Raw genomic sequence first — 144,179 nt, 5'->3', positions numbered from 1 at the left:
TCTGGCCAATTTGCTTGGGTTTGAAAGCGTTAAACAAAATCATAATTTAATACCTGATGAGCTTCATCTCTCAGCACCGAGAGTCTGTCTAACAACTTGGAATACAAATTTGGTTTTAAATGTTAACCAGATTTATTTAAAAAAAAACACACTCTTACTTACCTCTTGTCATGTATATAGTTTTGGTTTTATTTGTACAGCTTTGAGATCTCTGTTTCAGGTTTTGATGGAACTTCTTTCTCAGTCTATTAATATTTGATTTAAAAAAAAATAAAGGGCTGTGGTCACTGTAAACATAATGTGCAACTCACTTCTCAAACATCACTTATCCTTTTTTAAGTGAAAAATATCAGACATCATACAACATCAACATCAAAGAAATTATAGCTTTGTGTATGGTAATGAATTTTTTTTGGTCATCCCAACCAGAGAGAGGGCAACAATAACCCCTAATAAGGTACCCTTTGAAATCTGGAGTGACATCACTTTGCTGTGTGCTTTTTTTTTCAGGAGTATTCGAACTTTTGAACCCCAAAACATAGGAAAAGGCAAAGAACAAATTGATGAAAAATGCTGCACAAATTGCTAGAAATTAGTAGAGTTCTTGCTAATTTTGGGGTCATTTCTTCTTTCGTTGCTCATTGCCTTGCTCCCATGATTTTGAAAGAAATCAAGCCAACTATCTCAGGTTCTAAAGGTTTAATCAAGGCATAATTTGCATTGCAAAATTAATTTTCCTTCAATTATGTGATATCAACCACATAATACATGCTTTGGGTCATTCTTTGTTGTAAGCTATAGGTAGAAATGGGATGTTGCTATAACTGCTAAGAAGACTTAAGGCCTTTTAGACATGCTGGCATGTGAGAGTAAGAAAAGGACTCAGTCCCATTTAGCTGCTTCAGTTTCAGGATCCTGGTGTTGCACGCTGACTCACTGGCACACTGTCTGTGCTGGAAGAAGTATTCAGATCTTTTACTTAACTTAATACCACACTGTAAAAATACTTTGTTACAAGTTAAAGTCCTGCATTAAAAATTTAACTTAAGTAAAAGTAAATAAGTATAAAAATGAAAAAGTATGTGAAGTATAAAAGTAAAAGTACCAAATACAAAAATAAAAAATATAATAAAACATCTGGAAAAGAACACCCCTAAAACTCAAAACTGTAAAAAAAAAAAAATGAATGAATGAATGAATAAATAAATAAGAGGAAAAAACATCCTAAGAACTCAGAATTCTCAAAGTTATTAAAACAACAACAAAAAACCCACAAAATTAAAAATATTATTAAAACAGAAAAAGACTTAGATGTTTATCAAAATACTTGGCAATTATTTTTCTGTCTATTGACTGATAAAGTAATAAACTAATCAATCATCTGTACTTGTTTAAACTTGAAATTTAATTCATAACAAAAAAATGAATATTTTATAAATTCACCATATATTTTTATGCAAAACAATTTAAATCTGAAAAAATAACTCAAAATTTCAGATAAATGTGTTAAAGTAAAAAAGTACAGTACCCATCTGAAATTTAGTGGAGAAAAAGTATAAAGTGACATGAAAAGAAAATATTTAAGTAAAGTACAAGAACCTCAAATCTGTACAGCTCTTGAGTAAATGTAATTAATCATACATCCCACCATCTGTCTTTATTGTAAGTACACTCAGGCTTTTCTGCTCCATGGAGTGATGTGGTTAAGGGATTTGCCACAAACAAAAGCCCATTGACCTCCACTGTATTAGGGTGGAGGCAGAAATTCAGATCATAATAAATCAAAAAACCTGCAGAAATAAAACCAAGACTACCTGCATGAAGAGCTATGACTACACAGAGGAAAGAAAGTATGTCCTTTTTGTGTAGGGCGAACTGGCTCTTTAAAAGTGCAGCTAGATTTGTATTTCACCACATGGGAGCAGTAATGTATTACCAGAGACACACTACCTCTCATTTACCAGTGTGTGTGTGTGTGTGTGTGTGTGTGTGTGTGTGTGTGTGTGTGTGTGTGTGTGTGTGTGTGTGTGTGTGTGTGCGTGTGTGTGTGTCTGTTAGTGTGTGTGTGTGTGTCCAGGCTTATGTGGAATTTGATAGCTCTCCCTTGGATTTGAACCCATAACCACTTGTTTACAATGAACTTCAAAATAAAAGCTGCTTTAGCATTGAATCATACATATAGGCCAATTAACTCTCACCACATGTTCATCAGTAATCTTGGCTCTCTATAAACTACAAATATATGTAAATGCAAACATGAGGAGCCATTGTAATTACATTCCAGTAAATGTATTTAAATAGTGCATATTGCCTGTGACATCTCTCCCACAGACTAACAGGCACATATGGTTAAATCTACATTGTCCTTTAGGTGTTTACTCTCCTTTTATAAAATGGCTTCATGTGTCACATGGGGATCAATCAAATGCTCGCTGTATGGCATTTATGTACGTTGTTAATATACTGATTTATATTGGAGTGAAGACATGATCAAGTGGTACCATTAGCAGCTCAGTGTTTTCTGGCCATCTGGCGCAGCATACATTGTAAATGTGCATAGGAGGGAAGATAAGGCTAACCATCCATGAAGAACCCTAACCCACCCCCCTGCACACACACACACAAACACACACACACTTCCGATGTAGTATCAGTGTGTGTGTATGTGTGTGTGTGTAATGGCTACCTAGTTGTTCCTCACTGCTGAGCCAGGGATGAGGGGAAGTGACATAGTTGATAGAGGCTCCTATCAGGCCTCTCACATGTTCATGTGGCAACATTTCCAAGCAGGGGCAACTTCCTGTCTCCTGTAGTGAGGCTGTAGATGTGTGCGTGGCTGCAATGGAGAGGAAGGTGCAAGATTAGCAGATGATACATGATGTAACTCAAGGTTGCCACTTGACTCCACAAGCCTTTTTTACCTACAACAAGACTTGAGAGTTTCAGGCCACACTACAGCTCTGAGGCTGGAGCTAACTGTAGTACCAGCGTGTTAATATGCTTACAATGGCAATGCTAACATGATGATAACAGGTACAGTGTTTACCATGTTTACCATCTTAGTTTTGCATGTGAACTTGCTAACATGTGCAAATGAGCACTAACCACAAAGTACAGCTGAGGAGAAGTCTTTGGTCACACAAAATTCTTAGACAGATCGAAATTTTGGCCTGATGATGCGGCTAGATCGGTGTGTGCAGTGTTGATTGCACTGCTTTGCAAGTTAACAGTTACTTAACTAAATTACAGCAAAGTTACCCTAGGGAGAAATTTAGTTAGTTTAACACTTAGGAACGCGCATTTTACACACTTTTCATTCTTAATTTTTCGATCATTTTGGCATACGTTTTGGCAAGATTGTGTATTGTTGTTTAATCCTGGAATTTCCAACTCCTACAATAACTCTAAAATACACAGCGTAAACAAAATTGTTGGTTAAAAAAACAAACTCAATCCATGTATAAATCACATTGATATTTAATATTTTTATATAGCCTGATTTTGAAAAACAATTTTTTTTTTGTGCAGAGCGGTACAAGTGTGACACTGCACAAAAAATAATAATGTATAAAAATCAATGTTGCTGCTAATCACTGACATATCCCAAGCTGTGATAATACAAAAAAACTACTTAGCATTTTGGATACTGAAAATAATTTATTTTTGTTGGGGTTTTTTTTGTTTGTTTTTTGTTTTCCATCTAAAAGCAAAGTGGCATCATGATAAAAACCTAGCATTTAAAGGGTTGAAATTCTGAGAATTAATGAATATTTGAAATCCATGATTAGGATTGATGTTGGTTGGTTGTTGGTTGTGGGTGGGGGCCCTTCTGTGCAGAGTTTGCATGTTCTCTCGGGGGTCTCCGGCTTCCTCCCACAGTCCAAAGACATGTAGGTCAGGTTGATTGCTGACTCTAAATTGCCCTTAGGTGTGACCGTGAGCTTGAAAGGTTGTCTGTCTATATGTGTCGGCCCTGCGATAGTCTGGCGACCTGTCCAGGGTGTACCCCGCCTTCTCCCCGATGATAGCTGGGATTGGCTCCAGCCTCCCCGTGACCCTTGTGAGGACAAGCAGTTACAGACAATGAATGAATGAATGAATATTTTTTAAAGCTTGATTTTGAAAAGCACATTTTGTGCACAGATCGACAAGAGTGTGTTTAGTATGAAAGAGGGTCCTAAGGCTTAACAATAGCCATTTAGGCATGAAAAAAATATAAAATTGACAATGTATATGTAATAGAAAATTCTGGACTTTTATGTGGGGAAAAAAATGAAAAAAAATACCCCACATTCATTGGATATTGCAGAAATATCACCTTTGATTTTGTTCATAATGACCATTAGTCTGACTCATGCTTTCCAGAGACTAGAGTCCAGGTTGGGGGATTGCACCAAGCAGTATTACTCAATTAGCCAGCTAGGTTCTAAAATAGCATGCAACAACTTCTCTAAGTATTTGTTAATCAATAGCAGTAATCAGTGGCTGTAGCCCAGTCGCAAGAATAATGTCTGAATTGTTCCCGTAAGCCAACTAAATGTTACGTTTTTACAATATTAGTAGGTGCCTTGAAACTCTGTGTTTTGTTCTTTCAGCATTGCTGTTTTTTCGACACACTTCACTATGAAACTTTTTTTTTTAAATAATATAATATGAAATTATTTCCAGCTTTTAATTCTCACTTTTTGTTGAAATTGACATTTTTCCCCTTATGGTTACTTTGAATTAACCAAAGGAAAAGGTCAGTCTATTTGAGTGTATTATCAACAATAATTAAACACTGTGTCAGTGGATGAAAGTTTCTCATAACAAATTATGAGTTAATAGGGGCCAGACAGGCCTTTATGGGTAGATGCTATTATCAAGGTTCATATCCCCATCCTAATGAGCACAATGCTTCCATTTCTGTTATTGTCATCCCTGCTGAGGTGTTTCTGTCGAAATATTTCTGCTCCAGGACACCACACAGACAAAGTATCTGCAATAATTTAATCCAAAGCATTAAAGCCCCCACCCTCCCTCTGCTAATAGAGAAAAACAATGCAAATGGCAGAGTTGCAGAGGAGTTTTTAACTGAGGGCGACAGTGATCAGTGAGATGAGGCGTGTATTGCTACAGAGCAAATTTAACTACTTTGCAAAACAGAAACAGTATGGTCTTGTTCTGCTGAATGGAACAATGCAACGTGTGTGTGTGTGTGTGTGTGTTTGTGTGTGTGTGTGTTTCTGTTATCTTTAAGCAGCATAAGAGTATCTCGCTCTCAGGAAGTGCCTTATCAACATCTCTGCACAAGTTGAAATGCACTTTGAAGTTCCTACCCCACTGCAAAAAAAGAAGGCTCCAATAAAAGCTGCAAGGTGACAGAGAAAGGTTGAACAAGGCAGACGGATGAAAAGCGACCTCCTACTGCTCCTCCCCACCAACCCGCAGTCAAACAATCGCGATCTCCACGCCTCTTGTTCAGGGCTCCCATCAGCCTCGCAGTGGGAGGTGTGGTCAGAAAAAGGAGGAAATTGCTCTGAATTTGCGGGTAATTGAAAACACCTATATCCCCCTGTGTCTCCATCTCTACCTGCTTTAAAAACCTCCACAACCCTTCTTCCTCTCCGGCGCCCACCTCCTATACCAATTCACTCCTAATGGCACCCCTTCCCCATCCTGTCCTCCATCTCCCACTGGACTGAATTGATGCAAACGATTGCGCACCCATTTTCTGTCTGGAGGAGAGGTGACCCACTTGTATGGTTTGCTCGCTGTCTCCTGCCCCACCTTCTCCCAATTGCAGGTATTGATGCCCCGCCATTGTTTCCCCCTGCCCAGGGGGTGGAGTGGTTTGTGGGAAAATTGGGGGACCCCTCAGGTGTTTGATGGCTTTTATTGATTCACATCAGCCTCTCCAGCTCCCATTTACCCTTTGCTATGGCGTACAAGCTTTTTAGAGACCGGCAGTAACTGCAGAGGCAGCTGTTGTGAAGAGGTATTATTCTGTTCTACAGATGCATGAGCACACATTTTCTCCTCATGTAGACGGGAGGAAATGCTGTGGTCTCTCTGCATGTCACATTGAAGCTGCTCTACTTTCAAATGTCTCTCAGTAATTACAGCGTCTGTTATACTGTAATAAGAAATAAACAAATATAACACTTGTTTTGTTCTCAGGATCTTCAAACTTACACAAGTGTCTCAAACTTTTAATTGCAGCCGCTTTTACACTGCGTGTTCAAGGTAGGAACATCGCACCATGATGCGGCCTCGCCATTTTGTAAAAAATGTCAGATCACAGAAAAGGGGGAACAGAGTGCTCTCGCCTTTGAGCTGGGACCAGAGGTAATAACAGTGCCGTAACGAGGTCTGTGTGACCATGGGGGGCACAGGTGTGATGTTTTGACAAAGTGTTATGTGTGCGACTGACCCTGAGAGATTAAAAAAAGCAGTTGTTAGAAATCAGTGGCTAATTTAACGAAGAGGAAAGGCTGTAAATGTTTTAGAGTCACCAATTAACCTGCATGTATTTAGACTGTGGGAAGAAGCCGGAGAACCCAGAGAGAAGGCAAACTGACACAAGGAGAACATGCAAACTCCATACAGAAGTGCCCCCAATGTCCGAACCTCACCCCAACCTGGAAGGAGGGGCCCCCTGAACATGGGACCTTGCTGTGATGTGACGGTGCTAACCGCCGTGCAGTGATGCTGGAACATATTTAAAATCACTCACTGGAGCGTCATAATGTTAAAATGCAAAGGAGGCATATAGAAGGAACTTCACAGCAGCTCTATAGCGCCATCTCTGTGTAAAAAGGACTTTTGACTTTCTCAATTTTGGTCGTTTGCAATGCAAACTAGAAAAAAACATTAATTATTCAAGCAGCAGCCTCCAGATCTTGAAGCCATAAACTAACTTTCCTCTAATGTCCTCTTGAGGCTTCAGTGGCCAGTCAGTCACCTACAGACCTCCATGTTATAATGCTCAACTTTACAGCAGGAATAAACATATTTTCAGTCTGGTACGAAGTTACCAGTCTCTTTGGTCTCTTTAGATAATTTTAACATTCATGACAACTGTACGGGGGGTGAATTTTTTTTAAATAACTTACCCTTTTACATTTCATAAAGGCTTAAATGCTTGGACTGCGCATGCGTCGGCGTCTGTGTGTATCTGGCAGGAGCTTTTCCAGAAAGTAACTTTTTACACCGTTTTTACTCACTTTTATGGTACACTTCTGACCTTGATTGAATTAAACAATATGTTTTAACCGAATGTGGAAACTAGCCTTCTTGGATGTGTATTTTAAGTTGTTTCTAAAGGTTAAACCAAGCGGTGACAACGCGGCCCTCAACTGTTTGCGTTTGGCAGCATGGGAAAATCCTGAATGCTAACTTTACAACATCAGCAAACAGTGTTTCATTAACATGGCTGTGTGTGAGAAATGTAGTGTGTCTTACTGACCCCCGGAGAGCAATATCAGCCGACTAACGGAAGACATCCGGGATAAGGAAAAAGTTGATCGATGATCTTATATCGATCGCCTTAGCCCAGTCCAAGCACATATACTATATGCAGGCCTCACTTTCACCGTCGCACTCCTCGCGGGCTTCTACAACCGGTGGTCTCGGACACTGCCACCACTCTTCCCTGGCTGACTTCATTCAGTTCCAGAGCTGCTACCAAAGCCTGTGCCCAGGAGGAAAGTCCCGTGGCGCTGGGGAATAGACAAACATACGATGGGAATGAGGCTGAAGCCGGAGAGCCTGGGCCGAGCATGTCATTTGACCCTCCGCCGACTTCCGTGGCGACCTGGCCAGCTGCTGAGTAGACTTGAACAGGAGCCAGACCTAAGGCCCCAGCTCTAACCTCAACCCCAGTCCGGACCAACACTCGGGCTGGTCCATCCTGGTCGGCGGTGGTGAGTGGCGGCAGGAGCTGCTCAGTTACAGTTTCATCTAAGTCTCACCTGGAACTTTCAAACCATTATGCTTCTCTACCTGTCAAGGCTCCAGCTCACCCCTCGGACGCTCTGATGGCTCCGCTCTCGCCTGTCCGTGACGCCTCACCTTCTGCCACCGCTCTTCCCTCTCCCTCACATCCGAACACTGAGCGGAAATTCCGCCGAGCTGGCACAGTAAATCGGAATAAACGGCACCATCCAGCGGCTACATCCTCATCTGCCTCCCTACGCAGGTTATTGAAGGACACCGTAAACAGGAGAATCTCAGGTGGTGTCATCCCCGTGGTGACAGCGGGGAATCCCTCACCGAAGAAGGAAACCACCTCCTCGCTGCAGCCTCCCACGGAGACGGCGGTAACTAAGGTGGATGCCGCCTACTCGCTGCAGCGGTCATCGGCCTCATCCTCTTGAGGAGGCTGTGCTCTGATACTCCGGTGGTCCCCCTCGCCATGACCGGGTGGTGATTCTTCCCAGCTCCACTACCGCTGCCCTACTGCAGCATCTTCGTGCTCTGAACCATGGTCTGGCCCGCCCATACACCCCTCGTGGAAAGTCACAGTCCCCATCTTTTCTCCAAGCACATTACTGGTGGGTGATACCATAATAAGCAATGTTTGCCTGTTAAATGCAGCCACGCACTGTTTTCTGGGAGCCACAGTCCTGGTTATTCTGGAAAAACTCCCTGGTCTGCTGTGTTTACTCCCAACACTCCCGCGTTGTGGGGCGTTTCAGCAGAATCCTTAGTCTCAATAGCTGCCAGTCGATCACATCATTCGATCACATCATTCTTCTAGACCGCCTTGAAAACTGGCGGTCTTTATTATTATTATTAATTTTCATTTTTATGCTGATGATACTCAGTTATATCTGTCTGAAGCACCAGATGACCCCAGTGCTCTTACTTCTCTGACAAATTGTCTGTCCTCCATCAAAAAGTGGATGGACGAAAAGTTTCTAAAATTAATTGATGATAAGACCGAAATGCATATAATTGGTAGCTCTGCACAAAGGGAAAGTATTTCTAGGAGACTGGGAAGTCTGGTCACACACAGTCGAACTGCAGTAACAAACTTGGGTGTCATTATTGATTCTGAGCTAGACTTCAAATCACATATTAACTGTGTTACAAAGGTTGCTTTACTTCACCTACGAAACATTGCTAAAGTTAGACCTTACCTGTCCTTGTAGGATGCCAAAAAATTGACACATGCATTTGTCTTTTCACGTCTGGACTATTGCAGAGCGCTTTTTACTGGTCTACCTAAAAAAAGTATTGACAGGCTACAATTAGTTCAGAATGCGGCAGCAAGAGTTTTAACAAAAACCAGGATGCCGCCAGAGCATGATTGACGTTGTTCAGAGACCCCGCTCAACCCCCAAACAACGTCTTCATTATAATGGCGACAGTGATGTGAGGTAGCAGTGTGCTAAAATCAGCGCCAACAACATTAAAAGCTGACGTTTGGATACACAAAGTCGATAGTAGTTATGTAATGTGTGAGCCACGTGAGTCAGTGTTAAAACACTGCAACAAGACGACGAACCTACGTAACCATTTGTGCCAACAACACGCAGATGTTTTGCAACCTGTTGCTAATGCTAAAGCTGTGGATCACACAAATGCAGGTTAACAAATCCTGTTAAGTTCGGCTCAGGCAAAAATGTGCACTTTTCTATACTTAAGATTTATTTTAGTTTTAATTTTTGTTTAATAAATAATAATGTAATGGTAAAATAAGTTTTGGTGTCAGTTTGTTCTAAATCAATACTGATAATACATGATTTATTTAACACATCAGAAGGTATTATCTGGATATTTCTGACATCAACACACATAACTGAATCGATATCAAAGCTACTGGATCAATATCGAATCGAATCGAAATCGAATTGAATCGTGATCCAAAGAATCAAAATTGAATTAAATATGTGCAGTAGTGTTTCTCCTGCTGGACTTATAGATTTTATATTGTGATGGCATCACAACAACCCCCCCGTGTGTTACTAAGAAAAAAAACATCATATTTCTCGAAACGCTTCCTTCTTCATAACCAGCATTTATTTTTACTTTTACTTTCATTACCTAAGTACATTTATTAATGAAAAATTACTTTTGATACTTAAGTACAGTAAATATCAGATACTTAAGGACTTTTACTCAAGTAATGTTCTAATAGATGACTAACTTCTACCAAAGTAATTTTCTGATAATTCTGATGATATTCTGTTTTCTTTGTTTGGCCTTGGTAAGTTAAGTAGAAATCATTTTCATGCATTTATAAGAACCTATGCTGCATCATAAGTGATTAATCCCTACCATACACTAGAATACCCTGAAAACACATTTAACACCTACCTGTATAAACCAAACACGAACAATGAAACATTATGATGAAGCATATATTATCATAAATGCATCAATATTTGCCTCACTTTAACACATACAATGATAACTGACTGTTATAGCACACTATAAGTCCTTACTACAGTTTATTGTTGATGTCTGAATACATGACTATAGGTATTTATGATGCATTATGAGCCCTATCAGTCAACCTCTAGTTTATAACTAAGAGCATCCATATGACACTTGACTTTTATAAGTTAAATCATAAGTCAAATCTATAATGTGTGACTGTTGATATGTGGATCAGTAAGCATTATGTGTGTTTATGTGTAGTCATGATGCATTATGAATGCATTATAATTCACTATAAATGCCCTCATAATACAATATAGATACAGTCTTCATAGAAAGTGATACCGAATTTAGTAATCCCCATATATAAGGCTCATTTATATCTAATGAGACAAAGAAAAGATGATTGTGAGCAGCAAAATTTTCCTCTGGGAATCCTAATAACTTTATCCTCAATATTTAATTGCAACACAAGCAGTGGCCTTCAGCTGCTCATCAGCCCATTCCCATTCCGAAGTCTTCAAATATCACAGCTTTTGCAAAGCTTTCTGCCTAAGATCCTGATGCCAAAAGCCACATTTTGTGTTTGCATAATATGCTGCTAGACATCACAGCCAGACAGAACTGCACTGTGTTATTATATGCCGGCGAATGCTCCGATGGAACCTACTGCAGCAGCATGATACACTGCTAGATCGTGTCAGGTTGAAAAGCAAGAGGGCACCAATAAGGTGGACAGGAGAGGCAGTGAATGGGTCGAACAAACCCTCAACTTTGCTGCAGTAGTCTGGTGTTTGCTTCCCTTCTAAATGTGTTGTTTTTCTTCCACACCCATGTGCCTGTTTTGTCTAATCCTAACCATCAGTTGCCCAACCCTTGTTGCCTAAACCTAGGCATCCACTCCAGCATATGTGTCTATTGACTTCCTAGCATTAGTCGCCATATTCTTTTGTTGCCTAAACAGAGCCACATGCAGATTAGTCCCACCATGTGCTTGTGATGACACCACGGTAGCAGCATCCCTGAATGCCAACAGCAGATGCAGAAGGATACTAAGAGCGTAATATGTAGACGTAGATAATGTGACAACTTGGGATGTGAAGGTGCTATTCTCATAGTCCAGTCAGCTGTGTTAAACATATCATTTTATGTCACAAAATAATCTCATCAAGATCTACTCACCAGCTTTTTCAGAGCTCTCAGTCATATCTCCTGGAATTCATCACCAAGTTTAACTGGCTCAGATGATGTCATGTGGCTTGATATGTTTAGAGCTTAGAAAAAAACTGTATGTAGAGCTCTGAGTCACAAACAAAAGTTCTAGAATAAATCTCCATGCTCAAAGTGTATTTAGTGTTGTGCTAAAGTTAATCTTATAATGCTGACAGAGTGAACTTTTACAATCATCTGATCTTTGCAGTTCATGCAGCATACAGTTTGCTGTGTGCAGTTACACTGTACTGAAGAAATTTTGCCCATCCTTACTACTTGAAATTCTAACTTGCTGCACCTCTGCACTTTGCCTCACAGGAAGTCAGACTTCCTGCCATGTCTGAAACATAAATGAGCCTGAGCAGCAATAGCCATGCAGCTGAATACACGGAATTGTGCCACTTACAGAAACTCAAACTTCAAAAATCCAAGGAAGAAGACGTTGCAGAAGCAGACACACTGATTGATCTCTGGGACGTGCAGAGCAAAACTGCAGTAATGAGCGCTTAGCACCAAACATGGAGACAAAGTCAAAAAGAAAAATAACAAGGAACTTGCAGATAACCACTTTACCGGCCTATTGAGATGTAGAACAATCAGCAGCAGCGTGATCCAATTGGAGCGTACAGAAATAGAGCTTTAGAGGCTGTTGTGTTCATTGTTGTGAAGGAGAGGCGAGGTGAGAATTGACTCTGCGGTGCAGGGAGCAGGCTTTCCATGCCAATAACCACCTCTTCATCAGCACCCCTTTGACACCAGCGCTCACCCACTGGAATATATATCACTTTCAAAAGCATGACGCCTGCTCTCCAAATATTTAATTTTCAACTTGAGGTGTACCTCTTGTTTATATAACAAAAGCTTCCTCTCAATTAGAGCTCCTAGGGGTGGGAGGAAGCGAGGGTGCATATTTGTACACCCATACCCCTTCTGTTCCCTCCCCCCCATGTCTCTCTTCTCTCCCTCTCAAACACACTCATTTATGAACACACACACACACACACACACACACACACTCTCTCTCCAGCTCTTTTTCTCACACACTCTTTCTCTCTCTCTCTCTTCCTGTGTCGCTCTTTTTGGAGATAATGAGATTAAAAATCTATTTTTGTCAGTCAGGTACCTGCAAGTGATGCATTAGTGGAAACATTCTGCAACACTACTGCTATTACTAAAATGAATGGGAATTAAATTGCTTTCCCCATTTTGCCCTTTTGAAAGCCTGTCGCACTCACACAGTTGTTAGCAGAGGCTTATCTCTCTCACCTGGCCTCATTTGTTTTTACATTATATCAGTATGAGTCTCGACCTCAGGGACTCGGAGGGTAACGGTTTGTCACTCATGGTTGAGATTACATAAATTAGAAGCATTGTAACACTGCAATTCTGCAACGCTAACCAGTATGTTTTTAGACATAGAAAGGGTGGAGGTGGAGTGGAAAAACACACTACAGTAATATTTACTTGTTTGATGCATGTAATATATGGGGCACCAATTGTAAAGTTATGCACTCTAAAAGAAACAGCAACATTTCTCCACATTTAGCTCTAAAACATGATTAAAAAGAGGTGAGAATGTTAAATGTTACATCAGGCTCTGGACATTGTAGGGCTGTCTTGTCTGACATGCCTGGTCAGTGTCACGTGGAGGTCAGGTACGGTGCCTGTGGAGTGGCAGACCGGGGTGGTGGTTTCCATTTTCAAAAAAGTGGGTCGGAGAGTGTGCACTAATTATCGGGGTATCACACTATTCAGCCTCCCATGGAAAGTCTACTCCAGGGTGCTGGAAAGGAGGCTCCGACTGATTGTCGAACCTCTGATTCTTTAGGAACAATGCAGGTTCTGTCCGGGCCGTGGACCAGTGGATCAGCTCTTCACCCTAGCAAGGCTGCTGGAGGGGTCATGGGAGTTTGCTCATCCAGTCTACATGTGCTTTGTGGACTTGAAGAAGGCCTACGACCGTGTCCCTCAGGGAGTCCTGTGGGGGGTACTGTGGGAGTATAGGGTGCCAGGGTCGCTTGTGTGAGCCATCCGGTCCCTGTATAACTGAAGTGAGATCTGTGTCCGCATACTCAGCGTAAAGCTGGACACGTTCCCAGTTGGCCTTCGCCAGGGCTGTCCCTCATCTCCGATTCTGTTTGTGATTTTCATGGACAGGATCTCAAGGCACAGGTGAAGGGAGAAAGGGGTTCGGTTTGGGGACCTCAGAATTGCATCTCTACTTTTTTACTTTTTGCAGATTCTGTTGGCTCCATCACGCTGTGACCTCCAGCATGCACTGGGGCGGTTTGCAGCCATGTGTGAGGCAGGCAGGATGAGAGTCAGCACCTTCAAATCTGAGGCCATGGTTATCTGCTGGAAAACGGTGCACTGTTCCCTCTGGGTGGGGAGTGAGTTGCTGCCCCAAGTGAAGGAGTTCAAGTATCTCAGGGTCTTGTTCATGAGTAAGGTTAGAACAGAGTATGGGCGATGGACAGGCGGTTTGGTGCATCGGACTGTCGCGGTGAAGAAGGAACTGAGCCGGAAGGCGAAGCTCTTGATTTACTAGTCCATCTATGTTCCAACCCTCACCTATGGTCATTAGCTCTGGGTAGTGACCGAAAGAATGAGATCGCGGATATAAGCGGCTGCAATTAGCTTCCTCCGGAGGGTGGCTGGGCTCAGCCTTAGAGATAGGGTGAGGAACTCAGACATCCAGGAGGAGCTTGGAGTAGAGCCGCTGCTCCTTCGCGCCAAAAGGGGCCAGTTGAGGTGGTTCGGGCATCTGATCAGGATAGCCCCTGGGCAACTCCACATGAGGCGTTCCAGGCACGTCCTACTGGTAGCAGGCCCCAGGGAAGACCCAGAACCCACTGGAGGGATTAAATATCTCGTCTGGCCTGGGAAGGCCTTGGGGTCCCCCAGGAGGAACTGGACAGGGTTGCTGGGGAGAGGGATGCTTGGAGTGCTCTGCTTAGCCTGTTGCCCCCGCGACCAGGCATTAGATAAGAGTAGGGAAATGGATGGATTGATGGATGTTACATCTGAATTTTAAATCTAAATGTTATAGTCAAGTCAAGTCAAGTCAGTTTTATATATAAAGCCCATTATCACAAAACATGGTTTGCCTCAGAGGGCTATCCAGCATATTACATCCCTCTGCCCTTAGACCCTTACATCACCTTAGGAAAAACTCCAGAAAAAGAGCCCCTGTAATGGGGGGAAAAAAGGAAGAATGTTAAATCTAAATGTCATCAGTCAGCCAGACAATACCTGTTGTGGCCATATGAAACATGATACTAGACAGCATCAGGTTGAACTGCTGCTAGTAATGATGTAATACAAGGAGCTGGAAAATCGTTATAGGGTGGCCAACTAACCCTGGACTGTCACCTGGGAGCCTGCTGTTCACCTCCTGTAGGTTGAGCCAAACCATAATGTTTTTTCCTAAACCTAACCATGTGCTTTTGTTGACATCTTGGTGTTGATTGTGGCATCCAGGGGCATCAACAGCAGACACATGAGGATACGTGAAGCGTAATATGTAGACGAGGAAGTCCACTGACAGAGCAGCAATATGTGACGACTTGGCATGAGAATGTGTTGGTAGAACAGACAAAAACACAACCATAGGCTGTATAAATAATGGCCGTTGCCAGGTTGTTTTTTGGAGCCAGAAGTGACCATATTTAAATGAGAGGTTTGAGCCGTAGAGGAATGAGAAGTGGATGCGACTACTGTATTGACACCTCACAGCCTGTCACTCAAGAGACCCTGCCACTAAATATGCCTAACTTTAAGGCTTAATAAAAATAAAAACAGGTGAGTTACATCAAAAATGTCCCACTGCATCCTTGTCATGAATGTTGAAATTAACTATAGAGACCAAAACTGTTGTTTTGTATCTGTAGCTGTAAACATGTTTATTTTTGCACTGGCTTTATGTTTCAGTCTCAGAGGTTGCCATTTGAACACTAATTTTTACATTTAATGCTACAAACAAAGAACTTTGTCTTCTCCTCCTAAAACATGACTCAAGCAAAAGCATCCAACTAGAACTCATCAGAAATGAAGAGTGTTTTACAAAAGGCCCTCAAATCATGGACTTTTTAGGTCATATAAAGTAAAAAACAAAGACTCTCCAGCCTGTTTCTCTGTCTGATGGGAGTGTACCTGTGTGAATATACTGTAGCTGCACACACAGGTTATGTTGTTCTTCATATGAGACTACTACCCAACTACTGTGGGTTTTTTGATTGTTGTTCATGATTTATGTTTTTACCAGACATCAACTGACCACTTCCATATACATGACATAAAGTCCTGAGCATTATGAATATCCCACTGTAATGTGGGTACAGGTCTATTAATTTATGCAGTCTAAGGGCCAAACAGATGATTTTTACTGCAGGGCCCATTTTAGTCCGTATGGTCAGTTGACTGACATCAGCAGAAACCAAATACATCATTGTCGTGCTGATAATGTTATGATATCAGAAACACAACTGCACAGTAAGCATCCAGCACTGGCCACCCAGTCAGTTAACTGTAATAACATCAGTTAGTTAATCCAGACTTTAAAGTCGCCGTAAATCTGGTTGGGAGCATCGCAGAGCCAGCAGGTTCACCTATTTGATGATCCAGCTGCAGCCACATTATGACAGCTTGTGATCATTTGTTCTGCTTTGAGGTAATGTATTGTATTAGTATGAGCATTGGGCAGCAAGCTGTGCAAACAGAGCCGGCAGGATGTGCGGGGACTGATCTGAAGCTAAAGGTGGGGAAGTGGTGCCAATAGGTCTGGACCCCACAGAGTGGAACCAGTCAAATTTGCCATTATTTGAGTTTAAACTAAGCAAAGGTTAATGGAGTTTGTGACTTTGGGAACGTAACTTTATGTCAGATGGTAAAGAGAGAATTTATTGATGGAAAAATGCAGTAATTGCAGCATTCTGCCTGTAATGTACCAGATTTTACTGTTTTTGTCTGTTTTATTGTGGCATTCATGATTCAGTGTCACAGAGAAGTCTGTAGCAGGTCAATACTATCAATCAAAGTCTCATTTATTCAGTTGTATGATCAGTACATCACATACAGATGACTTTTTACAAAAGCCTAGTATCTAAAACTGAGCTCGAAGTGAAACTTATGTATGCTCTCTTCAAAGTCAGACCCCAGTGATGCTGTGCTTCTACCACTGCCTCTAGTTTATTTGTATGGTGTTTTAAAGGAGCACTGTGTAAAATTAAGCAAAATTTAGTGACATCACACGGTGTGAGGATTACAAATTTTAACCAGCTCCCAATTATAATTCCTGTGTTCCTGTATTCCAGTGTTCAGTGTTCAGGAGGTTTTTTTTTTTTAACTGGGAGCTGATTTATCCACAGAGCCAGTCATTTAAATTTAAACACTGAATAAATCAGTATCACATATGACTTTGTGTGCATTTGCACCACCTTTAAAATTTGTGTTCAGTCTGACCACAACTTTACAATACTTCTCTATGAATATAATTAGATATATTTCATTTCACTCTAAATACAATCAGCACATAGCTTATGTAACAGAAGTGGTCCACTTATGCACAAACACTGATGAAGGCTGGAGTGCCACATCCATTATGTCCTTTAAAAATAACTTTAAAATGTCCTTTTGTTGTCAAGTACAACCCCATTCTTCAGATTACACATTTGATGCAAGGGCAACTTAACACTCCACCTGCAGCCTGCAACCTACAGCCACTCAACCATCCATACAACTCTGAAGAGCTGAGTGCAAGCAGGGGAGTATACTGATCACAAGAGCTGCAGCTGAAATGTCACTGTGTGTGTGTGTGTGTGTGTGTGTGTGTGTGTGTGTGTGTGTGTGTGTGAAGTTTGACATTTCAGACAGAGATATCATTGAAGAGCAGGGTGAGAGGTGTGCAGGCCTGATTCAGAATGGGGGGCGGGTCTCACCCTGAGCGTGGTGAGACATCCCCGTGCAGGGCCCTGCTGCCAGACAACACTGGGCAAGATGCTGGGATGCAGGTGAGGGGTTCAAGTCCCCGTGGCTCTGCTGGGCTTCTGGTGTTCAGTCACCGGCTTGATAAGCGGTGCCGCCTCTGCCCTCCTCAATACATCCTTCCCCGGCTGGAAATACCAGCGCAGGACTGAGGGCAGAGTTCACCCAACACTGCCTCCCCTCGATGAACCATAGGGCACCTATACTTCTTATCAGCACCTGTACACCTGCACAGCTACTACAATAGGAGGCCATGGCTGCCCAAGTAAAAAAAAGTGTACCAAAGTGTACTTTAGTATTTAATACACTTAAATATACATACCTTTGAACATTATTAATAAACTAAAAGCGTACTTTTTGATAAACTAATAATGTATTTAATATACAAAATACATGTTGTAGTGCTTAATATACTTAAGTACATTTTTTTTCCTTACTAAATCTGTACTTTTTAAAAATATACCTAACTTCTTTTTGTTATTATACACTTTAAATGCTTAACAAATCCAAATAAATCACACTTGAAATCACAGTTGAAATGCATTCTAAACACATTTTGCTCTAATCATAAATAGATTCCTTAAATAAGTGAATAAAAGTTAACGAAAATGTAATTGAACTATACCTAAAGTAGAGAAAAGTATAGTTTTTAGAAGTACAGCATTAGTAATAAAAGATGAAATTAAGTGTATTTAGGTGCATTTTTATGGTATCTCAAAACAGTAAAGTCAAGCACACTAAATTGTGTTTTAAAATATATTTAGTAGCACTAATGACATATCATTAGTCTATTAAGTGCATTGTTAGTACATCAAAATAGCACACTTTTAATACATTAATTAATCATGTGCTCATGAAGTACACTATGTATACTTCAGTCCATTTCTAAATAACCGTTAATACACTAGTGATATACAATAAATATAGTTATTAAAGTAAAATTCATTCAAAGTCTGTACAATTATTTGAATTTGTGAGTAGTACAAATTATTTGAATTTGTGATCTATTTCAAGTGTACTTAAATAATAATTAAAATATTTTAAGTTAAATTAAAAATTGGATTAAAGTATATTTTTTAAAAGTACAGCATTAGAAATGAAAGATTTACTAAAGTACATTTAGGTGCATCTTAATGGTGTCTCAAAATAGTCAAGTCAAGCACACTTTATCAAATTTTAGTTCGTCTTTAGTAGCTGGTTCAGAGAACCTTTTTGTACCTGGCCGTGTGTCTGTGTGGTAGTTGTTGGGAAGGCAGATGGACAGACAGAAGAAAGCCTGATGTACCAGGAGGCCTCATACTTTACTGAGCGAGTACATCTCTTCTACACAGACACAAAAAAGGTCTCTGGCAGTTTGAGGTTTGTCTTGTTGGTGTGTCTGTGCGTCTGTATCAGCTGTTGAACTGAACTTTCTATTAGCAGTGGAGGTTAGCGAAGGCGCTGCTAGATAAGAGATCAGGCCAACAGCCTTCATCCAATCTCTGGCCCCATCTTTCGCTCTGTTTGCTTATTCTGCTGGTCGTGACCTCAGAAATCCTAGGGAGTGAGACAAAGTATGATTTCTGGGCTGGTAGCTGAACTCTATGATGGATTTCTGTAATAAAACAACAACTACACAGCACACTGTTAAATCTGACAAGTTGATGTTATTGATAATAATCTCTGAAACCGATTGCCTTACAAAAAGAAAGTAAATAGAACTATTAATCTTAAGTTTTGTTTACTTTATATCTAATTGTTAAGTTTTTGCCTTTATTAGATAGGGTAGATGAAGCGTAAAAGTGGGCGAGAAAAGGGCTGCAGACTGGAGTTAAACCGCGGCTGCTGCGGCAACACGGCCTCTGTACGTGGGACTCTTCTAGGTGAGGTAATGGGCGCCCCACCCTTGACCGCTTTTAATCGGTGGTACAGCTATATAGCATAAAAAACTTGGTTTACTGAACACTTAGAAAGATTGATTTAATTAACCCTTTAAAACCTGATGTTTGTCAAAAATATGCAGAGTAGGCAACAAGCAACTTAACAAGACATGTCCAGCAAAAAATTGTAAAATAGTTTAAAGAAAATTACCTGAAAATATGCAAGAAAAAAACAAACAAGAAAATGTCCTTATAAGTGCTGAAATGTATGTGTATTTATTTGATATAGTTCATTATATTTTTGCAGTATAATTTTAAATATAAAACTGTTATAATTGTGAATATAATTTTCTAGACTTGTTTTGATAATTTCGCATTATCCTGTCCTCTTTTTTTTTAACCAATTTTATGGCTTATTTTCTGCCAAAATGTTATGTTTACTTAAATTTTTAAATACAGTCAGTTTCCTAGATTTATTTAAGTAGTCAGCTTATCAGATTTTACAGTGAGTTGTTGCTGTGTGTTGGACCTGTACGACTTGTGCTGTACTGATCTGTGCAGCCACTCTGCTGCCTCAAGGAGGTTAAGTTAATCTATTTTGGATTTAGGTGGGCTGTTAAATGCCTCTTTGCATATGTGTGTATGTGTGCACACAAGCATGGCTCAGAGTGTATGCATGGCTACACACTTTTGTGTGTGTTTCCTATAATTGCGTAAGCCAATGAGGAACTGATAAGCCTAGTGGAGCCAGACGGCAGACACTTAAAGATGTCTGCGTTGATAATGAACAAGAGTTTAGCAAAGGCAACATCTCCTCCAAACACACACACAAACACACACATGCACACACAAAACCCTCACTGTATCATTTTTAACCAGGGCTCCAGCGGTGAAGTGTATACACGGTTGCATGTGTCTGAATAAACATTCTTTGAGGAGAGCAGGTAAACAGATTGATCTCATCAGCACTGGGCTGCCGGGTGAAGCTCACGTTGAATCTGTGTGATGGTATCAGGATGCCATTTGTTGTCATAACCATCCAAGCACTGTGGCGCTGCATTCTTGCGCTCCGATGACGACAGACTGAAATGTAGGGTGAAGTCAGGTAAAGTGGGACACTGAGTAAAATGGGACAAATAAGGTTTTACATCTTGGGCTCATTAAATATCAGCAGCTAATGATCAAACATGTTCTTGAGTTATTACTACAAATGTGCTTTACATGAATCTGTTGGTTTGAAATATCTACTATGGGCAGAGAGTCATAAAATGACTTGCGAGGACAGCTCATGTTGGTAATAAGAGTATTGCTGTAAAATAATAATAGTAAAACAACAGACATGGTCTTGGGGTGTTGCTTTTATTAACTGTTCGACTTATAATTAATTTTTTTAACAATACACTCATGTTTTTAAGGGAAAGGTGTAAGCCACAATAGTCCAGAGTGAACCATAATTGTTACACACACATGCATGTATACTGCAGACAACAGGTGGGTTTCCATTACAGATTTGCACAAAACTTAAGCGATTATTTTGAAATGTTGATAAAACACAATGCCAGGATGACTGAGTTTTCATTGAGTGATGTTCTGTGACTTCTCCTCAACATAAGATTCCAAGAAGCATGGTGATGGATGTTCAAACATTAGCAGGTTTCTTTGTATTGCAGCCACTGTACTTGCCATCATTATTTCCAATCGAAAGCCATGTAGGCGTGTTATGGAGCGATAATGGAAGGATAAGCCCCTTTGGGGCGACTGTGGCGTAGAGGTAGAGTGGGTCGTCCTCTGATCGGAAGGTCAGGGGTTTTCGATTCCTGGTTCCTCTGGTCAACATGTCGAAGTATCCTTGGGAAAGATACTGAACCCTGAATTGCTACTGATGATGCGTTGTCGGAGTGTGAGTGTGTGAATGATTACTGAGCAGCAGATGGCATCTTGTACGGTAGCCTCGGCCACCAGTTTGTAAATGTGTGAATATGACGTTGTAGTGTGAAAGCGCTTTGAGTGGTCAGTAAGACTAGAAAACTACAATACAAGTTCAGTCCATTTACCATTTTAACGTGGGACAGCCACATATAAGGGATTTCTAGGAGGCGATAGTCCAGAATTTCACAGAGGAATTGTGGATTCAAAACATCTGGAAGAGTTATGCAATGCAATAACACCTCTTGTAGTGCCTGCTGCATCATGCCGGAGGGAGCCAGTTCCCACTGACAAGCACATAGCCATAGCATCATGTGACCAAGAAAAAACTAAAAAAATGCCATTGCCGTTATACAAACATATGGCTTTTTGGAATTCGCCTGAAATACCACCACATGCGAGCGTAAAAACTTTTTTTGTCATAAATTAGTTTTTTGTTTTGTTTTTTTCTTGAAGTTGACATTTTTCCATTAGGCATATTTTATATGTGCAATTTCACTTTTTAAGGATTAATGGAAACCCAACTAATATGGCACAAAAAAAAACGGGCAACAAAACAAGGAAACATTGCAGAAAAATTGGACAATCTTTTAAAATGGATTTCTACAGGTTATATTATGATTTAATTAATTACGACTAAACTGATAAATGGATTTAACCATTTAAAAACAGACAAACATGCTTCTCCTGTTTTATCTGAGCATGTCATCAGAGTGGGGTTGGGGTTCTCGACATGTTTGAAGGTCCAAATTATTTTTCCGAACGGCATATTTCTTCATAGAGATATAGCAGAGAATCATTATAAAAGTAATACCTAAGACAGTCTGCAGAGTTTTGTGTTTTTCTTGGTATTCTACCAAAAAAAGCATCCCATATTACCTGACTTCACCCTAGTTCTTCCTTGGAGTTGGATGTAACTCTCCATATTGGGAGAGGAAATCTGAACACGTGATGTTGCTGTGTGAGATCAAAGCTTGGGACAGGCCATGTTAAAGGGGGTTTATCCAGCCTCTGTGGCAGGGGGTCAGCCAGCTTAAAACAGCCACGATCTCAGTGCTCATTGAAATGAATCCTCCGTGGCCGCACTCTGTGGCCTTGAAAGAAACCAGCTGCGGAAAATAGGTTAAAAGCTAACCGATTTCATGTTGTTGGTGTGCATGAATCGTGTCTCTGCCTGCGCGTATGTATCCATGCACAAGGACATTACAAGTGCCTGTGAGAGCGCGTGTGCCACGTCCCTCGCCCCCATCCCTCCTGTCTGTGTTTTTGAACTTGGAGATGAAACCATCTGCACCGCTCTCTGGAGACACTGGGCTCTCTGGGCTCCCTCGTCTCCTCGTCTCTCCTCCATTTTCTGCTCCCGCTGTAATGGGAAAATTGCTCTGTCTTTCCGCTCTAGTTGGGATTGGCAGCGTTGATAAGCATTGCAGGGACAATTAGAGGTAGGAGTTTTCATTGAGAGGCTTTCAAATGACGCTGAGCTGTCATTGGTGGCTAATACCCCCCGGGACATACCATTGCGCTGAACATGACTCCCTCCTCAGCCAGAGAACACCCCTGCTTGGAGGTAAAGTCCAGTGTTTGCAGCAACAACCGTCTTACAGAAACACAGTCTTTTCATGATTATAATTGCATTGATCTGAGCAGCGTTCACCTTAGTATATATGCCGACAATAGATATGTGCAGCAGCTGGCTTTATTCCTTTTTGTTCCTTTTCTTGTGTCGATAGTTGCACACAATAAAGACAACTAAAAGCTTTTTTTTTTTGTACCACCAAGCCGTGCCTTTGTTTGGATGTGTATGATGAGCCTGTCATTATCTCAGCAGGCTCCTACCAGCACAGCTTTACCTTACCTTTCTCCTTCTCCCAGAGATGGCAATGAATTAGGGAAATTTCTCGCTGTGCTGCAGTCCCTCAACTAATTACTGTTAAAAGGTCTGATATGACTCGGAGGTAGGCAGGCAGTGAGCGGCTGGAGCCTGTAGGCAGGCAGAAATATGAAGGTGTGGAAGGGGCTGGGGGCATTGTTTATGAGCTAAGTGAAGTGGACCATCACACAGAGAGTCAAGCAAAGGCCAAAGAAGTGATGGAGGGAACGATTAGAGGAGAGTGAGAGGGGGGATGAAAGTGGGGGGAGGCAAGAGCAACATTCCAGCACAGGACTTAAACCCCCTCTTGGTAACAGGACACTCTTGTCTCTGCAGTGAGGGCATCACATGACAGCATTCATACTCATTTTTGCCAATACATTTCCAGGACTTTTCCAGGACTTTTCTGTGACTTTGAGGCAAATTTTTGAGACCATATATTCTCTCAAACTACCATCATACTTCTAATTGTTACTTTTTCATTACTATATCATAGCTTTTTTAAATGTAGGGATTCAAACTAATTGTTCAAATATAGATCAGGGACTGTTCACTATTTATGAGAAAGGAGGGGATGGTGCAAAAAAGGGGAGGCATGGCAAATAATTTTTTAGGCACTGCGGAAGGACTTATGTTTTGTTTTTGCTTTTTTATTTTGGCTTCAGGGGTGGGCAGTTTAGGGGTGTATTTATTTTACTGCCATTTTTTAAAGAAAATATGTTTCTTGTTATGGTCTGACAACCAGGGGAGGTGGAAGGACCCAGGAGCAAACACACAAACAATGCGGATGAGTGAATAAAGGGTTTAATGTTAGTTAATGGAGGAGTTATGGGAAATGTTGGGAAGGGGAATCCCAGAAGCCGAGCAGGTGGATAGAGCTGGCAGGGCTAGTGAGGCTGGAAGATGGTGGAGTCCAGAGTGGAAGGGGAAAAGCGAGTGGCGGCACACAGACACGAGAGGCTGGGTCAAGAGGTGCTGGAGCTCGCAGGAAGAGGCACTGGAAAAACACACAAGAAACAATGAGTACGAGATTCTTCAAAGTCATAGTACTAACACCAGTTGCAATGCAAATCACAAGAAGTGAAGCGGCCGATCTAACCAGGTGCTAAGAGGTAACAATCTGGCACCAGAGTCGAGTAAAGTTGCAGACTTTAAGCCGTGGTTGATTACTGATGAGATGCAGGTGAGGAAGTGCGCTGTGAGCTCCGGCACCCGGAAGCCACGCCCAGCCCCTGCAACACAGCCAAACAAAGGGAGAACCGCCACAGCGCACAAAACACACAATCCCAGGAATTCCCCCCAAAATAAAAGCCACCCAAAAACCCCAAAAACCAAAACCACCACGTTTCTAAAAATGTGGTAATCATTTTGGATTTTCTTTTCTTTTTAAAAGGGTGCTTTTTAAAGAAAACATTTAACCATTTTTTTAATTTTCTGTAAAATTTTGGGGTCATTTTTAATGAAAACACTTTGGCAATGTTGTTTTCTCTGAAAAGGTGATTTATAAAGAAAACATTTTGGTGATTTTTTTTTATCTTCAAAAATCTTTGTAAATTTAAAAAACAACATATTAGTTTTTTTTTCTATAAAAATATCCATGTTGTTTTAAAGAAAACACGCTCTCTTTAAAAATCACCAACAATGAGACCATTTTTTTGCCAGAAACTGTAAAAACAGAGTCGTTGGATTTTCAGATTTCCAGTGGTCCTTGAACACATCATGTGTTCATAAACTGGTTTGTGAAACAAAATTCCGTGACTTTTCCAAAACTTTCGGGGTACATTAGGTCTTAACTTTTCCAGACCGTATTTTTTTCAACATACTAGCAATTTCCATCATTTTTCAAGTGTTTCATGACTGTACGAATCCTGCATAAGAAAAGCCCAGAGGGAGTTAGAAGCAGCCCTGCCACCTCTTCTTTTTGTGTTTTCCTGTTCAGTGGAAGAGCTAGAAACGCTGAGTTTCACATTTGTTACAAGTGTGTTTTCAAGCCCTCTCTAAATGTGAGCACAACTCAGTGATACAGAACAGATACTTGCCAACATTCACAGAGCTGCTCATTATGGTCTGCCTCTCTTCCAACTCTCAGAACCAGTTCAATTTCCTTACGCATCTGGGGTCAAACATGCATCAAAACCCTCAACTTAGTAGCTGCCAGGTTTTTCTTCTTGAGCTCAGATAAAAGCCGTAATAATAACAACGCTAGGTGAGTCAGTGGTGCTCCGTTCACAACACACTGCTAATTGGCCATAAATGAGCCCATCTGGTTTGATTTGCTGTCGGGTTAGGCTGCAGGATGGCCGCTCCCACCCAGCTAAGCTCCCCCAGCTGCCTGATCTGCCCACAGACCCACTAACACCCGAGACCACCTAAGCTGAACTCATAACTTGAAACCCAAACTGCACCTCTCCACACTGACACATAAAACACTTGAGGTGCAGCTTATTCCTAAGCCTAAACCCTGGGCTCAGGCCTTCATTTGACAACATGTCTTCAACAGTCACTCTGACATCAAATGAAACAGCGTAGTGACGCTTCACACAGAAGGTGAAGACAGGAGGAGTAGGCTATTCCACAATGCAACCTGATGGAGCAGGGTTGACGGTGTTGATCAGTGTGAAAGACTCAGTGAGCACTCAGGGGATGACATTTGGCTTGGCTTGGCTGTAAATTGTGGGTGGGGGCTGGTTTGTGAAGCAGGGTGAAAGAGTGTAGGCGGAATCAAACACTTAGCCAACACAGTTAAAAAAATATTGCAGTAACTGTACTTGTTACCGATAGTCAGTTAAAAGGTCATATCATCTAAATTACAAAAAAGAAAACTCTCAGCTCTCGTGATGTCTGGTCATGCAGATAGTTTTGGTTTTCGTTGTTCAGGTTTTGAAACATTTATATCTAAGATTTTGGTCTCAAATCCAATAAAGTGGAAGTAAATGGACATGCAAAGTTTAGTCAAAGCTTGATTAGGCCATTTAATTTGACTACTGTCCTAGAAAATCCATTTATTGACAGAAGTATGTCTGATTCCTTTAATTCAGGTGGTGATATGCCCCCTCTCAGCTAGTTGCAATAAACCTATATTATTTCTATGATAAGGACTGAATCACAATCATAACTGTTTATTTACAATAATTAACCACTGCATTACATCCACATAAACAAATGGCGCAGAGCAAAATCTGCCTTCATTTTTTCGTTTTTAAGCCACCTTAAAAAATCAATATGTTTAAATGTAGCCTATGCTATATTTAGAATATTTTTTGCCACTTTGTCTGCTGTAGGACAGCATTTACCATCAGGGATTTGAAGCTGTTTTGAACTCTGTCTGACTGAGGTTTTTACATGACGGAATAGCTCAACTTCAAATTGAATCATCTGGGTATGTTTGGCCGATCTCATGAAACTCGATTTAGTCCAATTTGTGTCGCACTAACATGTTTACATGTATTTTAAAAGTCTAGTTTTGGTACACAATAATTCCACTCGTTCTTACATCAGCTGAGTGTTGAAAAAACCTGAATTAACTGCTTCAGAGCCACTCCACAAGCTGAAAACACAACAATACATATTGTGATCTTCTGTAGTAAGTATAGTGAAGATGTTTGCAGGCGGCTGCTTAAACAGCAGACTCAGACCCTTTAGAGGTCTAGATTTAGGGGGGTATATATTGAATGAACGTCATATAATAAGTATGTTTTCTTTAGTGTGCAATCACCTGAAAATAAGAACTGTTACTTTAAAATGAGCAGTTTTTATCTACATAGGAAGCAGGTGAGATCACCATGTTGTATTGCCGTAACGCTGGCTCTGGATAGGGACATTCGCATTTTATCATTTTTCATTTGCCACAGTTGGTAGTAGCTTATCTCGGTTAGGCAGTTTTACATTAACACCAATTTTTAAATGTAAAATGTCTTTATCCAGTGCTTTTGCCGATTCAAATCACTGGGTCTGTTTGTTTTGCAGAAAAGGAGACCTCTGTAGATGATTCCACTCCAGGTAAAAAAAACACCCAAAAATCTGGAGTTAAGGTTATCACAGAAAAAGAGAGTACGCAATAGCAGGTGCTAGGCTAACAGCCTGGCACCGACAAGCCAACAGCTTTGAAGAAAACGCTGACACAAATTAAAGTCATCTTTTTATTCACACATTAGCTGTCGTCAGCTCATGTCTATACATTATAATTCATTCACTGGCTGCCCTCTAAACCTGTATGAAAATAATTGGATGTTATCGGTCAACTAATAGCCAAAGCTAGTGACGCGTGGACCAAGCAACAAACTCTAGCTGAAAAATGAAACCAACGTGGAAGTGACAAAAACTCCTGTTCTTTAAATAAAGTGCTCCAAGGATGAAATTTTTCTTCCGCTGAAGCAGCATCACCCTGGTTTCCTCATCAAAAAGCCTCTAGGATTTTTCCATTGGATTTTGGATATTGCAGGAAATAAGCTCTGTGGCAAACAGAGTTATGATACGTCTATAATAGTTAAACCATTTCTTCACAATAATCTGCACAAGAAAAACAACACCACGTTAAAGATTGTTGAAGCTAATTTTAGGTTATAAAGGAGGTACAGCACATCTTCCACTAATTTGAAGATTGGTGGTTCGATCCCCAGCTCCCCCAAGTCAACATGTTGAAGTATCCTTGGACAAGATACTGAACCCCGAATTGCAACCAGTGGCTGTTCTATTGGTGTTAGTGGGTAAGAATGGTTACTAAGTAGCAGGTGGCACCTTGTATGGTAGCCTTGATCACCATTGTGTAAATGAGTGTGTGAACGGGTGAATGTGACATATAATGTAAAAGTACTTTGAGTGGTCAAAAGACTAGAGAGGTACTATACAACTACAGTCCATTTACCATTTATTGCAAGATTCCTGTACCCCTGAACTGGTGAGTGCTCCTCTTAACATTTTAGGAACGTAACATATGTAAATGGTCAGAGATTTTGTAAAGGTCTTTCTTTACCTTATCTTAACTCTGTCAGCTTTGGTTACATACTGTAATTGTGAAATAATTGTCTGTAAATTACACCAAAATTACTTTAGAGGTTTTACCGAAACACATCTTTCCAAAACTTCAAACCCTGTTCTGTAGGTACCCAGTACTTATAATAACACATTTTCCCCTTCTATGTAATTCACAATTACTTCCTCATCCCCAGTAGGCAGGTTTACATTTACCCTTAAATCGCAAAAAAGGAAATTCCGAATATAAAATACGCCTAATGGAAACACGGGCGGCACGGTGATGTAGTGTTTAGCACTGTTGCCTCACAGTAAGAGGGTCTCTGTTCGAACCCGGGTTTAGGGCAAGGTTCAGACCTTGGGTGAGGGAGGGCCTTTCTCTGCTGAGTTTGCATGTTCTTCCCGTGTCTGTGTGGGTTTTCTCTGGGTTCTCTGACTTCCTTCCACAGTGCAAAGACATGCAGGTTGTTATTATGTTAATTGCCCATAGGTGTGAATGAGAGTGTGAAAGGTTGTCTGTCTATATGTTTCAGCCCTGTGATAGTCTGGCAAAGTTTTTAATCCACAATTCCTCTGTGAAATTGTGGACCATCAGCTCCCAGAAATCCCTCATATGTGGCTACTCCCATGTATAAGGAGCTCGCCTTTTACATTATCGCTCTATAACACGCTTGCGTGGCCTTGGATTGGAAATAATTACAGCTTGTGCGGTGGCTGCAATAGAAATAAACCTGATAATGTTTTGAACATCCATCACCAATGGAATGTTATCACGAGAGGAGAAATCACATAACGTCAGTCAGTGGAAGTGCGTTCATCTCACAATTGCTTTTTATCAACATATCGAAAATATTACTTCCCGTCTTGCGTAAATCTGTCATGCAAACCCGCTTTATGTTTTCTTTCACTCTGTCTGTATTGAAGTACCAGCTGTGTTTTGGTCTTTTATTGGTTAGCAATTCATATAATTAAATTACAACATATTGAAAATTGTTACCCAAACTGGCATGTATATAAAGCAAGGTCAAATTCTGCTTTGTGTTGTTGAATTCACCTTTACAATGGATCATGGTTCTATTGTCCGAGAGTTTTTCTGAAAAACCATTGAGATCTTCTGGAGATCTCTGACTTCTTTTTGTTCTTCCCAACAGAAGAAATAATGGATTTGCAGCTGGTGCAACTGAAGCAAACAGAAAAATCAGGCTGCACGAGTGTTTCTTTTTTCAGATGATCTTATGATCCCAATGGCAGTTGAGGACAGATACAGACTTTTATTTGTCTACCAGAATATTGATGTAGCTGCAGAGATAGTAGCACCTCTGCAGTCAGAAGCCCATCGACAGGATGTTGGCACTGCTGCTCAGCAATGTCTGCTGATTTCCTACATGACGCTTCTATTTTCAGCCCATACACTATAATACTGATTTGTCATATAATAAAGCACATTTCTGAATGTGGTTTCCTGCTTGCCAATTTTAAAACACCAGTAAGTGTCAGTGTACTAACTGGTCCCCAGTTGATGAAATGGTGTGAGGTTATGAAATTCACTGTGAACTTTGAAGCTGCTGGGTTACACCTTCATTCACATGCTCACTGTGTAAGAACTCTTGGCCACAATGTCAACATTACTGCACAAACATAACAAGGAAGACATTTCCAGCTGACTGGGTCGAGTGCAATAATTGTGCTGCTTTTTATGATGTGTGCTGCTCTTAACTTGTTCTTGTGTTGTTGGTTTTTTTTGTTTCTTTTTTATAATCTCTGATTTTATTTATTTATACTGTTATGTGTTTTTTGAGCTGCTGGATACATTAATTTTCCTGCAGGGATCAATATAGTATCTTCTATCTTCTATCTATCTATCTATCTATCTATCTGTCTTTAGGTTGACAGTTGTAATTTATTAAAAATTATTTATCATGGAACTTAGTTGCTTGAACAGTGATATTGACAGGTGTAAAAAAATGGACTCTGTAACACGTTTTCTGATGATGTCACCTCTAAGTCTGATGACACTGGTTCCTCTGCGTGGACTGAAGTTTGTAATGTATGCATCTTGTGTATTATTTTCCTTGCTACATTTAACTGACTCTTAAGCTATCTTAGCTCAGGGGCTGCTGAGTCTAAACCACCTGACGTGGCAGTCTGAACCCCACCTGCTCCCCCAGTTCAGAGGCCTCAATCAGGGATCAAGGCTGGGATGTTGTGAGTTAACTTTAATAGGCAATAAGGGGGCTGTGGGTTTAAGGGCTGGTCCGCTGCTACACAACAGTCAGGGTTGGAAAACTCACGTGGCAGAGAATTCTAGACAAAACAAGCGACTAGTTTAGAAAACAGATGTGTTTAGAAAAGGTTTATGTTCGTAACAGCGTGGTTACTGCATTTGCTGTGTATTAGTACAGATTTCAATGTTCCAGATGCAAGCTGGTCAGTAGACTGAGAAAACTTTCTGCCATGAAACTCTTTCATGTGTTGGGCTTTTAGACAACCTCTAAAATACATGTAATATTTTTTTTTCATGTTTTCATCTGAAGATTGAAGTTTAGCACCACAGAGAGTCAAAAGCTAAATATAAGTGATGCAAGTTTCTTAGTGTTCCTTGTGTTCTTAGTATACAATTCAGAACCAGTGCTACCTTACAAGAAATTTTTGGGAATGTGATTATTTGCTGTCTGTCTGAGATAATACATTTCATGTATGTGTGTTAAGAGGCTATAGTTTAGATCTTTTGAAGGATTTTCACTGCTTACCTCTGCACAGACAGCCTGTCCCAATGTGAGAGCTGTTACCAGCTTCAGTTCCCTATTGATGCTCTCCTCAAAGCCCCCAGACTCCATTGACAAAAACACTAGAGCTGCTGATATACTGTTGCCTCAATCTGATAGTTTATTAGTGTGACTTTGGTGAATCCAAACTAACCCTTTCAAAGGTCACACAAAACTGCAAACAAACTAACTAATTAGAGCAGCTGTACACCAGCAACTCCTGTGTTCAGTGTCAGTGTCAAATCATTGTTTCTCTCAGTGGAGTTTAGCTTTGAAGACAACATTTAGCCCATTCTCACTCATAACTCCTAAAATAGTGCCACTTTGTCAGTGCTTTTGGTGTAAGTGAGCAACTCCAAAATGCAAAATACTTTTGAATGACAGCTGAGAGCATATCCGGACAGAACTGGTTGCTGTGATATTTTAGGCTGTCAGAGGGCCAGACGGCCATTGCCGTGTCTGCATGATACGCGCACAGGCAACATCACTTGAAAACATGGCTGGATGGAACCTATGAGATGCACATTGGACATGGTAGGACAGTGTCAGGTTGAAACCCTGCCAGTAAGGATGTACTATAAAGAGCACAAGGGTGCTAATAGGGTGGGCAGGGAGGTGGATGAGTTGAACAAACCCCAGACTTTCACACAGTGTGGGTATTATGTGTCACTGAAAAGTGGTGAACTTCCCCAAGCCTCCATCTAACCAGTGCCTAGATATTGCCCACAACTCATGCTGCCAATGTGGACACAAAGAGTATAGATGCAGGTCATGAGACAGACCTGCCCTCTCCTTCTCTGTCTCTCTCTCTCTCTCTCAAATTTAGATCAAACTCTAATCAAATGTAAAAACCAGGCAGTGCTGATCGAAATTTCAAACAAGTTTCTGTTATTGCACTGCCTATTTCCTAAAATGTTTTCAGCAACATATTTAAAGCCCCATTTAGTTGTAATGGTGAGACATTGTGAACAGGAAGTGGGCGCCATACTGCGTCCTGCGCAGTGAAAATAGAGGCAGAAAAAATGGAGATCAAATAGTGAAACTAAGCAGCACAGATCAAATATAAACCAAGATTATGTTACTGTGTTGCATATTCCTTGTCTCAAATGTTTTCAGAAACATGTTTTAGCTTACTGTTTAACTGGAATATGTGATCATTTGTTACCAGCAAGCTGCCATTGTTTCACATGTACAAGTTTGCATTACATCACCCGCCAAAGGACGTGTTTATTGGTCTGGTATGACACAGTGCATTCTGGTGGCTGTAGGTTTTCTTCAGCAAAAGCAAATTCCATTGTCCTATTTCTCTCGTTTCTTTAGTCATAACACCAATATCAAAAGAATTTGGATCTATGGCATAGACAGACTAGTTTTATGTGAGGAACCTCTTTATACCAGAGAAATATTCCTGCAAGAAGCCTCCAGTCAGTCTAAACTTAAATGAGTTTTATATGAACCTTCTCATTTCACTCTTAGAAAGAGATTTATAGACTAAATCTGAAAATATGTTACTGTTTGTTTAAATTTGGTGAAGTCTAGTAATCAATCAGACAGGCTAACGTACTGCTACAACTATGCTATTCATAACATCAAAAGATTTGTTGGCTTTGGTAAATATAGCACTTGCATGAACTTCCAGAATTTAGGGATTGCATGGATTTAAAGCAGCTGCTGAACAGCCAATATTGTTCATCAGCAGTTTGATTGTGTTTCTATCAGCATGACAATGAGCCCCCCCATCTGCTTCTGCTGTCAGCCATGAGAAGTACAGCCCCTCACACCAGCAAAAAGCTCAACCCAGATCCACAGATAGGGCATTTTTCTGGCTCCTGCCGTTCGCTTGCATCGACTTCCTCCGAGATAAAAATAGTCTGACATAAGGGGAATGATATATGATCACAGTCATTCATCTAAATTGGACAAATGAGGTCCACACGTCTGAGCCGTGAAAGACCCCCCCGATAGGACTGAATGAACAGGCCAATGTAGGGGAGGTGGTGTGTGTGTACATGCACACACACATTTCATGTGTATTTTAGTGCATGAGAATGTATTTATTTTAATGTTAGAAAGCATGTCTGTGTGTAAATGTCTGCCAATGTATTTCTGTGTGTGTGTGTGTGTGTGTGTGTGTGTGTGTGTGTGTGTGTGTGTCTGTGTGTGTGTGTGTGAATATAAATACATTGCGTTCATGACCTTCCATAGCATTAGCAGCAGTACTGTATCCGTGTGTGTGTGTCTCTGCACAGCTCTTTGTATGTGAGAGTGAGAGAGTGAGAGGCGGCATTGTTGCATCTGCTCCTCATTAAGGGCGCTAATGAACGCACGTGTGTTCCACCTGGTTCGGTGGAGTGGGGGGTTGATGAGGGCCTGGCCTTTCCCAGCTCTCCCATCATAAAAACTGTCTCAAGGCAAACAGGAGAGCTCAATCCCCAGACGCTCATCTGACAACAGTTTGGCAGTTCCTCCTCTAATGATGAAGGCGATGCTCGGCAGCGGTCCTGCCAGGCAGGACTGTGATTCTACCTGGGGAAAAGTCAGATTCCCATTACAGAGGCGCACCTGAGAAGAGCCGGGGAGATATCAGCAAGAATTACACTTGTTGTTTCTTTCAGGCCTCTTCTGGTTTTTGAGCTTTTGAACATGAATATTAATGTTTGTGAAGTCAAATCAAGTCAATTTTATTTATAAAGCCCATTATCACAAAAGGGCTTTACAGCATATGACATCGCTTTGCCCTTAGACCCTCACATCACTTAGGAAAAACTCCTGAAAAAGAACCCCTGTAACGGGGGGGGAAAAAGGGAGAAACCTCAGGAAGAGCCGCAGAGGATGATGAGGGATACCTCTTCCTGGATGGACAGACGTGCAATAGATGTCAACTGAATTACAATTATGACAAAAAAGAAAGAGAAAGAGAGAGGGGAAGAGAGGGGGAGAGAGGGGGAGAGATGCACAGCAATAATGGAAACAGACGCATGTCATATTACATTAACAATAGGTGTAAAATTACTAAACTCAATCTATGATAATATTGAGGGTGTTGATAAGAGTGCCATACATATATTGATTGCAGAGGCGTGGCTCATAATAATGGCAGTAGAAGGTTACATCAAGCACGAACACAGGCGTAGCTTCAGGCAGGACCACAGCAATGACAAAACCAAGACCACAATCGGAGCGAACCAGGGATACAGTATCAGTGCAGCCACAGCATGAGCATGACCAAAGGCAGGGTCACAGCACCAGCACAGCTATCACCACGATCAGGTGCAGCCAAGATTGCAGCCAGGATCCGGGAAAACTAGGAAACAAGGGAGCAGGAATGCTCCGGAGAGGCGACGGAGTTAGCGCAATGCAGTAAACACACATGAGCATTTTCAGATTGAGGGGAGAGAAGGAAAAAGGAGCCCAGTGTACCATAGAAAGTCCCCCGGCAGATTAACCTATATCAGCCTAACTAGGGGCTGGTCCAGGCAACCTGAGCCAGCCCTAATTATAAGCTTTATCAAAGAGGAAGGTCTTAAGTCTACCCTTGAAGTGGAAAGGGTGTCTGCCTCACTGACTGAAACTGGAAGATGGTTGCTGAAGGCTCTGGCTCCCATCCTCCTTTTGGAGACTGGGAATCACAAGTAACCCTGCATTTTCAGAGCGAAGTGATCTTGAGGGTTGATAAGGAACTTTGAGCTGCGACAGATAGGATGGAGCCTGACCATTTAGAGCTTTATATGTAAGGAGGAGGATTTTAAATTAAATCCTAGATTTTATAGGGAGCCAGTGCAAAGAAGCTAAAACAGGAGAAATATCGTCCCTTTTCTTGGTTCCCTTTAGAACATTTGCAGCAGCGTTCTGCACCAGTTGGAGAGACCTAAGAGATTTGTCGGGGCAACCGAATAATAGCAAGTTACAGTAATCCAGCCTAGAAGAAACAAATGTGTGTACTAATTTTTCAGCATCTGTTTGGGACAGGATATGTCAAATTTTTGTGATGTTACACAAGTGAAAGAAACCAGTCCTAGAAGTTTGTTTTATATGGGAGGCAAAAGATAGATCTTGATCAAATAAAACTCTGAGGCTCCTTACAGTTGTGCTAGAGGCCGAGGTAATGCCATCTAGAGAAATTACATCCTTAGAAAAGGAGTTTCTGAGTTGTTTGGGGCCAAGAACAATAACTTCAGTTTTGTCTGAATTCAACATCAAGATCTGCAGATCATCTGGTCTCATAGATAGATACAGTTGTGTATCATCAGCATAACAATGGAAATTTATAGTGTGATTTCTAATTATGTTGCCTAGGGGAAGCATATATAAAGTAAAAAGGATTGGTCCAAGCACGGAACCTTGTGGCACTCCGAAGCAGACCTTAGTATGCACAAAGGATTGATCATTGATGTGAACAAACTGGGAACAATCTGGTAAGTATTATTTAAACCAGCTTACTGCTGTTCCTTTAAGGCCAATTAAGTGTTCCTGTCTGTGCAGTAAGATTTGATGGTCAATGGTGTCAAATGTAGCGCTGACATCTAATAGCATTAAAACAGAGACCAGACAATTTTCAGAGGCAATCAATAAGTCGTTAGTAATTTTTACTAGTGCTGTCTCTGTACTATGATGAACTCTGAAACTGACTGAAAGTCCTTGAATAAACTATTATCTTGGAGAAAGTCACAAAGTTGATGAGCAACCACTTTCTAAAGGATTTTAGAAGTAAAGGGGAGATTAGATATCGGTCTATAGTTAGCTAAAACCTCTGCATCGAGAGTGGGCTTCTTTAGAAGAGGTTTAATGACAGCTACTTTAAAGGACTGTGGTACATAGCCCATTAATGAAGACACATTGATTATATCTAATAAAGAATCTAATAAGGGTAAGGCTTCCTTAAGTAGCCTAGTTGGGATGGGGTCTAACAGGCATGTTGATGGTTTAGATGTGGAAATCAAATTAGAGAGTTACTGAAGGTCAATGGGGGTAATGCCAGTAAATATGTGTTCAGGATATGAACCCTTTTCACACATTATTGAATTAACAAACTTTTAAAGGGTAAATCATGATTTCTAGATTTTGTGATACTTGTCCTTGAGGTATCTGGCTCCTCACTAAAACAATGAAGGTGAATGAAATTTAGTTGGGAAAAGGAGGCAAGCGTGGTCACAGTTAACATAAACTGACTGTGGATAGGAAGTGGGAAACAAACTGCAGTCTCGTGCTCTTTTTATACTTTTTACATATTGTTGCTTTTTTTTTTTTTATGTTTCTAGGGATGTCTTTTATGTACTTTATGGTAAAACTGAGGGCAAATGTTCATATTTGTGTACAACAAAGTTTTAGTAATTTCCAATTCCTTATTGGTAGTTACACAGAGATTGATTCTTGAAAGGCGTTACATTTAACACAACAATGTCGTGTGACATGTAATATATGTGTCAGCAGCACTTTCTAAATAGCAACAATAGGACACCTCAGGAGTCCTTAAACCCAGAAACGAGTTAGCATTTCAACACTTCCTCGTCCCTCGTCTCAAAGCCAGTGGGTTTGTTGAATGTGTTTTTGGTTAGAAGGCTGAAATAAAGTCTGTGGTTAACACAAGCTGAAGTAGACTTTTACATTTTGTTCTACGACATAAAATATGTCAGTAAATACCCCACTGTGAACTTTGACGCCTGTATGTTTTTTTTAAAAAGGGTACTTGCTAACAAGTGGTTAAATGAGATGACAGAAAGTCGTCAAGCTGAACCATGCTGAACACAACTTTACAGTTTTAATGTTGGCTACTGGTGGTGTAAATAATGCGACTGTGGTATAATTCGTTTGTAGCCTAACATTAGCATTTCACTTATGGTGATTGCATTTAGTCTCCAAAAGTCCTCAAAGTGGTGTTTCTGAAGATTACCTTCATGACCATAAAATGTAAGCATCCTAAACGTTTGTTATCTTATTTTCTGCAAAAATACAAAATCCAATGGAAAAATCCCACTGACTTTTTGATAAGCAAACCAGGGTGATGTTAGCTTCCAGCTAGCCTACACAAAAACGTCCTCCATGGGGCACTCTATGGCAAAACATGTCAATAACATTATTTACCGTCCATTATATAGCCACTCCTAAGGAGCTCCCGAATCTTATTCTTTTCTCTGTTCTTTCTTTTTGAATTATCCGCTAACAGCTGCTTTTAAAATCTCCTGTGGTGGGTAGCACTGTAAATCATTTTCAAAACGTCACACCCACCCTGTCCCTTTTTAAACAGATATCAATACAGTGCTTTTTCTACTTCTGTTACTGGCTCCAAGTTGGAACAACACTGTCCCCTCATTCCACTTTCATACCTTGTATACTGAACAGCGAGGCTGCATAACAGCTTTATTTCCACCTTAAACAGAAGACTTTCAAGGTGACTTTAGCAGAAGGGGCTAAAGTCACACACAATCAAATCAAGTTGTCTTAATCAATAAACTATACTACAGGAAGAAAACCATGTTGCTCTCAAGCAAAAAGACTCTCTCCCTTAAAGTGACTGTTACCGACCTCACTGCTCTAACAGAAAGCTACGACAATGTCATCTATTACATCAAAAGCTTTTTAGTTAGTTTAACACATTTAATGACTTAACTTATTCAATGAAATGACTTATTTATTAACTACTAAAGATAAAAACTGTGCTTATTTATTGACGTAGACGCAACATGAACTTAGCTTGGCTCCCACACTAAGTATCAGTCCAGGAAACTGTCAGTCTATCCAGCACATTCTCATTCGAAACTTTTAAAAAAGAGCCACTCTGTCAGTGCTTTCAGCGTTCAAGCTTGACGCCAAAAGGAACCTTCAGGGTCCAACCAGAACGTGGCTGGATGACATCAGATGAGAACGCATTCAGACTGAGCCGGTGGCATTGTTGTGATATGTTGGTGGATGGCTGGATGACACCGGGGGTGTCCACATGCAACGTGTATAGACGTCATCACTTGAGAACCCTGCTGGACAGAACTGGTTGTGTGCAAATGAAATGCTGATGGATACCATCTAACAATACCAGTAACCACATAATATAAGGAACGCAAGTATGCTTATAAGGCAGGCAGGTGGGTGGGGAGGTAAACAATGGACTTTTATGCCGGAGTACTGCGTTCGCTCCCTGTGTGAATGTGTGTGTTCTTTTCTTCTACACCTTCTACACCTTACCTCTTTTGCCTAAACCTAACTATCTGTGACTTTGTTGCCTAATTCTAACCACACTGTTGTGTTAACATAAGGACCATGAGGTTTCATCCCACAATGTACATTCGTTAACTTCACCATAATAGGCTGTGTCATCCCACCATGATATCATCCCAAAGTGTGCATTTGACATTTGAAAAGTGTTATAGTTGACATTACTGTAACAGCATCCCAGAACATAAACAGCTGATGCAGAAGACAACGTAAATAGGCTTATAACCCGGAAGGTCACTGACAGAGAAGCACCATGTGATGAGTTGGGTTGGCAAATCTGTCCACTTCCTGTCTCTTTCCTCCTGAAGAATAATGGGTCAAAGAGTAATTTAAACTTGAAGTCTACATTAATTTCTTCTCTTTTCTATTTCCTGGTAATTTGAGCTAACATGTGTTTTCCTTATGAGATTACAGTTTATGAAAAAAAGTAACTTTCATTACTGCAACGAATACCATTCAAACCATCACGATGCAGCAAAATATTATACATTACGGGAGAAATATGTTGTGTGGGTTCAGATAGCTCCACTTGGTCTGCACCACATCAGATTGAAAAATAGCTGCATACATAAAGCACTTTTTAAGACAAAGTTATAAAGTGCAATAAGAGCAAAAGCAATAAGCCAAAATGAAAAAGTGATACAACAGCAATGATAAAATGAACAGATTATAAATCACAGAGAACAGTAATAAAATGAACACATAATAGTATGACAATCAGAAAGAAGATGGCAATCAATCAAACACAAAAACAAAGTAGAGACAAGTTTGTAAAAGTTTTCCAGGAAGTGATTGAAAAAGTTTGGCAGCTTGTGGAACAGAAGTGATGCTCTGCTGATGAGGCCTGCTCTCCACAGCACTAGCTTCCATCGTAAAGTGAGTTGTTGCAAGATTTTTTTCCTTATTAAGTAATGGTGGTTTGCTGTATTTAAATATATTTTTATGATTTAAAAAAATAAAATAAAATAGAATACATTGAGGTCACCGTAGTAGCTCATGCGGAAGAGGAGAGTCAAAGGAGAGTCCTTAGCAGGGCTGTAGGTTTTAATCCAACTAAGGGCCCTTTGCAGCATGAAGCCCCCCTTTACCTGTCCTATCTAATAAAGGTGGAAAAAATGTTTTAAAAAAAGACAAACGCTACAATGAAAATCATGACTCAACTTGTGTCCAAACTGTTATCATTGTTGTAAAATTACAGCAGAACAAAGTGAATCCTCCATGCTTTGCCATCTAGATACAGAGCTGATGTTGTGTTGGTTTTTTTTCTGTCAGCGGAGTACTTGAGGGAAAAAGAGTGAAAACTGGTGCTTCAACCACTTTGCAAACAGCCTTCTGCCATTTGCGAGCCCTCCCTCAGGTCTCTCCCACAGCCTGTTTAGATTGGTATCGATACAACACCCCTGTGTGCTCACCTAATAAGGTATTGCTAGGAACATCATCACCACAGTCACACAGAGTGGAGGAGGAACCTTTTTTAAAGCCTCTGGGAACCCAAATCACCAGAAACTTTCTTAATGTGTAATTTAGGGTCTTACATGCATTGTGAAAAGCATCAAAAATGATCAGACATAAGCCTCAATCCAAATTTGAAATATTGTCATTTTAGTTCATTCAGTTTCCTGAAGCTGGGTTGATTTGGCTGTGGTTATTCTGGCTCTGCATCACCTAATATGGATAAAGACAAAGAAAAAATTCAAAGTCACCTGTCAGTTGATACTAATTTAACATGCCCAGCTGAAATCCCCCAATGCTTCTTTCAAAAGGCTGCTCTGGAGCGTCGGTGAATTGGGAGAGCTGTTGGAATGTACCGTTCAGTTATCTAGAGCAGTGCACTCTGGGAGTGTCAGAGCAACTCTGGGCAGTCTGTCTGGGGAGATGGAACAGCAAAGTGCCAAACAGAGTAAATGTGTAACATAACTGTTGGTTAATTCATGGAGAAACAGAACACTCCGTGTCTTCGCACAGCAGCTCTCTGATTTTAGTGCAAAGCGTCAGATTGGATTTAGGAAGGCAGCCAGAGCACTGGAACAGATAGCTGTACCACGCCGACTCTGCTTTGCTAAAAGTTGGAAACATTTGTTTTCACTAAGATTTTTGTAGATACTTAATGAAACACTCAACTTTGAATAATATGTGCTTTCTTACTATTTAAAGCCATGTTTCCAGAGGCAATACTCAGTACCTTCAAAGAGGTCATTCTTGAGATTGTTGCTTTGTGGTCATTACTGTCTTATCCAAAGAAAGACAACTCGCAATCACCAGAACTGCCCTCAAGGCTCTTAGTCCTTTTTGTTTAATTCCATTATCTATTATTCTGCATGGTGTATAGGAGTGATCCAGAGCAGTAACATGACAGGAGCTCACATTCCCACTGTCAGACCAGTCCTTATTCACCATGAAGTATACACCTCCTCCCCTTCTTTAGCCAGAGTCCTCTACTAGTTCTTGATTTCCCGTTGGAAACTGTTGCAGCACAGAGATCTTCCAGTTTATTTTCCAACGCTTGCACAATGACAAGCATGCTGCTTGTTCAGCTAGCTGGTGTCCATTTTCACTAACTTTCCCTCAATGTTAACAGATGGTTACAATTGAAAACCTTAACCTGGCTAGTAAGCAGAGTCACAGTGGGGTAGTTTACAGTCTGGTGAGTTTCTGGTTCTTCTCATCAACCAGATGAGTTATTCGCAGCCAAACACCATCACTGAAAGCCAAAGGCAAAAAGCATCAACACTTGCAAAATATACATAAAAGCATGAATTCAGCTGACAGAGAAGGAGACTGGAAATGTCTGTGCCTCAGTCCCTCAATTCTGACAGCAGTTTGCTGGTCTGGCAGTGAGTGACCACCACCGCCTACAGCCAGGACAGCACCATGTATACACACACACACACACACACACACACACACACATATATAAATATATATACACAGAGATGTATATATAACAGGTGGTATTACTAAAGTAACACAGTCAAGTAAAATATGTACTATAAAGGTAAACTTAGAGTGCACTTTAAATTACAGTATGTATGATTTCCTAGAAAATGCACACACAACAATATCAAATGATATCCTATGAATTAGCGCCCCATGAATGACATTACATCCTTAACATACAGTTATGAAATCAACATAAAGTTAGGGAGGTTAGGTTTACGCAATGAAAGTCACTGTGGTCTGGTGTAGGTAAAGAAATCACAAGTTCCAAACGCAAGTCACCAGGGGAAGGAAAAATGTTAGTGTCTCATTCTCTGAGCCTAACCTGCCACCTGACCACCAGACTGCTTGGGACTACTTCCTTGTTTACTCCTGTGAGTGAATTGGTCATGTGATCCAGCATGTTCTCAAGTTGTCACATGTTGCTGCTGTGCAGTGGACTTCTGCATCCACATGACGCTCTATGTATCTTTCTGAGTCTGCTGGTTATGCCACTACCGTGATGTCACACAAGCACATGGAAAGATTACACTGCACGGAGTTATATCAAGGCAACAAAAGCACATGGCAAACAATACCGGATGTCAACAGAGAGAGAAAAGTGGATGAGATGCGACTAAGGCTCATGCAGCAACTTTTTTCAACACCATGGCCCCCTCGCTGAAGCATGACTTTTCTACCACACTTTACAGAGACATGATTAACCCCTTACATCCCAGATCAAGCTGTTAAACTGGATGGGCAAACATTGTTGGGTGCCATAAGGAGGATGCAAGTTCAAAAAATGCACTGCAGGAATTGAACGATGCCATCAGCAGCAACATCATCAGGCAACCGGATGGAATCGTCATAGTAGCTGCTGATTCTAATCAACTCAACTTTCAACTCAAAGATGTAGCAGGATCAAGGACCAATGAAATTTCTTTTTTTAAACTTTGTTTAAAAAATGACCAATAAATCTACCTTACCTTACCTTGCCTTACCTTAGGTGGGACTTGTAAAGATATATAAGGAAAAACTCCCAAAAAAGAACCCCTGGAACAGGTTAAAAAAAAAAAAAACATTTCGGTGCATTACTTTCTGTAGGAAAATGTATGAATGGTTAACTGCTCTGGAGTTAGTGGAAATCAAACCAGAGAGCAGCTTTAAAGGGAAAGTTGGCAGCCATTGGTGGATATTCAAGGTACTTTCTTTGTATATACGAAATTTGGTGTGCTGTTGTCAAGGCAGGTAATTTAAAACTATGCTTGAAGCTATATTCTGATTTAATTGCACATTTCTTAGATTGAGATCAGGGCTCAGGTGTTTAAAACAGCAACATCGAAGATTTTGTGAGTGAATGATTTTACTGAAAAGTAATACTACTACCTACATGGGTGGAGTTTGATCTACTGGCTCATTATTATCAAGCTGAGTGTTTGGACTACCAGTGCAGCACTGATCAGCTCTGCAATAAGTCCATCATATGGACCACGCTAATTGATTTTATTGAAAAAAAAAAACCTATCAGCCTTATTAACATCAAACCGATGCATCATTGGAACCACAGTTGGGACTGTGGAGGTGGAGGAGGCGATGCATTTGTTGACTCTGTCACATTTATCTGTCTCTGTGTGTCTCTCTATCTCTGAATACACCATTCCTCAACCGTGTCCAATGGTGACAGCCGTGGGTAATGACAGTCGAACGCTCGCTCGCTCCTCATTTACTCGGAGCTGGCAGTGTAACAGTTCGCTCAGAACTCTTAAGTGCTTGTTAATTTAATATGCAAATAAGTCTCTTGTCAATCTGAATGCATTTTAATGAAAAAGCTGCTGCTTCCACGGGCTGAGGCTCCTGCAGGTTCACTGTGTTTGTGTGTGCAGGAGAGAGAGAGAGAAAGGCCAGGGGCAGGCTGAACAGAGAGCACAACAGAGGTGTGGCTGAAGGATAGCAGCAAGACACCAAGGTTCAGAGAATGGAAGCCCAGATGGCATGTATTGAACATGAATGGCGGTTGGTTGCAGCCTGAACATGTGTAACACATAGAGCTGATGCCGCTGTCACCTCAACTTTGGCCTCCTCTGATCCGCGTAAGCCAGTGTTCCCAGCAGATAGAGCTTCAAAACAGAGCATGGGGTTATGAAAGGGAGCAAACACAAGCATCAGCCTGCACAAACATGATAGAGTGAAACACACACACAATCCTCTATACCCACATCTCTCTGTTAATGACAGACCTCAGCTCAACCTTTGCCTACATATGGGTGGCGCAGTGTGCTCAAAGTAAGGTGAGCGTGTTATTGGGAAGGTGGGGGGTGGATTGCAGGCGGTGTTAAGTCAAGCAGGAACCCTCAATGTTGCTAATTTATTTACAGATTTAATTAGATGGATAGAGCCCTCACAGATATAAGAAAGAGAGGAGAGATGTTGCCAGCGTTACAGCACTTTAATTATGGTAGCAGGCTCCTGATCCCTGCGCTCCACTGTCTGGGGAGCCAGTTAATTAAAATCCTCATTATTTTACTTTTAATTAGTTCCCCCCTCTTTTGTTTCCTTTCACCATATGGCCGTGTTCCGTGGTCAAATTAACGTAATTGAGCTAATTAAGCCGATCACTTTAATTATTCAAAGCGTTCCGATTGGCCAGGAGAACTTTTCTCCCTCTCCCCTCCCTGACATTCCTGTATGAGGTTCAGAGTTGTAAAGTCGCTCTCTTTGTCATCATGCACCTCTGCTCCCATGCTGAAGGCAGTGAGTTATGGCTGCAACATGCCTCATTTTCTGCATGTTCCAGCAGTGTCTCATGTTTCACTCCCATACAATGTGGGGTATGCAGAGCAGCAGCCGAGACCTTGGCAAATTCAAAGAGCATTCAGAAATCATCTAACACACTACGGTTCAGATAAATGAGGTGTGTGTTGGTGGTTGTTGTAGCTACTTCTCAACAGTCATCTGGTGCTTAGTGATCGGAGTTACCATAAATAGCTTTGGCAGCCTGAGCAGCTTTCAGAAGGATTGTCAACACAGCTTAATGCCATATCTTTCAACACACTACCATTGCATTTACATGCTTGAATTTTGAAAATGGTGACAACCAGATGGCGGTTTTACAGCAAACATACTTAGGTTGAGCTCAATGCCTCAGGGTGGACAAGACCTGTCTATCAGCATTCATCTACAGCGCAAACTCCACACACACCACGTCTCTGGCATCCTTCATTGCCAGCTCATCTGCCTACGTTTTCAGTTATGTACAATGTACAATTACTTATGTACTATTATTTATATCCATATTCCAGACGGATACCTAGAGTGTAATATGTAGACAAATACCGCCATTTTCACAGTGATTTTGGTGTAAGATTCCAACACCAAAAGATGCCTTGCGTGGCTGCACAATGCACTGCCAGAAGACCAGATGGCACTTGCCTTGGCAGCATGATACGCAGACAGGCGACGACAGCTAGGCAGCGACAGTTGATAACTCGGCATCCCGGAACGTCATCAGAAGACACAGAAGGACACCTAGGGCATAATATGTAGACACGTAAGTCCACTGCAAAGTGGCAACATGTGAAGACTTGGAATGACAGTGTGTTGGTTATATGTCCCTTCGGCTTCTCAGTCAGATCCACCCCTCCCTCTTCCACAGTTCCACACTCTTGTCTAAATATGCTTACTTCTGTCTCAAAAAAAAAAAACCCAAGATGGCGACGGCTGAAATACTGAACGTGAAGCTTCCAAAGTGCACATCACAAACCGATGGATGATGTCATAGTAGCCAGGTCCATTATTTAGAAAGTCTTTAGCTTCACCTAAATTCATTCTAAGCTGATGGAAATTTGATTGTGGTGGTCATAGATAAAAAAAAAAATACCATATATTTTTACAAAATTAGAAGCTACAATTCACTGTAGACAATTTTCAAAGATATTCCTCTTTTTCTCTTTGAAATTTGGCTATGCAGATGTGTTCATGGTTGCTTTTTTCGTTTCCTCTTGTCTTGTGATGTGTAAAGTTTCAACTCTCCAAATTGTACACAGCCACCACAATCTGCCACAAATTAAGAAGGCATTAGACTTTGCCAAATGCCCTCAACAACACAATTTCAGTAAGAAATGTCACTTCTTCTAGCCCTCCAAAATACTTCCTTCTGTGCCATGATTAGTTAATGTACCACCAAAGTATGAAGGAAATTAAACAAAGGAGCTAGAAACTGTGACATTTCTGTCAACTGTTAGGTCATTGCTTGCTAATTCTGTGGTGGTTTGTGGTGGCAGTGACCAGTTTAAAGCAGTAATACTCAACTTAAGGCCTATGGGTGCTAGGTGTCAAAAAAAATAAATAAATTGATTCACACTGAGAATTGTTTTTCTACTTTTAGTATACATAAGGTGCCAGAGCGCATGAAACAACATCAAAACAGAGCTTGTTTATTTTTAAAAAAAAGCACCAGTAGAGCATCCCTCACACCCCTAACAGAGGCCCTAGCTAAGATCCTAATGTCCTTAAATCCTAAAAATGTCCTAATGTCCCAGAGTTGTCCTAAAAAACCAGAAATGTCATAAAATCGTAGAAATGTTCTAAAATCCTAGAAGCAATATAAAATCATAGAATTGTCCTGAAATCCTGCTAATGTCCTAAAATCATAGAAATGTCCTAAAATCATGGAAACATCCTAAAATTCTGGAAATGTCCTAAAATTTCTAGAAATGTCCTAAAATCTCTAGAAATATCCTAAAATCTGATAAATGTCCTAAAATTCTACAAATGTCCCAAAATCTGTCAAACATCCTAAATTCTGGCCATTTCATTTTGCAAAAGGGGCCCCCAAGCAAAGCAAGTTGAGTATCCCTGGTTTGGAGAGTTGACACATTAAAAATGTGAGCTATGAATGGTTTAATGAATCCCACATGATATAGAAAAGAGGAATAACCACTCTGGTACAGTTTAATGACTACTAATATCCCATTAACATGGCGTCTGTACAAGCTATGATGTGGTATCGCTAAACGCAGTTGATAAGTACCGTCATGGACATGCAGCTCAAAGACACCACAGTAATGAGCATTCAGCTTTAAAGCGGAGACAAATGAAAGTGAAAATAGGAAAAAACTACTAACAGCAGTTATTAGATGGGAGCTGAGCCCCTGTGTTCTCCTGCTGTTCACATTTTACACTACATCTGGCGACACAAGCAGACTGGACCGTCACAGAGATGTGTAAGCGCCAGCACAGCATTCGAGTCCAAACACTCCGTCTGGCAAGTCGTTGCGAAGATCTTCTGGCTAACAGAGCAGCGGATCAGCATCACAAGAGAACTGGGCTGAAGGAGGGCATCCATCTTGGATCTATATCACAGAAGAATCTGGGCAAGAGGGAGGCTTCTCCGGTCCTCTTCCTCTTCATCATGAGCATGTAAAAATATCCTGGCATCATCTTGTGTCTTCACACAGTGTGAGGTGGCGGAGCTCAGGCAATTACACTCATCTGCATGTGTTAATATGATTAATTAGCAGGAATAAACACTTTCCTATGACACAGGCTACATGGTGAGCCACACACCTGCAGAAGCTCTGATAAAAGACAATGCCTCATGGCAAAGAGTCTTTTCATGAGACCTGCTAATTGGCATCTGAAAACGTTCCGGCTAATTAGGAAAAGGCAGATGAGGCTTGATTAGTTTGAATGCAAAGTGTAACTTGTGGTGCGGTGGGACTCGGGAATGTGCCGAGGTTTTATTTCTTCACCATCATGATACAAAGATAATTGTAATTGTGATCATTTGCATACGTTAATGAATTTGCGTGACGCTTCTTGATCAGACGTGGAATAAATAATTGATGCAGTATCAGCACCTACCATGACAAGTGGGACGTTTTGAAATAGCTAAGCGCATTAAGGTGTGAGTTTGATGGCTGCCATGCTCCAAGGCAAGGTGTGAAAGTAGAGCAGATCCTATCGTCTGCTTTCTGCTATCACACTAAGATTAACTCCCAACCTTCGACGCTATGCTGAGACTTGAGTTTTTACATTAAGAAGGCACACAGAGTTGGAGCGAATTAGATGCAGCTCTGGAAAATAATTTTCAGCAGCCATGCGGAGTGGCAGAGAACAAAGAGCTGCAGTGGGAAACAAACCGGTCTGTGTTGGAGCTTTAATTGGAACATGGTAAACAGTAAATACATCAGATTGTTTCAAATGCCCTGGATGGAGAGGGGGCCACTCCCCTTTAATTAGCCTGCTTTCAGATTAGGCTTTATTAGCGGCAGGCAGCCACCGAGCCAGTCAGCCACAGGATATGCCCCAAGTTCAGCCTCCCAAGAGCTCCAGCAGCACAGATACAGGGCTCATGTTTAATTGCTTCTGTAAATGGTCAGAGCTCAAGCCCCTTAATTCCATTCCTCGGGGTAATCAGGCATGTTTTCACCATACAGGGCTAAAGACAGTGAGAGAGACAGTCACATCCACCATGCTGGGTGCCATGCAAGATAATGCCACTGTAATGCCGTAAAGGGGCTTCAAAATGACGCCATTCGTGATACAGGAAAATTATTTTAATAGGATTTTTCTTTTCAGCTCCACAATTTCTTTTCCACACACTGAACAGGCATCTGATAGAGAAGTAAAACTCGGAAGAAAATGAAACCTTCACTGGATGATTTCGGTGCCTTGTGCAGGGCCTGAAGATACAGCAACTTTAGATTTTTGTTTCCTTAATCTTACTTCTGACAAACAATTGTTTTTAACTTTGACTCTCTGAAACCATGAGCAAATTTGCTTTATTTCTTTCAGAAATATTGGGAAGAAGACAATGAGCAATGAAAGAGGAAATTACCCCCAAATTAGCAAGAAATTAGTAAAAAGTAGAAGAAAATGACCTGGAAATGTGTTAGAAACAACAGAAAAAAGAAAACAAAGTTTAGAAACAATAATGGAAATGATCTGGAAGTGCCTGAAATATGAATGCATTTGTAACATAATTATAAAATGTAATTATGATATATATTAATATACTTTCCCTAGTTTTTTTCTTTTAAAAAAAATCTGCATCTACTAATTTCTTGCAGATTGTGAAACATTTCCTACCAAGTTGCTTATTGCCTTTTTCCCATGTTTTTGAGAGAAATTGCACCAATTTACTCCACGTTCAAAGATTTAAATACTTTTGAAAGGCGTCTAAAAGCAAGGGAAATGATGTCACTCCAGGTTTCAAAGGGTTAAAAAAGTTTCTGTTGTGGGTTTGAATCTCACTTCTGACTATTTTTAAAACTCATTTAAAGGTCTCCCATGACTGAACATGTTCAGATTTTCTGGATTTGTGCCTGACACCCATCAATGTCATATTCCAAACTCAGTGTGTGAGATCTCAGATGAAGAAATACAAGAGAGATCAAGAGTTCATTAGAAACACTGAGGTTGAGGGGACATGATGCCACACGCCGTAAGCAAAGCTTTGACAGTCACTTTACAGCAATCCATCAAATGTTCATTCAGACATCTTTTATTCCATCTGCCAGTTGGCGCAGGTTTTCATCGTCATTGTTTTGCTTTCTCTTAGTCCTGAAGAAGCCTTCTGCCAGTGCAGTCCACATAATCTCAAGTCTTTGCATGATGCACAGACCACGTTAACATTGAACACAACATAAATGAGACTCTGAATGCGGTATATAGAGTCTCTGGTACGGTGATGGACGAAGATCTTGGTGAGAAACTGCATCCTCCCCGAGGAAGAGAGGTGAGGCAGAGATGAGAGTCCACAACAACAACAGTAGCAGGAGAGGAATAGTGCACCAAAGAAAAGTGAAGCTCGGGAGGGAGGGGGAGGAAAACATGCAGCACTCCTGCCACTCAGCATACCTGCACACAAGACCAGAGAGTGGGACAAGGGTCAGGGTCACTGCAACAACACACAGAGCCCCACAGCTGTTCTTCTGTTATCATATACACATACACACACATAAACAAAACTACATCTGTTGTATGCCTACTTGTGAATAAATAAATTTGACATGCAACATGATATGAATTCATTTAATAGATTATAATAATAATGTGCTACTTGTACAGACCATTAGAAAATCAGTATCTTAGGGATGTAAAGTTGAGGATTTTTTCAGTTCAGTTATGAATTCAGTACAATTTCATTTATAAAGCACATTATCACAAATCACAATTTTGCCTCAGAGGGCTTTACAGCATGCGACATCCCTCTGCCCTTAGACCCTCACATCATCTAAGGAAAACTCCCCTAAAAAAACCTTTAACAGGAAAAAAAAATGGTAGAAACCTCAGGAAAAGCAACTGAGGAGGGATCCCTCTTCCAGGACAGACAGACATACTATATATGTCGTAAATAACAGTTAAATTACTGTAGATGACAAAATGATATATAGCAAAAAGAGATATCAGATAACACCGCTGTCCTACAGTCACATCTGATCTTTCAGGAGTAAAAGAAGTATTCTGATTTTAAAGTATCATTCTATTTTTTTAATCAATGTGTTTTTTAGTGACTTGCAGCCCAAAGCCTGAATCTGGCCCCCAAAAGGTGCTGGGTGGCCTCCCAAAACCATTTTCTGATTCACTTTAAAGTGATTCACACTGAAAATCATTTTTGTACTTTTAAATAAGGTGCCAGAGTGCATAAACAGCATCAATAAAGAACTTGTTTATCAAAACAAGTGGCAGTGGAGGATCCCGCACACCCCCTGATCCTAGATATGTCTTAAAATGTTCTAAAATCTGAAAAACATCCTAAAATCTTAAAAACGTGCTAAAATCCTAGAAAAGTGTACAGTGCTGTTGCGACTTGTCACTCACACGTTTAGTATCCCTGTATTAAATGACGGCAGTGTCATTGTTCTGACTCTTTACACACACACTTGCATTTTGAACTTTGTGTGGGTGTATTTTGTTTATGTACATTTCCTTTTTTGATTTCCTTGTGTGCTTATGGATGCATTTTTTTCTTTTCTTTTCAATAATCTTTTTTTTTTCTAAAGCCTCCTGTGACAGGTGTTGCAAATTAGCATTCCACTACAAACACTAACATCAGGGCATCTAGTGCTTGTGCATAAATGTGCATTTCTAATGCTACTGTGATGTCCATATCAACATCAAATACAATAAATTTAAACTATAAACTATATATACCCCACTATAATTTATGCATTACTATGTAATGCCTTTGAAAGTAAATAAGTATTAACAGCAAAATGTACCAAGTATCAAAAACGATAGTGCTTATTAGTGTTACTTGGCAGAACAATCCTGTCACTGTCATTTTATTATCATAATGAGATTACAATTACTGATACAGGTAAGCAGTATTTTAATGTTTTAGCTGGTCAAGGTGGAGCTGATCTTAAATGAAAAAATGATTTTTAATATTAATCTGAAACATTGAATTTTATATGCTGACAATATGGTATATATGTAAAATATTTATTTCCCATATAATTAACAACAAGGCTTTCAGATAAACATAGCACAGTATAAAGTACAATATTTCACTTGAAAATGAGTGGAAATATAAAGTACACAAGGGCCCCACACTTTTTCATGGAGAAAATTTTAAAACTCAAATTTTATTTATTGATTTTTTAAATTCTTGCAAAATTTGCCCGTTGTTTTTTTTTTGTTTAACATATAAGATTCAAACTCTATTCAAAAATAATTTGAGCTGGAATACATGACGGGAGAGACAAAGCACAGAGAGAAAGAGGAAAGGATGTTAAACAAAACGCTGTCACACATCGTGGCATTAGGTCCACAGCTACAGAAAATAATTATGCCTTTGTGTGGATGTTATCCACGAAAGATAACTGGAACAATTTTAATTACACACAACAAATGACTGTTCCGAAACTTTCCATTATTCTTTTTAATTTCATGACTTTTCCAGGCCTCGAAAATGTCATTGTGAATTCCCTAACTTTTATCATCATATAGGTCATCATATAGTGTACATGTGCTTATCTATGATGATGAAAAATAACATGACTGGTTAAAGAATCTTACCTTTTTTTTCTTATTTTCGAAATGGAGACTTTTTACACATTGAAAATGGCTTCAAGTTTCAATTACAGTAAAAAGTAAAGCATAAATAAAATGTTTATTCGACCAAAATTAACCTCTCTTTTTTCAAGGGTCATTCTGATAATAATAATAATAATGATTGTGTAATATTGTGATACTGCGAAACCGCAATATTTTCTGAGACCCTTGCAACCTGACTCTTAAGTCTTAAGTGTTTTTCACCTTTTTTACACTGTTTCAATTTTTCAGTTCCTGCTGTGACGTATTGTAAGTAAAGACTGTTCACTGCATTTTGAAATAGCATCTATGATATTTTTAGTATTTTACCCACTATGCTGATTAATTTTCTTCATATTAATGACGCGCCCAGCTGGTGCCCCAGGAGGAATGTAAATATAACCTCGTTAACATTAAAGCACAGTGATATTCATGTAAGGAGACTGATTCTGTGGTGTCTTTATTCACCTTCTGGTCCGTCAGCACAGAGTTGCTCTGAAGTGGAGGCAGGTGGCTGTTGAGCAAGACGGCGCCGGGTCTGTCGTGCTCACAGAAGATTGTACCGTTGATGTAATGGAAACGATCTCCAGGCATCAGTCTGTTTCTACAGGTGGCACAGCTGAAACACTACAGATGAGCAGAAATAAAAACAAAGGGTCAGAAATGGAAATGGATCGAATTCTAGCCATTACAGCACAATATACTAAGAGCATCACATCAAGAGTTGAAACAGAATTTTGTCATCCTGAAACTGGATGATAAATGTTTATGAAACCATAAAATCTGTTGAAACACATCTTGAAAGATTCAAAAATATGTCTCAATCAAAGTTTAACAGTGAGTAGGTAAAAGACGGAGGGCAAAATCATTTCTCTCCTGATACTTAGGGGACACTTGTTCCCGCCTCACTGTCTCTGCCCACCAAGTCCCAGATGTTCCTGTCAAACAAGCAGCGGGAGACAAAGCACACTGATGTGAGAGCTGGGGATTTACCTTGAGGTGGTAAACATTTCCCTGCGCCCTCATCACCATTTCGTTGGCTGGGATCGATTGGCCGCAGGCGCTGCAAGCCCCGCTGTGCCCGAACAGTCTGCAAACACAAAAACACAGATTGCTCAGTCTGTGCAGCCTCCAAATTCTAAAATCAGCAGCTTCCTCTCCTCCCTCCTCCCTCTTCCTCTGCCACCTATTTCTTCCTCTCACCTGATGTAGTCACTCCGACACAGAATCATGCCCCCTTTGCTGTAGCAGGTGGTGCCAATGTCCCCCAGCTGGGCCTGGCAGCAAGAGCACTTGAGGCAGCGAGTGTGCCAGTAGCGCTCCATGGAGAAGAGCAGGAAGCGGTCTGCAATCTTCCCCCCACATCCTGCACATGACCTGGGGGCCGGCAGTACGCCTGACGCTTGGCTGTTCACCATGCTGATGTGAGCCCTCAGAGGCTCCTAGACACACAATAGTTTGACAAGTGAGACAGGTAGAAGAGCTGCTATGTTCACTCCTCCACCTTTTAAGGATAACATTGGCTCTTGCAGTAATACTTGTCTAATATCAACGATGACAGTACTTTTGTATAAAATGTATACATTTGGCTATGGATATTGTCTTTGCAATAATTACAAACATGAGCTTGTAATAAATCCTACTACACAAGAGTCATTTTAACTTGCTGACAAACCTTGACAAGGCTTCAGCATGAGAGAGATCATTCAGCATCTGATTGTTAACATGGTCCCTTGAAAAGCTCTAACAGGTTGACCCAGACACCAACATACTGATAAACAAAATAGTCTGTATACAGTAAGTAGCACATAAAATCGAACATAGATTAAAAATTGTGTTCACTAAAGCTTTAACATGAATAAATCACAAGTAATCTTATTTTAGATTTGGCAGGTAGACCGATGGGAAAACTGGCTTGATTTCTTTCAAAAACATGAAAAGATGGCAAACATGGAAAACATGGAAGAATTAACATGAAATAAGCAAGAAATAGTAAATAGCTGTAATAATGTTACCGAAAATTATCAAAAAAGGAAAGAAAAGTAACAGAATAAAACAGAAAATGACCTGAAAAAGTGTTAAAATAAAACAGAAACACTATAATAGTTTATGATATCTATAATAATAAACTGAACTATATATATATATATATATATATATATATATATATATATATATATATATATATATATAATATATAGCTAATTTTCAGGTTATTTGGTAGTCACCTGTTTGTATTCATTTTTTTGCAATTTGCAGGTTATTTTATGCCAACTTCAAACCAATGTGCTCACATGTCAAAGATTTAAATAATGGTAAAAGGCGTCTGAAAACAGCACAATATAGCTGGATCCAGGTTCCAGAGGGTTAATGTTACAGGCATGCAGTCTATGGTGTGTTTTGGTGTGTTTTGGTGGCGGGGGGGGGGGTCACCAAGCGAGTTCTGGAAGAGTTCCAGCTGTAACAGTAACTGTAACACGAGAAACGTTATAAAATGTTTTCTTATGCATAAACTACGTCTCATTAAATTGAGTAACTTAATGATATATCTTAACAGACACGCTGTTTACAGGCAGGAGGGGCTAGCTTAAAAGAAACCTGTAATGCCTCAGTAACGCGCGCGCATATTTAAAAAAAAAAAAAAAAAAAAAAAAAAGAGTAAAAACAGAGACGTTACCTTCCTCAGCCGTGCCGAAGCTTTCCCTTTCCGCAGTGAAGTTTGACAAGCCGGATAAATTATTCACAACAACCTCGACTCGCTTATAACACTGGGACTTTACATCTTGTGTTCTCCATAGCTTCCTAGAAACAACGCAAAGCAACAGAGAAAGCCCGGGACGGCAGCACGGTGACGGGAATAGTTGAGCAAACTCTCCCCCGACCTCCAGCTCCGGAGAGAAACTACCACATGAAAGCGCGAGGAGGAGACATGACGCAGCTGTTCGCCCTCTCCTCTCTGTTACAGCTGTCTCTCCGTCCACATTCCTTCATCTGTCTCCAACGCTTTTGACAGGGACACTATTCATCAAATTGCGCAAGGGGCTATTTAAATTACCGAGAGGGGACGTAACCGACATGAAGCGCGCAGCAGCCAATAGGAGAGGAGGGGGCGTGTCCAAAGTCAAAATGATTTATGAGTTTGTAGTGGCTTCTTAATATGCACATTCACATCCACTAAGCTCACATTGGGTGTCAGTATGTGTGTGTGCGTGCGTGTGTGTGTATATGCGGTACTGACATGGGAAACAGCTATCAAACAAATTATGGTGTGTGTATATGTTATAGTTTACATGGCTGTAGCTCACACCTTCTCTTTGATACTATACTGTGGATACCTGAAGGAGAAAATGTGTTCAAAAACATTTTCAAAACTGTGTAACGTTCCTGTGGTAATCAGAAATGTGTGTGTGTGTGTGTGTGTGTGTGTGTGTGTGTGTGTGTTAGTCAGTATCTCATCCTTACATCCATCCATTTATACAGTCAAATCTTAGGTATTATATGGCCAAATAAAGAGAAAAAGCCTACAATGATACCTGCATATATTCATAAAGGCATAATATATGGGACATGAAGAGGTCACTTTGAGGTGGTTGTTTTTTTTGAACCCCTCCACCCACTTCACAGAAAGGTTTAAACATCACCGCTAACGTTTATGGGATTGAATTTGGACAAAGCAGGGCACATGAGGTCTGGGGGTTTTGCTGTACTTCTAGCTGAGTTCCAGTAGAGGACAGCATCTTATAATGTTGTGTGGGCAACTATGTCCTGTATGTCTTGATAGGCTGTAGGAGATTATATATGAAGTCACATGATGAAATTAGCTTTTTTAAATGTAGGCTTTATTTGACAACATATTGTACTGTATATATTCATATTGTTCTCTTACTTATGTAAATATTGTATTGCACATTGTTGCACCATACACATGTTTCTTTTTGTAACTTTAGATACTAGTTTTACACTTTGTATTGTGGCATGAGGCATATAGTTTTGTATTTTTACACACTCAGCACATTATACATATTTAGAATTTTAAATATTTATATACACTAGTATGTAAAGTAGTAGTTTGTTTTTATTATTGCTATTTTATAATTTTAAAGACTTTGTGTGTGTTTCTACTTCCTAGTAATTTTCTATCCTTGGCATCTGAGCAGCTGTAACAAACCATGGGAATCAATAGATTATTTTTTGATTCTGATTCTCATTCCTCAAGGGATTGGCAATAAGCTTTATTTTTCTACTGTCCAACTGTGTTTCATATTTAAATTAACCTCTTAAAATTGTTACAAAACAATTATTAAAACATTTCTGTGGAAAAAGTTTTAATAAATCAATCTATTTATAATAATAGCAATGATAATAAACTTTAATTACATATAACCTGTCACAACAGTGCTTTACAATAAAACTAACACGAGAAGAATAAAACAAACTAATAAAATGACATAAAAAAAATTAAAGAATACAAGAAGGGCTGAACTAAAATCAAGATAATGAATGAGACTTAAAATCAGTAAGATAGCAATAAAATTGTCAAACAGCTCAGATAAAATCAGGATACGCTTTCTGATAGAAGTACATTTTTAGGAGAGACTTAAACAAAAACAGTCACTCAGGCAGGCTCTGAGTCTTGATTGCAAAAGTTATGTCCCCTCTAGTCTTCAGCCTGGACTCTGGAACAGACAAAAGACCTTTACTAGAGACTTGCCCCTGAAGTTGCCAATAATCCAATAATAATCAGTTACTTATCGGTTTGATATGAACTGACAGGATAGACTGTCAGAGGATGTCATTCATGCACCTGATAGAAACACTTAGCTGCATCTCTCAGTTTCTCTGTGTTGCAATGACCACTGGAGGGCAGTGAACACCTTGACTCCAAATACACCCATGTTAACTATCAACCCAGCATCAGGGCAAAACTCCTTACATTTACACTGTAAACTGTTGAGATCAAACATGCAATGTGATTTTTGATTCTTAAACTTTTTTTTAAATGGTATTTTAATGTCCAGAGTAGAAAACAGTCCTATGAAAACATAGTTTAATCTATTGTGCTCCTTAAATGCTAATTTCTGCTCTTTCATTTAAGCAGTTTTACACAAATTGGACCCAAAGACACTAAGATACTGCTCCTGTGTCTCTACCACCACCACTGGGAGTCACCAATCTGGGATTGTTCTGCATACATCTTCACAGAGACATGGTTAACCCCTAACATCCCAGATCAAGCTGTTGCGCTGGATGGGCTGACCTTGTTGGGTGCCATAAGGACTCAAGACTTTGATGCAAGTTCAAAAAATGCACTTCAGGAATTGAACGATGCCACCAGCAGCAACATACCCAAGCAACCGGATGGAATCTTCATAGTAGCTGCTGATTTTGGTCGACTCATCCTTTGGCTCCAAAGATGTAGCAGGATCATGGATAAATTTAAATTCTTTGTTTAAAAAATGACCAATAAATCTACCTTCTATGTCTGATACACTGGGCCTTGTTACGGATTTTATAGATTCAATAGCAGCTATGGTTTACTTTCTGTCTTTTACCTTGTGATATTTTCAGTCTGAACTCTGTTAATGCACAGGAGGTTTGTGCTGATTATGAACCCTGCATTGGCAGGCATCAACACCATGCCAGTGTCTATAGACTAACCTGTGGAAGTCAGTGACAAGGTTAAGAACTTTGGCTGGATTCCCACTGACAAATCAGTGCCCAAGTAATTCATGCCATGGTCAAACTTTTAACGATATTTCATTTGTGGTTTTGGATGAAATGTCTCCACAACTATTGGTTAGAGTAGGCCTAGCTTATAAATTGGTGCCATCATTCATGGAGCATGTAGCACCACCATCAGGTCAACACCTCAATGTGTCCAATACTTATGGTTTATGACCAAATATCTGCAAAACTAACAACATTACTATCAGTCTTATCTGTATTTGTGTTAATTAAGCAAATATATTTTGCTAACATACTGAATTCTGCTTTATTGTACCATAGTCTGGGTGAATATTCAATTCTTATTTGCTGCAGGGTGTATGTAAAAAACTTTTAATGGACACCTATTCTAGTGACACAGTCTGTTCTCCATTCTACATTAATCTTACTTATTCCATGACCTGTTAAACACTTGCATATCAGCATTGTCACTGAGCTGCAAGCATCGCTATAGACATCAAGCAGTTTTGACATTAGAGTAGAGATTAGATCTCTAGTTTTCTAAAATGAGTGCAGGGCAGGGGAGGAAAGAGATTCAACCAAGAATTGAACCAAGCAGCCAACAGCAGTACTATCAGCATACTCAGAGTACTTTTAGTAGTGATAGTCCTTTGACATCACAGTGTTTACTCAACTGTGAATCCTCAGCCTAAGCAGGATCCTTTGTGGAAATGTTGACTTCTGTTCCATAAAAGCTGTTAGCTGTGACACTCTTTAAAGAGGATGAGTCATGTTCCACACATTCAAGCACAACAAGCCAATAACAATTTATATGGACATGTGTTATTATCCCATGTTATGTTGAGAAGGAACCACTTGGACACATGCTTTATCAGAAGGCATGGTGCTATGGTTGCTGTGGCTGCCCGGGCCGACTTCCACAGCTCTCTGATTTCCGACATATTTCCTGTTCCTCTGTGAAGTCCATGCTGAAAGTCACAGCTCTCTGTTAGGATGGACAACAACTGTAACTTCCAGTCTGGGTTCTGAGCCAATATAAACCGCTGTGGAGCATCACAGCACAACAGGCTGCCAAATCTATCGCATTTATGATGCCTCCCTCATGTGATGTGGAGACATCCTTCCATCTGAGGCTCGATTTTCTCCATCTTGAGGGAAAGCATCTCAGTGTCGTCTGAGTTTTGTGGTATCGGTTTAGAACTGGGTCATCCCAAAGGCTTGGTTACGCCCAAGTCCACAGGTAATGGATTGTCACTGAGTTTGGAGAGGTGTTCCAAAGAAAGGAAAATTCTGCAAATTTTCATTCATTATCAATCATTTCTTGATCACTCTTTTTTCTGCAGTCTTGTAGATGATCAAGTTATGGAGAGTTGGACAAGTCAGAAATGTTAGTTTAGGGTCAAGAATTGTCAACAGGTAAGTCTAAATCTGCGGTCACACCACAAATGGACATTCACATGCAATAGGTGTGGCCACAAGCTGGGTGACATAAGCATAGTGTCTGCTTGCAGGGCTGGTTGGTAAACTGCTGATGCTGAGCTCACTGGGACCAGTCACTCACAATAACTCCTGGAACTTTTCTCCATTTTCTCTGTAGTGTTCTGTTTCCTTCCTCCTTGCTAGCTTATACACCATTGTGCTCACAAGCTTGCTTGCCGTCTTTTTTAAAACTTGTTTGGCTGACAGTAAATTCACAGAGTTTATTGAAAAGACATATTTACATGTGGACGTAAAAATAATAGCTCTACAGTATATTTAGTGGATAGACAAGAGAGTTTTCTTATCAAACCCTCTACAAGAAAGCAAATAACCTAACATTCCAAAAGGTTTTTTCCTTAGTGAAATGAAACAAAGGAATCAGACCATTTGTGTTGAATTATGACCTGGGTCCACACTGGGTGGGTTTCTATCACAGATTTGTGCAAAACTTAAGCAATATTTTCTAAATGTCCATAAAACACAATTGAGATGTGAGATGACTGCATTTTCACTGAGTGATGTTACATGACTTCTCCTCTGGCGATAACATTCTAAGAAGCACGGTGATGGATGTTCAAAATATTAGCAGCTCTATTTCTGTTGCAGCCACCGCACAAGCTGTCATTATTTCCAATCCAACGCCACCAAGATGTGTCATGATAATGGAAAAGCAAGCTCCTTATACGTGGGAACGGCCACGTATGAGGGATTTCTGGGAGGTGATAGTCCACGATTTAAATTGGTGAAATACCTCTTTAGACTTCAGGACTCAACCCATATCCATAGACTTATTTGATGGGATGTCTGTAAGCCAATCACAGTGTTTCACATCATCATAAGTGGACTGCTGTATACAAGCAAACAAGCTTTCTTAATAATGGCTGACTTTGAAGCAAGAAGGAAGCACAGGGCACAGTGCAGTCTATTAATCACATTTGAACTGTTTGTAAAGCAAACATGTTATATTACTTGTAAATGTCAAAAAACGTACACAAAAGATTTAAAGCGTTTACTTGGGATTTAAAAAAAAAAAATTCATGCCATTGGAATGGACAGTGTCACCAGAAAATTATGAGAGGAAATAAAGTTTAACAGAAAAATACTCTTCTGGTTTGATTTTCTAATGATGCAGTCACCTAAAAATGTATGTTAATATGTTGTGTTAATATTCTGTTAACATCATGTTGACAGAATAATCATCTATGGAGGTTGTCCACTTTTTTTCAGAAATTAAGGATATTTTGACTCATGATGACAAATTATATATTAAATATATGTATACAGTCATGGAAAAAATTATTAGACCACCCTTGTTTTCTTCAATTTCTTGTTCATTCTAATATCTGGTACCACTAAACGTATAATACAATGAACACAACAAAAAATGCAGCTGGTCACATAATACTTTATGTCCTATTTGACATTCTTAAGCTTAATTGATTCCCAGGGTATATAAGAGGCCATTTCATGTCACAAGCAGCACTGCACATGCAAAGGCCTAGAGTGGTTTCCTGCTTACATTCAAGCCGTAGCACAACTCAGAAGTTGTCAGCTCTCACATAATGCCTAAAACAAAAGAATTATGTGAAGCCACAAAGGCAGCCATCTTGGCACTGCTGGAAATTGGCATGAGTGAGAGACAGGTAGCGAAAAAACTGAAGATCTCCAAGACAGCCGTTCATTACAACAAAAAAAAACAAGCTGAACATGGCACTACCAAATTGCTAAGAGTTACCTCTAGGTAATCTCTGTCTTCAGATTCTCTTTCCATTGGAATGGACAGAAAAGGACCCACATAATACAATACAATACAATATATAAAATATATAATAATACACAGAATTTTCTTTTTTTTTTAAATGCTTGTGATTTCAGTGCATGTAGAGCAAATATCCACTATTACAATATTTTATTGTGTGTATTTGGAACATAACTGGGTTAACAGAGAATGAATGACAGTATAATAAAACATGGTTGTTATAATACAAAATGTATCCTCAGAGGAGAACTTTTTGAAAATTATTGTACATTAATGCATGCTTTAACATGATGTTATTATTTTTGCTAACAACTGCAACCCCTCACAAGAAAAAGAGCTAATGAGAAATCAACACTAATAAACAGCTTATCCAACAAACAATAATAACAACCAACAAATAAAAAGATATTATTAGGGATTTACGGTGAGCATACCAGGGCGGCGACCTAAACTGAAAACTCTCCCAGTCAATATAGAAAGAAAAACCCACCAAAACACGAATTCTCGCTTCAACAAATGAAAAAAAATATTCATAATGAATGGGGCTTAAAGGCAGGAAAACTTCTGCGAACACTTAAACTCAAGAAGGATATTCAGAAGGAAAATCGATGAACGACAACAAAATCAATAGAGACAAGATGGAGGCTGGCAGCGGTGAGGAGGACTTGCCCACTATCCAAAATAGACGAAATAGAGTCGGTTAAACCAGAGTTACGAGATGCTCTGCTTTACTCTCTCAAACAACGGAAAATCCTCCAGACTAAAGTCACCAACCTAGAAGGAAGGTCCTGCTGTAATAACATACGAATATACGGTATTAGCGAAGGCACAGAGGGAAGCTCAGTGCCAGCGTTCATTGACCGCTTTTTGAAAGCGGAGTTGCTGCTCGACAGTAACGCTGACTTACAGATCCAACGAGCCCACCGGTCAATTAGCCCAAAACCTCAAGATGATACCATTGCCAGATCCATTCTGGTTAATTTTCAGGGATTTAATGCAAAGGATAAGATACTTAAGGCACTGAGTATCTTACACTCGCATTGAGTTACATTCGCACATGACCTTCCTACTGAGGTGAATAACAAACTAAAAGAGTACAGAGACATTAAAAAACTCCTCAGTGAAAAAGCAGATCCGCTTCCAAACACCTTACCCGGCAAAGATGAGGATTCACTGGAAAATGGACCACGCCTCTACAACAGCACTGCGGAAGCAGCTCAGGACATGAGAAAGAGAGGCTACACTGTGGACCCACCGAAAACAGCTGATGTGGACTGGGAAGAGAGACTCGCTCAGGACACACACTGGACCAGAACAGCAGACCACGCCAGATGGGCCTGTGAGAGGCTTAGAGTTTTCCAAAGACAACAAGTATGAAAACTCCACAAAGAAAAACCATGACTCCCACAAACACCTCAGAGTCATTTTTGTTTGTCTGAGAGAGAAGGGACTAAGAGACTGGCTCAAGAGAAGAAGGAAACTTTGCTTTTAGCAAAGAGGGAGCCCCTACTCAATGTAGGCATGTTTCTCCACCAGCAAATGAATGGGTATATGAAGAAGGCAGGGCAGTATGAGGAAGTCAAGGTTGTATTGTTCTCATCTGTTCTTGTTCATATAATCTGTTATTGTTTAGTTTTTCTTCTTTAGTTTGTTTATCTTGCCGGCACATGCAGACTGAACTATTGTTATGGGGTATAGTAACTTTAGAGTAATTTCTTGGAATGTGAATGGCTTAAATAACTCAATATAAATGAGGAGTAGCAATATTAACACATAACTCTATTAATTTTGTATTAGTTAGGGAGATCAGAGATGATGAAGGCAACTATATCCTAATCCAACGGAAAATAGAAAATAAATTAACAACCCTTTTTTGTGTATACCTACCACCACAAAGTGATCGAACAGATATAAAGAAAATCTTTAAACTGATTGCTTCAGAATCACAAGGCACACTAATCTGTGGAGGTGAGTTTGATACAGTAATACAAGGTAAACTGGACACAATTAACAGTAAAAGAAATTTAACCCCTCAGACTAAATTACTGAGAAAAGGTCTGGATGAACTTGGCCTGATTGATGTGTGGAGAGACCTACACCCAATAGATAAAAACTATACATTTTACTCTGCTTCCCACACAATTTTTTCTAGAACAGACTTTTTGTATGTTCCAAAATGACCATCACAGGATTCAGAAAAGTAACATTGGAACTAGAGACATCTCGGATCATTCACCAATTTACCTGAAATTACATCTAGATAATAGACCAAGGAAAACTATTTGGAGACTGAATACAAGCCTACTAAACATCAAAACAGCCATACAACAAATACAATCGGAAATTAAGACCTTTCTCAACCACAATGACAATGGGGAAGTGACCCCAAATATATTATGGGACACTTTAATAGCGGTTGTCAGAGGAAAATTAATATCTATTAGTACGGCAATTAAGAAAATAAAGGCAGAGAAATTTCTTCAACTTGAACATAATTTAAAGGACTTGGAGCGACAACACTATGAAAATCAGGATCCCTAAATTCTCATTAAAATAAAAGAAAACCAGGAACAGATCTTGGGCATTTACAACAAAGAATTAAAGGAAAAATATACATTTCTAAAACAATCATATTATGAAGTAGACCCTAAAGCTATAAAGTTATTAGCAAAGAAAATACAAACAAAACAGATCTCACATTCAATATATAAAATAGCCGATCCAAAGACAGGAGAAACGTACCATAATTTAGATGAGATAGATCACGCATTCCAATCCTGTTATAAGACCCTCTACTCAGAACCAAAACAAGAAAACAAGCAAAGCATAAAATCATTCTTAAATTCATTAGACTTCCCCTCCATTGGAAAACAACAAAATGAGTACCTAACGTCACAGATTACAGAAAAAGAACTAGAAGAAAGATTAAATAAACTAAAAAATAATAAGACTCCAGGAAGTGATGGCTTACCAGCCGAATGGTCTAAGATTTTTACGGATGATCTGTTGCCAATACTGTTAAGATCCTTTAACTGGACGCTAGAAAAAATGTCAACTCCACCTTCTTGGAGTGGAGCCGTCATTTCTGTTATCCCAAAAGAGGGCAAGGATACAACATTATGTAGTTCATATAGACCAATTTCAATTTTAAATTAGGACTACAAACTGTATGCCTCCATCATGTCCAAGAGACTGGACTCCTTTGCTCCCAATCTAATTGACAATGACCAAACAGGTTTTGTCCGGGGCCATCAAACACAGGATAATATTAGACGCTCACTTCATATAATTCAAAATATCAGAGAAACTTAAACAAATGCTGTGTTAATCAGCCTAGACGCTGAAAAAGCTTTTGATTGCGTCAGTTGGAAATATCAGTTTTTAGTCATGGAACGATTCGGCTTTAATAACAAATCAATTAACAGTATAATAATTCTATACTCAGCTCCAACAGCTAGGATCAAGATAAACGGATGTCTCACAGACCGCATAAAATTAGAGAGATCTACACGTCAAGGGTGCCCCCTCTCCCCAACTCTTTTTGCACTATATATAGAACCATTCGCACAAGTAATAAAACAAGACGGTAATATACAAGGAATTGAGGTCAATGACATTTGACATTTTACTTTATGTTCATAATCCAAACATCTGCCTCCGAAACCTCTTAGATCTACTCGAATCATCTGAAATATACTCAGGCTAAAAATTCAATATACAAAAACACAAATATTAAATTTCAACTGCAATCCATCGCCTGACGTAAGGCAAAGACTCCCCACTGACAGGTCGCAAAATGCAATTAAATACCTGGGAATTTGGTTAACACATTGCCCTAATGACTTATACAAAAAAATTATGAAAGAGTAAACAAAAAATTAAAGATGACTAAGGTAACTGGTCAACATCCCTACTGAATTTAAACGCAAGAATTGAAATTATATGACTGTCGGTTCTACCTAGACTGTTATATTTATTCATGTCACTGCCTGTCAGAATCCCGCCGATTCAATTTCATATTTGGGACAAACAAATTTCCAGATTTATTTGGAATGGTTGGAAACCAAGGATTAAATACAGTACACTAACCATCAGCAAGGAAGGGGATGGTATGGCCCTACCTAATCTGAAGGACTACTACCAAGGGGTACAATTAAAAATGATAATCATCTGGTCTGACAGTAATTATGAGGCAAATTGGAAAGAGATGGAGAGTGTATGCAAAGGTATTCCAATACAGGCAATGATTGGAGACTACAAACTAATGATGACATTCCATGAACACCTCAATGCCTTCACATCATTTAATTTACAAATCTGGTTTTCTGTAATAAAACAATTCAATTTGTGGACACAATTAAAAAAATCCAGATGGATGGCATATGATACAGGGTTTAAACCAAATTAGAGATTATTATAGACTCTAGATTCAAGCACTGGATGGATAGGGGTATCACTGCATATTGCAAAATAATGGAGAAAAATACATTGCTAAGTTTTCAGACATTGAGGGGAAAATATAATTTGGAAAAATATGACTTTTTTAGATATTTACAGCTGCGTCAATACTTCCTTAAAAATTGTGAGAAGTGAACCAAACACAGAACCTAATGAACCAATACAATTAGTCAAGCAGGCACTCAGTGATTGTATCAAATCTATCATCTCAAAACTTTATCAGGGAATTGCAAAGAGTAGAGGAACCTCTACAAATTATTTAAAGGAGAGATGGGGAAAAGAATTACAGGAAAAAATAACCAGTCAACATTGGGAAAACATGTGGGAAACCACTACTCCCAAGTTGAAAACATATTTAAGATCTACAGACCATAAATGCTGGAGAAACTGTGGAGACGATGAGGCAAACCACCACATTTTTTGGACCTGCCCAAAGGTTTAATTGCTTTGGGTAAATATTCAGGGAATCATGCAGCAGATTCTTTGGCTACAAATCCCACATACATGCATAACTACTACTTCTACCAGAAGAGATAACAGGAAGTGACAGATACCTGCTAAAATTATTTATAATAGCAGCAAAAAAAGCAATTGCATAAATGGTTACAGACCGACCCACCTACAGAAGACATCTTGCTCGCAATCTTCAAAGAAATTCATGAGATGGAGAGGCTGACCTTTTGAGACTGAGAAAAGAATTGTACACTGCAAGATGGACAAATTATGTATCAAACCAACAAACAAATATGAAGTCTGTCTCACCCTCATTGCTTAATTGCTTAAGGTCTCGTCTACCTTCTTTATGTCATTTTATCTGCTGAAACAATGACTGTATGCTCTGTGACCAAGAAATACTGTACCCCCACCCCCCTCAAGTCAATTCAAGTCAAGTCAATTTTATTTATAGAGCCCATTATCACAGAACATGGTTTGCCTCAGAGGGCTTTACAGTGTACGACATCCCTCTGCCCTTATACCCTCACCTCACCCAAGGAAAAACCAAGGAAAAGAACCCCTGTAACAAGGGAGAAAAAAAAAGGAAGAAACCTCAGGAAGAGCAGCAGAGGATGATGACGGATCCCTCTTTCAGGATGGACAGACGTGCAATAGATGTCGAAAAAAACAAATGAAATACAATTGTGGCAAAAAGGAAAGGGGGGGGGGGCACAGCAATAACGTAAACACATGTCATATTACAGAAACGATAGGTGTGAAATTATCAAATGCACTCTATGAATATATTGGGGGTGCTGATAAGAGTCTCATGCGTATATTGATAGGGAGGTGTCCAAAGGCATGATTACAGCATTGGCGCAACCAGGAGCAAGACCACGATCAGGGCGAGCAGGGGGTACAGTATCAGTGCAGCCACAGCACGAGCACAACCAAGGCAGGGTCACAGCACCAGCACAGATACCACCACAATCAGACACAGCCAGGGTTGCGGCCAGAATCCGGGAAAGCTAGGAAACAAGGGAGCAGTAATGCTCCGGAGAGGCAACAGGATTAGCGTAGTGCAGTTCACCATTTCCCTTACATTTAATTGTTTTGAATGTCAAGTAAACAAAACATCCCCCCAGGCAGCTGCCAATGTCGCCCAGTATAAACCATTTTGTATACCACTCTGCTTAAATGCTAAATCTGGGGACTAGATAGATAGATAGATTAGCATTGAACTGTTTGAGAAGCTACAGAAATAGTTTCCTAATATCTCATATATATATATATATATTCTCATAGTGCCATGAAATGCCAGGATGACTCTTACACGAATGAGCATTCAAACATTGTCATGGGACACCAGCTTCTGTGTACAACAACTCTGGCAGAAGATCATTTCCCTGAATTTACACAAACTAAACAGCCCAAGCAGACAAACATCGTCATCAAGGGTAACATTGAATGCTCCGAGTCCAATGGGAAGCACAATGGCGCCATTAGTGACGGAAGCAGATGACAAGGTGAGGTCTCCATGGTGAGAAGGTTTGCCATGTGTACTTTTTGGTTTCTGCCTGTCTGTTTGACTCTAAAAGAATTCAGCCACATCTGAAGGAGGATGCAGAGAGGGATACTAATATTTGAATTTTTGTCAGTTGAATCTATGATAAAGAAAACCCCAATTAGAAAATGTGCCAAATAATTTTATCCAGGATAGAACACCCATGATAAGAAGTATTTAAAACCCTGGATGTGTAGGAGATGGTATGGACAAAAGCCTTAGCATAAACCGATTCAAAAAATCCTCTCATGTTAGAGGTAGGTTTTTGTCTTCAGACTGGTCCACAACTATGTTCTGTGGACAGGGTCATGACTTTTATTTATGTATTCTGAGACACGATATTCAGACGAACATGCTGTCTCAGAGAGTGGGGTACTAAATATATTTTGAAGTTATAAAGTCATTATTATATATGGCTCCACAGCATAAAACTTTTTTGAAACTTGAATAAATTGGCTTGGTTTCTGTCCTAAACATGGGAAGAAGGCAATAAGCAGAGAAAGAAAAAATTACCCCAACATTTACAAAAAATTTGTAAAAAATGCAAGAAAATAATCAGATTTTTTTTTTAAAGAACAGAAAAATCAAAACAAACAAAAAAAAACAAGTAAGTAAATGACCTGGAAAAAGTGTAACATTAAAATTCCAACTTTTCTATCACTACTACAGTGTATAGTATGACCAAAAATTAATTAAAGATCAGGACGTTTCAGGGAAGATGGAGTGATGACTTCTGCATCACTTAATAAGTGTGACATGATTTGATTGTAAAATGACTTTATTACCAACAGACAGGCAAAACACATAAAATCATACTATACTGAATTTCTTGAAGTCAGGCTTACACACCTAAATAATTTAGTTGGTGGTAAATTTACTCTTTCATGTATACGCCTCAACTGGACCTGAACTGGTCTTGGTGTTCTGCACATGCTCCATAGTCCCACGTTGGGCTTTGACCTGGGAGTTAAACCGCATAAATTCATAGAAGAAAGCTTGGAAAAACAGAAGAAGATGAAGAATGGAAAAAAACAAAACAAGACAAAGGTAAAAAGTAAAGGGCAGAGTATGTATGAAATGTACAATGCCAAAAAAGTTATCCATGTTGTCACCGCCGCTTGTTAATTCGTGTGGTATGTGACATAATAGGTCAACCAGAAGAAGGTCCAATAGCAACAAGCTGAAAGGGGGCATATCTCTTCCTGCTGTGGCAGCGTTGGACATACTTCCGACAATATATGGATTCTCCTCCGGTGCTTGTACACTGGATCAAGGACAGTTGTCCAACTAAATGGCCTAATCGAGCTATAACCATAGCTCGATTTAACTGTGCATGTAAATGTCCTGACTCATTGGACTGTCCATCTGCCCCAACGTAATAGTTTAGAACAGCATCATGTTGGATTACCAGATCACCATGAAATTAGCCGCAGATATCCATGGTTCTCTGACAATGAATCCTAATGGTTTTTTTCACCTATATTAACCTTTCCTTTGTGCCACCAATTTTACACTTTGGAGTAACAAAGTCTAATGGGCACACTTACTTTAGATTTATTGAATACATTCACTTCTCCCAGAAGATTGAACCCTTCCATGGGTTGTACCCAACAAGCACTGAACAGACTGGCCAAAGTATAATTCCCCCCCACTAAACACCTCTAGTCTAGTAGTAAGTGGAGACTGTAGAGTTGGTGGAGGTGAGGCCCACACCAATAGTTCTGACTGTGGCAGTCAAGACTGTTTCTCCCTCCTTTCAGAAAAAGGCAGAGGCCAGGGTGAGGAATTTAGTGGTCCACCGTAATGTTTGTGCTTCAGAGCCAGCCGGCACATTGTGTAAGGCCACAAGGCATCATGAATGCACAGCTCTGGCTGTGTGAATGTCTGAGAAGTTATGTGATTATAAGAGTAAGACACTAACGACACAGGTTTTAGTGTTCCACTGTTATAACAAAGAGCTGTAAAAAGTGTGACGGCGATGGTTACTTGATCCCTTTTTGGAATAATTCCTTTTTTTTTATTTACATTGAAACAGGTCTCTTGAGAAATAATCCCTGTGTCTCAATGAGATTACCTGTATAAACAAAGGTTAAATAAAATAAATACAATTCCTATGAACACTTTTTGGATAAACTGGGAAAACTGTGAGCTAAAAAGTTGTTTATTGACCTAAATTTTTATCTTAACCCCAAGGTTAAATCTACAGGATAACTCCCACCCAAACTGTAGACATGATATTTTAATTTTTTATCGTTATCATCATCAGATTTTTGCTCCTTGTACAACTGCATGATTGCAGCTAGGACTTCTTTGCAGATGTTCAACTGACTGCTAACCCTCATGATGTTATACTGGATACATGAACAATTAAATATAAAACATATTGACATTTAGATGGACTGAATAGAAAGCCCCAGGGATGTTTTTCTGTAGGCTGCATGGAAGTTAGCATCTCCCTGGTTCCCTGATCAAAAAGCCTATGGGATTTATCCATTGGCTTTTGGATTATAGCAGAAAATAATTTGCTACAAACAAATGTTTATAATACTTACATGTTTCGTCTAGCACGGTAATCTTCACAAATGAACACCACTTTTATTTTTGAAGCTTAAATGCAATTGCCAAAAGTAAAAAGCATAGGCTATAATGAACTATACTACAGTCACATGACTTAACATCCCTACTGCTGCAAGGCTACAAAGCTGTGTTGTACAAAGCCATTTGTTAGCAACCACCTTTTTAAAGACACCTATAGGCTTCAAAGTTCACAGTGGGGTATTTACTCACATTTAATGTTGTAGAAGAAAATGTTAAAGGCTCTTCAGCTTGTGTTAACCACAGACCTTATATCAGGCATCCAACCAAAACCCATTCAACAAACCCACTAACTTGGAGACGAAGGAACCGGAGGTGCTGAAATGCTAACTCATTTTCAGGTTTTAGCGCTCCCTCCTGAACCACTCTATAATGTCCAACAATAAAAATCTACTCAGATGAAGGGGTCTGTATTCTGGCATCAATGTAGTATCTGGTAGTATCAGGCTAACAAGGCGGACTGTCAGGTTCCAAATACATAGGTTTGAGACCAAATGTAGCCACTAATGATACATGATACATGAGTACAGAAGAACAGAACAGAACATGCCCTCATAGTTGCAGTGTCACTCAGTCAATTTTCCTAATTTACCAAGTTTTAGAGATAAAACTAGCCTCAAATTCAGATGGTGATCTTGGTAAAAAGTCTAGCCTAGCATGGCTCTAAACTATTAGGAAACAATAAGACATATTACAGGTTGATATGTTTTTTTTAATATGCAGGAGTTTACAGACACACTACAAAATATAATCACACCTGAAAAAATTAGGTGATCCTAGAAATGACCACTCCACAGCTAAGAGTGAAGTCTATATTCACTGTATGCTTTCATCTTTATACTGTAGTAGCATAATGAGCACATTCTCTGTCAACTCTCACTGAAAGTTTCTCATTCTTCAAACATACCAATTCACACATGCACGCACACACACACACACACACACACAATCTATGCCACAATCATCTGTCGACTGCATCACAAAGGACGGGCAGTAAAGAACACATAGCCCTTATAGTCATTAGAAATGACTTTGTCTTCAGTCATCTTTCTTCCTCATTTTTCAAAATGCATGTCCATAGTTTCCATTTCTTCTCATAAAAGTTCTGTTACTGATTTAAAAAGTCTTTTTTGTCTATGACAAACTGTCACATCGCCCTTTGAGGAGAGGACACGACATTACTATTAAATAAAATTTCAATAAAAGCTCTCAAACACAGCAGCAGACTGCAGTGTGTATCCTCAGTGCTGCCCTACTACAAGAGATGTAACACTTCTCTCGTGTGGACAAACTGATGCTGTTTAAAGTGCAAGCAAGTGAATTGCCTATTTGAGGAAAGGGAGGGGTAACAAGGTTCCAGCCCATTCTCATTCCAAAGTCGTCAAATACTGCTACTTTTGCAGAGATTTTGGTCTAACATTTCAACGCCAAAAGCCACTTTTCATGGCTTTATGATATACCGTTGCAAGGCATAGCTGTGAACAGAACCATTCCTGGTGTTATGATACGCTGCAAGATGGCACCTACTGAGGCAGTATGATATGCTTACGGGCTGCGCCAGTTGATAAACTGACCAGACTAGACAGTTGAAAGACTGTCAGCAACGATGTATGGAGGACAAATGTCCTTATGGGGCGGCATGAGGGGCGGTAGATGGATCGAACAAACCCCAGACTTTCATGTGGGAGTCTGACATTCACTTCCCACCTCAATGTGAAGCTTTTTTCTACACATCTTACCATGTGCCCAAAGCATCTATGCCCTTGTTGCCTAATCATGTGCTTTCACTGATGTCCCGGCATAATCCCACCATGTTCTTGTGTTGACATCACGGTGGTGTCACAAAATATCAAAGGCTATGCAGAATGGTGTAGAGTGTAATTGTAAAAGTCCAATATGTGACAACTTGGGATGAGAACATGTTGCAAGTTCAAGGAGGGAGAGGTGCAGAGTCTTTGCACAGTGTGCCCGGCATGGATGTATTATTAGATCTGGATACTGGACCCCAAGATGGCGCCTATTTAGTCCAGTGGAGTTGCTCGCCGGGTGCAGATTGAAAAAGTTTCTAGCTTTCGGGTTTATTTCCAAGATATGTGGCCAACTGAGTATACACAGTGGTGTTTCTCAACTGGCCCTGCCTACGAGTTCCTACTCGAGTCATAGACTGTACATTGTGATGATCACAGATTTTTAAACCGTTTTTTCTGGCTCAAGGAAAGTTGCAAATATAAAACCTCCTTGGATCTAAAAGTTATTGCAGAAAAATTCATAATTGATCTTGTTAGCAGTCCGAGGTGTTCTGACAAGAGTTTTACACAAGTCCCTTTTAATGGTGGTCTATGGGAAAATTCTTTGTGGGCTGCAAATGTTTTTGGTGTTTTTTTGTTGGGTTTTTTTGCTGCAATTGCCATTGGGAAACATTAGAAGCAAGGCTGAGCAGTGCTCCTTATGGCTTGGTGACAGCCCAGGGTGGGGCATGCAGAGTCAGCCTCAGTGCCTGAAAGTGTGGATGTCATTGTAGAGGGTGACTAACGGACTGGAGGGCCCACTGTGTGTGCGACAGCTTGTATTGCAGCTGCAGCGCTGGATCCACATCATGTTTCTGTAGAAGCCCTCTCCATCAGGGCAGTGGAAACGGAGCACCACGGTGCGAGACAGGGATGGTGTGCAGCAGCGGTCATCAGTGCAAGTCCCACAGATGCGAGGGCGGTACCGCTGTGCCGTCGCGCATCCAGCGAAGGAGATTCTCACTGGTACCTGGGGGCGAACAGTTCGCTGGCACCTCTTCCCTTTCTGGATGACAGAAACAGCCATCATTATAAAGGACATCATGAAACTCCTGTTGAATTTTCATCAAGGAATAATGCAGTATTTATTGATTTCAGACAAATTTAACTGAAAAATATCGTGTCATCATCTCAAGGCTGACTCACTACCACTATTAGACTACTCAGACAAGTGGTAAAATATCCCTTACATTCCTGATATTTTATGTTTACCTCCAATATTCTTTAATTTCCAATCGGCTGTGGGGTTTTTTAGTGTACCTTGCTCACTACAGGAAGCTGCAGCTCACACTGACGGATCTGGCACAGTCTGGTTTCTCTGACCAGCCGACAGTCTGGGTTGTTATTGGTCACTCGACTTGAAATACCCATTCCACATGTGGTGGAGCAGTCGGTCCACTCTGTGGTTTGTGGGAAACAGTTAGGTTTGAGCAGCACCTCAGACATGGGGAAGGACACCATCTCTGTGGGAGAGACAAAAAACAAAGGTTATGACTTACCCTCAAATAATGGATTCCAGCAAACTTATGTGTATTATGGTGTATTTTAGGGCTAGCTCCTGAAACTAAAAGATTCAAATCATCAGGCTGAGATCCCTCAGTCAAGCAGTTTTTTTTCAGGTCAGTGTGCAGTGCAACATTGTTGTGGGGATGTTTGGTTTGGAAGTTTGGTCCTCAGATTGCACAGTGGGCGCTCTTGACTTTAACCATACTCTGGTAGAGACAGCTGTGGACACGATGTAGCGGCATGGAGGGGGAGAGGCTGCACCGTAAGATTCTGAGATAACATTATCTCCTCTCTTCTACCTAGAAGTGGTGAATTTACAGCTCACAGTAACTTAATATGACACAATCTCTAATGCGGGTTTGATATCTAGTGAGGGCAAAAAATGTTGCTGCACATTTCCAACCTATCGTGTTAGCTTGGTATTATGAACAGAATTACAATCAAATGCAAGTTATTGTTTTGTGATATCAGACGTTAAATGTCTCTGAAACCAGTTCAAGATGGATTCATAAGCAGTTTTATTAGGATTTGTTAAACCATTTAATATTGTAATATTGAGGAAAAGTTGTGCCCAGTGATAGCCTATAGTCTGACCCATCTCCTGCACATCAACATGGAACATCACAGTACGGCCATATTTAGTGTTGGTGTTGGGCATTAGGAGAAGATGGGATACACTGTGATATTTACCTCTGAACATGGCCCCTCCAGTGGCGGCCGGGTGCCGAGGCTGCAGCTGGGCCTGCAGCAGGACACTGATGTGGTTGGGAAGGGGTTGTCTGTTAGGCAGGGAGGTGTGTGTCGGCTTGTCGGGCTCCTCACTGATGTGGTTATTGTCGTCACACACCCACTCCTCGCAGCAGCCGCCCTCAGGCCTGGCTAGACGTGGACGCGAGCAGCGCCAGTCAGGCAGGGGCACTTGGTGAGGACAGAGAGGCATGCAGCCCACCACCCTGTCCATACAGGTGCACTGATGCTGGCAGTTGGGCTGGAAGTCCTCACCATGCTGATACACTCGCCCGTTAAACTCGCAGGGCAAACCCTGGGCCTCAGCTGTCATCACACACACACGTGCGCGCACACACACACACACACACACACACACACGCACACGCACACACACACACACACACACACACACACACACACACACAGAACTTTACTGAGCAGGCATGTCCAAAGTCTGACCTTGACCAATTGTGGCCCATGGTAAGACTTTAAATGGACCTCAGCCCTGTTTAAATTTTACACCTAAAGTGTATCACCCTGATTTTCTTGTTTAGCTTTGTTTTCTGCAAAATAACCCTGATGACATCCCTGAGGTTTTTTTCTCAGACAGTTGAGTTCTACTTCCCAGTAGTATGGAGCTGTGCATATTGGTTGTCATGTGACCATAAATGCAGGATGCACCCAGGATTTTTATCAGGCTGTGATGACGAGAAGCATGTGGGATTATTATAAGTGTATATTCAAACATAAAAAGTAGTTGTTCCTTGTAAAGGTAAATTTCAGCATGTATAACGACTGCTATTTAAAAGAAAAACTTATCCAGGTTTTAAAAAACTGTGTATTTTACATGTTGAATTTACCTTCATATACCCTACCCTGGGGCAAGTTGAGCCACACTTTTTTTTTAATAAATCATATTTTCTGGGACATTTGACATAGATGGATTTTTTAAATTTCAGTTAATAGGAGACATCTTGAAATAAGGGTTGTTTTTTTAATCATACTTCTGTCACATTATTCCTTGCTGAAAGGACAACAAAGGTAAAAATTGGCTCATTTTACTTCACTCTCCCCTACTACAAGTAAACTGATTTTCATTCATTATATCCTAAAGAGTCACTCTATGTTAACACTTATTAATAGCCTTGTGATTTGCACTTCTGGCCACTGTTTTTCCTCCTTTAAGAAGGGAGCAGCAGGAGCAGCCTCTAGCTCACCTGCTAGAGTGTGCGCCCCATATGCTGAGGCCGTTGCAGCAGCAGGGATTCATATCCAGCCTGTGGCCCTTTGCTGCATGTCATTCCCCCTCTCTCTCCCATATTTCCTGTCAATCTACAGCTGTCCTATCAATAAAGGGAAAAATAATCCTTTTTAAAAAAAAGAAGGGAGTAGCATTATTTGGTCCTGTGGTTCTGAACCTCAAAGACCTTTAAAATGAATGAATGAATGTCTATTTGACTCCTCATGACATGAGATGTAAGCTGTTCAATCGAGGAAGGATTTTTATCTCTGATTGTTTCATTTGAGAGATTTTGAGCACTGTGAAGGAATTATGCAAAATTTCACAAGACAAAAGTCAAGACAAGTCAAAATAAGATCAAATGTCTGCAGTGTTGTAATGACATATGGGCATGAAATTGATTTTTGTTTGTTTTTATTTAACAATGTGCCATCACTCAGCCCAGCTGTGGCCCTCACCTCGACACAGTCCTCTCTCAGGGTCTCCTCCGGCCCCCAGATGGCAGCGCAGCCCCTTGATGTGATCACAAGGTTCGGTGGCGCTGCAGTCCTCATTAAACTGCCGAGCACAAACTTTACAGCAGCCACAGTGGTCGCTCACCCAGCTGACACCCTGCGGGCACGGCTGGGGTGAGGGGCTGCAGGAGCACTCAGCTGGGCACTCGGTCCCTGCCTGAGAAACAGGGTCAGAGGTCAAGGCAGGATGTGTAACAGTGGGTGTGTGTGATTTAAAAAAAAATATCCAATCAATGTGAAATTTCACAAACAGAAATAAATACACAGAAGGTTTAAAAACAAAGTGCCACAAGTCACAGCAACTCACCATGACTGCAACACTGCAGAGCACACACAAGGTGGAAATGATCTGCTGCAGAGCGACAGGGCTGAGCATCCTGAATACAGCAGATGATGAAAAAAAAAACAAAAAAAAACCCAAAGAACTGCTAAAACTTCCAAACTGTAGGAGGAAGAAGTAGTTCAGATTAGCCGTCCAGAGCTCCTAGATGATGTTGTGTTGTTTGTCAGCTCCAGGATTAAATGTATCCACAGTTGTGAGTGTGTGCACCCAGAAGGTCCACCCGTCTGCTCCTGGTCTCCTACAGTATGTTGCTGTTAGCACACATCAGCACAGCTCTGCCTCATAGAGAGGGTTCCCTGTGTGGGGCCTGTACTTATAGACACACGTGCCCCCGCCCCTGCTGTGATATCATCCACTCTCCTCTCAAGACAGGGGTGTCCAGAGGGCGGTGGGTATGTTGGTGTGTTACTGACAGAAACATGTCCGAATCACTGTGTTATTGTAGACACGTGACCTCGAGGAGACATGTCAGAGTGTGAAAATGTATGCAAGAAACACATCTTTCATAATTAACCCTTTAACATCTGGATCAACATCAGTTTGCTTGTGCTGCAGCCAAACACCTTTCCAAAGCATTTAAACCTCTAAAACCTGAGAAAATAAGTTTCAAAAACTTGGAAGAAAACATAATAAACAACTTGGCAAGAAATGTCCCATAAACTGCAATTAAAAAAGAAAAAAAGTAAAATGTGACAATGAAATAATCTGGGATGGTTATTTGATTTTAAAAAAAAAAAAAAAAGTGAAAAATGTCCCAAAAAAAATCATATTTAAAATTCTCCTGATTACGTAGTAATCATCATTTTACAATAGTAAAGAAAAAATAATAATTTATTTTTCCAGCACTTGCTTGAAGTTGTTTTCTTGTTGTTGTTTTTTGTTTGTTTGTTTTAGTTTTCTTCTTCTTTTTTGTTGCTAATTTTCAAGTAATTTTCTTGCAACTTTTTGTACTTTTTGCAAAATTTTGTGTCGTTTTTTCTTAAGTTGCTTGTTGTCATCCCATGTTTTTTAAATAAATAAATAAAGTCACTCTGCTCAGGTTTCAAAGGGTGACTAATAACTGGCAAGGAAGAAAATAGTGATTAAAATATACAACACATTCCCAGGTCTGGTCAGATTTGACAGATGTCAGATTTAACAGATGTCAGACTGAAAAAAAAAAAAAAAACAATGGTCGGACAGGTGTAATGGAAAACCTGAGTGGGGAATCCCGCTCCATCACAGGGAGGTGGTAACGTTTTAGCAGCTCTGTCCCAGCAGCCTACTCCGTCCTTTACTGCAGTGCCGTGTGGGACACTGTGCTCAGGACATCCTGTGTTCCCTCCATCTCTTTCCGAATGGGCCACATTCCAGGAAATACAGGCCTGTCCTCAGTTTCCCATGATTGGTAGGAAAAAAGCTGCATTCCCATTGTCATCCCAGGGGCATGTAAAAAGTGTTTTGTTGGAGAGCAGGAAGGTCCTCACATTAAGCATTGGCTCAGGCTGTCGTGAAACATGGGAAATGTAATTTGGCACATTGATAGGCTGCTAAAGGTTTCCCCTGGTCTCCTACATAACAGAAACTACTGAGACCGTGAACACAACAAATGTTTATTATGTCTGTATGCCTGCCCAAAACAATCTCACTAGAGAACTTTATGTTCATATACTGTCAATATCATAGTTACTAGGGATGGGAGAAATTGATACAGGTATTGCAGTATATTTTTGTGACAATAGTGTATCAGTACTTTGGCACCAGGTACCAGTTTTTTAAATGTAAATTATTACTATTACAAATGCATATTAAACTGCTTTTCAGTCCACTAGACGCATTTTGCTGCAATAAAAACAACTGAAGTGAGATGAAACTCACTGCAAAGAGACACAAAATAACTACAAACGCAGTCAGAAAACGAGAACCTCAGTGAGACACAAAAGTTGTTCAAAGAGACCCTAACAGCCACAAAAAGACACAAAACAACCACAAGTAAAAAAAGGTATGCAAAACCACAGAAAAGTCTCTGCCATGCTCCTTTTTCAGGAGACTTGGTGGGGCCCTTTGCATATCTGTGCCCAGGGGTCCGTTGTCTTATTATCATCCACGGTAAAGATTTCGAATGACTGAATCAAAAACAGATGTATTTACTAGTTATATCACTGTTTACTTTCCCAGGCACAGAGACAGACAAGCATTCACACTGAGAACTGTTACTGCCATCAATATTTGTTGCAGGATTTCAATAAAGACTTTTAATGATATTTCAGAAGCATTTCCACGCTTTCTGCCATGAAAGAAGTCACATTTTAGGATGAAATAGGCCGAAGTTGAGCCCCCACAGCCCACCCTGAAAACCTCATCAAAGCTGAGGCCTTCAGCTTGAATGTTGGTCCCACTGCACACAGCTCCCTTCCTGACAGCAGGTGTTGTAGTGCTCCGCACTGAAGTGGTGATGTTAGCATGTGCAGAGAGCACAACATCAAACCACACACAGACACCCAGCTGGCTGGGCTGTAAACCGCAGGACGTAGGCTGAGATGGGGGATGAGAGGGAAGCGGGGTGAGAGAACCTTGTTGGGCAGCGGGGTTGAGGGGGGGCAGTCTGGATTCTTCAAATTCCTGGCCCACAAAGGCAGGATGTGTGTGCTGGCCATGCTGCGTCAGACACTGATAGAGGAGCGGGGGGGAGACGGAGCGGAGGAGGGGTTGCCAGTTTGGCAGCCTCCTGCCTGGCTGTGTGCCAACCATTGTTTGTCAGCCAGGAAAACATTTCCAAAACACATGGAGGTCAGGAGTCGGCAGTGATTCATCACGCTGTGGCTCCCAGTTTGTTTTCTCAGCTCGATATCTGACACCGTCCACCAGCCTGAAGGGTCACTCAGCAAGTGTTTTTAACATTCTTCATACAAACTTCCAAAACAGTAACTTTGTGAAAACCGATGTTTCAAATGCAAACCACCTAGTATGTAGAATTTTCTTCACTCTGCTTTAATTTTGATTAGACTCTTTTCATTGTGAAATGTAATAGGGAAAATGGTAAATCCTACTGAGCAACTCTGAATCACCCTTTTACAGCAATTCAAATAATGGACAAGAAGTGTATGCAGCAGGCAAATGATGTAATACCTGAACCACCCACAGACAACTGGCCACAACCGCAGACTGAGGTCTGGTCCTCTGTGTCATCAGTTAGTAGCCAGTTTAAAGGTCCAGTGTTTAAGATTTGGAGGGATTTAGTGACATCTAGTGGTGAGGATTGCAAATTGCAACCAGCTTCCCCTGCCACTGACAAGATACTCCGTCAGTCGTCGTTATACTGCAGGGGGTGCTGTTATGAATGTTGTGCAATAGAACAACATTTTTCATGTCCAAAAACAAACGAACAAGACGGTCCCATGGTAACAGGAAGAGAGGACTACTAACTTAGCGAGTTATTCAGATAATCAAGGAACAAGAGAGAAATACACTTTCATTTATCCCCATGCTCACTGCTCACAGTAACCGCAAAACACCGCTGTTAACCATCAGGTCAGCACCCCACCCCTTCTCCTCCTGCTCTGTGTGTGTGTGACAGGGTGGCAGGCAGGATGAGAGGAGACGCTGGTTGCAGTGTGACTTTAGTTGCAGTGAGTTTCTAGCTCAATTTGGTTGAAAGAATAAATCGATATCTGATGTTTGATTCCTTCCATCTCCCAATGTGCAGAACAATATGTAAATATGCAGAATGTGCAACAAAGCCGTTGACTTTTCTTAAGGCTGTGGTGCTTCCTGACATTTTGGAGAATGTTTCACTCTAAAGTTCAACTACACTTTCAGTATTATTTTTGTAGTTCAGTTCAAGTTGACATTAGAAAATAAGACAAAAAAAAAATTAAATAACTCATATTTTTTATGAGCTGACAGCTGGGGCATTTACCAATAGGCCTACTTTACCTAAAGCAGTTACATAAACATTTTTCTTATTATTGCATGTTCAGTAGCTAGAAGACTATGCTAGTTAGCCAGTTAGCACACCAACAACACAATGAATTAATTAATAAATAAATTAATGAAACCTTGCCCCTAAGGGAATTTGTCATGCACTGAGAGCATAAAAATATAAATGAAAAAAGCCATTAACATCCATACTGAACAGCGCATAATAACATAAAACAAATAGAATTAAAGCATCGCATGATCACATGAAAGAAATGTCTAATTGCGAGTTCAGTAAAGTGCATTGTGCATCATGCCAATGCTGAAGGAATAAAGCAGATTTACCAGCAACACAACCTTTCTGCTAAAGAATTCAATGGCCAAAGAAATGTATCTCACCTAAGGCAACAGGTTTGTGTCCAGCTCACCCATTCTGCGCTTAAGCTCTTTGATAGTTCTGCTCAGCAAACAAGACGAGAATGTAAACAGAGTGATTTCATTCGCTGACAGGATCTGCTGCCAAATGGCGCCGAATAGTGCCGACAAGGGCCAACGGTACAAGACACCACAGGGCTACGGACGCTCACCGACAGTCCGACTTTGACCAACAGCAGAACATTGGTTTGCTGTGTCAAGGCGTGAACACTAGGGCGGGTTTCCATTACAGATCTGCACAAAATTTAAGCGATATTTTCGAAATGTCGATAAAACACAATTGCTAGATGACTGCGTTTCCATTGCATGATGTTCTGCCGTCATTAGCCGTCATTATCTCCAATCCAAGGCCACATAGGCGTGTTATGGGGTTATAATGGAAAGGCAAAATCCTTATATGTGAGAGCTGCCACGTATGAGGGATTTCTGGGAGGTGATGCAATAACACCTCTTGTAGTGCCTGCTTCATCATGATGGAGCCAGTTCCTACTGACAAGCACATAGAAATAGCATCATGTGACCTAGAAAAGCCAAAAAAGTGTTTCCATTGCAGTCTTGCAAAATATGCCGTTTTTGAATTGTCTGAAACACCACCTCATGCGAGCGTAAAAACTTTTTTGCAATAAATTGGAGCTTTTTGGAAATTCACAGCCTTAGGTGTGTTTTATGTTCACTATTTAAAATTGCATAACTTGAGGGCTAATGGAAACCAACCTAATGACTGGGCTATTTTATATCTTCAGATTTGTCAGTTATGCCATTAAAATGAAAAATTGAGCAACCCCTAAATTTGCCCTTTTGACACTAATTTGCCAGAGACTTCTTAAATATATCCCATAGTCTGATAGTCAAGTTGCCATTAGATTTACTGAGATGCTCTCCAAGAGATGAACCGTGACCTCCCGCATGGAGAGATTTTATGTTTTTAGCCCCTCTAACACTAACATACCAGACAGAACTTTTTAAGGACACCAAACATACTGGCGTCCTTAAAAAGCTGCTGCTACACTGCAGTCTGCACTCATCCCACTTCCCCTAAATGAGTTCCATTTTCTTCCAAACACATCCTTTCCACACTGCACACACCAATCACCAGCCGAGTATCAGAATTCAGAGCTAAGTGTGAGCAGATTATGTCTTGAGCTGTGTTGCGTTTGGATGCCCATGACTGGCAGCAGGCACATCAGCCCTTTGATGCCTGTACATCTACAGCTTTTCTTCAAGCTGGTCATTTTCAACAGCCAGAGGGCTGAAACACTGTTGTTTCCGTGTGATTTTTTTCCTTAAGTAATTTTTTTTGCAAATTCTAGTGACATGTCAAATCATAGAGAAGTTAAATATTTTTTTTTTACTAATAATAAGAAGTTGTGCGAGAAATGCTGCTCAAGAAATATGATGCTAATTGGCCAGATGGGGCTGCCATGTTTAACCCTTTGAAACCAGGGAAAATGGCTTGACTCTTTAAGTAACAGGGGAAAAAGAAAAAAAACAAAAACAAAAACAAAAAAAAAAAACAAGAACATGACTTAAGAAAGTGCTTAATTTTTTTTTGTAATACATTTTGAATATACAATCAAGAGAATTATAAATAGTTTTCTGGACATTTTCCCCAGTTTATTGACAATATCAAACAATCCCCTCTTTTTCAGATCATTTGTTTGTCACCTGTTACTATTTTTTTTTTGTAATTTGCAGAACATTCTTTGCCAAGTTGCTCATTGTGTTTTTGAAAGAAATAAAACCAATTTTCTGAGGTTTCAGAGGTTTTAGTGCTGATTAAAAGGCATCTTATTGCAGCACAAGAAAACAGATGTTAAAGGGTTAAGGCCCAAAAATTCAGTTTTGGAGAGGCCACACCCCTCACAGCTTAAGGTACAAGGTAGATTTATTTATAATTTTTTAAGTTTGATTTTAAATTTGACAGTCAGGGCAGCTCAGTGTGCTTTTACAAAATGCCTGAGGAACTGTTAAGGTCTGCCTATGAAGATTTTCCACCATTTTTAATTTCCTTTTTGATTCCTAAACCTCCTAAACCATAGGGCCAATTTGTACCAAATTTTCTGTGGATCACGACTGGCAGAGCTTATTAAAAGCTATCAAAAACATTTTAACAAAATTGACCAATGAATTTTAGAGGGGGCGTGGCTCACTACATAAATAAACCAAACTCCATCACACCAGGTCAATCATCATGAAACTTCAGGGAAATTTCCACATTGGTGCTAGCAACATAACCTGAACTTTTCATTCAGATTGACCACTAGGGGACGCCACAAATATAAAAAAAAATGTGCTCAGACTTTAAATCAGTAATTGTTTATTTAATCATCACAAAAGTTGCAGCATAGGTTAAATAATAATGTTGAACCACGTGTGTGCAAATATTTGGAAATTGTTCAATAGGGGGCTTCATCAGTTCCAAAGAAGGGAATTGGCTTTTCACAAAATTTGGCCATAAGTCAATGAATAAGTCATTACTGAACTCAGAGGATATTTCTAACTAAGCCATTGAGGCCTTTCCACAAAATGTTTCATCATATGACCAATAGGAAATGACAGTGTTGGCAGAGAAGAGTGTGGCTCGGTAGAGATTTGGATGTAAATGAATGAGCACTGTGATCACCATAAAACCTGTTGGTTATATGGTTGTCAAAGGTCTTGATCACTCACAGATCTCCAGCGATATTCTACACATTGCTATTCATTTCTGTATTTTTTTTCACATGACAGTTTCAGACTAAATCTCAAGATTTAATTTCCTGTATTGACTCATGGACTCGCTTTTTCCATCAAGTTGCAACATATAGTCTGTGAAGGCCTCACTGAAAAACAGTTTGTTAAAGGCCGCTAACAACAGAAAAAAACTGAATAAACAACTGAACACTGATTTTTTGCTTGTTTTGTTTTAAACAATTGTCCTTTTTACACAGCACAGTAGATCACATTGTCTCCACTCAGTTGATTTCTTTCATGAACAACAATCAAATGTGTGTATGAGAAAGATGAAAAATACACACTCTATAAAATAAGAACTACAAAGCACTGTGTATAAAAAGCACCCATTTGGAAGAATTTGCTGTCATTTCCTTTAACCCTTTTAAACCTGGTAATTTCCTTGTACTTTTTTACAATTTTCTTTTTTGGGGGGGCAATGTTTTGGGTGATTTCTTAAGTTGCTCATTGCCTTCCTCCTTTGTTTTTGAAAGAAATCAAGCCAATTCTTAACTCTTGGGATGAATGAAAGTCAGAGATAAAGTGTGCAGGTCCTGCATGTGCTGGCTGCACGTGTGACTCTCCTGCAGCCACATACTGCAGGGAGGCATGATGTGGGCTGGCAGATGCCCAGCACAGGGCCGAGGGAAGCTGTGGCCTGCACATTCCCGTACAGGAGTGATGACAGCAGGGAGCATGGAGCAACAATAACTAGCCACAGTGCTAGCAATACTAGCAATAACCTGGCGGTTGTGTGTGTGACCTGAATAGGTGTGAGGCAGCTACTGATGGACACATCCACACCACACACACCCTGAGCTGTGAAGGAGTTAAAGGTGCCCGCTGGACTTTTATTGTAAGTGAATCAAAATTATATAACGTTCAGCATTATTCGTCAAAACACACCACCTTGAGCCTCATGCAAGAAACTATATACAAACAGATTTTCTCTTATTTTTGCATCTATCCACAATTGGTTCTAATTCACCAATGTTTTTTTTTTGTTTGTTTTTTTTTTTTGCTCTTCTCTTAGGTAAGAGAAAACTTTATGAGTGGTCCAGAGCACTTGTACCAGGATAAGAGAAAACATCTCACTTTCACAGTCCACAAAATTTTATCCAACACACAGAAAAATAAGTTTGATATTTGAAGAACATTTAAAAAATGCATGAATACCATTTAATCATATTTAGATTATCATGTTTCAGAGTAATAACAATGACTAGATTATTACATTTCAGGGCTAAAGAAATACTACTGTACTTGATGCACTGATTCTTATTACTGTACTTTCAATTACTATGTGTCCCCTCTGCTGACCAGAGCTGGGATGTAACTAAATACATTTACTCAAGTACTGGACTTAAGTACAAGTCCAAGGACCTTTTACATTACTTGAGTATTTTAATCTCATGCCACTTTCAATTTACACCACTACACCTCAGAGAGAAATATGGTACTTTTTACTCATTATTATTAGATAATTACTTCATAAATTAAGACTTTTGCACATATGATGTGGAAGTTTACAAGTGCAGTTAAAACAATAAGGTAATTGATTTAACACTGTCAACTTTTTTTCATAAAAGTTTAGGTGATTTTTCATGCAAAAAAAATGTCATGGTCAGTCGTAGAACTAACTGTGCCATCACAGTTTGTATGCAAACACACTGAGTACAATTGAAGAAAGATGAATTAGCTAAAAATTACAGTGGCCAGAGCCACTTAAACAGAAGCTGCCTCTCCCTTCGGTCAATCTGAGCTTTCTTAAGCTGCACACTGCATATTCAGTACACAAGAATAAACAAACTGGTATTTCAAAGAGACTTTAGTGTGGGAGTTTGCAGTGCAGCCAGCTGACAGAGTGTGTCCTGTTAGTGGGCAGGGGAAAGGTGGCACCACTACACAGCGCTGCCTGTGATTCAGAGGGGAAAATGTTATCACAGTAAAGCCGTAAACAGAAAATGTTCCAGGGCTCCCCTACGGGAACTGGGACACAAACACATAAAGCTCACTGAGTCTGAGGCTGCTGGAAAACCAACATACAGTAACTGGAAAACAAGTCCCTTCTGATCACGGAATGACAGCACACAAGTTATTGTAAGTATGAGTGAGGAACAGTTAACCGTGATGTAGCTCACTGCAATATTTGCTTCCTTCAGCAAAGTAGCGAGATGGTTTGTTTGCTCAACAGCTCAGAGTATGCACTAATACGCCATGACAAATATTTTGTGTTACTGGCATCTAAAATTAGGTGGGAGTGTTTGCACTGATATTCAACTGGATTGGGGTCATTTATTCAAAGGGCTCTTTGAAACCTCTTCCAGGTTTGGGGTGTGAAAATTCTTGGAGGGTCTCGAATCATTTCAAAGTGAAGGAAGCGATCTAACCTGGACAGACAATATGCATCAAAGCTGCTGCTGAAAAATCCCTGTCTTTTGACTGTATTTGAGCTGCTGCTGACTGAAGGAACGTCTCTACTGCTACAGTCTGCTCTCCCCCCAGCTGAGGAGACTCATATGCAACAGTAGGCAAGTTTCTGTTACTGATTTGCAAAAAAATTAAACGATATTTTCGAAATGTTGAACAAAAAAACACAATTACGAGATGACTGTGTTTCCACTGAGTGATGTTATGTTACCCCTCTAGTTATAACATTCAGAGAAACATAACGACGGATGTTCTAAACATTAGCAGCTTTATTTCTATTGCAGTTACCTCACTAGCCGTCATTATTTCCAATCCAAGGCCATGTAGGCATGTTATGAAGCCATAATGGAAAGGCGAGCCCCTTATACGTGGGAGCAGCCACGTTTGTGGATTTCTCGGAGGTGATAGTCCACAATTTCACAGAGGAATTGTGGATGCAAAACTTCTGGATGATCTGCTTAACTTTTGAGCTTGATGCCCGAGCATGACAAGCACAGTTCTGTTACTGTCATTATTTTGAATGAAAAACAGCATTGGTGCATTCATAGAAATATTATACAAGCATTATAAAGACAACATAGGCCTGGTTTATTATAGATTCCAATTATGCTATGTGGTTCTAACCTGGGATGGATTTCAGTGCTTTATGCTGACAACAGAGCACGGATACTAAAACAATCATTTTACTACCACAGGACAGTGAAGCTCTACATAACACCAGCTTTCTTTTAGATTTACCAGGTCGTCAAGGCAACAAGAGCTACAGAGCCTTTAGTGATCAGTAAATTGCAGGATACTTCAGGGTTAGTAAAGCAGAGTTGCTGTCACATACAGTGTTTGACTACACATCGCACATGAATACATCATCTGGCAAAGGTCTGCAGCAAAGCTCAAACAACCAGAGCAGATGACGGTTTGGTGACATCATGCTGCCAGCCACAGCCACAGCCACAGCAACACAACACACACTCATGCATTATGCTGCCAGACAGTTAGTCAAAATGTGAAAACCTCTCAACTCCTTTCTCAACACCACTCCTTCAGTTTCTGACACCATTTTAGAGCCTTATTCTTCCCATTAGGTGGAAACTGTCTTAAGCATGTAAGCATTAATGCTGATACAAACTGTTTATAGTGAGATATCTCAGACTCATCCGTCTCTCTTAAGGTCAAACAAACATGCTGATAAATAGGGTGCTAAATCTAATCCAGAGTTTGTTTAGTCCAAATCCACCAGAGAAGATGTCTTATCCACATTTACTGACTGTTTAATTGTTTAACTTGAATGATTTTACTCTGTTCCCATTTTCACCAGTTTGTTCTCTGACCCTTCGATGATCCTGTTTCCCCACAAGGATCACTGAAGAAATCTAACTAACATGATGCCAAACCTCCAGTGTTAAATATCTAAAATCACTGAATATAATGTAAATGCCACCTGACAAGGTTGACATCTAACCTACACAACCATATCCTTAGTTTTGACCCCCTTCACTTGCCAAAATCAAACATAAGTGGGAGGTTGAATGAGGTATTTTTATTATATTTATTTTTATTGCACCAAAAACAGATAACCTGAGTAAAGTGATTGCTGATTACATTGGACTAGATAACCCAACTTTTTTCTTCTTTTAAACATCTGTATGTATATGTGTGTTTCTCCATTAACAAATACACAACTGATTTAAACTTCAAGATGCTGTGTAAACATCATCTAATGTCTCAATAAAAGAAATTTGTTTAAACCAAAGAAGGTAAATGCTGTCTGGACCAAAACAATGACTAAATGATTTTATTTCAAAAGGAATCATTTGACATTATTCAGATGTCAATGAAATGGTATTTCCAGTGTGTGTAGATGTCTGTCTTGCACAGTGGTTCAGTTTTTCTGTTCACATCAGCCTGAGTGACTCTGTGGTGACACCCACTGGTGCACAGAGACACAGACCCAACCACACTATTGGTACCACTGTCCTCAGAGACATTAGTGGTGAGACTGAGGGGAGGGGGCCGTGCACTGAAGGTTGACTGCTGAAGTTCAGACTCTGCATCTTTGAGAGAGCAAACAGGATGGGTTAAACAGGCTATTTGAAAGAATATTCTAAGACACGATTGTGTTGATGGAGATAAGCAGCTTATCTGGTTAGTTCCACATTACATGATGACCATGCGGCTACGTCACTTTTGGCATCTGCATTCATGGCCCAGCTGGGGAGTGCATGAAACTCTTCTGACTTTTTGCTTCTGCTGTGAGCCAGGACTGATTCAGATGCACGAACTCAAAAAGGATACATAGTACACATATTATTAATAATGTTTGTATTTTATTTATAATGCACTTAACATTTGAAACAAATCTCAAAGTGCTACATGATTAAAAAAAATTAACATTAAAAACTGCTAAAATATTTAAAAGTCACTCACACACTGATGGCCGAGGCTGGTTTCAGTTTAGAATTGTGGATTTTAAAGGTTAGGGGGAAAAAAAACAATATATTAACCCTTTGACAACTATTAGCTTGCTTTATTTCAAAAACATGGTGAGAAGGTAATGAGCTACTTGAAAAGAAATGGCCAAAAAAAATTGCAAGAAGTTAGTAAAAAGTTAGAAAAATTACCTAAAAATAAGCCAAAAACAGAATGAAAGAAAGAAAAATAATATTATTTTTTAAAAATCTATATAAATATAGTTTTCTGGACATTTTTTCAATATAATCTTGATCCAGGCATTAAAGGGTTAAACAACATACTCACTATATTTCAAGCAGCTGCAGTTTTGTCACAAAAAAAGATCAAGTGTAAAAATGTCAGCGCCATGTGAGTTTCAAAAGTGAGGGAGATTGAGATAAAAGGTTTCATTCATTGACGGAACATTAGATTTTCAGTGATAGCCCTTTACAATCTGTGCACATCCTCACACATTTAGCATGACGTCATACAAGTTTTTAATTCTCTAATTCATATGTTTGTGAGCAGCTGAGCAGGAATGCTTTCAGCCAATTCTTAGTTTTACAAGATCTCACCTGTTGGTACATGTCCCCACTGCAGAAGGCGCCTCTGTAGGACAACTATTTGAGAATCTTGAGAAAACAACTCATTAACTCAAGAGATAATTTTATAACACAAGTTGTTGACTTGACGTCATGAATGCATAAACTTGGCGGGCAAAAGTCAATATTTGGTCAGTAATAAGGAACCTTTTTTTTTATTATTGCATGTATGGAACCAGCTATCAACCTTATTTTAATGCTCTTAGCATTAAGATACAACCCATCTTCTTTGTAGCTTCCATGTTGTTCCCACTTTACCACCTCAAAGCTCATGAACACAACCAAGTCCGAAGAACGACTTCTCAACTCAGAAACACTGACCTTCCTACATCACATGAACGCAGCATAAAACCCAGCAGACAAAAAAAGAACAAGAAAAAGGATGAAAACGCCAACTCCTAAGTCCAGTGAGTCCTACCTTGGACCTAAACTGCAATAGATAGGCTACACAAAGGCTGAGAGGACAGGGCTACCAGGGCGGTCCTGTAAATGTTCCCGCCTCCTGGTTCTACCCAGAGATCCCACAGTGGAAACATGACTAAGGACACAAGACTACCACAAGAAGACACAACATCACAACATGCATCACAACTGCAAAGAGACACAAAAACACCACAAAGGGTCTTTCTCCATTTGTGATAATCAGCTACTTGAGTATTTTTTACTTAGTCTGTTTCTTTTTAACCCTTAGGGAATTTGGTGCATTTTTTTTGTGCTTTTCATTCTTCATTTTTTGATCATTTTGGCTGTGTTCATGCATATGGCATACATTTTGGCAAGATTGTATATTTGTTTTTAATCTTGGAATTTCCAGCTCAGCTCCTACAATAAGTCTAAAATACACTGTGGAAACTAAATTATTACATTCAGACTGTTAAGGTAAAAAAAAATGCTCCATTGAAACTCATTCAAACTGAAAATTTTGATCCCACAACCATCAAAGCATAAAAACATGCACTGTAGTATCTCTGGGTGTCATTCTGAGCTTTTTACTTGGAATTTGTCATTTTGACTATTTTCCACCTGATGATGTCATTTTGACCATATTTGGCATATGGAGAAAATACATGCTATTTCCACTAGGTGCACTGTCACAATCAATGTTACTGCTAATCATTGATATATTCCAGACTGTGATCATCAAAATAAAAAATAAAATAAAATAATCTACTTTGCATGTGGTGTATTGAAAATAATTCAGTGTGTGTGGGTGTGTGTTCTATAAAAACAGTGGCATCATGACAAAAATCTGGCATTTAAAGGATTAAAATTCTGAAAATAAATGAATACTTGATATTTATGATTAGGTCTGATGTTAAGGTTAAAAAAATGAACTCAATAAAAACTCAATGAAAACAGAAAATCATATTAATGTATAATGTTTTTTAGAACCTTTGTTTTGAAATGTGCATCTTGTGCTCAGAGTGGTATGAGTGTGTGTCATATCTAAGTGGGCCCCATGATCTGAAGAGCTGCAGTGTGTGAAGTACAAAAAAACACAACCAGAAGGAGACTGTTAGTGTCCTGGACCTCCTGGTCCAGTGTATGTTTGGAGGTCTGGTGCTCTTGCTGGTTGTGCTTCGTCTGTATCCTCTGCAGACAGACTCAAAGACCCTCGGATTGTTCCTGGGGTGGAGGGTCCGGGCTGACCTGGGTGACTGCTGCTCATCTTTGGCCTCAGGGGCATCAGTCAGTTTGTCCCACAGGAACAAGACGGTGGGTTATAACATGAGAGAGGGGGGGGGGGGGGGGGGGGGGTGGCAGAAGCCCTCTTCCCCTCTGGGGGAGCCCTTCCCTCCAGGTTCCACTGTCAGGGGAGTTTGCTTCAGCACAGCCCTCCTCTTTGACTTATCCTGTTGAAGTTTTGTTTTTTCCCATGCCATGCTCCTCATTCACACATACAGGGACACAGAATGAGACATGAAACCTGTGAGCCATATTAACCCTTTGAAACCTGGTGCAACATCACTTTACTTGGGCTGCTTTTCGATGCCTTTATCTTGACCTTTGAGCCCTACGAAAACTGTTTGATTTCTTTCAAAACCATCAGAAAAAGGCAATGAGAAATTCAGTAATAAATATTCCACAAGAAATTAGTAGATTTAGGAAATAATTTTTAAAAAGATATGGAACAATGACTTGTGAAGAAAAAGAAAAAAGCAGGGGAAAATATATATTCATAATTATTATGATAACATATTTAAAATTCTTTAAAAAAACACCTGTTCCAGGGTATTTCCTTTGTTTCCCTTCTCCCTGTGTTTTTTTTTGTAAACTAATTTTCACATAGTTTTCTTGTACATTTAATCATTTTCTTGCTAATTTTGGGTCATTTCTTCTTTTGTTGCTTATTGCCTTCTTCCCATGTGTTTGAAAGAATTGAATCAATCTGCTCAGGTTTCAAAGGGTTAACAATTCTCACCACTGACTGTAGTCATTGCAAGATGAGCAGCAGTGATATATGACTGGAAGTGAACATTTTCTACATTCACTGAAACGTGACACTGTTGGAGCTGAGCACGGTCAGTAAACTGGATCTGAGTCTTTAGAACTGATTTGTCCTCATTGAACTGACGTCAAAGCTTTTCTTACCGAGTTTGTTGATGATATAGTGATCACACAGCTAGTTAAACATCTTAAAGTATATTGTTATAACAATGCTGTAACAAGATGTTTCCATGTTAAAACAAGACACCTTTCTTGTTTTCATGTTATGACAAAAAACTTTTATCATAATAATATACTTATATATCTTTATGTAATGACATGACATGTTTCACGTTATAACATAAATAAGTTTGTTGTTATAACAAGAAAAGTTTCTTGTTTGAACATGAAAACATCTTGTTACAACATGAAAATAGCTTGTAAAAACATAATAAATAAATTAATGAATACATAAATAAATAAAAAAGGTAAAAACTTGTCATAACAAGAAACTTCTCATATTTTTGCCTGATACCGATCCGTTTTTTTTGCTTTTTTTCTGGAAAGGCAGTTCGACATTAAAACAGGCAGATTTATGAAAACAGTTTGGTTTATCATCTGCTCACGTAGTTTTCACTTTTTAAATTTTTTTATTTTTTGGTTTAATGTAAGCTGCATCCACTAACTTTACATAAACTCTTTTAGCTGACCTTTCACAGCTTGTCATGCTATCTGATACAGTTAATGACACAGGCCTCTGTTGCCTCAAAACACTGTAGCTTCTCTAGAGCCCCCCCTGCTGGTCTCTGGCAGTCATCCCCAACACAATCAAACTAATATGTCGAGAAAAGGCCACATATAATTTTCATATCATTTATTTTCAGGTTAGCAAAATTGTGTAAAAGTTCTATTCTTAAAGCAGCGAGCTAATAATTAAAACAAAGAGAATTACTGATCCAACAACCTGATGTGCTACAGTGCCAAGTAAAAATTTAAGATTAAATTACATCACCAACAGATGTTACATCATGAATGAAGAGTATTTGTGTGGATTCTTCTGTGAATGAAAGACTTGCTATTTCAAACTGAATAAGATGCTGGAACAGCAGCTGAGAGTCAGCGGGACAGCACAGAGGTGAGGAGCCTCTCCGTCCCGCCGGGGTCACCAGCCGAGGCCTCTGTGGCCACGCTAACTGCTCTGACTCCTGCAGCCAGACGCAGCTGCTGAAGCACCTTGTGCCTGCCGTTACTGTTGAAATGAAGAAGCACACCTTTTTTTTATTATTCTGGTTCCATCTCAGTTCAGCCAGTCCAGATCATTATCATCCTCATCATCCCCAAAGAGAGGGGCAGGGGGGGGGCGGCCCTTCAAGCTCTGGACACAAAGAGAGAGATTACAACATAAAGACATCCATCAGTGCTGTATTGATAATCAAACTTAAGAGAATTTGATCTTTTTAAAACAATACCTAATGTCATCATAAAACATCACTGAATGACTTCACATTGAAACAAAACAAAAAAAAGGGCCAGGGTCAGCGAGGAGAGCTACAGATCCTTCCTCACCATCTCTTCCTCCTCTTCCTCCTCGCTGGCTGCGACTGGGAGTTTGGCAGGAGTTGTGATCTGGAAAAATGGCTCCTCTCCGTTTTCCTCACCTATTCCCCCACCTGTTTCCCCAGTCACACTGAGAGCAGAGTACAACAAGAGTGTATGAGTGTGTACACATGCACATACATATATACATATGTTACAACTGGAGTCAAGGAACAATGAAACTTCAAATAAAAGCCTCGTTCTTATTAAACGCCCACTCCCTTTTACCAGCCCAGGGTGGAAAGACAAATACAGGCCTGTCTCAATTAGAAGCCTGGTTACCATGTAGTTCATTTTTATAGTCCTTTGGATGTATAAGACCTGGTTGTTGGTACCTGCTGGAGTTAATGTTAGCTAGCTGCTTAGATCACATATATAATATATGTCTATGTTTAAGCTTTTGTTAACATGGACATGCTACACACAATGTTAGCTTGATAAGATTCTTACAATTCAGTAATCCAGTTCATTTTACTGAAACCATTTGTACCAAAGAAGACAGCATTACTGGCATGATAAACATAGGAGATGCAAAAAAAGAGATTAGTAGATCTAGAAAACTATTTTTAAAAAGGCGAAGGAAAAATGCCCTGTGAACTGTGTTTTTGTTTTGTTTTGTTTTACTTTGTCATTTGTTTTGTTTTGTTTCCTTGTTTGTTGAGCAAATTTTCAGGAAATGTTTTTGTATTTTTCACAGATTTCTTGCTAACTTCTGGGTCATTTCTTCTTTTGTTGCTCATTACCTTCCTCCCATGATTTTGAAAGTAAATAAATAAAAGCCAGTTTGCTTTGGTTTCAAAGTTTTATAATAATTTGATTATATTTCCATCTTTTCTGAGAAACAGTTTTGTGTGAAAGACATTAAAAGCCCATCCCACATAGACGCCTGTCCCAAATATAAGCCTGCTAAGTATGAGTTATTATTAGATTCAGCTCCAGCTCTTGACATTTGACTGCATGAATTCTACAAACAGTGTTAAAAACATATATGGTTACTGCCCTCTACTGGTAGAAACCTACTATTGCAACTGGCCTTTTCTACTGGCTGATGTGGTGGCAGATGAGGTTTAGTGAGAACATTAAGGGTGCATTCCGAATTGCATACTGTTTCTTTTTACTTTAAGAAGGTACTATGGCTGCCCTTGCAAAGAATGCACTGTTGCATGCAGTATGTACACAATCAGGACATACAACTTCTTCATAATACTGCACCCTGAACTTTGACCCTCTTTCTCATATAACTGTTACATGGAGATAAAACAAATCGCCATTGGCCAAACTCAACAGAGACGGAGGTTAACCTAGACAGCTCTGCTATTGTTACTTAACAACGTTTAACCTTTAAGTTATAACTGCATACATTGTGGATTCTAACATTATATATACATTTTATTAGCCTATATATGCATTTCTCTGTCATTGTTATTTTCATTTATTTTTGTTGGTGGTTATCTGTATGATTTATTTTGTTTAGTTGAACAATATATATTGCGATTATTAACATGTGATTGGTCATCAGTCCCTTGATTGCACTGGCATTCATCATTGCGGCCTCTGTCAGCTGTCACCCTGCTGTCAATATGTAACAAAGCTGCAGCAGCGGATTGTGGGTAAGAATAGTCAGAAAAGCATGATGGCTTGCATACTGCAAAATGCGGCCGGATGTAGCAGGACATCCTGGTATTTTTGGCATACTGCATTTCACATACTTCGTATTGGGACATACTAAATCTTTTTCTGCCATACTAAATAGTATGGTAGTATGGGTATTGGAACGCAGGGTAAAAGGCTGTTTTTACAACAGCTTAACACCGCCCAGGCCCTAAGCTGTAGTTCTGGTGTTTCCAGTCAGCCAGATTAATGTGATGTAGTGACCAGTCATGCCAGGACTCACCTGGTGTCCTCTCCTGAGCTGCTGGGTGGTGCATGCGGTGGTGGAGGTGGGTTGGCCGGGGGTCCGAAAGCTCCCTGTGAAGCAGCGTGCTGTTCTCCTCCAAGCTCTCCATCGTCCACCTCGCCGCTCACTGCATCTTTCCTCTCTGAAACAGTGTCCTGTCCATCTTCAGGCGGTGAACTCTCATCAGGTTCATCATCTGAATCTGCACACTTGCTGATCTTTGTTTCCTCGGGAGAGTTTTCAAGAGCAGAGTGTCCTGCCTGCTCCTGCTGTCCTTCACACTCTGCTGTCTTCTGCACTTTGAGCTCAGATGGAGAGACAGGACTGAGATCAGTGTCCTCTGATAACTCCTCCTGGCTTTGTGTCTCTGTTACTGACTCTGTCTCCTTCTCTCCTGCTACTTCCTCTTCCATCTCCGTCTCACTGACTTGGTGAGACTCAGCTTTATGTTCTTCTTCCTCTTTTTCTTCCTCTTTGACTTCTCTGTCACCATTCACATGGACATTCTGTACAGTCTCCTGTTGCTGTCTCACATCATTACTTTCTTCTTCCTCCTCTTCCTCTGCCTCCTCTTCCTTCTTCCTTGCTCTCAGTGCAGATCTGTCTGCTCCACTGAGCAGCTGCAAGGTTACATTCTGGAAAATAAATGTGAATTAAAAAAGGCCCTCTGTTGTTTACTTTCCACAATATAAGACCAAATTTAATTACTTCGACCATTTTTCTAAGAGGAAACTCAAATAAAAACTAGTTTACACAGACACAGGTGTATTTTTAGAGCTGAACACGTAACTTTATATTTTGCTCACAGATCTCTGGCCGTTCAGATCCTTATTTGCTCTGTTTCTGGCGAAATAGGCGTTTTTGCGTCCATTGCGTCACCTGGGCCAAATTAGCATCTATCTGGGTCTTTGCATTGACTCTGAATGGAAATATGCCGCATGAAGTCTGGTGTTGACGTTGCAATTAGAGGCAGAATCACGTCACATGAAATTTGTTGCTGATTTGTTAAATTGTCTGTGTAATCTATTATATATTGGTAAAACAAAAGAGAGTTAAAAACAAGGATCTGTGAACATAAATGTTCGAATGGTAATCACGATGAGAAATCATCTGTGGCTGGACACTTTATTAATGTAAGAAGCAGCTTGAGTGAACTGCAGTACATGAGGCATAGAGACAGTGAGATGCCACAGAGAGGAGCCAACAGAGACTAAATCCTCTTCCAAAGGGAGACATATTAGATACATGACCTTGGCACCTTCATTCCTAATGGGGTGAATGAGGAGATTGCATGTGCTTGATTCTTATAAATTGTATTTTTTATTCATCCGGTATACATATTATTTATTTCTTTGAACTGACAAATTCAATGTCTGGCCCAAAATGTTTGTGTGTCAATAAAAAAGTTTGAATTGGAGTGCTGTCCTCATCTTTACTGCACTGATATCCACCCAGACTCAAAAAGTTTAATCATGAGTGAGCACCACGTGTCTTATTTTTATAACCAGACCTAGTGTCCAATTAAGGCCTGCCTTTATTTGTCAAACTGTGTCACCAAACCGGCTGGTAAAAGGGTCTCTGCTTTTCATTGAAGTTTTACGGTACCTTACAGCATTTTCTTAAGTGATGGTATTTAGTGTAGGGCTGTCAGTGTTAAGCCGTCAATCGTGATGCAATTAAAGTTTGTACATAATTCATTAATTTTTTTAAATTGCATGACTGCATGTGATCCCAGCCAGCATTCCTGCTTTTACAAGGCTGTACCGGATGAGTTTTAAAAGCCAGAGTGATAATACTGGACTCGTGAAACTAGAAGAACTGAGGGTGAGGGTTAGGGTTAGGGTTGTCATGCTAGCCTCTAAGTAAGGGGGTTAAATAATGCTCCATTTAAGCTAAATTTTGGCAAGAAAAAAATGCCATTACCATTTCACAGGTGTCCCTTGACCTCTGACCTCAAGATATCTGAATATAAAGCGGGTTCTGTGGGTACCCAGGAGTCCCCCCTTTACAGACATACCCACTCTATGACAGTCCCATGCAGTTTGGAGCAAAAAACATTTAGTTTTTTGTATGCACTATAAATGTGTTATTTTAACCTACTGCATTTTCGGCCCCCTAAACAGTCTTGAATTTGCTGCCACGTACAAGCTGAACACACAGCTGTAGCTAATCACACTGATGTCAGCAGGTAACCACATAGCCAAAGGCAGCAAAGCACTGTTTTGGAGTGTGTGAATCTCCACAGATCTGTGGATGAAACTAAATGAAAGATGTTGACCACAGCGCTGCTGAAGGGACGGAAACTGACCAGCATCAGTCAACAAAAGCTGCCATCTGATTCCCAATCAAGACAATCTGGTAAGAATTGCTTTACTTTATCAATATGGACTTAAAAGTGTTTCGCAATGCATGAGAATGGAATTGTAATCATGCAATAAAGAAAAAGTTAAATAATCACGATTAACTTTTGAAATCTAGCAATTAATCACGATCAAAAAACAAATTGTTTGAAAGGTCTGATTTGTTGTGATCATTTAATCTTTTACAATATATCTTGTGCCTGGATTTTGTTTAATTTGATGATTTGTGTTATTGTAAAGCTCTTTGTAATTTAAGTTTGAAAGGTGCATCTTGAATAGATTATTATTGATATTATTATCATTATTATTATTATAATTATTATTATTATTATTATTATTAATAATCTAGGCAAACATTTATAGCTGACCAACACTGGGTTTCCAGCTACATAATGTATCACAGTATATACTGCTAGTTACAGTATGTTAGGTTTTACATCCAAACATTTTCATATTTTTGTTCTTGTGCAAAATGTGTTATTAATCTGTGTGTGCTCTGTGCGTGACATGCCAGCCTGCCACTGACAGTCTGCTTACCTTAATGGTGGTGACAATGACTCCCAGCACTGCCTGGCCACTGTAAGACTCACTGAGGTCAAACTCTCCCCGCAGAGAATGAAACACTCCGTTCATCACACGCTTTACCTGCACGAACACACATCACAAATAATGAGTCATGTCACATGCATGCACAGGCACTAACCCCTTGATACCTGGAGCAGCATCACTTTCTTTGTGCTGTTTTCAGATGCCTTTCACAACTATTTAAACCTTTCAACACTGAGCACATTGATGCAAATTCTTTCAAAAGTCTATGGAAAAAAAGCCATAAAAACTGTATTTATATGGATCATAACTGCATACTTTTAAATTTTGTTCCAAAATTATAACGCCTTTTATGCACTTATTCCTGGTCATTTCTGGGGATTTTTTTTCTTGTATTTTTCACTAATTTCTTGCTATTTTTTGCTTTCTTCAATTTTTTCAATATCTGATATCTGAAATTTTGTTAACCAACATCCACAACAATAAGCCTTTTCCTGAAAATGGCTTTTTAGATGAGGGCTATTAATCCAGAAACACTTGAAATATATATAAATACATACAAATTATTTATAGTAATGATCAATAGGAAACACAGAAAAGATAGCATTTATTTATGAATGAATAAATGAAAGGATAAATGAATGAAAACAAAAGGAGGCAGGGTTGTGTTTATTTCATATTTTGTTATATTGCAAACACTACAGTGAAGATATCTGGTGTAGACACAAAGGCTGTTGCCTGTTGATGACATCATCAAGCACGCTGCTGTTCCAATTGCAGAATGTACTGTGTCCTCCTGTCCTCTGGAGTTTGTACTCCTGAGTCTACTTTGCTGAGTTTGGACTTCCATTCAGTTTGCATGTCTGAACTTGGCCGAACCTGGGCTGTGTTTGAAACCGCCTACTACACTAGCAGTACGTACTGATTTGGTCAAAATGTAGTATGCAGTATGCAGTATGCAAACAAAAGCGAAAAACAAAATCCACAGTATGCCAGAAATACCCGAATGTCTTACTGATTTGCCCTAGTGTTACACTTTATTAATTAGGCCTTGCCAAAATCATATTTTTTTATCTTTTAAGGTCATTTACATTACTTTTATCAGGTAAACCACATACCAATGTATGCTAATAAGAGTGCAATTATATAGGAGACATGAGCACATTTTAACGTATTTAATTAAAAATATTCGGCTACTGTAAAGGGGCTATGGTTCATGATACAACCAAACCAACTTGGGCTTTCACATGAACAAGATACAATCAGAAGGTTGAAAAAGGCACTCGGTATGATTGAAGCAGAATAAAAATGAGAATACAGGGGGAACTCAACAGTAATGCGAACATAACGGCGGTACATCTGGTCAGTTCCAGTCATTACAAAGGCGTTATTCATCTCACTGGTAAGCCTTCATCACTATCGTATATATATCGTATATAACTTGTTTACTCTATTTCAGACCGTAGATGGATGCTACTCGTGAGTGGTTTTGCTATTGTTTGCTTCCGCTTTCAAAAAACAGAAACCAGCCATGCCTGGCTCTGCATACTGCCAAACGGACTGAACTGAAAACCTATACTGCATACTACTGTCAAATGCAGTATGTAGTATGTAGTGCATACTATATACTGAGTTCAACTGTAGTATGCAGTACACCGTTTCGAACATAGCCTTGATTTTGAGAAAGGCCTTTTGTTTCCCTTGCAGCTTGTATTTCCTGCTTATGTGTGGTGAAAAGCAAGCTGGGAACTAAGAGTGGGCAATACTGAAAGCTCAGCCATCCTTTACTGACATCTGCTGGTGGTCACAAGTTATTTTTGATCATTTGGGATTTTTACTCAGTGACTTCCAAAATAACAAAGTTATATGCTATGTTGCAGTAGTTTTACCTCCCCTCATTCAGTCCCCTCGGCCCTTGGTATTACCACAGCTGACGTCTCACGGAGGCCACATTAAGAGTCAAGGGAAAGCAGGTAGGCAATTTGATTGAAACACGCCTGCCCTTCTTCACATTCAGCCCAACTATCACAGATTAACCAACAGGGGGAGCACTATGCTGCTTTTTACAAACCATCAGAAAAACCTGCAGACTCATTTCAGTGTGGCGAAGGTGTCTTCTGTGGATGATTGTAAAACTCAGACAGGCACTTGGTAATTAGCTGCATCAGTTTCTGATGAAGAAAGTTCTACTTGAGATCTGTATCATGATTATCATAACTATTATTTTTATGGGTTAATGATATCTTGCAAAGCAGCTATTTTCCCGTGCATTTAAAGATAATGTTGGGAATACAGAAACCACACAAATCACATCAATACACATAAATATTAACTCAAATTATTTATTTAACATTATTTTTTTGACATGTCCAACTAATTTTGGAGGCCCCAGGGCCAACACAGAACACACTCCTCCAGGAGGAGCTGGAAAGCTCTGCTGGGGAGAGGGACATCTGGACTACTTTGCTCAGCCTGCTGCCCTTGTGACCCCACCCCTGGTAAGTGGATGAAAATGGATGGATGCATGGATGGATGGATAGAATAAAATATCAGCTATCAATAAAATTTTCTTAAGCAACTATCTGCTGATAGATGAGTCAGTCTATAGATATGTAAGCCTACTTATACACACCTGTAAGATGTGTAAGAAAAACTGAGACTTAAATGTGTCAGATAGTGAATGTATTTATTTATTTTTCCCCCTTTTTTTACCAATTTATTCATCTTCTCTGTCCTTTGTGGTGCAAACAGAGTTTCACATATATTACTGCCACTTAACCATGGATTGATTTTCTTGCATTAACTGCAGAACTGCACTGCATTGTGGGGCATATAGACCTCTGAAGTGACCATCATTGTTCACTCGCTCACCTGAGTTTTTCAGACAATTGGAACACCACTTATGATGGCGCAAGTGCAGAGGAGTCAGAGGAGTGTGTATGTGTGTGTGTGTGTGTGTGTGTGTGTGTGTGTGTGTGTGTTCATAGATGACTCCTCACCTCAGCTGAAGTGTCTCCTGAACTCTCTTGCTCTGCCAGTTTCCTCTCCAGTTCAGCCACTCTCCTCTCCAGCTTCTCCCTCACAGCTACCTCCTGCTGCTCCAGCACTGTATACTTCAAGACAATAATACACAGACACTGTGTGTGTGTGTGTGTGTGTGTGTGTGTGGTAGGGGTGTAAACAGAAGCATAGGAAGCAGCAATCAATGATTAGAAGCACAGGATGAGTGACAACTCGTCATCCAGCTTACTTTTTCCTGAAGGGTCTGCAGCTCTTCAGTCTGCCCCTGGTGTTGTAGCAAAGTCTGCTCCTCTGATTCTCTCGATTGCTTCAGAACCGCAAACTGTTGAGAGTGAGACAATCAAAAATCATATATTCGTTTAAATCATACCATATAAACTACTTTTTCTTATTTCCAATTATGATGGCTCAAGTTTAAACACATACAAATGAAACTGGAGTCTTTTCAAAACCCTTTGATTGTTGCTGATCAAATAAAAAAAGATGCAATACATCAAAAAAAGCTGCCTAAACCACTGAGTTTCTGACTAAACACACCTCATTTTGAAAAGTGTGCATTACAGAAGAAAACTAGGTGGTCATACCTCATACATGTAAGTATTCAGGCTCTGTTTTTTATACTTTGAGAATTGAACATATCTAATGGTTCTTTTCTACCTCTTGTGGATTCATTTTCTAAACAATAACAGTAGATACAAATAAATAAATAAATCACAGTGTATTTGCAAAAAAGACGCTTGTGAGTTATTTTTTTTTAGCAAACTAGCTAGCCTACAAAATTTCAAGGTACTTGCAAATCTGGTTTCTCAGGCATCAGCTATTTGAGCCTTTGAGTTTCTGGAACATTTATTGGCAGCTGGTTGTTCTATGGTTGGCATGTCAGCTAACAATGCTTATTAAATATGTTAAATGTTTTTACAGATTCTGAATTATCACCTTGACCTGCATGAAAAGAGGAAACAAAAACAAAACACTACTGTAAAACTAGAGAAGAGAAATTACATAATCATTAATACGGTTTCCCAAGCATCATTACTCAGACTCAGATTATAAATAGAATTCCGAAATGAATGTAACAGAGGCCAAGATATCATAATTTTTAGCTCTTAGTAGGGCTGGGCAATATGGCTTAAAAATAATACATTATTTTACAATTTTTAGACAAGATTGCAATATATTTTGAAATCTCCTCTAAACTATTGTAGACCTCTAAAATACAAAATTATTAAATGAACTGCAGTTAAATAAAGTACTGTTATACTAAAGTTACATTTTGTACTGTTATAATCAAGTTGAATAAGTGTTGTAATAAAATAAATTAGTTAAATTGTTACTGCAGTGCTGTTAACTGTGAGGATTGATTAACTGTGAGCTGGAAACAGCTCTCCAGTTCACATATCAATAATATCTGCAAGTTGCAGTGGTGCACAATGGACAGTCTGGAGCCTTGCAAGATAAAAAATCAAAAGCCTCACCTGCCTCCACACTATTGCTCAGGATAAAGCGGTCTGGATGGGCAGATGAGCAGATGATTGCGTGTGATGTATCATGTTACACGACAACTTATACTCTATGTTTTATACATCCCATGCAGAAAAACTGCAACACATCAAGTATATTCCATACATCACTGACCTCGAGTTCCTAGCATGCGTCAAGTTCTAAACAAACCTATGTTTCCCATAGTGTTACTCACCAGTGTCACTGTTAAAGTGACCATAATGTGCAAAACTGAAGTTCCTCATTAAGTCAACAACCAATGAGAAAACTAAGTGATTAAATGATATGTGTTTGTTTGTGTTTGATCATGGCTGGCTGGTCTACCTTCTCCTGTAGCTGGGTTAGCTTGTCCAGCAGAGCATCTCTCTGCTCCGTTAGCTCAGCCAGCTCTCTGCTGTGCTGCTCTTTAACAGAGGCCAACATCTGCTCACACTTCCCCTTCCACTCGTCCTCCAGCTCCGCCTGCAGCTGAGACAACTGCAACACACACGGTACATGTAATAAGTACTCTTATGGAAAGCAGTGTTGACAATGTAGCCACTGCAGGTAAGCACTGCCAAACAACATCTTTTATTAACCCTTACGGACTGTTTTGCGCGTTTTACGCGCTTTCCTCGTCATTGATCGATTTGGCTGTATTTATGAGTATTGCATACATTTTGCCAAGATTGTTTATTTTTGATTGATCTTGGAATTTCCAGCTCTGCTCCTACAATAAGTCGTAAAAAACAATGTGGAAACTAAATTGTTAAAAAATGCTCCATTGAAACCCATTCAAACTGACATTTTTGATTCCACAGCCATCAAAGCATAGTATTATTTCTGGGTGTCATTTTGGGCTTCTGCCTTGGTGTTTGTCATTTTTACTTTTTTCCACCTGATGGTATCATTTTTACCATACAAATTTGGCATATGGAGAATATACATGCTATTTCCACTAGAAGCACTGTCACAATCAGTGTTGCTGCAAATAATTGATATAACCCATCATAAAAAAACTACTTTACATTTAGTATGTTGAACAATTACTAATTTTTTGTGTTGTTTTTTTCTCATCTAAAAACATGGTAGCATCATGACAAAAAACAGGCATTTAAAGGGCACAAAGGGTTAATCGATCCAGGATGTATCAAAGGGAATTCAGAAAGATGACCAACTGCAGGTTACTGAACCATTACATTATCCTTCAGATCTCTACAGGACATGATTTGCTGCTTAGCCCTCTGATAGGATCTAACCTGATCAGACGCAGCGTTGTCAGTGCTGGTCCTGGCCTTACGAAGTTGAGCTCTGACATTATCTAGTTCCTGCTGGCTGCTCTTACGGAGCTCCTCCACCTCCTCATCCCGACGCTGACGCTCTGCCTGCCACTTCTTCTTCCTGTCCGAAAGGGTCTAAAAGAGAGGGGCAACATTTACAATACAACTTTTTCCCATATGAAAAACTCCTGTCTGAATTCTTCATTTCCTTAACATGTTATCCTTGTTTGCACAGGGACTTCTGCGCATAGAAAACTAGTATTAAGTTCACAGCCTCTGCGCAGAACCAAAGTCTGTCCCCTTTTACTGACAGAAGAGCAAAATCATGAAATAAAATACACTTACTCGTTCCAGGCTCTCTTTATCAGTCTTGAGGTCCTGCACTTCCTCCTCCATGTTGTTGACTCTCAGTTCCATCTCTTTGCGTCTTTGCTTCTCTGCACGGTAATGAGCCTGGGCCTGCTCGGCTGCCTCCTTCAGCTCTGAAACACATTTTAAAGCTAGACCCTGCAGGAACTGTCACTTACTGTTTGTAAACAGTATCACCAACCAAAGTGAAGGCAAACCCCCAGATTCACTGTCTTTTTTTTTGGACTATTTTTGTTTAATCTTTGTTTGATTAGTGTTTGAGCCTTTAATGTTTTTGTCTTGTCTTATGACACTTATGTTGTACTACAGTGTTGTAAACTTCTTGGTATCACATACAAGGAAAATTAGAATTTAGACATCTTTGGGAAATCTTAGCTTATGATTTCTTGAGTTACAGCTGAAAATATGTTTCATGAGATCCATGTGACCCTTGACCTTCAACCACCAAATTCTTATAAGTTCATTCTTGAGGCTAAGTTAATGTAGCTGGCAAACATATTAAATCAGGACTAGTTAAATCATTAATGTAAAACATGGTTAAAGGACTGGCTGAGTTAGTGTAACCACGTACTGGGGTTAAGCCGATGTGAACATTGAGATTAAGCCAAACACCAGACCGGACCGTTTTACTGAGTTGTACCAGGTGTCCCACATGATCCAGCAGTCAATTCTGAGTGTAACATCATGACACCGTGTCCCAACAGAAAGAAAGTGTCTAACTATCATGTGGCATCTCGTGGCACAGCTCATAGCCACATAAACATGTTACTTCATGTGAACAAACCATGTAGCAACATCAGCTGTGCTGTCAAGATCAGATGGAAGACATAAACACTCAGAGATGGCAAGTAGCCGACTTGCTATCTTCCTGCGTTTCTTAAGGTACTTTTTATATCAGAAAACACAAATTTAATATTGTGATATTTACTGGAAATTACATACAAGATATCCAGCAATTAACATTAGCCTAGCTTGTTTTATTTCCCTAAGCAGAAATGTTTCATTATATCATATGTATGTATATGTATATGTATCAGCTTTCTGGTGATCTCCCTCCAGCCAGCTGAGACAGTGTTTAGCTTTTTGTAGTGAAAAAAGGAGGTTTGTGTATAAATAATTCTTCATTTCAACGTCATGAATCGGCCAGTCATGGCACACTGCTGCAATTTCAAAGCGAGCAACAGGAATAAATAGAAGCACAGCATCCGACAAGTTCAGCTCACATACCTGCAGCCAGTGAGGACAGCTCTTTTGTCAGCTTTAAATCCAAAATGTTGCCATATTGGTGTATTGTTAGTCTTTTAATAGACTAACTCTGTCATGTCTCCTCTCATCACCCCAAAAAGTAAAGTAAATAAACACAGCCTGCACTGCTTGTCCCTCTAGCCCCTCTGCTGAAGTTTGATCTCAGTCATGTTACAAACACTGGCCACCTCGGCTAAGCAGTTAATAACAAACCACCTGTATGACACTGGCTGCTTCATTAATAAGTTTACAAATATGACATTATATTATCATATTTCTTCTTACTAATGCAATGTTGGATTTAGCGCTGTGACTTAGGCTACATTTAAAACTGCCAGAACGTGACATAATGACAAATGCTGGTCCAGCTGGTTTGCATAAATCAAGCTGGTTTAGGCTCATACACTGGACTGGACTGACAAAACCATAAACTTACCCAACTCTACCACATACACTCAGTCAGTTTATTATGCTTGTTTGCTGAAGCTCTTTTAAAGAGATATTAATTCAGTTCCTAAACTGTGATGAAGGTAATATTTATGTAACCCACAACACCAACCTTCCAGCTGTGGCTCCAGGGCGGCGATGCGCTGGCAGTGCCTCTCACTGTCCTGCAACGCTGAGCTCAGTTTCCCCTGCAGCTCCATGGCCTTCTGCTGCTGAGCTGTAGCTTTTAGCTGCAGCTCCGACAGCTGTGCTGTGGACAATGCCAGATCCTCTGTCAGACGAACCTGATGGAGAGGCAGACAGACACAAGGAGAGGTGAGAGGAGGGGATGTACCCATGAAAACCAGGCCACAAAACAAGCAGTGTAACGACATATTTACAGACTAGATAGGGGTCTACTGGTGCTAGTGGTGTGAGCAGCATGAGCCTGCAAGAGAAAAATGTTAAGTGATGGCTGATGGAAAACAAGACAGAGGGGAAAAATAAGAAAGAAAAGTTAGTTCAAATATCAGTGTAGTAAGAGATAAGAGAATGATTTCAGAGGCAGCGGACAAATGTGGGTCAAACAGGATTTCCACAATATTTTATGCAGCATGTCTGGAGACGGGGCTTGATCAGGACAAACCTGATCCTCAGATCAGCTGTTAAGTCTAAGAATTTCATTCAAAGTCAATTTTAGATCACTTGCAGAGTTTGTCTAGACTTACTGTCCTGTGACTTGTTTGGGGGAATTGACCATTCCTGAGTGAGGGACTGATCTGCTGTGCTTCCTAAATGGATATCATGACAGAAAATGTTTTGACAGAAAGATGTTTTCCTTCCTGAGTTCAAACTGTAAGGCTGGATTGCACCAACAAGGATTAACCTTTAAATCAGATTAAATTATGGCTTAAGTTTAAATTCTGTTGCACAAACTTTAGATCTAGCTTAACATTAAGAAAGATTACATTTAAACCTGCCTTTAACCTTTCTTTAAACCTCTCAGTTTAGTTTTTAATCTAAACCTAGATTGAATTTAATTCTGTTGCACCAAAACTATGAACTTTAAACTATGATCCAAGGTTGACTTTAAAGCCCCTATGCTGATTCTGTATGCATTTATTTGTTTATTTATTTATTTATTTTATGTCCATATTTCCTTGTTCCTATTGATTAAACTGAGATTATTTTCTAATGGTGTGACAGAGCCCTGCTTAATTTAATACATTTAATAACTTAACTTAATAAATATGGATCTATTTATCTTTAAACCTAGTTTTACTGAACTCTGATTAAAGCTAACATTAGATTAAATGAATCCTTGTTGGTGTAACCCAGTCTGAATGTCAGACTCAGTGAGGAGCTGTCTTTGCTTTGTTTGTTCAAAACAGCTGAAACTTTTGGAGCACACACACAATTTCACTTTGTACTTCTTAGCTGCCACCAGCAGCTCTAAAGGTCACTTTGGTGGTCAGTAACAGAAATTTCCCCACCCTCTGCTGGTCACACTTTTTGTCCTTAAAAGCTGAATTATGGCATGAAAGTCAAGTATGTGTGTGTAAAGGTATGTAATTGTTATCATGCCACTTGGCTAATAGGAGGGGAGACACATAGCTTCTAAACAGATTCATGGACAATAACCAAACCTAACAGAAACACACACACACACACACACGCATACACACACACACACACACACAGACAAACATTTTGCCACGTTGCCTTTCATAGAAATGAACTGGTGGTCATGGAGAGGCATCATTGTATGAGAGACACAGGTGTTTGTGAGGTTGTGTGTGTGAGTGCATGAACACATGGATGCATGCGTGTACGTGGTCACAGCTATTGCAAATTCATGCATTATCTTATTTTGCAGACACTATCTGACCCTTGTCTAGTGGTGGTACACAGAGAAAACAGGCTCACCTGGCCGCAGCCCAGGTCCTGATGCAGTGCATGCTGAGAAGAGAGAGCAGTAAATGCTATATTTTTCTCAGAGCAGCACTGCAGCGCAAATAACCAAGCAGAGAGCAGCTGGCAAAGAGTGAAGCACTTATCATAAGCATTAGACTTGTAACAGAAAACAGACAGGAAATGATTCAATAAATATTAACCCAATCTCCACTGGCAGCAGTACATTTTAAGTGTATTACTAAAGAGAAAATCTTCATGTGAAATTCACATTGCATAGATTAGATGATAATAATGAATGCACTCCTAAGTTACTATTCCAAGTGTGCCAGTTTTCAGCAGCACAGAACATTGGTGTTCAGTTAGTTTGCAAAGTAAATTTCTCATTGTCCCAAGAAAACTAAATAACACTAAAACAAACTTGTGACCATGCGTTATTCTGATAATACAATGGGTTTTTAAAGGTTAATTTAGAAAGAAAAGGAAGGAAATTTGACTATATATAGAATGAAAGTCTGAATATACTGAATCAACTTTGAATATTGGAATGAAAGTTTGAATGTATTGAATGGACCTTTGAATACATGGAGTGAACCTTGAATATGCAGAATAGAACTTGAATATAAGAAATATAAGTTTAAATATATATGGAATCAAACTTGAATACATGAAATGAAAGTTTAAATATATGGAATGAACCTGGATTACAACAGTTGAATATGTGGAGTGACAGTATGAATATATGGAATAACAAGAGTAGGTGGAATGAAACTTGATTATAAAGAAATAAAGTTTGAATACACGGAATGACAATTGGAATATGTGGAATGGGTTGGAGTATGTAAGTATATGATGCAATGTTCATGTTCATGTTCATTCCTTATATATCTGTTTATTCCTTATATGGTCATGATTTATTCCTTATACAAGAAGACAAGATATAGTATCGCAATAACTCAATGTTCTGGATGACAGTTTAACGTTCTGTATGATAATCTAAACCTTTGGTGCCAGTGGTGTGAGTGAAAGCATGACGTGAGAAGAACTTGATACTTGGAGATATGAAGAGGAGATGTGCGGAATGGATGTGGGTCAAAAGGGCGTGGGTGTGTGGTATCTATAATGTTGTTCAACAGGACACCCAGCAGGGAAAAGGGTTGGCCAATCCAAAGATGATACCATGCCGGAAGGGGAGCCAGATAACGAGGGGAGCCAACCAGAAGATGACTCTACCTACATTCACATTTTTTGTTATTGTAATAGTATAAAAGACTGGACAGGTTGTCAGAATGCAGGCTGACTCACTGATGTTGTCGGCTAGGGAGAGGCATTTCTGATCCAGAGCTCTGCAACTGCTTACCGCTTGCTTGAAAAGATTCACTAAAAGGTTTGAACTTATAATTCTAAATTCTGTGTGGACATTCACTCATTTGCTGATTATTGAGTTGCTTTTAAGAATTCTGAACATAGCGCTCACCCTGTGAGGGTGAGAGTTTTTTTCTATTTGCAGCAATCGAGAGAAAAACTCCTTCTATTGAAACTTGAGAATATAAAAACTTCAGAATATTAAATGAAATCTGACATCATCAAGGTGCTGGCACAATCTTGTGTTTTTTATGTAAATAATTAATGTGGATTCTCCAGCAAGAAGTGTGACAGTATGGCCCTATTTACACCCAGTATTAATATGCATCCAGGGTGATCAGATCTTGACTGGACAGCTCTAGGTACAGGTGTGAACGCACCAAATGCTTCTTGAGATCTGAGCTCTCAGACCACATTCAGAGGTGGTTTGGACCGCATGCAGCCACACTGTTTCAGTAGTGTGTTCACTGATGTGTCCTAGGCCACATTGATGGACCGCCTATTCATTTGACATTCTTGCTTATCTGACTCAAAACTGTTTGTGTTTTTGCCGTTATACAGGTTAGACGCAGCGCTGAAGGACCATCACCAGAGCTGCTCTCCTCTGATGGACAATGGTTAATTCTGCCTGGTTAGCATGAGCTAACACAGCAGCAGCTATTGAACGGTTCCCACAAACTCACACAGACATTACTTAAATATTAACAGCTCTGAGTGTGCTTATAGTACAATAAACCTCCCACTCTTGAAAAATAGCCACACATTTGTTCTTCGCAAATGAAAAATATGTACAAGTTTATTTACAATTACAGTATGGAAGTAAGATCTGATAACAAGTGGTCACTCTAGATGCATGTAAAGAAGCACTGTAATGCCAAGAATGAACATTAAGAAAAAGGGCTGTCCACTTGTGATTAGGGATAGGTACTAAAACCCAGCTCCATGTTGGCACCAGTTCCTATATGACCGATACCTGCCAGAATGAATCATAATACAGATTTTTGTTCCTCATATCGGTGCCAGATTGTTTAAGTACCAAGACAGAGAGCTAGCGAGTGACAAAGATAGAGCAAGCTAGTGTGTGCTGGTAAAAGTGACAGTGACGCTGACAGTCATTTTATCATTGCCAGCTTATTGTGTGACTTTGTTGTTTTAAATGTTTAGTGTGGATCCAAAAATAATCTAAATTTTCCTCTTTAACAACAATTCATATGTATTCAGTCTTTCGGTACTTCTTGCGTCTAAGCCCCGTTCAGTGACCTGCTTGGGATTTTAAGGTTGATAACAACTAATATTCAAAATTAAGGAAATCTATTATACTGACCAATAATAATAACATTAATATTTTTCCCAGAAATATGAAACCATTTTTTTGAGAAAGATCCTTTTAAATGTGTTTATTAAAGACCAAGATATGTACTAAGCAGGACATTTTATAGTTAAAAAAAGCATGTCAGTACTCTCTGGTGGACAAACTGTGCAGTGTAGACGCTGTAATCTGTTAGCATTGCTAGTTACAGTGTGAAGGCACAATCTACAGTCTCAACAGTAAAGAGAAACTCTCACCTTGTCCTGCTCAGCCTGCAGTAGTCTGGCCTGGTTCTGTTCACTGGTTGACTTGAGGGAGTTGTTCCTTTGCTCCAGCAGCAGGTGACTCTGCTCCATGTACCTAGACAGCCACAACACAAACATACATTTAGACTGAAATCTCTCCTGATACTTAGAGTTACATGAGTCACTTTGGTCTGCAGTCTGTTTGTCAAACCAGATGAGATCAAAGTGTGACAGTGAGGAGGTGATTTTGACAACTATAACATGTCCAGTCTTTTCAGACATGTGTAACACATCCCCCTTCTTTTCAATCATTTTAGAAACAGTAATGTGTACAATTCAATTGTGGTTAAAATAATGACATTTTTATTGTTCTCATCATTCTTACCACTTAATTATTATTATAATTTCTTAAAAATCTGTTAATTTCCATTTCACACTGCAGCAGGATCACACCACTAAGACAATCCAGTGGATTAAATAAAAAGATTTTTGGAATTTGATCCAAATTAAGTAACGGATAGTGCTACGAATTACATTCAACAGAGAGTAATTAAGTACAGTAATGAATTACGCTTTTCAAAAGTAACGAGTTATGTGTAATAAATTACCTTTTTTGAGTAGCAACTCCAACACTAAACATAAGTCACTCACCTCTGATTCTGGTTGATTAGCTCCCCGATCTTTCGGTTTTGCTCCTCAATGCGAGAGCTCTTCTCAAACACTTCCTTTTTTAAACATTCATTTTCCTGAAAATAAAACAAGAGTATTCAGACCTTGGTTTGATTTCTGATGACAAGTTCCAACAAACTGAAAGATGACATAAGAGAATCAACAGCTGAGAAAAAAAACAGCATTAGAGCCTCCAAACCCACACAGCACTGAAGCAAGCAGGTGTACCTGGACAATTCTTTGGATGTTGTGTATGATCATGGAGGTTTCCATTGACATACTGGGAACAGCCATGGAGAGACTTCCCTGCCTTTGAAGGTCATCTATCTGTTGAAGTCAGAAAAGACATGAGCCACACGTGTCTCATTTCTGTTACAGTCTCTTAATGAAGATATTCTTGTATATAGAGTATATACCTTGGAGGCCAGCTGATCCACTTTATCTGCTACTTTTCCGACAGATAAGCGGATCTCCGTGTTGTGTTGTCGGGCTTCAGTCATCAAGAAGGAAGTCACATCACTGGAACCTAGCCAAAACAACATGATCAAAGAGTTAACCCATTTAGATCAAACACAAAACAGAAGAACTGCATCATGGAATGAAAAAATGGACCCTAAAGTTCAAGGTACAAGTATCAGGAGTTTAAGGTATACATTTAAATTAAGGCACTAAATCTGAGGCAACTGGGCTTGCTTGAATTTCTTTAAGAAGTTTTACTTCTCATCCAAGAGGCCTTTTTAGTTGTAACTGAATGGTGTGAAAATGTGGGCTTCAAACGACTCATGTGATTCTAACACTTCTGAAACTCAGCTAACATTTGACCTCAATGACTCTGTATTACCCCTTTTCTGCCAAAATTAGCATGTGCACACAGGTTTTTCAAACACAGATAAACCTACTAAAAATATGATATAGACACATTTCCCATTGCCAGCAGAGCAGAGCTGTGTACATATCTCTGCAGAAGATGAGTGTGCCTTCCTGTGTGAGTGTGTGTGTGTGTGTGTGTGTGTGTGTGTGTGTGGAGGTTGTCTGGGTGAGTCTGTGTGACGTCACAAACAGGCCGGAGAATAGGTAAATAGTAAAGAGCTGCAGAGATTGAGGCCTATGAAAACTTTACGGTGTTTACTTATCTTTATACATCTCTGACTTATTCAGTCTCTCAAACTCAGTGCAGACTAATATGGATAAATGTTTTAGTGCTGCTTAGTAGTAGATGGCCGGTCACTGCATCTTGCTGGTTAAGGAGCTGAAATAGTGTGTTCACCCGCAGGGTTTTGTTTCCATCAATGCCATCAGTGCCTGAGGTGATAAATACCTGTACCTTTTTAGTCATTTGACCCGAGTGTTAAAGCCGACTGTACACTTACACATTGCATAAAAAAGCCAAATGTTGGCAGGTTTTTGTGCAGTGTAAAAAGAGGCTTTAGTTGAGTTGAATAGATTCCTTGTAAACAACTGCCTCCATGGTCTAATGAACTTTTAAGCTATTTTTTAGGAGCTCCAGATAAAACTGGTTTGGTGGCAAAATGTTTTTTTTTCTGACAAATCAGATTTTGTGAATCTTTGGGTTTTTTAAAAAAGACAAATAATTGATACAGCTCTGCAGTTTTTCAGCAAGTTTGTACAGACAGAATGTGCATAATGTAGTGCATTGTGTACTTGACTTTGGAACCTTCATGTGGACTGAAATGTGGATTAAAATAAAAGGTTTTTGTGCAGTTGGAATGAGGCCTTAGGGTTCATACCCACACGTGGTTTAAAGCCTACGACTCCGCACCAGTCAGAACTGAAGAAGTTTCTTACATGAGAGGTGAAACGTCTTCAAAAAATTTAAGCAAGTCCAGCTGCCTATCATTTAGCACCTAGAATTACCGTGGCTTTAATGACTGACACCAACATCTTACCCATGTATGGGACAGTGTGTGTAGGGAAGACCTGGCCAACAGGCTGCAGCTGAGATGGAGCCACAGAGGTCTGTGTGTAGGAGTAAGGCTATGAAACAAAACAATGCACTGATATAAAGAAATGCTGTTTTTTCTGTGATGTACATTCTGATGTTAAGTCAGCAGAAAATATGTTAAAACCTCACCTGAAAGGCATTGCTGCTGCCTGACAGCCCAGGCTGTGGGGCAACGCTGGTCATCACAGGCAGTAAGGCAGAAGGTGGAGCAGTGTGAGGATGAGGATGTACTGCAGGAAAAAAAAGATTAAATTCAGGGAATTAACAAATATTATCAAACATGCTGTACAGCATCATATGAAAATGATGTAACCTTTGTTAATGCTAGGCTGCAGGAGCAATGTATATACAGTATGAACAGGTGAAAGAAGCTTACCATATGCTGAAGCTGGAGCTGCAGTGGAGATCTGCACTGGAGATGGAGCCACAGGCCGATCCTTCGCTCTGCTGCCACTGGTGTCCTGGAGATAAACACAATAATGACAGAAAGTCAGTCATGACACCCATTTCAGATAATAATTTGATGGGGATAAGTGATGTCACAAGCAGTTTTCTCAGACTTAATGAAACTCCCTCACAGCAACAGGACACTTTATACAACTGTATATAGTGTATCATACTACTATACTCTAATACTGCTATGACCTGTACACCTGTGAAATCAGTGGAGTGCCCCTTTGAGAAGATTCACTTGATACCAAATGTATGCATACAGTAAATAGTGTATCTTTGAGCTTTTGTGCAGATTGGAGCTATTGGCTTTTATCTTTCTTGTTCTAATATTTTTTTTACACATAGATATGGAGTGGAGGAGAACTTTAACCCTTTGAAACCTCAGCACACTGGTTTGATTTGATTGGGGATAAAGGGTGACAAACAAAAAATTAGTTTTTAAAAACTCTATCTATATATTATGTATTAAATAGTAAGTATATACACACACACATATATACATGCATATATATATATATATATATGTATATATATATATATATATATATATATATATATATATATATAAACTTGCCTCAAGCTGTAGGAATCCTGTGCAGGGTTTGGTGATTGTACAGGGCTGCATCTTCTGAAGCTTTTACAAATGCTTCTTGCAGGGCCACATTAAATCTTCTCCCACAGAATACTGACAGCATCTCTGCAGATTTTTTTTAAACTTGTCTTAAATATTTGTCATTGCATTACAAGCAGAAGTAGTAGAAGTCCAGACTGTAATTGTTAATCACTGCTGCCCAGAGTCACTGGATTCAGGCTGGCTGGCTGCTCCTGTCAGAAAGGGCAACATGGGCTGGCCCATCTTTGCCATGCGGGAAATCAGCTTGGCTTTTGTGGCATCTGGATTCTGAAATTTGGAAAAAAAGAAAGCTTCTATCAATACAGCTGCAAAATAACTGAATGCTATGGATATCGTAGTGCACTGGTAAGAAAAATCAGTCAAGGAGCTTACTGCTAACTGTTCACTGAGTGAGTTTGACTTTGCACGAAGTGGTGGCTCCCTGCAAAAACAAAAAAAGACAGGTCATCTTGAGTGTCCACAGAGTTAAGGATAATGCCGTTAACTATCTCCTGATAACTAACCCTGGTCTGCCTGGACCGGAGGCAGTCATCTGCACTGGGGGCTCTGGGGCCAGATTCTCCACACTGGGGGCTGGGGAAGGAACAGGGGAGGGGGCAGCAGAGTCTCTGGAGCTGCTGCTGGCACTCATAGACCCATTGTCCTTGGAAAACTTCACCTAAAGCACAAAAAAAACAAAAAAAACGTTAGTTCACTTCACCAACATTATAGGCAACAGTGAGTAAAGAGTTGCAGGTTGTTAACCTTGCAAAACTTGCACAAATGGGTTTAATGTCTTCTGAAATTATGAGGATAGGGCGATGAGCAACTTGACAACACAGGGCCCAAAAACCATTAAGTAACAACAGAAAACTGAGTGTACAGTCAAATGATAGAAAATTTATCTTAGATGATGAGGAAATTCCAACAATTAGGGAAAAGTCAATGAATAGCCTAGGTAGGTGGTACAATGTGGATTTGAATGATGTTGAGCAAGTTGTGCAATTTAGAAAAGATGTTGCTGAAGGACTGGATAGAATAGATGAGTCAGGGCTCCCAGGAAAGTTAAAGTTGTGGTGTTTGCAGTTTGGGTTATTTCCTAAGTTAATATGGCCACTGTCAATCTATGAAGTCCCAGTATCTGTTGTGGAGAGAATGGAAAGGTTGGTTAGCTCATATATTAGGAAGTTGTTAGGCGCTCCAAGGTGTCTAAGCAGTGTGGCATTGTATGGGAAAGGGATACTTCAGCTGCCAGTATCTAGCTCAACAGAGGAGTTTAGGTGCATGAAGGTCAGGGCAGAGTTGTTGTTAGCCGGGAGTAAGGATGTAATAGTAAGGAGTGTGGTTCCAAATCCTTCCAAGGGGAGAAAATGGAACCCAAGAGTAGCAGTTCAGGACACAGAGGCTGCTCTTAGGCATGCAGAGATAGTAGGTAATGTTCAGTTTGGCCAGGGAGGCTTGGGGCTCGGCAAACTGGTGTGGAATACAGTAGGCCCCAAGGATAGAAGAAAACTGATAGTGGAACAGGTACGTAGGCAGGAGGAGACTGGAAGGGGGGCTAAGGCAGTGGCTCAGGCTAAGCAGGGTCAGTGGTTGAATTGGGAAAGCGTAGAGGAGGAAGCTTAGCTGAAGGGACCTGTAGAGTATGGAGGACAGCTGCATTAGATTTCTGATCGGGACTACATATGATGTGTTGCCAACCCCCCAGAACCTGAAGCTCTGGGTAAATGGCGACCCATCATGCCCACTGTGTTCAGGTACAGCAACGTTAAGACATATTTTGTCAAGCTGCAAAATTAGTTTATCACAAGGCCGGTATACGTGGCGACATAATCAGGTGTTGAGAAGCTTAGCTGCAGGTATTGCGGGGAGAAGACGACACGTGAATTCAGGAGGTTTTAAAAAAGAGAGTCTAGATATCCAGTTTGTACATGAGGGGGAGAAACATAGAGGCAGTAAGTTTGGGAGGAGGCAGGGATGTGGTTGCCTGGAGGGAGCTTGTGATTGGGAAATGCAGGTAGATTTAGGAGGAAAGCTTGTTGTTCCCCAGGAAATAGTTTGTACTAATTTGAGGCCTGGCATAGGTAGATAGCTGTGGTCGGTGAGTCAACGGATCGTTTATTTCATTGAGCTTACAGTCCCTTGGGAAGCTTCAGTGGAAGAAGCCTATGAAAGGAAGAAACTGATGTACACAGACTTACAGGCAGAAGCTGAGCAGAAAGGATGGAAAGCTAGGGTCCGCCCAGTTGAAGGGGGATGTAGGGGGTTTGTAGCTGGATCAGCTATCTCTCTCAGCTGTCATTAAACCTCTTCGAAAGAAGCCCACTCTCGATCCTGAGATTTTAGCTAACTATGGACCGATATCTAATCTCCCCTTTATTTCTAAAATCCTTGAGGTTGCTCATCAAGTCTGTGACTTTCTCCAACATAATAGTTTATTCGAGGACTTTCAGTCAGGCTTCAGAGTTTATCATAGTACAGAGATGGCACTTGCAAAAATTAATAACGATTTATTTATCGCTTCTGACACAGATCTGGTCTCTGTTTTAATCCTAATCAGATCTCAGTGCCGCATTTGACACCATTGACTAAGGTCTACTAGGTCTACTATACTAAGGTCTGCTTTGGAGTGCCACAGGGTTCGGTGCTTGGACCAATCCTTTTTACTTTATATATGCTTCTTCTAGGCAACATAATTAGAAAACACTCTAAAAATTTCCATTTTTATGCTGATGATAAGCAATTATATCTATCTATGAAACCAGATGAAACTGATCAGCTATCTAGACTTCAAACTTGTCTTAAGGATGTAAAAGCCTGGATGAGCCGTAATTTCCTGATGTTGAATTCAGACAAAACTGAAGTTATTGTTCTTGGCCCCAAACACCTCAGAAACTCCTTTTCCAACAATGTAATTTCTCTAGATGGCATTATCTTGGCCTCTAGCACTTCTGTATGGAACCTCGGAGTTTTATTTGATCAAGATTTATCTTTTGCCTCCCATAAAAAACAAACTTCAAGGACGGCTTTCTTTCACTTGCGTAACATCGCAAAAATTAGACATATCCTCTCCCAAACAGATGCTGAACAATTAGTACATGCATTTGTCACCTCTAGGCTGGATTACTGTAACTCCCTATTATTTGGTTGCCCCAACAAATCTCTTAGGTCTCTCCAACTGGTGCAGAACGCTGCTGCTCGTGTTTTAACGGGAAGCAAGAAAAGGGATCATATTTCTCCTGTTTTAGCTTCTTTGCACTGGCTCCCTGTGAAATCCAGGATTGAATTTGAACTCCTCCTCCTTACTTACAAAGCTCTAAATGATCAGGCTTCATCCTATCTGTCACAGCTCATAGTTCCTTACCAACCCTCAAGATCACTGCGCTCTGAAAATGCAGGATTACTTGTGGTTCCCAAAGTTTCCAAAAGTAGGATAGGAACCAGAGCCTTCAGCTACCACGCTCCTCTCTTATGGAACCAGCTTCCAGTTTCGGTCAGGGAGGCACACACCGTTTCAACTTTTAAGGGTAGACTTAAGACCTTCCTCTTTGATAAAGTTTATAATTAGGGCTGGCTCAGGTTGCCTGGACCAGCCCATAGTTAGGCTGACATAGGTTTAACCTGCCAGGGGACTTTCTATGATACCCTGAGCTCCTTTCCTTCTCTCAATGCCGCCATCGGAAATCATGCATGTCTGTTTACTGCATTGCCATTTGCAAGCTTAGCTTAGCCTCAGTAGTTTAGCTTAGCCTTACATCTGTGATAGCCATGTGGTACTCTCACTACCTGGGGCTCGCGATTACGGAGCCTGGGTCTGTTGAACTGCACTACGCTAATCCTGTCGCCTCTCCGGAGCATTCCTGCTCCCTTGTTTCCTAGTTTTCCTGGATCCTGGCCGTAACCTAGACTGTGCCTGACCGTGGTGATATCTGTGCTGATGCTGCGACCCTGCCTTTGGTTGTGCTCGTGCTGTGGCTGTACTGATTCTGTGCCCCTCGCTCGCCCTGATCGTGGTCTGGTCCTGGTTGCGCCGATGCTGTGATCTTGCCTTTGGACACCTGCCTATCAACGTGTGCATGAGACTCTTATCATCACCCTCAACATCATCATACAGTGCATTTGATAATTTCACACCTATCGTTATTGTAATATGACATGCATCTGTTTCTATTATTGCTGTGCCTCTCTCCCCCTCTCTCCCCCTCTCCTCCCCCTCTCCTCCCCTCTCTCTTTCTCTTTCCTTTTTGCCATGATTGTATTTGATTTGTTATTTACGACATCTATTGCACGTCTTTCCATCCTGGAAGAGGGATCCCTCATCATCCTCTAACGCTCTTCCTGAGGTTTCTTCCTTTTTTTTCCCTGTTACAGGGGTTCTTTTTCGGGAGTTTTTCCTTGGGTGATATGAGGGTATAAGGGCAGAGGGATGTCGTACACTGTAAAGCCTCTGAGGCAAACTATGTTTTGTGATAATGGGCTCTAGTAAGTGTGTTGGTTGATCCAATTCACCCTTATTTCCCTTAGCTTGAGTCTTGTATTTGAGTTGTAGTATATTGGCAATTGTGATTCATGTGCTAGGGAAGGTAGCATCAGCACAGTCACTACCTGGAGTCTGCATAAATAGAGCTTCTGTGATAGCCATGTTATAGTGTAGCTTAGACTTGTAACTGTGATAGCTTTATAGTAGTTTAGCTTGCATCTGTGAGAGCTTTGTAGTAGTTTAGCTTAGCCTTGTATCTGTGATAGCCAGGTGGTACTGCCACTACCTGGAGCTCACATAAACGGAGCCTGAGTCTGTTGAAGGTGGCAGGGCTGTTTGGGCTGCATAGGAGCAGTGAGGACTGGCACTAGGGGAGTGGCTTTGGGACGCCAGAGTTCACTGCCTAGCCTCCTGGAGGTGTTGTAGGACCATTGATCCTCATATACATAATTTTGAATATATAACAATAATAATTTTAAATGCATTTTCGTCACCTCTTGCTAATTTCTTGCAAGTTGTGGAACATTTCTTTCCAATAAAGTTTTTGAAAGAAATCAGGTAAATTTGCTCAAGTTTAAAAGGGTTAAAGAGCTTATGAGAGGCATCTCAACGCAGCAGAAGAAAACTGATGTCAAACCATGTTTCTAAAGGTTAGACACAGACATAACTGAACTATTCATGTGACACTAGAATAATCAGGTATGTTAGAAAAGGTCAAATACAAGAGCAGATGGATATTGAAAAGTGTTCAGTGGGTGTTACCCGTCGAAGCTCTGCTTCAAAAATAAGAGTGCTGTTAGCCGGGACACGGTTGGGGACTCCCTTGGATCCGTAAGCTTGGTGAGGTGGGATGACAATGAGGCGACGGCCTGCCTTCTTCATCCCGAGCATTCCTTCCTCCCAGCCCTGCTCATACAGAGAAGACAATAATACACAGTAATAATAATGTAATAAATGTATGTAATAAAACATAACACGAAGAGGAACACTGCACAGTCACAGTGTAGGGTGGTAGTTTAAAGGTAAGCTAGTTTATTTTAAAACTGTGTTTCCACATTAGATCAGCTATGAGCAAATGCATGAGAGCCATTGGCCCTCATTTAAGAAATGAAAATTACAACAGAAAACTGAGTGTACAGTCATTTTCACTCAAAGCTCCTCATTCATCAGTGTGGAGGTGAGCGGAGGCTACAATCAAATTTCACATCAGGTCTCAGCTCATGTACAAAAGTTTGAGTCAGCGTGGAGGTGCAGTACAGCAGAGGAACTCTGGCTGAGTTGGAGAATCGTTATTAGACCATACTCTGACTGACATCTATGTATTTGTTGTTTGTTAATGTTTTCTTTGGCTTTGGGTATGTGTTCATAATTGACATTTGGTAAATAAGTGTAAATTCAATTGTATTGCTGTCGCAGCATTCTGCTCCTTATTTAGTGCAGTATGTTCTGACTCACTTTGATCACTTTTCCAGCTCCAAGTTTCAGTCGTAGCAACTTGTCCTTGTTCTGGTTGGAGTCAAACATCTGAAATGACATTTAAGATTCAATGAGTGAGAAAACCCGACCAACACAGAAGAATCCACAGGCACTGGAGATAAAATGATGAAATGGTGGAGGTGTCTGACCTGTCCGATGGCATGGTTCTGCAGGAGCCAGCCTGTGTACACCACCTCCAAAGAGTCTCCATTCTCCACCGCCTGACCTTCACCCAGACTCAGATCCTGAACCACCACAGCATCTAAGGAGACTGTGCTGTTCGCTTTCACCAAACACACCTGTTGCACAAAAATGCAAAGACGGCTTCATCTAGAAAACAGGTTAACTTATGCAATTTGACAAGGGCTCAGATACCTGCTGTTATTACAGACAGCATGTTTGCTGAGTTACTCACTCTGTTAGTCAAACTATCATCACAATCTGGTGTCATTCACCTCTTTACAGAAGTCCGATGAAGCTTTCTCTGATTCGAACATCAGGGACCAGTTCTGCCTCTGGTCATCATAAAAAGTGCAATAATTGTTTGGCTGTACCTGCAGGAAACAGAGAACACGTGTTCAGGGAGAGGACGGGAAACACTTCAACTCATTGTGCATCGTTTTCACCAGCAATCTGTCGATCTGAGCAGCAATTTACGTCACAGTGTACAAGTTATACACTGCTGTGGAGCCTGTGGAGTCATGAACTCTGATACAGTGCTTTTTGTTTCTAATTGTTTATCTGCACTGTGATCAGTGGTGGACAAAGTACACAACTCTCTTACTTGAGTCAAAGTATATTTACTCCTAGTCAAATATCACTCCAATACAAGTGGAAGTTGCTTTCACTTGAATGAAAGAAATTGAGTATTTGCTTTAGAAAATTTGAAGTTGTGATGAAGTTTGTGTGTGGTAAACAGAGCAAACATTTACAAATGAACAAATTGTTCTTTATCTCAAAAACATGGACCTGAGGTATGTCCATGGCTGATCTGATGAAGAGTATAGCACCACATCAACAAACAATCCACACACAGACAATCAACAGTTTAGGGATTTTTGCATTTCAGAAAAGAAAAAAAAAATTATCCACTGACTTAAATACAAATGCAACCAGTAATGAGAGCTTTCATAGAAATGTAGTGGAGTCAACAGTACAATATTTGTCTTTCAAATGTAGTGGAGTCAAAGTAATACAATTTAAAAAAAAAGTAAAGTACAGATACTCAAAAATTGTACTTAATCCTTAAGGACTGTCTGGCTCATTGCACCCACTTTTCATTAAGGGCAGCATAGAGCTGCCAGGCCAGAACAGAAAAAAAGATCATCATCGCATAATAACATGAAAAGTTTGTTATAACAAGATGTTTTTCTTCACATTTTACAAGATATGTTCATGTTATAACAAAAAACTGCCACAGTAATAATATGTTGTAACAAGAAACTATTCTTGTAAAATTGAAAAAAGAAAAAAAAAACTGTGATCACTTATCTCTTAATTGTCACCTAAATACTTGATAATCATTTCTCATGTTATTACATAAAAAGGTGACAACTTGTCATAATGAGAACCATTTAAATGATAAAACTGTGTTGGAGAACAGCTAAATTGAGGAATATGGCTATAAGGCAATTTGACTGGGAGAAGGGGGTGCAAATGCATTCAAAAATATGCCCCAAATATCAGTTGTCCAACTGTACTGTGTATTCATTAACCAATGCAAACTGAGCCTATATACCACAGTTAAACATCTCGCCAATCTCCATAAAAAGGCATGAGACTGCACACACAAACTACACCAAGTTAAAAATGTAACTTCAGCTAGGTTGCATGGTTTTATGTGTAACCTGTTATGCTTACTTTTGCTCTGGTGATATCATTTTTGTTATAAAGGGTTTTTTTCAGCAAGTAACCTGGCTACACTTTAAAACAATGTCACTGGCAGGTGAAAACAGCTCGGGGAAACTGAGCTTAAAATAGTGCTGACATTTCACTTTCATATCATTTAGCACTCCTAACCAGCAGCATAACAGAATTAAATGTGAATTTGTCTGTCCTGTCATGTTGTATAATGTATATGTTGTAAACTGGTAATTAAAGTACTTCAATGTGGTATACAGCATTACTGACCTTAACATACTTTTTAATCTTTGGACTTGGGGAAATGTATCAAGTGCTTTTAGGTCAAAAGGCTGAAGTCTAAGTGAAATCACAAGTTATTGGTGTTTCAGTCCAAGTTGAGTTACAAGTCTTTTTAGATTTTGTCAAGTCTAAATTCTTCAAACTTTAATCTGACTCAAGTCCAAGTGGTGTGTGTGCTTTTGTGTCCTTGAAACGAGGTTGGGTGGTTGAGGTGAGCGTCTCCTGGTTACTTGTATTTCTTTCTCTGTGTGTGTGCATGTGTGCGTGCGTGTGAGACCCCTTGTGCTTGGGTCAAGTTTTGAGCTTTGCCATTTGTGTAACTTTTATGTTATTATCCAAAACATGTCCAGAAAAATAAGTTTCAAAGACTCCCCCACCAAGTCCCTCACTGTGAAGTGTGATATTCCTCTAATGCATCACATCATCCGTCCACATGGATTCAACACCCTTCAGGTCTCCACTCACCGTGAAAACAAAGCCCACATGAATCTTGGCAGCGGTCACTTGTTTCTGTTGGCTCAAGTACAGAAGCAGCTTGTACTGCAGAGAAGAAGAGGGGCATTATTCATAAAAATCAAAAGTCACACCAATAATCTCAAACAAGTGACCAATTAGCAAACCACCAACCTCTTTAGCTGTGTGGTTGCCCAGTACAGCTGCTCCAAGCTTTCCCTGCTTCACATACTGTCCATTAATACTGCACATTGGAGAAAAATTGCAGAAAAGATTTTCACTTGACTTGGCATAAGACGATTTGGGAAGTCGCGACTTAATTTTTACTGTTTATTATGAAAATCATTTTTAGGTTACAGTTTTAAAGTTTTGCAAAAACATATTCTTGGAGAGATTAGCTGCTGCCCACAGACTTTTACTCTTCCGAAATACACGAAAAAAGCTGAAATATTCCAAGCAGCACTTCATGCTACAATCAACTGATTTTAAAATATGAAAAACTGGGAGCTCACTATCTGAACGCTTGAACCGCTGTGGCGAATAACACTGCAGGAGCTCCAGGAGGTGGAGCTGGTTTCTGAGAGGCTGGTGCTGTAAACAGACAGAAGAGAGTTCAGCCTCTACATGATGGCTGCATGTGAAGTCATTCCTGTCTCTGTTCTGACTGTCTCACCTGAATTGGAGCTCTTTCTCGGCTGTTTGGGTGCTGTGTACTGGAAGGACTCGTTCCCCTGACTGCCCTCCTGGTCCAGTCCAAACAGGGAGGCTAACTTGGCCCTGCGAAGAGAACAAGTGGAAAGATCATCTTGACATGGTTGTGTGGCGTGAAATGACATGTATGATCCACTTAAAGGTTACACTCATATGCTGATCTCAAATCTCAGATCTGGCCTTTGACCACTGACTGTGCCGTCTGGCTCGCTCCTTCGCACATGAGTAAAGCTGCTCAAGTAAGCCTTTCATCTTGATTTCAGGGGTTACTTTAGCTGTCTGCCATACTTCAGCAGCTCTTAACATTTTAATCCACATCAAGGTTCCAAAGTCAAGTACACAATGGACTACATTATGTGCATTCTGTCTACACAAACTTGCTAAAAACTACGGGCTGTACCAATTATTTGTCTTTTTTTTCAAACCCAAAGATTCACAAAATGTGATTTGTAAGAAAAAACATCTTACCCCAAACCCCAATGTGGAGCTTTATACATTTTTTCTGTCCTTAAACAGCTTAAAAGTTTATTATAGACCTTGGAAGCTGTCGTTTACAAAAAATCTTTTCAAATCAACTAAAGCTTATTTTCCACTGCACAAAAAAACACTAACAGCTGCTAACATCTGTCTTTTTAATCGTAATAGGAACGGTTAAAGTCAGAATTAAAACCTGGGTCAAATGACTCTCCAGTTGTGGCATTTATCAGCTTCAGCTCTGATCAGCACTGATGGAATCACAACCATGGATGTATTATAGTCGTGAACGTACTAATTTTAGCCCCTTCACCGGCAAGATGTAATGACACCCCAACACAAAATATTGTCTGTCTTCACACAAGCAGCGTTCAAACATCGATCTAAATTAAATGGTAAATGGACTGCACTTGTATAGTCCGTTTCTAATCTTTTGCTTTCACACTACATGTCACATTCACCCACTCACACACACATTCACACACCGGTGACCAAGGCTACAGTACATGGTGCCACCTGCTACTCAGTAACCATTCACATGCAGTCACACACCGATGGTGCAGCATCAGGTGCAATTTGGGATATTGGCATATTGCCCAGGGATACTTTGACATGTTGACTGGAGGAGCCAGGGATTGAACCACCAAACGTCTGATTAGAGGATGACCCACTCTACCTCTGAGCCACAGCTGCTCCACAATAAGTCAGCACTAGCTTTGAAAGAGAGACTGAATAAGTAGTGAGATATATATTGCTTTTGAATACAACTTTCTCTGTCACAAAAGACTGACGTGGCTTACTTGTCTCATTAATTTATCATAAAACACACGTCATTCCAACTCCATCCATCCATCCATCCATCCATTTTCTTCCGCTCAGCCGGAGTTGGGTCACGGGGGCAGCAGCCTAACAAGGGAAGCCCAGACTTCCCTCTCCCCGGCCACTTCGTCCAGCTCTTCCTGGGGAATCCTGAGGCGTTCCCAGGCCAGCTGAGAGACATAGTCTCTCCAGCATGACCTGGGTCTTCCCCGGGGCCTTCTACCGGTGGGACGTGCCCTCAACACCTCAGCAGGGAGGCGTCCAGGAGGCATCCTAATTACATGCCCGAGCCACCTCATCTGGCTTTACTCAACGCGGAGGAGCAGCGGCTGTACTTCGAGCTCCTCCCAGATGACCGAGCTTCTCATCCTATCTCGAGGGAGAGCCCAGCCACCCTACGGAGGAAGCTCATTTCGGCCGCTTGTACCCACGATCTTGTTCTTTTGGTCACTACCCAAAGCTCGTGACCATAGGTGAGGGTAGGAACGAAGATCGACCGGTAAATTGAGAGCTTTGCCTTTCGGCTCAGCTCCCTCTTCACCACGACAGATCGGTGCAGAGTCCACATTACTGCGGACGCTGCACCAATCCGCCTGTCGATCTCCCGCTCCATCCTTCTCTCACTCGTGAACAAGACCCCGAGGTACTTAAACTCCTCCACTTGGGGCAGGATCTAATCCCTGATCTGGAGAGGGCACTCCACCCTTTTCCGGCTGAGAACCATGGCCTCGGATTTGGAGGTGCTGATACTTATCCCAGCTGCTTCACACTCGACTGCGAACCAATCCAGTGAGAGCTGGAGGTCACGGCCTGAGGAAGCCAACAGGACCACATCATCTGCAAAAAGTAGCAACCCAATCTTGAGGTCACCAAACCGGCTTCGAAGAAGTTCATTCCAACTTGACAGAAACAAAATAAAACTCATCCAAACCATCTTGGTTACTCTTGTTTGTAATCTAGTTAGTAAGTCCACTGTTCGAACAATCAACAGCTCCAGTTTGGTGGAAATAAATCCTTAATTCACAAAGTTAGATGTAAAAACATGCTGTTACTCTCCAAGCCCTCTCTTTGCCTGCTGGCCGCCAGCTGTTTACAGTCCTTTAGCTTCTCCCTCCACCACTAGACATCTCTGTGTCTTTCAGCTCTGCTGCCAGCTCTGCTAGTAGAGACCGGAGCTCTGGTGGTGTGTGCTGTGCACTACATAAAATGAGTTTAACAGAAAGGGGGAGCGCCTGTATTCACGACAGTATTGAAAAATATACCCTTGGGATTTCTTAATACCCTGGTATACTGTAATACTGTGATACTGCCCAATCCTATACATAAAAAGAAGTAATCACCATTAAGTTTTTACAGGCCTCCATCCATGCTGCTTTCTACTGATTAACTGTTCTCCAGCCTGACATTAAGATGACATCCATAACTGTCTAATTTAAGGAGCTTTCAACAGCATCTCATGGTCTTTTCAGTGGATGAAGTTTGCTCAGTTGCCATTAAGGCTGCCATAGCTCCATCACAACTGAACAAACTCCATCTGCTCAGGAGGATGGATAAGAAAAATTGTTTATAACAGTTGTTTTCCAAATTTCCACATGCTAGTTTTTCTTTCTCAGCAGATTAAGATTGCTGCTGATTCCTGAGTCATCTCAATTTTTGTGTCATTTGCACTGATATATAAAGGAAAGACTGAAGCATACACTCTTATGTTAATAGCAAATATTTGACAATTTTCCTTGACAAATTACTGAGTTAATCAAACATCTTATTTTCTGATGATCAACAAATAAACAACTGGTGTGCTGAAATGAGACCATTACTATATCATTAGATACTGATAAAAACATCATTAAATCTCATTTTTGCAACAGTCAGGATCAAACCTTCAAGGCTCCACAACATTTCTGCAAAGTTTCTGTGGTTCCAAAATTGGATGAGGATTGGAAAATTGCAGAGCTAACTGGTACTGACCCCTGGAACTCCTTCCACTGGTAATCACTGGAATCTCCCAGAATGGACATGTTGAAAGCCTTGAGGCCCTCATCTCCAATAGTAAGGAACTGGGATGAGAGGGGGCAGCCTCTTTGCATGTGGAAGTCAAACTCCTAGTGCACATTCCAACACTTCAGTCCCGGGCTGCCCCTGATCCCAGCTGCAGTCACACAACTGTGGTAGATTCAACAACATAACAGAGGAAGAAACTGAGGAGCTCCGACTTAGTGCTGGCTCTGCTCTGAGCGAGAATGGGTTGGTGCAAAAGACTTCACCTTACTCCTCTAACAGGCAGCATGTGATAGGAATTAGCCGCCATAACACTCCTCCCTCCTGAACATGCCCTGGCTGCTTATTCCACCAGCTCATACACACCACACACTGTGCTGCTATCACACAATGAGTCAAGCAGGCCCAGAGAGCACAACACGGTTATCAGTCTGAGAATGTGGCAAAGCTGTAACTGAATGGCTCATAATTGAGAGGGAAGGAATATTAATAAAAAGTGAGTCTGTCGCAAACAAGAGGCTCACAGTATGGAGTCCAGAAACATCTCATGTGTTTGTCAACATCACAGCTTACACTAAGTGTTACAAAATGGATACAGACATAGAAAATATACAGCCAACACATGTAAAAACTTAACTCCTCATTCTGTATATAACCGAAACCGACTATAGGCAGGTTTCCATAAACGCTAAAAGTGCCCAAACTGAAATTGTGAATTTAAAATATGTCTGATAGAAACGTGTCAACTTCAAAAAGCTCCCATTTATCACCAAAAAAAGTTTTTACGCTTGCATGACGTGGTATTTGCCAAATTTGGCAAAACTGCAATGGAAACACTTTTCTGTCTTTTCTAGGTCACATGATGCTATGGCTATGTGCTTGTCAGTAGGAACTGGCTCCCTCATGATGCAGCAGGCACTACAAGAGGTGTTATTGCATCACACAACCCCTCAAAAGTTGAGCAGATCATCTGGAAGTTTTGAATCCACAATTCCTCTGTGAAATCATGGACTATCACCTCCCAGATATCTCTCATACGTGGCCGCTCCCACGTGTAAGGGGGCTTGCCTTTCTATTATTGTTCCAGCGGGGCCTTGGATTAGAAATAATGATGGCTTGTGTGGTGACTGCAATAGAAATAAACCTGCTAATGTTTTGAACATCCATCACCATGTTTATTGCAATGTTACTGCAAGAGGAGAAGTCACAGAACATCACTCAGTGGAAACACAGTTATCTCAGTTTGTGCAAATCTGTGGAAATCTGCCTAGCGCTCGAGCTCCTTGAGTTTGATCTCAAACCCTGCTTTTGATAACAGGCTTGGAGTCTGGTTTATCACACAGTAATTATAAAACTCAGAAGACAGTTTTAAGGTTATAAAGTGACTTTTGGTAAGTCATTGTGTGCATAACAGGAACAAGTTTGCTAACTGGCTTAACATAAATGTAAAATAAAATTTCATCACATGAAATTACTAGATTTACCACCTCGCCAGTCAGTCAGGTTACAGTTATCCATCTCTGTCCAAACTCATATGTAGCCATGACAGGTCACATTAGCCACTTTTGCACTGCCTGTTCAAGGCAGAGATAATGCACTGTTATGTTGCCTCACCATTCTGTATATAAGGAACAATCATGGATAGGAGGGTTCAGAATGGTCTTTCCTTTCAGCCAGCATCGGAGGTAGTAACAATTGTGATAATGATAATGTGTAAAATGTAAAGCTGAAAAGACGTGACCATTAATTTAGACCATTAGCTGGCAAGTGAGACATTTGACGAGGTGTTATGTGTGCGACCACCACGGGACATTTAAAAAGCAGCTGTTAGCTGCTAACACAGAAAAGAGGAACAACAGCTGTAAACAAACTGGGAAACTGAGATTCAGGAGCTCCTTATCCTCCAAGCAGAGGACAAGATAAACTGCCATGTAACAGAAACGCTACTGTTTCAAATGTGCGTATTTCTGCAAAGAAATTACCAATTCTAAAAAACGAATGCCTCACACACATCTTCAACCCAGCCGCACAGATGATTTAAACAATCAGATTTATGGCATTAGGTAATGGCCAGAGACATGTTTCTGCAGAACATTATGATGCCACGGGGACGTTGACCTTTGACATTTTGGATAAAAAATGTTGTCATCTCATCATTTTATTCTTTTAGACATTTGTGTGAAATTATGTCATAATGAGCATATGAATACTTAAATTATGGCCCAAAACGTTTTTGTGAAGCCACAATGAGCACCAAATTCCCATCAGTTCAGTGTTGATTCTAAGTGAAGGTTTGTGAAAAATGTAAGTCAATTCAATCAAGACGATCTTGAGATATTGATATCACGCCAATGGGACTGGTGGACATCTGGCACACATGATGACTCCCCCATGATGTCACCGGTGCGGAAGCACAAACAGACTACCCAGGCGGTGGAGATATGGAGGCATGTGATAATAAATCATCAAAGCAGCAGCAGAGAAGCATTTGATATGAAACATGTGTAACTGTAATCAATATAACCTCTATAATACGTCAAGACTACAGGCATTGCTTAATACACATGTAGCCTGACATTAATCTTAATATAAGACGAAAATACTTTTTACCTGCTAACTTTAGCATGGTAAAAAAAAAATAGTCATGATATAAACTAACTCTCAACTAACTCTGTCCTGCAGTGATCCGTTGTCTAATTAAGAGATTAAAAGGTCCCATTAAATGTCTGATGCAGTGTAACTGAAATGACTTTAACTATCAGAGGTTATTTTCTAATTCGGCACACACATGCTCTTCTAAATAACTCAGTTCATGTAAAATTTCATCTTTCTTGAAGTGGTTCACCGTACTTCTGGAATTTCGGTGGAAGAATAATTGTGGAAACAACGAAACATTATTTTAACATTTATTGAAATGGCGTCGTCAAATGTAAGCCGAATAAAAGAACAGGCTAAAAAGAATCGCCTCGGCTGCAAATTAGTCTTAAAAACATTATGCACTACTGACAAAGCCGCAATAAATTCCCAGATTTGTGATAACATTTGGCTCATAGACGAGAGCAGCTACCAGCTCCCCCTGGCTAAATGCTGCTAAGCTAGTTAGCTGACAGGCTAAGAACATTAAACTCACCCTCCTGTAGGGGACAGAAAGTCTCCGTCTTCATCGTCTCCGCCGAACATCTTCTGTCTGTCTGAAGCCTTTTTTTTTTGTTTATACAACAAGTGACAAATGACTTCTGTGCTTTTACATGACTAGTTTGTTAAAAAGTGACTTCCCCTTCCTGTTTGTGGTGGAATCAGCTGACTTTCCACCTGATCTGGGTTCAGTGAGTCCAGCAGCCACCAGAGGGCGCCAAAGACTGTCTTTCTTGACTTTCAAGAGATGCTGCCCTGCAGTAGTCCCTGACCTTTGACCTCATGAAGGGTTTTGAAGGAAGTGGAGGTCAATTCTTAATATAGAATTACCTTGTAAATGTGCCATAATTGGCATAAACAAAAACATCAAATAAATATTAACTAAATGAATAACTAAGAAAATACTATTCAAAGTTAAATTTGGAAATACGACATTCGGGAAAAAAGCGTGGACTTTGCCTCATAACACCTGATAAAACATCATTTATTTCAGTTTTAGATTTTAGTTGAATAATCCTCATGTTTATAATGACACTATATAATACTCACACACAATATGTATTGAAGAATGTTAGTACTGTTTTGGGTCTGAGTACCTTTTTACTTATTTTAATACTTTATTGAATATATCTATTATTGCACTGCATTTTATATATACTTTAATACTAAAGTGTTAAAAAAATGTCATTAGCACTCTCATTTTTTTTCTTGTGCACTTGGTTTTTACCAGGTGATATGTGCAAGTTATTTAATCTGTTACAACCAAAACAAATTGGCTTGATTTCTTTCAAAAACATTGAAAGAAGGCAATGAGCAGCTTATCAAGAAACAAACAAAACAAAAAGAAATCATTTAAAAGATACAAGAAAATTACCTGAAATTAGCAACAAAAAAACTGTAAAAGAACCAAGGAAATCCCCTGAAAAAGATGCATATATATATATTAGCAGCTTTTTCAGGGCATTTCCTGTACATATATATTTTTTCCTATAGGTATTTGATCCTCTATTGGCCCTATGTCTCTCTCTCTCTATGTATCTATGTATGTATGTAAGTATGTATTTACCTACCTATCTATCTATCTATCTATCAATCTAGCGCTAATTTTTAGGTCATTTCCATGTCACTTTTTACTTATTATTTGCAAGTTGCAGAACATGTCATGTCAAGTTGCCAATTGCCTTTTTTAATGTTTTTGAAAGAAGTCAAACCAGTTTGGTCATGTGTTAAAGGTTTAAATGCTTGTGAAAGGCGTCTGAAGGCAGCACAAGAAAACTGCTGTTGATCTAAGTTTCAAGGGGATAATTAAGTTTCTTCGTTCCGCTTTAATGAGATTATTTTGGTCATGGGTGTCTTCAAAAACGTGCAGTGGAGTCCAAACCAAGACACAGAATTCACCAGATGAGAGTATTTCTCAGTCTGTGGCATGTCAGACTGTGAATGCTGTGGCACAGAACATCTCCTACCATCCTGTTATCAAATGTTTTCCTATCCCCAGTGCAAAAATAGATCTCATTACAATTACATAAACAGGGCCATATTTCCTACAACCAATGTTAATTCAGTCTAAGGCTCACGCTTTCCTTCTTTGCCAAGTTCATTATAAGAGCTACATTGTTTGGCTGAACTCCAAATAGCATTTGATCTGTCATAACATTGTGTCAGTCTGTTATTTGATGTATGTCATGAGCACTGGTGTGCCACTTGGACTCATCCCCTCCTGTCCTCATCTCTCTCAGTCCATCCTTAGTTGTTGACAGTTGATAGTTCACCTTTAAGGTACAAAACACCATCATCTATTTGATTTTAATATGTTCTTGTCCTTGTCTTTATGAATCTGTTCGGCATTTTACAGAAATATTACAGCTGTTGGTGCTGCGACTGTTGGCCTCATTTGTTTATTAGCAGTTGTAATTACATTGTGTCCAACTGACGACACTTACTACAGTTCATTCTTTTCCAACAGTCCATGGTTCACATGTACCATTGTTTCATTTTTAGCCCTTTAGCACAACTTCACACTCAGACAGGATGCAAACACCGACCTCCTAGGTGTAAGTCCAGGGTTTGCCAGACCAATCCAATGTTCCTGTCACCCGCCCTATGGACCATCATGCTCCTCACCTCATTGCCGGGAGCATTTCAACCTGATTCCATTACGCTACAGGTTCCCTCTCAACTGTATCAACTGACACTGTACACATTGTATATGTTTAACATTGTATAATTACACAAATTCACTAATGTCAGTTCTCTGACTGATTCTCCTGCAGTTTTAGCTCACATGTTTTGGCCTCCCTGGAGCTCTGTCAGTTGTTGCATTGAAAAATCACACATTTATTACAAATTACTACAAACAAACATTGCAACAGCTTTTAAGTCACTTCAGATTTCAGCATTATTTTGTCCACCCACAGCAGTAAATAATGCGCAACTGGGTAAAAAAGGACACATTTAGTGTGGCTGCTGAAGCATCCACACTATTGTTCTTCTTTTCTTTATTCTTATTATTTCAATTCCGTAAGTTTTTCGTCCGCTAACTAGTTCTGCATACTTTGTGCTATTTAAACCATTCAACTATCAAAATGTTCAGCTCGTTCAGACATTATTGCTATGATTTTTCTCATTTCGACTCTTTATACTTTTTAAAATATCAAATATTTATATATATAATATATATAATTTTTTTTCTTTCTTTTTTTCCCATTGAAATGAATGGGGAAATTTTTCAAATTCTCTTTAACCCACTCCACTTTGAAAGCCTACTGCTTCCACATACTTTCAGCTAGACACACAATTTAAACTTTTTAACAGGTCACAAGGCCTTTAACTCTTCTGGTATGATTCAGCTCTTTTGTATCTTTTACAGTTTTTGAGTTTTGGCGATTTAAGTTTTATGCTCTTTCCAGACGATTTCTGCGTTTATAATGGAGTCAAGACGGAATGTTGGAGGTCAGAGCAGGTGACATCACTAACGAGCTCCCGCACTCTGGATATCTCTGTCTCTGCTCTTTCACAAAAGTTTCTCAAACAAAGTCTTCTCCTGCCCACAGTAAATGGACTATACTTGTATAGCGCTTTTCTAGTCTTATTGACCACTCAAACCGCTTTAACACTACATTTCACATTCACCCATTCACACACACATTCACACACTGGTGGCCAAGGCTACCATGCCACCTGCTACTCAGTAATTATTCACACACGCACTGATGACGCAGCATCAGGAGCAATTTGGAGATCAGTATCTTGCCCAAGGATACTTCGACATGTTGTCCAGAGGAGCTGGGGATCGTACCGCTGACCTTCTGATTAGAGGACAACCCACTCTACCTCTGAGCCACAGCCGCTCCACAGTATGAGGTCTTCATACACAATTTGCACATCACGTCATAGGAAAACTTGTGGCGGTCGGAGAAAAGTAGGTTTGAAAGCTGACAACCCAACACAGCTGGCTCAGTTCTCTTCCATAGGATGGGAGACTCAACAAATTTCCCATTTACTGCAATACAAACTGAGATGAGAAATTTCTGGAAATTTGCTGCCGCAAGCTTTTTCTTATGCAAGGATTTGGGATATGTAGCAGATATTTTTTCAAATTTGGTATTTCTGCGTTCGTTATGACCTCCTTTCACTTCCGTTGTAATATTTTGACTTTTTTGGTGAAAGGGATGGCTGTAAAATGGAAGAGTTTAACAGGGACATTTCCATCAAATCCAACTGCCTCCTTTGAGCTGACCTGAGAGGAGAGGGGAGAGGAGGGGTGCACCTGGGCCATTAATTACCATGGCAACGGGCACTTACACACACAGAGTGCCATCCTGGTGTGTTCTCTCTCCAATACAAAGATGCCAGTTAGTGATGCCTGGCCCACTTGTCCACTTGTAACTAATGGTTAACTGACCCTTTATATTGCCATCGTTGGCCCTTGTGGCCCCTCAGGTGGAGAGTGCCCTTATTTGGCCCTTGTCGCCAATTAAAGTTGCCAGTTAGAAATGAATGGTCCACTTGGGGGCCCTTGTGGCCCCTCAGGTGGACGGGGCCCTTAATTGGCCCTTGTGGCCTCTTAGGTGTTTTTGCCTTTGTCTGTTTCTTTGTCTGTCTCAAGTACTGCTCCTTGTAGTGATAGAAGTACTGCTAGCTTCTCTACTTCCACAATAACAACTACTACTACTACAGCTAACACTCATGCTACCAATACAGCTAGTACTATTTCTCATGTACTTTCTGGTCAACTGCTACCTCTGCCAACTTAAAGCTACGGAAACCATTTTAATGTCAAAATGTTGTGCTCTTCAAGGACATTTATGCCGCTCATTTTATTTTCACATTTTATGCCTAAAATATTAAACATTCATTATTTCAATCTTTTCAGTTCACATCAACTTCTTCCTATGACACACTCTTGCATTTCAACTTGTAGCTTCTTCACTTTAAAGCAGTTCAATTTCATTTCTGCCAGTTTTTCAGATATTTCCATCAATTTGTAATGGGTCTCTGCATTTTCAGCAATATATTTCCGCATTTTCAAACATGCTCTCAGACTGGTTTTTAGTTATTAGCATCCAAACGCATGTTCCACAGGAAATGCATTTTCTAGTTTTAATTGTTATCAGTGTATTTTGGTGCACTGTTCATGCTGCATGTCAAATCCTTTGAGCAGTTTTTAAACAGACACATATATCGATAGGTAGTGAAGTCATGGTGCAGTTTGTTGCTAAATGCCCCAGTCACAATGTCCATCCATCCCTTGAAGCGCCCCACCAGTCAACACAGAGACACAGGACAGTTAAATATAATCCATCTTCTTTACTCTCTTTCAGTATTTACACATGATCATTTAACAACAATATTTCTTTAAATTTATGGCATTTTGACTATCTATCAAAAATATACAAAAATAAAACTGCATCTCTTTCTTCCTATATCACAGCTGTCATCAGTCCATGTTTTTGGTTGCATGTTAGGAAGAGGTACGTGATTTCCTGTTCCGTTTTGCTCGACGTGTGGCCGGAAATCGGATGAACTCAAAGTGTTTGCTTTGGTCCGTGTTGGGGAAAGGAGGCGGGCCCGTGTGAAGCCTCTTGATGAAATGGACCTCCCTCTGGTTCTCCCTTGTCCTGGAGGCTTTGATGGGCCTCCCTTTCCTGGTAAAAGCCACATACCAGCCCTCATACTTGGCATTCTGGAAGGCTGTGTAATTGTTCTCCAGTACGATCTCTGTAAAGATACAATCCCTGCTCCGGCCATTGGGCTGCGTGACAAAAAACAAAGTTTCATTTACACAGATTCATTCATATACACGTCAAGCACAAAAACTGCTGCATCAAACAGCTATATTACCAATAAGTCGTATGATCTAAAATAAGACAACTGACATTATTTGTTTCTATCAAAGCTTTCTTTAAGTGAAAATCTGTTTCCTTGTTAAGAGGAGATAATATATCTTGCTTATGGTGGCTGATGTTAGATAGACACTGCAGTATAATGGACCCTTTATGGAAGTTTTCATTGGACTTAAATAGTTTCAGGCAATAACTTAAAGATGGATGACATAGCAGCTCTGTGGATGTATGAAGAGACATTGAAAGCATGCACACTAGAGACTTCAGTCCACATCCGTGGGTTTTGGCTCCACTAACTTTATTGGGGATAAAATGATTGAATCATGCGGCTCTTAATAGACTTTCCAAATGTTATCGGACCAAATGGATCAGATGACAGGGGGTTTGACACACAAAAAAATATATATCCACTGGCCTAACAACACATTTTCATCTCAAATCAACACACGTTGCTGCTTTGCAGTGGACTTTCGTATCAACATATTACACTCTAGGTAGCTTTCGGTATCTGTTGTCTACGATTGGAATGCTGCTACCATGTTGTCAATAAATGCACATGGTGAGATTACACTGCAAATTATACTTGGACAACACAAGCCCATGGCAACCAACGCTGGAACGTCAACAAAAGCACATGCTGACAGAGAAAATTTTGGAATGAGACCAGGATTTACAGACATGTCTTTCCTAATGAGAGTCTATAGGAAAAGTCTTTTTGGGCCCAGTGCTATCACATGACAGACCCTGGAAATTACAGTACCAGTGTGTGAGCACTACAGAAAAATTGGCTTCAAAGACTGAGGCTCTACCAAGGGGCCTGAGCAGCTCCCCAAAATTGAAGCCAAATCATCTGGATCACCCCCCGGTGGCTGGCAGCAGTAAAGGTGACATCTCTGTACCCTCAATGTTAGTGGATGAGACATTTGTCAAACTTAAAGATACTAGTAGGTCTACATGTCAAATAAATTTTTCCCAAAGATGGTTTCTATCATTTTAGGTAGTTCTTATCGCACTCATTTATGTTCAAGAGTTCATTTTTCTGATAAGTTTGTTTTTAATATGTTATTTATTGCTGTGTGTCCATCAGTGTGGAGACACATCATCCATCTTACAGTCTATGGTTACTCACAGAAGATCCACAGGTGTGCACCATACACATCTCACTGTCCACAAACTTTTGTTTGTTTGTTTGTTTTATTTGTGCTTTTTGAAGTCATATTAAGCAAATTCAGATGGCACAACCCCCATACCAGGCTGCACAGGCTGGTGGCTGCTGGGACTAAGCTGTGTAACAGCAGCAACACAAAGTTTGATGATCTGGTGAGAAGTTGGGGTGATGCGGGATTAGACCCTATCACTGAGGTTTGCACTGGCTGAATTTAAATTGCTGCAGTTACTAATTGAATATCTGTCTCTGGAGCTGCTGCCCTCTGTTCTCCCAGTGAAGTAGCCTCATAGCAGCAAGGAGCGAAGTATAGGGATCACTGGGAGCATCAGCAAGCTGATTCTTGTCTTAGATGTAGTCTGATTAACAGTAAATTCGTCAAATTCAGTACCTAATGTGGCTATTTACCAAGCTACTGTGGCTGTCATATTTAATGGGTCCCACATCAAGGCTGAAAGTGGGTGTGGTTTCATCTGAAGTAGGTTGAAAATAACAACAACAAAGTAAAGGCCTTCATTTAAAATTATTTATAATTTTGAGGTGCTTACAGATCCAATCAACAACAAAGTGTGGGCGAGTCATGTAAGAGAGCCAATTAAAACAAATGCAGTCATCAAAGTTGTCATATTGACATTAAGGTTGTGTTGATTGATTCCTGACAACATTTCATGCATTGAATAGACTGTATGCAAGAAAACATTCAACCTTAAAATTTGCCAGTAACCTTTGAATGGCCCAGTGAATCTTTGTCTGTCGGTAACTACTTCTTTTTAAATATTTCATACTTATTTACTCTCTCAAACTCAGTGCAGCTTAATTTGGAACAATGTTTGACTGCGGCTTGGGCGAAGACAGGCGGTATTTTGTGGTGGCATGACATTGCATCTCACCAGTAAAGGGGCCATAAAACTAGGGCAGGGACTCCAGGTGTGGTGTTTCCATTACTGCCAGAGCTGATAAATACCTGTGGCTTCTGCTGAGTCATTTGACCAAGATGTGAAAGCTGATTGTAACCTTTTACTCTAAATAAAAGTGGCAGGAGTAAAGAGACTCCACAGAAATCCAATTAATTGTGTCGCTACCTCCGCTGCCTGCTTAACAGCAGAACAAAATGCCCCCCCCCATTCTGTGTTTGCACTGGTGGAATTACAAATATGAGGTGCTTTTACTTTACCTGAGATTTTAATCCTATGCCACTTTCTACTTCTGCTCCACTACGCTACACTTAAGAGGGAAATGTTGTACTTTTTACCTCACTACTGTTATTTGTTAACTAGTTACTAGTTACTTTACTAAGTAAATTTTTTTGCGCACGAGATAAATGAAAATATCCAAGTGCAGTTGATTGATAAGAAAATTAATTGGCAACCACTTTCATAATCATTTGGGGCATTTTTCATGCAAAAACATTTCATGAGGTATACTTAAATATACTTATACTTAATATTTTTCTCACTGTATTTACCTTTACCTCAGTATCATTTTACATGCAGAACTTTTACTGTTTATAGAGTATTATTGCAGTGTTGTATTGATACTCTTACTGAGGAAGAAGATTCAAATACTTCCTCCACTACAGCATGTCTGTGAGTACATTATACAGAACTATCAGTTGGAAATATGGTGCAACATTCCCACCTTGAACAGGATGTGTAAAGGGGCCTTTTAGTAGTTTAAAGTGATGAACTTTAATGACCTTGTCAGTTCTTATTGTAAAGAAGTGTTAAAAGGAGTCATTTCATCCTGACTCATGCACTGCCTCAGATTTACAGTGTCAATCTATAAACAGATATTACAGCAGCCACAGTTTCTCCACCTCTGAACCATGAGGAGAAATATTATAACTTGTCATGTCAGTCAGATATGTGAAGTCATCTTTTCCATTTCCATACAGGAAGTGGAGAGTTGACTTATGACCAAACATAGAGGCAGTGCATGATGGGAGGGTATTTTCCTCTCATCGCAGTCAGCCATGGCCAATAAGGCAGATCAACTATCACTCAGTCCTCTGAGGAGTCCTGTTTTCCAGCACATCATGTCCTGGGGTGATGGACAAGTGAAGAGACCTCAATGACAATAGAGTGAAGTTTTGGCAAAGGAGCTGCACTGTGTGTTTCACTAGATGAGAGATGTGACAAGGTGAGGCCGACAGACTGAACGCCCTCTGAAGGAGACAAAGCTCATCTATGGATTTAGGTTGGGGTTTTTTTTTCCCACAAATCTTTAAGTTCTGTGTGTTATTTTCCTGAGTTGTTGACTGTATGTTCGCCCAATCATAGAGCTCATATGGTTCTAAACATCCACCTTGTGGAACTAACTCTGACTGGTTGGGACTGAGAGCAACACTCGTACTTTGGATGTTAGAAAAAGCTGAATTAGTCCGTCTAAAAGTGGACTTTTGAAATACGTGTTAGTCGAACTGACACAGCTAGATAATGCAGTTGTCAGTCAATTGACTCTTTCATGTATACACCTCAACTGATCCTGAGCTGCAGGCATTCTACGCATGCTTCATAGACTCCATACTGGGCTTAAACCCAGAAGTAGAACAGCATAAGTTCATGGAAGAAAGCCAGAAAAAAACTAAAGAGGAAGAAGAATGAAAGAGAAAAAAAACAAAAGTACTAAGTAAAGCATAGAGTATGTATGAAATGTACATCACCGAAAAGTTATCCATGTTTTCACCACTCAACACACAACCTGTTTGCTACTTGCTAACTTGTTTGGTATGTGACATAACAGGTTAACAGGAAGAAGGACCAATAGCAACTAGCTGAAAGGGGGCATCTTGTCACCTGGTGTGGAGGAGTCGGACATAATTCCATCAATAAATGGATTCTTTTCCTTTGCTTGTATACTGAAACAAGGACAGTAGTCACATTAAATGGCCTAATGGAGCTATAACCTCAGCGTAAACAAACTGACTGGCAGTGCTGATTTTTACACCCTCAAATTTGATTTTATCTGTATGTTTGGCAAAGAGTGTTTTTTTTAAAGTCTTGTGAATTTAAATTTTGCCTCAATATGCAAAGATGACCTTATACAATTCCTGCTTCAAACTATAGACATTGGCTGCTTAATGGTACTATACTGTCACTTCAATTTACTACTTAATATTGTCTTATGACTGACTCAAAACTTTTCCATTCTATCCAAAATTTAAATAAAGCAAAAAGGTGTCAATGTCTATAGACAATAGTCAACCTGCTTTTTTAAAGAATTATATACAGAAATGTTGACTGTACCTTTCCAACAAGTTTTCCCTTTCGGTTCATGCACAGGTAGTGTCCACTTTCTGCACCTCTGATTCTTACTCGACTGCCGAAGGTATCTGTCTCAACAAAAAGACGAGCTGCCAGAAAGAGAAATAAGATAGTCAGGGAACTGAAGGGATACATTGTGAAGACAAACAAGAAAAAAACAGTAAAACCACCAACTGCTGACTCATCTTCTGTCTGTCTTTTCAGATATGTTTTTCATCTTTAAGAAGTCTGTGTAACATCCAAACATCCAACATGCAGTTCCCTCGATAAATGTTTTTACATCGATGCTGATGCATAAATATTTTTTTTAAAAACAATACATTTTTTCGTTACTGCACAATGTCAGACATAAAAAAGAGCATTTAAAGTCTGTTATTTGTCCATTACAACTTATACAATCATTTAATTAAATATCCGATCAATATCTAAAATAAAGATATTACGCAGTCTGTAAAGATTTCACATTTTTGCTCATATTGTCACAGCGTTACACATAAAATTGCTTTTATTTTCTAGTCGCAAGAAGCTTTTTTCTTTATCAGTAGATAGTATCTGTGTTGAGCTGAAACTGTCTGTCAGTACAAACCAGGTATACTCAACTTGCTTTGCTTGGGAGCCAGCGGCCAATGGCCGCAGCTCCATACATGTTTAGAGGATTTTAGGAAATTTCAAAGATTTTAGGATACTTCTATTATTTTAGGAAATTTCTATGTTTTTATCACATTTCTACAATTTTAGGACTTTTCTAGTATTTGAGGTTATTTCTAGGATTTTAGGACATTTCTAGAATTTTCTAGAAATTTGTGGGATCCTCCACTGACACTTTTTGATCAACAGGCTTTATTTTCATGCGGTTTTATGCAATCTGGCAGCTTATTCATACTGAAAGTACAAAAACAGTTCCCAGTGTGGATGACTTTATTTTTTATTGGGAATAAGAAAATGGTTGGGGACCACCCAGCACCTCATCAGGGGCCAGATTTGGCCTGTGGGCCATAAGTTGAGTATCACTGGTATAAACTGTTGAGTCTGTGAAAGTCCTTGTAAGCCACATGTAGTTACACCATTAACCAAATGATAAACAGAAGTTATCAGTGAACATTAAAATGTTGTATTGGAAGCAGAATATACATTTTCAATTCAATTTGTCTGCAGTCAATTATGGCCATTGGGCATTACAACAGCCTTGTGTATTGGGGCTTTAGAGACAAAGGACTTGTCCTAATCAGCCGTTAATTCGCCAGACGATGGCTTCATGGATCCAACAGGGAGGCTGAATTAACATATAGGCCTGAAAACATCTCACAGAGGGAGGGACACGTAGGCTGGTTGTGCCTGAGGACATGTCTCCCCAGCAGGGGCTCCAAGGCTGGACTGTCATGGACCATCTTCACTTTATTCCTCTGAAAAATCTCTTACCATATTGTCATTTATAGCAAGCCAATCTTTTATAACCAAGAGTTAGTATCTGTCCAAAACCACATTCATATACACAGCCAAAACAGGAGGTTTCCCTGCAGACTTTCTATAACACAGTTTGAGACTGCAGGATTGTGAGCTTTGTCATTCTGTGTGATGACTGGCAGCTTTTTAAAAATAATGTCAATATCAGTCCAAACAAGACCCAGTTTATGAAGTAAATACAAGTCACTGAGTGAAGCATTTGATGTTCTGAAACATGGTTATCCAATAATCTTTGAAAAACAAAAACAGGCCCCACAGGAGTAAAAAAAAAAAAAAAAAAAATGGTTAGCACTCTGCTGGCAGCCTCCTCTTTCTCTCTCTCTCTGAATCACTGGCTTTAATCCTTAATGGATAAACATAACATATCATAACATAACATAACATAACATAAATAAAAATAACATAACATATCATAACATAGCATATATGGAAATGTCTTTACCAAAAATGCATGATGCCAAACAATTAGCCATCTGTGCCTGGGCCTCCCTTATCAACAAAGTGAAATATTATATGTGCACAGCCATAGACCCTGTACGTCTAATATAACTTAGTTTCCTATCATAATTTTTTACTGTTATTTCACTATCATTAAGCTTGATATTCTAACTTTTTTCTTGTCTCTTTTTTCCCTAATAATGACTTCATTTTCTTCTTCAGTATATTCTCTAAGGCCTATTATAATGCCCAGGGGTGGGAGGTATTGTTGTGTATTAATGTGTTTGTTGTTTATTCTCCATGTTAAAATAATAATAATAATAATAATACCAACAACAAAAAAAACTATGTTTTCAACGAGTTGCTCAAAGCCTTTTTTAATGTTTTTGAAAGAAGTTGAAACAATGTGCTCAGAGTTCAAAGGGTTAAATACTTGTGAAAAGCACCTTGAAGCAGCACAAGTAAATGGATATCTGTCTTCGTTTCAAAGGCTTGATGGTAATACAAAAAAAAAACCCTCTATTGTTATCAATAAGTTACTTTAGTTGTAATGATGCAGATGTGCAGACTTTCAGCAGGAAATCCTCGCTGGATCTACAACTTCAGAAAAAAAAGCAGTCAGATGTGCTCCTGGGTCACCATGAGGCCTGGCTCAGCTCTTACCGTACACGTTTCCGTCGTCCGCCGTGGCGGTGACCCGCTTGCCATGGATCTGGACATGTTTCCCGCTGGTGCGGCTGTAGAGCTGGTAAACCCTGACCTGTCTGCGGCTCAGCTGGTCCGTCACTGCGCCCTGCGCCCTCACATACTGCTTAAAATTAGGAGACGGGTGATTCTCCCCCTTTTTTATGCAAAGGGAAAAATGAAATATATAATTTTTTTCTGTCTAATCTGGTAATGTGGGAGAAAGAAATGACCAAAACCGATATTTCCCCTATTATTAGGCAAATACACAGAGAAAAAGTTAAAAGTTAATTATAGTCATAGTCCATATTTACAAATGAATTATTACAGCTTTTGTTGTTTTTACGATTCCTCCTTTACCAGTTATTAATGTGGGGAAGTGGTAAAGTTAACAGTGTGTTTGCAGTGCTCTTACCTGAGCTTGGCACCACAGCACGAAAAAATGAAATGATCTGCAGAAGTAACAATATAAATAAAGAGCTGTTACTATAAAGACGTCATCATGTAGCATCATACAGCCTGAGTCACAGCTACAGTCCTATCTGTCGTCTTACATGCAAATACAGCGCTGGTTTATTCCATACATTCTCCTTTTTATTTCATCCGATCAAGAAACGGATTCTTGCGGCAGAGAAGTCCCGGGAGGATGCGGTCAATGAATCCACAGTGTAACATATGTACTTCTGACCTGTCCATCCACACTGCTCTGATCGAACACCTTAATTCACCTCACAGTCGTCAAAAACCTGATACAGCTGCCTGAGTGCTTGAGAGCTGTCCGAAAGTCGCGCGCAACACATCCAAAGCGGATCCATCCATTCTAGCAGGCGCGTGAGCTCATCAGGGAACATCAGCGGGGTAAGATGAAAGGGCCCCTTGGCTTGCAGCTCTGCCTCGGTTAATTCCAGGTTTTGAAAAGCCCTCTGTGTCATCAGGTTCAGGCTGCTCACTGGTTAAATGTTGAAAGGCAGAGTCCCTCCCTGAAATCTGTCCCCTGTGGGTGGGCACGGCAGCAGCAGCACTCCTACTGATGATTTAAACGGGAGACGTAGATGTGCAGAAAAAATATATGTAAACAAATATCAATCGGATTAGCAAAAGAAAAAGCAAAATGTTGAATCCCACATCCAAATATATAAAGTTAAGCTGCAACAGAAACTCTGAGATTTGTGACTAATTCAAACACACCCCTGTGTGCCTTTAATGTAGATCGTTACTGTAGCATTGTATTTAAAAGTGAGGAGCCTAATGGCACCTTCTAGCTGTATTTATTACGTGTTAAAGAGACCATTGCCCCACCCCCACCACACTTTCCTTTTATCTTATGTTACAGTAAGTGGTCACACTTCCAGCTCATGTCAAAGGAAGCCAGAACAAATCATGCGGACAAAAGGCCTGTTTCAGCTTTACATAATATGCAATCAGCATCCCAAGATGAGCAGGATACTGTCTTCCTCCTGAAGCAATTCCACCTTTCTCAATTGCTTCAACACATTTTACCATTAAAAAGTAATGGTTGAAACTGAAAGTCTTTCGACAAAAAGACATTTGGTTTCAATATGATCCTACACAAAACAATAAAAACATGCAACATAAGCAAATATTTCCGTCAACTTGTGGTCAAATTAATATATTTTTTAAAATCAGTCACTAGACAAGAGACAAAAAAATACAAAATATAACGACCAATATTAAACCTTAATTTGTGGTATATGCCTGTGCCATTTATTGATAATTTTGTCCAAAGATGATGTACTTGTTGATGATTTTTCAGGAGATAGCAAACCCTGCTGCACTCTGCACCTGCACTTCTTTTTTTAAAATTACCACCTGAAATCCATCTCCCCACTTACAAAGCTCTAATTGGTCAGGCTTTGTTATATCTAAGAGAACTAACAGAACCATATAATCCTACCAGAGCACTGTGTCCTGAGGATGCAGGGTTCATTGTGGTTCCTAAAGTCTCCAAAAGTAAAATGTGTGCCAGAGGCCAGAGGCAGTGCTCTGTCAGTGACCTTTAGCATCTACTTATGAGGTTTTAGGTATCCTTCTGTGTCAGTTGTTTACGCTCCAGGATGCCATTACCATGATGTCATTACCATGATGTCAACAAATGCACATGGTGGGATGAAGCAGCATGGTCCTTAAGTTTACACAACATGAGCACATGCAACCAACATGGACTGTCATAAATGTTAGGATTAGACAATAAAGTCACACAAGGTTAGGTTTAGGCAAACAAGGCACATGGTAAGGCGTAGGGAAAAAAACAACCCCGACATCCACACAGGAAGCAAACTCGGGACTCCCACATGAAATTCAGTTGCACTCATTATATTACGTCATCACAAGCAGCATTTCATGCGCATGTGACCAGTACCATCTGGCAGAGTTCTCATATATAAGTACAAACGAATAATAACACCACTGGTTCTTTGCCTAGCACATTCTCATCTGACGCCATCCAGCCGCATTTCGGTTGGAAGCAGAATGAGGCTTTTGGTGTTACACCTTTACACCAAAAGCACAGACAGAGCACAGTTATTTGATGGGTGCGGAGTGAGAATGGGTCATCCACTTATCTGAAGGTTGGAAACTAAATTCCTGGCTCCTCAACTCCACATGTACACTGAACCCAAAAACATTAAAAACATTCAAGTACTGCAAATATTTTCATCAACCAACACAACTTGTGATCAAATGAATATATTCTCCCAATAAATCATTAAAGAATAAACAACAAAATACAGCTATCAGTATGAACTGATTCAAGTCATTTGTGCTATATGCCTGTGCCATTGTTAATACTTTAGGGTAAAAGTACAGAAGTTAGCGAGTCCACCCGTGTCATGCTTCCATTACTGCTGACTGGAGCTGATCAGAGCTGGAGCTGATGAATACCTGGGACTATTGCAGAGCCATTTGTCCTGGAGTGAATGCCAGTTATAACCTTCCCACTAAATAAAAATGCTAGATGTTAGTGGGTGTAAGTAGGCTCTTTGTCCAGCAGGAAAGGAGCATTATAAATGGATGAGGGCTGATTGCCGATTGAAACATTGTGCAAAGGAGTGTCACATAGGTGCATTCAAGGTTCATAATTATGCAGTAATTTATATCAGCCGGAAATAGATGGTTTAAGCCTGCAGCAGAGGTAGTTACAGAGCTGAATCGATGTCTGTGTAAAAAGTTTGAGCTGTCAAGATGGGACAGGTGTGATGTTTTGACA

The 144,179-nt window shown here is 40.0% G+C and overlaps 4 protein-coding genes across 4 annotated transcripts; all 4 read right to left on the bottom strand.

Moving 5' to 3' along the window:
- Positions 1-48,230: 48,230 nt before the first annotated feature.
- On the bottom strand, positions 48,231-53,945 carry si:dkey-90l8.3 (LIM domain transcription factor LMO4-B). The gene is made up of 5 exons (XM_042488214.1): positions 53,791-53,945; positions 52,317-52,555; positions 52,107-52,203; positions 51,582-51,740; positions 48,231-48,935 (listed from the first exon to the last, which is right to left on the bottom strand). Exons 2-5 carry the CDS (start codon positions 52,529-52,531, stop codon positions 48,927-48,929), a joined length of 480 nt encoding a protein of 159 aa, XP_042344148.1. The 5' UTR covers positions 52,532-52,555; positions 53,791-53,945; the 3' UTR covers positions 48,231-48,926.
- Positions 53,946-69,779: 15,834 nt separating this feature from the next.
- On the bottom strand, positions 69,780-75,473 carry ccn1l2 (cellular communication network factor 1, like 2). Its single transcript, XM_042488634.1, has 5 exons — positions 75,173-75,473; positions 74,809-75,022; positions 73,072-73,434; positions 72,136-72,338; positions 69,780-71,881 (listed from the first exon to the last, which is right to left on the bottom strand). Exons 1-5 carry the CDS (start codon positions 75,239-75,241, stop codon positions 71,579-71,581), a joined length of 1,152 nt encoding a protein of 383 aa, XP_042344568.1. The 5' UTR covers positions 75,242-75,473; the 3' UTR covers positions 69,780-71,578.
- Positions 75,474-91,018: 15,545 nt separating this feature from the next.
- On the bottom strand, positions 91,019-128,744 carry fkbp15b (FKBP prolyl isomerase family member 15b). The gene is made up of 29 exons (XM_042488143.1): positions 128,590-128,744; positions 122,131-122,234; positions 121,970-122,048; positions 121,632-121,701; positions 121,470-121,544; positions 119,318-119,416; positions 119,012-119,161; positions 118,842-118,910; positions 118,149-118,292; positions 113,431-113,585; positions 113,300-113,348; positions 113,086-113,194; positions 112,217-112,309; positions 111,970-112,070; positions 111,785-111,872; positions 110,294-110,403; positions 110,106-110,204; positions 109,860-109,954; positions 109,221-109,323; positions 104,512-104,683; positions 102,684-102,820; positions 102,318-102,473; positions 101,404-101,556; positions 99,809-99,901; positions 99,558-99,671; positions 96,550-96,657; positions 93,650-94,287; positions 91,726-91,846; positions 91,019-91,534 (listed from the first exon to the last, which is right to left on the bottom strand). The coding sequence occupies exons 1-29, from the start codon at positions 128,637-128,639 to the stop codon at positions 91,457-91,459; spliced, it is 3,612 nt and encodes a 1,203-aa protein (XP_042344077.1). The 5' UTR covers positions 128,640-128,744; the 3' UTR covers positions 91,019-91,456.
- Positions 128,745-133,557: 4,813 nt separating this feature from the next.
- Positions 133,558-141,539, bottom strand: fgf17 (fibroblast growth factor 17). The gene is made up of 5 exons (XM_042488688.1): positions 141,508-141,539; positions 141,369-141,405; positions 140,933-141,110; positions 138,350-138,456; positions 133,558-133,848 (listed from the first exon to the last, which is right to left on the bottom strand). The coding sequence occupies exons 1-5, from the start codon at positions 141,537-141,539 to the stop codon at positions 133,558-133,560; spliced, it is 645 nt and encodes a 214-aa protein (XP_042344622.1).
- Between the last annotated feature and the right edge of the window lie 2,640 nt (positions 141,540-144,179).

This window comes from Plectropomus leopardus, chromosome 6 (genome assembly GCF_008729295.1).
Source record: "Plectropomus leopardus isolate mb chromosome 6, YSFRI_Pleo_2.0, whole genome shotgun sequence".
Classification (NCBI taxonomy): Eukaryota; Metazoa; Chordata; class Actinopteri; order Perciformes; family Serranidae; genus Plectropomus; species Plectropomus leopardus.
Note: the sequence above shows the minus strand (reverse complement) of the source record. Positions and strands in the feature narration are given on the sequence as shown.

Coding starts and splice junctions, on each gene's coding strand:
- si:dkey-90l8.3 (XM_042488214.1), bottom strand. CDS start 52,531: ATGGTGAACAGCCAAGCGTCAGGCGTACTGCCGGCCCCCAGGTCATGT. Junction 52,204..52,316: donor TGTCGGAGTGACTACATCAG/GTGAGAGGAAGA, acceptor TTGTGTTTGCAG/ACTGTTCGGGCACAGCGGGG. Junction 51,741..52,106: donor GAAATGTTTACCACCTCAAG/GTAAATCCCCAG, acceptor GCTCATCTGTAG/TGTTTCAGCTGTGCCACCTG.
- ccn1l2 (XM_042488634.1), bottom strand. CDS start 75,241: ATGCTCAGCCCTGTCGCTCTGCAGCAGATCATTTCCACCTTGTGTGTG. Junction 72,339..73,071: donor TGGAGGGGCCATGTTCAGAG/GTAAATATCACA, acceptor TCTCTCCCACAG/AGATGGTGTCCTTCCCCATG. Junction 71,882..72,135: donor AGCTTCCTGTAGTGAGCAAG/GTACACTAAAAA, acceptor TCTGTCATCCAG/AAAGGGAAGAGGTGCCAGCG.
- fkbp15b (XM_042488143.1), bottom strand. CDS start 128,639: ATGTTCGGCGGAGACGATGAAGACGGAGACTTTCTGTCCCCTACAGGA. Junction 112,071..112,216: donor AGCTCCAGCTTCAGCATATG/GTAAGCTTCTTT, acceptor TTTTTCCTGCAG/TACATCCTCATCCTCACACT. Junction 99,672..99,808: donor TGCAGACCCTTCAGGAAAAA/GTAAGCTGGATG, acceptor ATTGTCTTGAAG/TATACAGTGCTGGAGCAGCA.
- fgf17 (XM_042488688.1), bottom strand. CDS start 141,539: ATGTATGGAATAAACCAGCGCTGTATTTGCAT. Junction 141,406..141,507: donor AACCAGCGCTGTATTTGCAT/GTAAGACGACAG, acceptor TTACTTCTGCAG/ATCATTTCATTTTTTCGTGC. Junction 141,111..141,368: donor TGCTGTGGTGCCAAGCTCAG/GTAAGAGCACTG, acceptor TGCATAAAAAAG/GGGGAGAATCACCCGTCTCC.